Source organism: Lucilia sericata, unplaced genomic scaffold (assembly GCF_015586225.1).
Source record: "Lucilia sericata isolate MDLA Ls3-8-SP2 unplaced genomic scaffold, ASM1558622v1 Contig000968F_arrow, whole genome shotgun sequence".
Taxonomy (NCBI): Eukaryota; Metazoa; Arthropoda; class Insecta; order Diptera; family Calliphoridae; genus Lucilia; species Lucilia sericata.
The window spans coordinates 51,434-180,490 of record NW_023994951.1 but is presented as its reverse complement, the minus strand read 5'-3'; the positions used below and the strand labels follow the sequence as shown (position 1 = coordinate 180,490).

Here is a 129,057-nt window from a genome sequence, read left to right as displayed (position 1 = left end):
GATATATAGATAGATAGATAGATAGATAGATAGATAGATAGATAGATAGATAGATAGATAGATAGATAGATAGATAGATAGATAGATAGATAGATAGATAGATAGATAGATAGATAGATAGATAGATAGATAGATAGATAGATAGATAAGATAGATAGATAGATAGATAGATAGATAGATAGATAGATAGATAGATAGATAGATAAATAGGTAGATAGAGAGACTATCATCTCGACAGTAGTGTAACAGTTCAAACATATTTTATATATATCTTGTTTCTGAGACCTTCTAAGAACAGCTATATTTGGTCACGTGGATCCATTTGGTCCTTTTATAATACCTCACAATACATGAGCCAGTAAGGAGCAAAATATATGTTAAATACTTTAAACTATGTATAAGAATGAAAGGTATGCAGAACCATGAAGCTCTCAGCTGCAACAACGAACTTACTATGTTAGAACCCGTAATAAAATATATATTTTTTATTTCTCTCTGTGTACTAAGAGAGAGCAAAAACAAAATATAATAATTCTTTACCACCTTAATTTCTTTCTCCCCTCAACAACAATAACAACAACAAAAACTAATTTTTGCTCTTATGCATTCTGCATAGCGCTTTCTTTAAAACAAATTTCACATGACGGTTCCTTCCTCCAATGCCAAACAAATATTATAATGCATGCACACGACGAAAACAAAATTAAGAAAATAGCGATAAAAAAGCATATAAGAAAATATAAATGAAAACAAAAACCGACAAAAACGGCAATGTAAACAATACCAACCACACCGCTCTGCGTTCACTATAGTAGAAGAAATATACTTATTTTGTTGGTGCACTTCGCCTTTGTTGGAAGGCTATATATAAGTTTGTCGTTAGGTTTGTAACGAATTAGCGACTATAGATTAGACTATAGTCCAAACTAAAGACTAGACTATTGTCCAGATTATAGTCCATATTATGGACTAAACTATAATCCAGACTATAGACTAAACTAAAGTCCAAACTATAGACTAGACTATAGACCAGACTATAGACTAGACTATAGACCAAACTATAGACTAGACTATAGTCCAGACTATAGACTAGACTATAGCCCAAACTATAGAGACTATATACTACACTATAGCCTATAGTCCAGATTATAGACTAGACTATAGTCCAGATTATAGATAGATCAGACGATAAACAAGACTATTGACTAGGCTATAGTCCAGACTATAGAATGGTTTATAGTAATACAATTTTCCCAGGATTATTTTTTTTATAAAAAACTAATGTGAAAGGGATATAAGATTCGCTATTGCCGAATACAATACTCTTACTCTTTGTATAGTGGGCTTTTGTTTTGCCAGTATGTGGCTCAACTTACTGACTGTTGGTAGTCAGTCCACAAAAACAGTTTAAATGATTTTGGTCGGGTTGTCGGTTGTTTCGTTTTTCTTTTCGTTAGTGCTAAAATCTTTAATAAGTCATTTGTTGTTATAAAATTATTAAACATACAACGATTTGATCTACATATGCACACACAAACAATAGCTGCTGTTATCACTTCTTAATATAATTTAAACTTAAAAAAATAGTTAACTTATTCTTATCAACCAATATTGCGAATATTCGATAGTTGTTAGTTAAAAAGAAATATGTGTGTGAAATTTAGCTCAATGCTAATAACGATAAACTAATAAAAGTTTAGGAAGTAAATTTAAGTGAAATTAAATGGTATGTACTCTACATAAATTTGAGAGTTTTTTAAATTTGTTATATGAAATGTTAAAAAAAATCAAAACCTCACTAAACCTATAAATTACGTCAATAGTATTGTTGTTGCAACCCATTAAATAGAGGGTGGAGAGAGGGGTACGTTCGGAACAATAGTAACAACCACACAATTATTGTTGTGGAAGAGAGGAAAGAAGGTGGCAAAGACAAACTCACACACTTAAAACTTAAATTAAATTGTGTGTTTTAAAGTTTATATTATGACTGGCGGACAGACCAACAACCCGACTTTACCTGTATGTAGTAAATATTCACATTATAAATGAAGAAACCTAACTAACGATCAATCGACTAACAGCCAAACGACCCTCCCTCTTCCTCTATAGCTGTCATTTCTGCTTGAGTTAACAGTTCAAATTTTTCACATTACAAATATCCGCTTCTCATACTCAAATTACCAATGTTCATAAGTATAAATTGTATTTTTATAAAATATTACGATTGTTTTATCTAATTAACATAAACCAAAAAATAAAAATATTTTAAAAAAATCCATAAACTTATTACGTTTTTAAGAAAACTACAAGAGTACAGTGTTATGTGAAATGAAGTGAAGAAGTGTAGAAAAGTATAAACCAATAATTGTATTTATTTTATATTCCCTTGTGTATATAATTATTCATACATAAATATATTTATTATTTATTTTTTTTTAAATAAGTGAGTTTAAATGCGCAAGGTATTTGTTGTTATTGTTGCTGTTTATACCGTGGAGCAGTAGCAACAAAAAAAGCATATAAAATTAAGTGTGATATAAAAACAATTTGAAGAAAATTTTTGCGATAAAATTTATTTGTATAAATAAGCATTCATTAAGGTTGGTAACAGGTTATACAGATTTTTATTTGCTTTTTATTTAGTTTCATTTTAAGTGATCGTATGGTATTTTAGAGAAATGTATTTTGATTGAACTTTATTTGATACAAGAAAGATTTGACTTTTTAATATAGTGTTCCATTTGTGGAATGTTTCGGTTGTATAATTTAAAAATTTGGAGTTCACAATAGACCTTTTGAACGCTTTTCTTGTCTTGAGTAAATTGTACGTTACTTTGTAGGGTCGAGTTGGTATTGTAACAGTTCGACTCTGGCCGATAGTTACTTACTTAGAAAAAAACTTTCGGTTGATTCAGTTGTCGGCTGTCGGTTCGTTCCGGAGCTGAAGATATATTTGCCGTGGGAACAACACGTTGATTGCTTCGATAATGTCGTATTTTTGTGCCAACGAAGCGTCATATTCGTTCGATTGCAGAAGTGCTGATTTTGAGACAAAGATCGTCCAGACAGGTCAAAAAAGTTTGGAAGACCAAGAATTGAACTGAGTAAAAATGATTACCAATCTCAAAAAAAAAAAAAACCATTTTTCCATAATAAAGTTTTGTCTCAGTTCAGACTTTTCCCTTCCGTCTTAAAATTTGTTTTGATCGATGCCGAACGCTCTCCTTTTTACTTACCTTTTACTTTTAAACAAGATATCCCATTGAGCATTTATTTTGGCGCGGAAACCATAAGTTGTCACAATGGCCTAAACTTTAAATAAATTTATATTTTACAAATGTTTCAAAATATAAACTAAAAATAGAAAAGTCCAACTAAATATTTAACCTACTTTTAACTATAATAATTGTAATAGCGCACCGGTTGTGTGGGAACTACATTTTTTTAAGCTCAACACTATTCAAACAATATATCATTAATCATATTTATTTTTGAAAACCATCTAATGTTTTATAAATAATAAAGTTATTTTATAAAGAAATGTAGTTTTGTTTAAAAATAACGGACTTCAAACATTTACATAGTAAAAATACTAATGTTATTGTGAATATATAATCGATCCGACAATACTTTTCTTCGATACAAATTACACCTAACAAATATCTCGAAAACTTTATGTAAAGTAAATTTAGAGATGATAATATAACGATGACAAGTGGTTTCTGTTTTCTTGCTTTCGGTGTATGCGGAAACTTAGCTTTAATAGGAATAAAATGGGCGGAATAGGAGGCGTGGCATCTTCGAAACAAAAGAATTATAAAACATATCTAGAATAAAGGGTAATTTTAAAAAACTATGCAGTAGTTGTGTTTAATATAATAAGGAAATACTCGGTAGATAGACAATCCCTAGATTAGATAGAGAGATAGATAGATAGAATAGATAGGTGATGGATAAGATGATGATAGATAGATAGATAGATAGATGAGATAGAATAGATAGATAGATAGATAGATAGATAGATAGATAGATAGTACGATAGATAGATAGATAGATAGATAGATAGATAGATAGATAGATAGAAGATAGATGATAGAAGAAGATAGATAGATAGAAGATAGATAGATTAGATAGAAGATTAGATAGATAGATGGCTAGATAGATAGATAGATAGATAGATAAGATAGATAGATAGATAGATAGATAGGTAGATAGATAGATAGCTAGATAGATAGATTAGATAGATAGATTAGAGATAGATAGGATAGTAGAAGATAGAAGATAGATAGATAGATCGATAGATAGATAGATCGATATATAGATAGATAAGATAGATAGATAGATATATAGATTGATAGATAGATAGATAGATAGATAGATAGATAGATAGATAGATAGATAGATAGATAGATAGATAGATAGATAGATAGTAGATAGATAGATAGATAGATAGATAGATAGATAGATAGATAGATAGATAGATATATAGATAGATAGATATATAGATAGATAGATAGATAGATAGATAGATAGATAGATAGATAGATAGATAGATAGATAGATAGATAGATAGATAGATAGATAGATAGATAGATAGATAGATAGATAGATAGATAGATAGATAGATAGATAGATAGATAGATAGATAGATAGATAGATAGATAGATAGATAGATAGATAGATAGATAGATAGATAGATAGATAGATAGATAGATAGATAGATAGATAGATAGATAGATAGATAGATAGATAGATAGATAGATAGATAGATAGATAGATAGATAGATAGATAGATAGATAGATAGATAGATAGATAGATAGATAGATAGATAGATAGATAGATAGATAGATAGTAGATAGATAGATAGATATAAGGATAGATAATGATAGATAGATAGCTAGATAGATAAGATCGATAGATAGATAGATAGATAGATAGATTAGATAGCTAGATAGATAGATAGATAGCTAGATAAGTAAGATAGATAGATAGATTCACGATAAGTTAGGTGTTAGGTAGTAGTCTTACTAGATTGCATCCAAGAATTACACCTAGACATCCATTGGGTCTGTTGTGCGCTCCTTATAAATGTAACAGGTAGGAATCAAAACCACGACCATATACCTACTAGAACACAAAACTACTAACCTACGGAAGCCAACCTATCGTCATTAGATCCTAGAAGGTTTTTCTAAAATACCAGGATCCATTGGACTTCTCTTCCAAAATAACTAGGAAACTATTTAAATGAATCAATATACAAAATATCGTTGTCAAATTATAAAGCTTTCAATATTACACCTTAAGTAATATTAATTTCTTAACTTGAACCCGAACAAGTTAAGTAAGCAGAATCTTAGAACAGTTCAAAATAAGCCTATGAATATATCACTAAGAAATTGACTGAAAATTTTTCCAAGTGTTCACAATAGTTTCTCTGATGAATCTATAACATTACACATTTAACTTCACCAGTTCCACTGTAACAAAGACATCTATGACATGAACACAAAAACCTCATGCAAAACGAAAATCTGTTTTTTTATTGTAGCCAAGATTATCAAGCTCATCATTATTCAAAAAAGGAGCAGCAGGCACAAACGAAAAGGGCAAGACAAAATGCAATATCTAATTATAGTATAAAACTTTGTTTTTGGAAAGAATTTTTTCTCTTTATTTTTTTTTGTCTCGTTTTACATTTTATTTTCCCCTAAAGTGCATTAGTTTATTTCGCATAAACAGAAATAAAATAAAACAACAACAACACACGCTGTAACATAACATTTCGTTAAGTAATTTTCGAACTGGAATAGTGGATAAATAAAAAAGCAACAAATTTGTGCCATAAATCTGTTTATTTTGTCTTTTATGTACTTTGTGTTTTTATACAAATATCTGGACAAGTGTTGCCGTCAGTTGCTGCAGTGTGTATTAGATATAGTTTCTTATTTAATCTTTCGGTTAACTTTTTGTGTGGGTCTTTTTTTTGCTTTAATTATATTATTTGTTTGTTTGTAACATTTTATCTAATGAGTTTTTCTTGGGAAATGTTGCTTAGACAGAAAACTCGGGCAAATAAATGTTGTCTACTTAGTGTCTCTAGGGTCTGTGCCTTGAACATATGTTTAACTTCCGACTATGCATAGTGAATTATGTGAATATGAATGTTCTTTGTGGTAGTTGCATGATTATTATCTTTTAGCAAAAAAAAAGAGAAGAAAATTAAAACTTGAACAAATTTTTTTTATCACGAAATTTAATCTTAAGTATTTGTAACGTTTAAATAAATTTTTGTAATTAATGTGTTGTTAGTGTTGTTATATTTGTAGTAAGCATTTTATAAGAGTGTAGGTTTGTTTTTTGTTATTTTAACTGTTATCTTTGGTGTTGATAACTATAAGTGGGTAAATGCTTTTCTCATGCAATCTACTATAGTTTTATATGGTCATGTATATTTAAATATTTAAGTGCAATATTTAAACCTGAAAATTTTCAACAATTTTGCATCTCATAATAGGCTTGATAGTTAAAAAACACAATTAAAAGAAACCTGTTTGAAATTAGTCATTTCTGTGGGAAATTATAACTTTAGTAGATATTTAAAGACACTAGGTCAAAATATTAAACGATTTTTGTCCATCTATAGGTATATATAAAAATGAAAGTGTGTTTGTATGTATGTATGTTTGTTTGTTTGTGCTTTATAGACTGCTAAACGGCTGGACCGATTTTCCTGAAATTTTCACAGTTTCTTCCTGTATGTCTGGAAGGAACTATATTCTACTTTTTATGTTGAAATTTCATGTGGGCGACGTGCCACGCCCATATTAAGAAAATATTAAATTAGTATATCTGAGATAATATAATAGTTAGAGTCTTCAAATTTTGTCGGAGCAACTTTAGTATCAATATAATTATTTAAGACAAAAAGTGGGCGGATTAGCATAAGGGGGCGTGGCACCTCCCATATAAATTAAATACAAAAATTAGTTTATCTTGGAAACTATTATAGTTAGAATATTAAAAATTTGCACGAGTAACTTTAACATCCATGTAAACATTTTGGGAAATAAATTGGCGGACTACCCATGAGGGGAGCAGCACCTCCCATATTAATAAAATACAAAAATTGGTTTATCTGGGAAACTAATAGAACTAAATTCTTCAAATTTTGCACTAAGAACTTAAATATTCATCGGAACATATTGGAGAAAAAAGAGCGGACTTTCGTCATGGAAATAGGAAAATTATTATATCTGATAAACTATTAGAGCTAGAATCTTCAAATTTTAATTGAAGAACTTTGATATTCATGTGAACATTCAGAGAATAACGGGCGGACTTTCAATGGGGGGCTTGGCACCTCACATATGAATTAAATACAAAATTTCGCTTATCTGGGAAACTAATAGAACAAGATTCTTCAAATATTGCAAGAGGAACTTTATTATACATATGAACATTTTGGAGAAAAAAAGGGCGGACTTTCATCTGGGGGCTGTGAGTTCCCATATGAATTAAATAGAAAAATTCGTATATCTGAGAAACTATTAGAGCTAGAATCTTCAAATTCTACATGAAGATCTTTGACATTAATGTGAACATTTAGAGAATAACGGGCGAACTTTCAATGGGGTCTTGGCAACCCCTATATGAATTAAATACAAAATTTCGTATATCTGGGAAAATATTAGATTTTTTTTAATTTGTCATCGATTACATTAAAATCTTAATTAACGTTCGGAAAAAATGCATCTTTGGAAAACATTACAGTTAGAATCTTCAAAATTATTAAGAAGATTTTTTATTTATATTGCTTTTAGGGTAGCAAAGTACACTGGGTATAGCTAGTTTTTCTATAAAAAGACATTTTAATCGAAAATTTTTCATTGAAAATGTTCTTTTAAAAGAAATGTTTGTCAAAAATTTTATTAATTCTCTTTCTCATCTTTACAGATGTGATGAATTGCAAATACAACTGAGTAAACTAACAAATACAAATAAAGAAGCCAACCAGAAAATCGCCAAATATGAAGCCGAATTGGCTGAACTAAAGAAAACCAACGAAAAGTTGGAAATGGAAAATCGTGAAGCGGTTAATTTAGAATTTGAATTTCAACGTCATAAGAATAAATCAAAACTCAGAGAAAACGAACTGCTAGAGGCCCTAAACGATAAAGAGAAGGAAATTAGCAAATTAGAGAAATCTCTTAATACAATCACAGCAGAACGTTTACAAAACTCTAAAGAAGAATTATTGCAAAAATCTCAAATTGAAGTTGATGCGGCCAATGTAGATGGTAAAGTTTGTGTTAAATGTGAAGATTTACAAAGACTGCTGGAAGATAATAAAAAAGTTACTTTGGAATTTGAGAAATTAACTTTGGAATATGAAAAACTGAAATTAAATTATGTGGAAATTGAAAAAGAAAACGATAACAACAAATTAAGAATTATACAATTAGAAGAATTGCAGCAGAAGGAAAAGGCTGAATGTGAAAAGCTATTAAAGGACGTGCAACATTTGCGTGAGAAATTGCAAAACGTGCAACGAGATTATGAACAATTGAGTAGTGAAAATTCTTCAAAACATGAGGAATGTATGGCCCTAAATAGACAGGTGGAAGTGGCTAGAGAAGAAATGGTGGTGCTAGAGGAAAAATTCACCAAACTCGAATTGTCTTGGCAAGAACAACAACAAACTATTAATGATATAGAGAAGCAATATGCCAGCATACAAACAAAATATGAAGAATTACAAAATCAATACGAACAGCTAGAAAACACTAAAGGACAATCGCTAGCCGACTGTCAACGTTTGGAGCAAGATAATGTGGAACTACAAAACGAGATAGAGGAATTGAAAAAGAAAGTACAAGATGCCCAGCAAAGATTACTGGAGAGCAATGAGAAATATGAAGAGACGGCTAAAGAGAATAAGACTGCCAATGAAGAGTACACAGCTGAAACCTCTAAAATACAGCAAGAAAATGAACAGCTTCGAAACCAATTACAGGAAATACAAACACAATTTGAAGATTTACAAAAAGAATACGATGATTTATCCAATCAATTAATGGATAATTTACAAGATAGTGAATCTCTTAAGAATGAAAACACCAAGTTGCTTGAAAAACTCCAAGAATATGAGGAGAAGAACGAAGATGTTTGCAGGGCAGAAGCTGAAATCCAAGAATTAAAATCGCAATTGGAAAAGGTGTTAACCAGCGAAAAGAAAAATCTACTCAAAACTCCCTCACCAGGACGCAGTTCCTCAATGCGCAGTTCCGGTGTGTGTGTAGAAGAGGAAGAAGATTTCGAAGAATATCCCCAATCCCAAGATTTACTCAGGAAATTCTGTGAACTTTCTGAATCACTGACTGAAATCGAACTCGAACACACAAAGGGTAAAACGAAAGTCTTTAGATCCGCCTCTAAAAACTCCACACCCAACAGCTATAAAATGTATTTGAAAAATATTTTGGGTGTGCGTAAATCACAAAAAGAATTCGATATGGAAATCGAAAATATACACTTACAAGGTTCCTTTAAACATCATTCCTTCCATATTGTGGAATTGAGTGGCGAAGCAGCGAATGATGATGATGCTGATAAGTCCTGTGAAATGGAATGTGATACTAGCGTTACAAATGGTTGTGAAAATATGGCCGAATATATAGAAAAACTCAAAGAAGAAATCGTACAGCTGAAGGCCATCAACGAACAGGAACGTTTAAGCAATAAATCTCTATTGGAAAGTACCGAAAGAGCTTCAGTGAAATGCGAGAGCAGATAACACAACTATCCGCCGAATTGTTGGAGAAATCTATATTTGTGGAGAATTGTGCCTGCAAAACGTATCAACAGCAGATAGAGACACTGGAGAAAGAAAAGGCTGATATCACCATTATCTGCGAAGAGCTGCAGGAAAAAGTCAACTGTACTCTAAATGGTTCCTTTAATATGCTTATGAATACCACCGCTCCTGGTGTTGAGGTAAAAGCTTTAACCGATGATAAACTCAAAGAGTTGGAGCAATTAAAGCAAAGAGAGCAAGAACTGTTGGAATCTTTTGATTCACAAACTAAAACTCTGGAAGAGCTAACACAGCGTTATCTAGATATGGAGGCTGATTTGGAAACGGCACGAGAACAGTTAGAAACTCAAGAAAAGGAATTTAAGGAAAAACACAATCAATTGCAGTTGGAAATTTTGCAAAAGATGGAACTAAGTGCCAGCGAGTACAGAGACAATATGAAAAAGTACAACAAAGAATGGGAGGATAGAAGAGAGGAATATGAAGAAACCATTAAAAGTTTACAGCAACAAATAGAAGAGCTGAGACAGCAAACAGTGGCAACTTCAGAGGAATTGAAACAAGAAATTAAACAGGAATGTGTAGTGGACAAGGAAAATAATGAACCAGTTAAAGAAAATCTCGAAATTAAATGTGATAAAGCCGTAGATAGCGAAGAACCTCTGGCAGAGGCAGTACAAGAAGACGAAGAAATGCCCGAAGATATAGAAACTATAAAACAAGATAGAACAAGACTGGAGGAAGAAAAACAAAATCTTCAGCAGCAACTCAATACTGTAGAAATGCAACTGGAGAATCTAAAAGAAGAAAATCGTACTCAATACGAAGAAATTACACTTTTAGATTCAAAAATCGAATCCTTGGAAGAACTTCTAAACGATGCTAAACATTTGCATGAAACTGTGGCCAGAGAAAATGCCTCCTTAGAAACTCAAATAAAAGATCTTGAAGAAGATCTCAATTGTATACCTCAGCTGCATGACAAAAATCAACAGTTAAACGATAAAATGGAAGAACTCAATGGAGAATATACACAACTTCAAGACAAACTCCAAAAGGCCGAATTGCAAATACAAGAATTCTGCAAAGAAGATGCCAAACGTGAAGAACTAATACAAACATTACAAAGTAAGCTCAATCATTTGGCAGCTTTGGAGGAAGAAAAATTGAGTCTGACTAAAGAGTTGGAAAATCTGAAACAGGAGTATTCCCAAATACAAGCAAAACTCTTTAAGGCTGAAGAACAAATACAAGAATTCTGTAGCGAGGATACAAATCGAGAAGAGTTAATACAGTCCCTACAAATTAAACTCGCAAACATGACATCCGTGGAGGAGGAAAAGAAGTCTCTTGAACATGATTGCTCTCAGTTAAAAGAAACCTTGAGGCAATTGCAGGAAAAAGAAGCTGAAACATTTAAAGAAATTGAAACTCTCAAAGAACGAGAAGCTGCAATCAATGAAAACATGTCTGAATTGGTTAAATCCCAATCTGAACTGCAAATCGAAAAGTGTGCCTTGGAGGAGAAATTGCAGCAGGTTACAAGTGACTATAATTTACTTAAAACTGATCAAGTGCTGCTAGAAACCCAGCTAAGTGAACTAACAGAAGAAAGAAAATCTCTAAACGAACAATGTTTGCTGCTACAAGAGGAGAAAACCACCCTAGAGGAACAATTAAAATGTCTCAAAGAAAAAGAAAAGGCTGAAGAGTTATTAGAACAAATGATTAAAGAAAAAGCTGAACTTATACAGAATCTACGATTAACCACCGAAAAGTTGGAAATTGTCCAAAATCAGCTGGAAGAAAAAGTAATAGAAAATACTCAAATACAACAAGATCTTCAGTCCCTCAAAGATACTCTTTCAAAGAGCATCGAAGAAAAACAACAGCAATTGGAAGAAACTGAAAAAGATTTAGAGAAATCCAAACAAGATAATGTAAATCTTCATCAAGATCTGCAAACTCTTAAGCAAAGTCTCTGCAAACTCAACGAAGAGAAACAACAGCAACAGCTGGAAATGGAGAAACATAAACAAGAGAGTGTGCAGCTTAAAGAAGATTTAGTAAGACTTAAAGATCAGCTCACAAAACTACAACAAGAAAAGCAAGAACAACAGCTAAATTTGGAAAAAGCCCAACATCAACACAACAATCTACAACAAGAACTAGGGACATTCAAACTTGCTCTAACAAAGGCCATGGAAGAAAAGCAACAAGAGTTTAATAATTTACAAAATAACTATCAAACCTCACAACAACAAAACCAACAATTGCAACAAAATCTTCAAGATTTACAAGTTGCTTTAAGTAATTCCAAAGAAGAGCAACAACAACAAATGCAAGAAAACAACCAGCTACAAAATGAGCTTCAGAGCACTAAACAATCCTTAGATAAACTTCAGGAAGAGCAACAAAAACTACAAGAAAAACTGCTAAATTATCAAAAGCTAAACGAAGATAAAAACAAATTAGAAGCTACACTTAACATATTAAAATCAGCTCAATCTGGTGCTCTCAATAGTCTACAAGAAGAAAGAGATCAGCTACAGCTTACTCTCCAGCAATACGAACAACAAAATAAACTATACAAAGAAAAAGAAGAAACTCTTCATGAAAAAATCGAAACTCTACAGCAACAATTACACGAAGTACGCAGCAAAGCCCAGTCATACGAAAAACTTCTACAGGAACATGAAGAAGTAGAGACGGCTCTCACCTCTACAACTGCCACAAATCAAAAACTTCAACAGGAAATACAACAACTCACCTCGCAACAAGAAACTTATGTCTCAACGATCGAGAATCTATCGGGCGAAATTGAAAAACTCAATTTACAACTTGATAAACATCTCAACGAAAAAGCAATGTTGCAAACGAAATTATCGCACTTGAATCAAACACTTCAAGGTGAACAATCTTCGCTGCAACGTAACAATCAGGAGCTTAAGAGTTCTTTGGATGAGCTTAAATTTAAGTATGAGTCCCTGCAAAGCACAAATACTCAATTGGAACAACTCAATCAACAACTGGCAGATCAACTTAAGGGTTTGCAGGAAAAACTGATCCGGTTCAATGGTGTGCAAGAAGAACTCAACTTGCTTAAAGTTCAGCATAGTGAATTACAGCTTAAGATGAAGGAAACCGTAGAGGAAGCTGGTCGTTGTAGTTTGACTTTACGTGATGAGGTTGAACATCATAAGCAGATGTTGCAGAAACAAGCAGAAAGCTTTAATCTTCTTAAAGTTGAAATGGTGAGTTTTTTCTAGTTATATTTAAGTTCAGTTCTAGATCTATTATAGTTCTGTTCCAGTTATATTCTAGTTATATTCTAGTTCGGTTCTAGTTCAATTCTAGTTTAGTTCAGTCTTGGTTCAGTTCTAGTTTACTTCTAGTTAGTTCTAGTCAGTTCTAGTTCAGTTCTAGTTCAGTTCTAGTTCAGTTCTAGTTCAGTTCTAGTTCAGTTCTAGTTCAGTTCTAGTTCAGTTCTAGTTCAGTTCTAGTTCAGGTTCTAGTTCAGTTCTAGTTCAGTTCTAGTTTCAGTTCTAGTTCAGTTCTAGTTCAGTTCTAGTTCAGTTCTAGTTAAGTTCTAGTTCAGTTCTAGTTCAGTTCTATTCAGTTCTAGTTCAGTTCTAGTTCGTTCTAGTTCAGTTCTAGTTCAGTTCTAGTTCAGTTTGCTAGTTCAGTTCTAGTTCAGTTTCTAGTTCAGTTCTAGTCAGTTCTAGTTCAGTTCTAGTTCAGTTCTAGTTCAGTTCTAGTTCAGTTCTAGTTCAGTTCTAGTTCAGTTCTAGTTCAGTTCTAGTTCAGTTCTAGTTTCGAGTTCTAGTTCAGTTCTAGTTCAGTTCTAGTTCAGTTCTAGGTCAGTTCTAGTTCAGTTCTAGTTCAGTTCTAGTTCAGTTCTAGTTCAGTTCTAGTTCAGTTCTAGTTCAGTTCTAGTTCAGTTCTAGTTCAGTTCTAGTTCAGTTCTAGTTCAGTTCTAGTTCAGTTCTAGTTCAGTTCTAGTTCTAGTTCGTTATAGTTCAGTTCTAGTCAGTTCTAGTTCAGTTCTAGTTCAGTTCTAGTTCAGTTCTAGTTCAGTCTAGTTCAGTTCTAGTTCAGTTCTAGTTCAGTTCTAGTTCAGTTCTAGTTCAGTTAGTCTAGTTCTAGTCAGTTCTAGTTCAGTTCTAGTTCAGTTCTAGTTCAGTTCTATTCAGTTTCTAGTCAGTTCTAGTTCAGTTCTAGTTAAGTTCTAGTTCAGTTCTAGTTCAGTTCTAGTTCAGTTTAGTTCAGTTCTAGTTCAGTTCTAGTTCAGTTCTAGTTCAGTTCTAGTTCAGTTCTAGTTCAGTTCTAGTTCAGTCTAGTTCAGTTCTAGTTCAGTTCTAGTTCAGTTCTAGTTCAGTTCTAGTCAGTTCTAGTTCAGTTCTAGTTCAGTTCTAGTTCAGTTCTAGTCAGTTCTAGTTCAGTTCTAGTTCAGTTCTAGTTCAGTTCTAGTTCAGTTCTAGTTCAGTTCTAGTTCAGTTCTAGTTCAGTTCTAGTCAGTTCTAGTTCAGCAGTTCTAATTCAGTTCTAGTTCAGTTCTAGTTCAGTTCTAGTTCAGTTCAAGTTCAGTTCTAGTTCAGTTCTAGTTCAGTTCTAGTTCAGTTCTAGTTCAGTTCTAGTTCAGTTCTAGTTCAGTTCTAGTTCAGTTCTAGTTCAGTTCTAGTTCAGTTCTAGTTCAGTTCTAGTTCAGTTCTAGTTCAGTTCTAGTTCAGTTCTAGTTCAGTTCTAGTTCAGTTCAGTTCAGTTCTAGTTCAGTTCTAGTTCATTTCTAGTTCAGTTCTAGTTCAGTTCTAGTTCAGTTCTAGTTCAGTTCTAGTTCAGTTCAGTTCTAGTTCAGTTCTAGTTCAGTTCAAGTTCAGTTCTAGTTCAGTCTTGGTTCAGTTCTAGTTCAGTTTAATCAATTTCAATTTAATTCTTTATCTCCCATTAACTTCTTAACCTTTCTCTTTCATTCCTGCAGGAAACTCAGCAACAAACTTTAACCAATCAAAATCTTAAACTTTCCAACAACATTGAAACGTTGCAAAGTGAAAAACTTGCATTGGAAGAGAAACTTAGAGAAATAACTGTACGAAATTTCGAACAAGATTTGCAACGTCAAGCAATTGATGCAACAGCAAATACATCAATGGATTCGAATACATCATACTCGCCCAAGGGACGTAGAAGTCTAGAACGTATGGGCGGTGTTATGGGCAGTGACTTTAAGGCCAACGTAAGCATAGAGGAAAAGCTAAGTGCCATGCAGCAAAAGAATTCAACAACAGCAGAGAGAAAAAATCGTCGTATAAGTACACATGACGAGCGAAGAAGACAATCATATTGGGGAGCAGCGCATGATAAAGAAACAATGACGGAACCAGTAGGTAGGTTGAACATCGTTATTGGGAAGTGAGAGTATAAATACAAATTAACTTGTTTCACAATTTTCCAGATACCAGCTGTAATTGCATTGAGCTCGATCGCAAACTTAAAGAGTGCGAACGTAATCTTTTCATTAAAAACAGTCAAGTTACAGCTTTAAGTATGGAATTGAAAAATCATCCCTTGAAAGATGAAAATGCCGCTTTAATGAAACGTTTCCAAGAGGAACAAGATAAGCATCGCATCGAAATTAAACGTTATAAAAATAAACTATACGAACAAACCGCCAAAGCTGAAAAAGCTATAGCAGCAGCTGCACATGCCACAGCCAAGTCACAACATGTGGCAGCAAATGCTGCTTTGGCGGCCGAACAACAAACCAGCACCCCGGTCTTACCGAAAGTAGTAGCCGATGTTGAAATACAAACGGATGATGATTTAAGTAATTCTATACAAAAGTTACAGGGCAAATATAATGATTTGAAAAATATCTGCCGTTATCGTTACAATGTCATCAAAGAGCTGGAGGAAAAGGTGGCACAAAAAGAAAATTCCGATGGTAATTCTTTGTCGGCGCTAGATGCTGCCCAATATAAGGTTTTAAATGTAAGTTAATCAGTTAATAAAGAAAATTATAAACAACTTATAAATTCAACTCTTAAATTACAGAATCAATGCGAGTCTTTGAAAAAAGAACTTAAAACTGTTAAGGAAAAATATGAAAATGCTAAAAAAGTATTACATTCACGTCGTGAAGAAATCATGAAATTGCGTGCTCAATTGGAACAATCACAATAAATAGGCAGTTAGTTTGCTCTCTCTCACTCTTTATTTGCCATTATCTAGTACTTAATTTAAAAAAATATTTTCATCTGTGTATGAAAGAAAGTTTTTCACATTTCATTTAAGAAATGTTGAACATTGCTTATGTTTTTTTTTTTAATATTACATATTATATTTAATTTAATTATTTATTTAGTTTAGTGTATGTTTTTTTTAATTATGTAGTTTTTAGTTTCTTTAAAACTAAGTTTTTGTGCTTTTTTTTCTTATATAAACAAAAACAAAAAAATAATTGAAAATAATTCTTAATTTATTGTGGTTCTATGTTGATCCTTATATTATTACATATTTTGCACTTACTTGAAAATAGGCACACTTGTTTGTTTTGTGTTACGTTTTTTTTTTCATTATTAATTGTATTATATTTAGAAATTGCATTTATATTAACCGTTAATCTATCGTCTCCATCCGCGCTTCTATTCTTTCTCTTATTCATCTCTAGAATTGAATTCATTTGTATTGATTTTCTCTCCTTTGTTTCAACTGTTTTTGAATGTAATTTATGCTGTTAGAATAACTGTTATTTTAAAAAATAAAAAATAAAATTTAATATTTAATTTATCTATTTTATAATATTAAAATAAAAGAAAACGTTTATTTATAAAAACAAACATCTGAATTTTCATTACTCTCAAGAGGCCTACGACTGAAGACATCTTAAAAGACATTTTTGCATATCCAAAATACCTATAAAATAAAATAGTTTTTTGCACCAAATTATTACTTACCATTACTTATTCATTATTATAATACGAAGCCAACCAGCCGAATCAACACCTAAGCGAGGGAAATGCTCTCTATTTGGTTGGACCAAAAGGGTAGTATCTATTATGAATTGCTAAAATCTGGGCTGTACATCACTGAATGTACCGAATGTTAGTCTATAGTCTAGTCTATAATCTAGTCTATAGTCTAGTCTATAATCTAGTCTATAATCTAGTCCATAGTCTAGTCTATAGTCTAGTCTATAATCTAGTCTATAGTCAAGTCTATAATCTAGTCTATAGTCGAGTCTATAGCCTAAACTATTCAATAGTCTAGTCTATAGTATTGTCTATAGTCTAGTCTATAGTATTGTCTATAGTCTAGTCTATAGTCCAGTCTATAGTCTAGTCTATAGTCTAGTCCATAGTCTAGTCTATAATCTAGTCTATAGTCTAGTCTATAGTCTAGTTTATAGTTTAGCTTATAGTATAGTTTATAGTCTAGTCTAGCCTAGCCTAGCCTAGTCTTGTCTTGTCTAGTACATAGTCTAGTCTATAGTCTAGTCTATAGTTTAGTCTATAGTCAAGTCTATAGTCAATGTATTGTCACATCACAAGGAAAACTCGACTCCTAAAGTTTAAAACACCCCGTTTTTTGGACCATTTCTGATACATTTTAACAGCGCGGAGACATCCTTATTTCCTCTGAGAGTCTAATCTGTTGACTTTAAAGGTTTAACCTCAGTTATATCTGTTCCCTTTTTCGTGATACAAATCCTAACCTAAAGCACTAGACAACCATAATTTTTCCTATAAAAAGGTTTTTAATAGACTTACTTTCATGCAGAATCTAACATTTTTGTATTTCTTTAGCAATTACAACTTTTTTTGCAAAACAATAACAACAACTAAGTCTTTTCACTAATACATTCACTTATTTACATATCCCACTAAAATCTCTTCATTGCAGTTTCATCGTCTTTTTACTCTTCTCACATTCCAAAACTCATTCTCTTCATTTAGTTTAGTTTCTTATTGGATTTCTTACGGTGCGCGTCGAGATTAGTGGAAAATAAAATAAAATTTCTTTAAGCATAAAAAAAATCAGTGAAATAATTATTGTTTTTAGCTAAAAATTATTTAATTCTATTAAGAAAAGTGTTATAATTATAAATATGTAAAGTTTTAGTTAATTGTTAAAGTTTAATTATTGTTTTGAAAGCAATTAAATGCAATTTTCCAAATTTTTGCATTCATTTTTTATTTACGCGTCGTTCGTTGCAAATTATACGTGTTGTTGTTGTTGTTGTCGGTAAAAAAAGCAATAGCATTGTTTTGTTTTTGTTATTTTAAGTATACCAACGAAAGTGCGGGTTAAAATAAAAGTTGGCAATTTGTGAAAATAGTGTAAAGAGGCAATTTATATAATAGAAGAAAAAGCTTTAAAGCTTTTCAATTTATTAAAAAAAACAAAGAAGGAAGCTTTTTTTGCCGGTTTTCAAGGTAAGTGTATAAAAAGTTCTTACATACATATGAATGGGTTTGTTAACTAACTAAACATGTTTATTATTGTTTCCGTTGTTTTTATAAGAACTCACATACGGCTCGTAAATAAACTAACGCCGTCAAGGGTATGAGTTGTAGCGGCGGCACAAAATAACAAAAATCGTTAATGAATTCATATGTTGTTTTACTAAGAAAATAATATGATCTGTTAGAAATTGTTGAAAATCGTTTATTATAAGAAAATCACAAATTATCTAAAATCATTAACATGTTTTTAAATAAACTTTTAAATGAGAAATTTTTTGTTACGCACATTCTGTTGGATAATTTAAATTATTTTACTTTTATATATTTTTTTTGAGAATACAAATGTATCTAACAATAATTCTTCAAATGATCAAATAGGAGCGATAAGTTATATTTCTATGAAAAACTAGACTCTTTAGTTAGTAATTTAGTAAAGCCTAACTGACATAAGAAGGTGAGACTCCGTAGTTTGAGGTGAACTCCGTAGTTTGACTTCTGTAGGTTAAAAGTTAGTGTTCAAGACTATCAGACCGGATTTCACGGGTTCAATTCCCTGCAGAGGCACAAGTAATTTACTAGTAATAAATGCAATGGACCGATGGAAACTAGGTGTATTTCTTCGGAATTGAACTATCTATCTAACTATTTATCTTCATATCTATCTATATCTATCTATCTATCTATCTATCTATCTATCTATCTATCTATCTATCTATCTATCTATCTATCTATCTATCTATCTATCTATCTATCTATCTATATCTATCTATCTATCTATCTATCTATCTATCTATCTATCTATCTATCTATCTATCTATCTATCTATCTATCTATCTATCTATCTATCTATCTATCTATCTATCTATCTATCTATCTATCTATCTATCTATCTATCTATCTATCTATCTATCTATCTATCTATCTATCTATCTATCTATCTATTTTCGACTGAGCCCAAATTCCGATTAGGCGCTTCTTAACCAGAAAGAACTTATAGTGATAATAACGTGAGGATCAGTAATCACTAAAATTTTTCAACAAAAGTATGCGCTAGAATTTCAACAAACCTCTTGCGTCAGCAATTCTCCATCCACTCTGAGATTCGTGTCCTGACATTTGAATAAAGGCCATTTTGGGCCACTTTTGAGACATTATAACTGCTCCAAGACAACTTTATTTAACTAAAGATATCTCGAATAAGAATGAAGAGATGTCAGTGGACTTACAGATGACATACAACATTATACAAAAAAAGTTATCTTGGCGCTGTTATAAGGTATCAAAATTTCCTTTAGAAAAGTATAACTTGGTCTCAGAGTTTCAACTTTTTTTCAAATTTTGTTGGCCTGTGATTATCAAACCTTCTTTTTAACTTCTGTCCTTAGTCATTAAGAAAAAATTTTTGCAAATTATAAAGTAAAAAAACAATTATTTTTTTTTTATAAAATATTTCAACTAAAATTTATTTAAAAATTATTCCAAGTGTTGCAGTTGTTTTTTTTTAATTAAGATTTTATACAAAAATTATAAAATTAACTTAAAATTATAATATTAATATAGAAAATCAATACATTTTTTGAAATTATATAAAAAAAAAAAACTTACAAAGAAATATCGCAAAGTTTTAAATTGAGGTAGAACTTATATATTAAACAGTAAATTAATATTAATTTAAAATTTAACTCTTAAAGAGTTAATTATAAAGAAAGCTTATAGGAGTTACTAAAATGATAAAAATAATAATAATAGAAATTAAATAAAAAAATTATTTATTTAATAAGTAAAGCTTAAAGAAAATTAAATAATAATTAATTTTTTAAATTGTGTCATTTGTGTTGAAAAAAGTCTTAAATTAAAAAAAAATAAAAAATTAAATGCTGAGTATATTTGAGGTAATAATTAATTGCCAAGTTAAAGAGAAATAATTTAAATGCTTTAATTTTTTTTGTTTAAGTTATTAAATGCATATTTTTATTTATTTTTATTTTTTTTATTATTATTATGACAATTTTTTATAAGTTTTGTTTTGCTTTTTAAACATATTTATTAAGTACTACTGGATTAATTTTTAGATTTAGGGTTTTAAGCAACAGCTGGTGTTTTAATTTTAGTTTTGAGTGTAGTTTGTGGATTTTAAGTGCTTTTAGTGGGGGTGTATGTAAGGGGGTGAGGGGGTTGTATTTAAATACTTATTAATTAATTTAGTTTTATATAAATTGGCAAGATTTATGTTTTAATTTTATTTTTAATAATAATGTATTTTTTTTTATTAATTAAATTTAATTTTTTATATAATAAATTATTGCATTTTGTGGGGTTAGTAGTAAGTAGAGTTTTTTTTTATTATTTTTAAATTTAATTAATATAAATATTTACAGGGTTTTTATGTTATTTTTTTAGGTTTTTTTTTTATATTTTAAGTTTTTTGAGGTAAACAAATTTATGTGTTTTCACTGACTTGAGTTGTTGTTTGTTAAAAAAAAAATTATAAAAAATTGAGGTAGTTTTAAGGTTTTTTTGTAATATAAAATGTATTTTGTTTAATTATTTAAAAAGGAATGTCTTTTTTTTAGTTTTTTATTTGTTCCTGAGTTTATGTTTTTTAATAAAAATATTATTTTTTTTTATTTTATAAGGAAGTCAGTTGTGTTAGGAAGTTGCTGAGGTGTTTGTTGTTTTTAAGGTTTCAATCCCAGTTTCTATTAAATGGCACATTTGAATTACTGTTATATTTTTTTTTTTAAATTCTTGAGTTAGTTTTTAAATAAGTGATGTTGTTGTTGTTATTATTAAAAAAGCCAGTGTTTTTTTTATATAATAAGTTAAATAAAATATAAAATTATTTTTTCTTTTTTCTTGAAAAAACCTATAAAAACTTAGTAAACAAATTTTTTAAAATAAAATTATTAAAGCAGAGTTACAAAATTTCAATTCACTGTGGTTTAATTCAACTCAAAAAGGCACTTGAAATTAAATTTTATTTTTTAATAAAAAAAAATTATACTAAAAGCAACTAATTTCAACTAATTCCTTTAAAAAGTAATAACTTCAAATTTCATTTAGTAAAGAAAAGCATGTTAAAACTTAAAAAACAAGTTTTTTTTCTAAAAAAAAACACTCTGCTACTTTTAGTTTAAAATTTAAACATTTAATATAAATATTTACAAAATTTCTAATATTACTACTAATAATAAAAATAAAAAAAATAAAAAAGAAATTATAAAATAAACTCTACTACTAAAAAAGTTTAAATCTAAAAATTGCTTTAAATTGGTTTTGCGTGGGGTAACTTTAATATAAAACAGCTAACGGCAAAGAGTTCTTTTAACCAGCTTTCAGCTCTCTTCTTCAAAACTTTTTCAAAAATCTCTTGCTAACTTCTAACAGTTCTCAGGAAAAAGCTTGCCAGCTCTTTTGCCTTAAGTTCACTTCTTTCACTTAAACATCTCTCTCTCTCTTTCTTTGCCGTTAACCGTTATAGAGGTATATATTTTTGCCTTAATTTTGTTTGATTTTTTTTTAATAATATTGCATTTTCAAATACTTATTTTATTTTTCCATATATACAATATTTTTTAAATTTATCTTAAAAATATTTTCTTTTTCAAAAAATTTTAATTAAATTTTTTAAAGATTATTTTTTTTTTTAAATTTCAAGGTAAATCGTATACATTAGCGATTTCCCTGTTATAAATTTTCCTTAATAAAATTCTTTTTTCAATAAACTGGTATACATTTTTAAGGCTTCTTTAGTTTCAATTTTCAATTCAAATTTCTTATTTTTTTTGAAAAATTTTTTTTTAAACTAACTTTTAAAATAAACAATTCAATACCCATTTTTTGCATTATATTGATTGCATTACTAATTTCTTTTTTAAACTCTACCATATATTAAACTAATTATTATATGTATATATGTATATATATCTCCATATAAATATATGTTTTTAACTAAAAAAAATTTAATTTTTATTAAAATTTTTTCCACCAAAAAAAATTTATGTATTATGCACTCCTTCATCTTCGGAATAATTATCCTCATTATCCGAACCCTGTTGTTCATGATGTGAACCCGATTGATTATTACCATCTAAACCCAAATCCATAGGTTCTGAGGGATCTCTTCTTAAGTCATTATTATGTGTGGCAGGTGTATTATTATTGGTTGAGGTAGTATTCTCATTATTGGGTGTACTAGCCTGTTCACGTCTCATAATGGGTTCAATAGTAAGTCCTGAATTATTAGCTGCTGCTGTTGAAAACGCTGTACCAGCGGCAGTGCCTGCCAATTTACTCAAATCGAATTGGGGTGGTATTAGACCGGGTGGTATTTTATCTAAACTATGACCCATGGCATTGAGTTGGGCCATTTTGGCGGCATGTAAAGCAGCGGCGGCAGCATGTTCTTGCGACATACCCATGCCTAAAAAGAGGAAAAGGGGTAATTAGTAAATTCGTAGGTAAATAAACTTTAGAAGAATTGATTTTAAGAAAAGGTTTTTGTAAGAGGTCTAGTTTATAGACTAGTCTCTAAACTGGTTAATGGACTTAAGTCTGGACTAGTCTATGATCCAGTCTACTAACTAGTCTACGGACTAGTCTATAGAACAGTCTATTGACTTTTCTATGGACTAGTCAATAGACTAATCCTTGACTAGCCCATGGACTAATACATGGCCTAGGTTATAGTCTAGTCTGTTTCATTGACTAGTCAATGGACTGATACGTGACAAGTCTATTAACTAGACTTTTGACTAGCATATAGACTAGGCCATTGACTAGCGAATGGATTAGTATATTGACTAGACTATTGATTAGTTTATGGATTAGTCTATAGAACAGTTTATTGACTTTTCTAAGGGCTAGTCAATCGACTAATATTTGACTAGACTAGCCTATAGACTAGTATATAAACTAGTCTATTGACCAGTATATAGACTAGTCTATTGACTAGTCTATTGACTAGTATATAGATTAGTCTATTGACTAGTATATGGACTAGTCTAGTATATAGTCTGATCCATTGACTAGTTTATAGTCTGATCCATTGACTAATCAATGGACTGATGCATGAGAAGTCTATTAACTAGTCTATTGACTAACATATAGATTAGCATATATACTTGTCAATTGACTAGCCAATGGATTGACTAATCTATTGACTAGCCTATTGACTAGTATATAGACTGATCAATTAATAATTCTATGGACTAGGACATATACTAGTCTATTGTCCATCACATGAACTAATCTATTGACTAATCTATCAACTGATCCATGACTAGTCTATTGCCTGGTCTATTAAATAGTCTATGGACTAGCATGTGGATTAGTTTATTGACGACTATGTGGACTAGTCCACAGACAATACAATATTGATTTTAAACCTAAACTCTACTTACCAAATGTATTCTCTGTTATAAACTGCAAATATGTATCCAATAGCGATTGACCAGCAGCATTACTAGTGGGTATTTGTCCTCCAGCCAAATCCTTCTGTTGGCCCAAAGCAGCTGCTGCGGCAGCCGCTGCAGCCTCATTACGTATACGCGATATGGTGGTATTAGCATGACCAAAGTTACTCAACAAACTCTCATGATAACGGCTCAAATCATTACTGTTCGTACTGCCACCAAAACCAGCACCAGTAGTCAAATCTTCGGGATCGTCATCGGAATCATCCATTTCATCTTTCATGCCTACACCCATATTAATATCAAGTTTCTGGCCATTAGCACCCGTGCTATTGGTGGGAGAGGCGCGAGCTCTTAATTCAGCAGCTGAAATTTTAACACCAGCCTTGGCCAAAAGACGTGAAGCTAATTCGGGATCAAAAGCGCTGGGCATGGGTAAAACGGGTAAATCTTTGGTGGAAATACCACGATGTTGACGAGACATATGAGAGTGTAAGGAATTGCGGGATTTGGCTACAGTACCGCACAAAACGCAACGATAACCGGGACAGACAGTGTGTTTATCTTCCAAATGAGTACGCAAAGTATGGGCTGAACGATAGATTTTGCCACATTTAGGGCAAGGACGGGGATCGGTGGCACGTACACGCATTTCCAAAGAGCGACGTGTAACTAGAGTAGAGAAAAAAAGTAAAAATATTATTAATTTTTTTATTTTATATTGTTAATTAATTATTTTTTTGTTTTCTTTTAATAAAAATTCATTTTTGTTTTTTTTTATTATTTTTTTTAATTTTTTATTTTTCTCTTCATTTTTTTTTAATTTTTATTTGAAAATATATTGTATATATTTGCCTTTTCTTTGTCTTAGTTGTTGTTTTCTTTTTTTTAATATTTACTATATAGTTTTCCTTTTTTCAGTTAATAATACTTAAGGTTTTCTTTTGGGGTTTTTAAATCAACTAAATTAATAACTTATATAACTTTTAACTAAATAGGAATTTTTATGTGTTTTTTAAAGGAATTTTTCTCTTTTTCTTGTTGCTGTTGTTTTTGTAGGTACTTCCTAAAATTGTTTAAATAATATATATTTTTTAGGAATTTTAAACATTTTCTTTCTTTTTGTAAAAAAATTCTTTCAAAAATTGTTAATTATTTTACTTAATTTTCTTTAAATGTTTTTTTTTTGATTAATTTAATAGGAACCTGTTTTTTTACGTATTAAACATTGTTGTATTTTTAATTTTTTTATGCATTTGGTTGTTTTTAATTTGGGACTAAAGGTTTAATATTAATAAGTTTAAATTATAAAAAAAAAAATTTCCATTGCACAGAAAAGTAGTTTGAAAATTTTTAAATTTTTCTTTAGAGAATTTAAAAGAAATATTTCAAGACCTTTTTAAATAGTTAAATAGCACTTCAGCAGCCGCCAAAGAAAGCTTTTACATGATTATAACAGTAATAGTGGTTTTATAACAGTTAAATGCTAAAAGCTTTCTCTTGTGCTTATACATGTATAAAAAGCAAACAAAATTGATTAGAGAGCTGCGTTGTTGCTCTTTGGAGAGAGATGAATTTAAGAACTAATGAACTCGAGAACAACTGTTAAGCAAACTCTGGGGATTTTAAGTAAAACTTCTTTAACAAAATTTGCTTTAAATTAGAGCTTTATTTAATTAAGAGAACAAGAAAGAAATTTTTAAATTTTAGAAAACGAGAGTGCTCTTTATGAGTTTAATGCAATCGGCAAAAAGCTTTCTCATGAGCCTTTATGTATAAAGTATCTCACAACACTCATTATAAGTTAATAAACAGAATTATAGAGCTTTCTTTTCAACCAATAAACTTTCAAATAACACTTAAGCAAGTGGAAAAGAGAAAGAAATTTTGAGTTAAGGTTTTAAATAAAACTTGAAGTAATGAAAGTTTTGTCATGAAGCTTTATATGTATAACTTTCATTGTAACTTAATAAACCATAAGATTGAGCTTTTTCTCAAATGGTAAACTTTTAAATAACACTTAAGCAAGAGAGAGAGAAAGAAATTTTGAGTTAAAGGTTTAAAATAAAACTTGAAGTGGGGAAAGCTTTGTCATTAAGTTTTATATGTATAATATAACTCATAATTCATTCATTGTAACTTAATAAACCGAAAGATTAAGGCTTTTCTCACTCGATAAACTTTTAAATAACACCTAAGCAATAAATAGAGTGAGAAATTTTGAATTAAAGGTTTTAAATAAAACTTGAAGTAATAAATGTTTTGTCATATGTATAATATATCTCATAGCTCTCATTAAAACTTAAGAAACAAAAAGATGGAGCTTTCTTCACAACTAATAAACTTTTAAACAACACTTAAGCAAGAGAGAGAGAGTAAGAAATTCTGAGTTAAAGGTTTTAAATAATACTTGAAGTGCAGAAAGCTTTGGCATGAAGGTTTATATGTATAATATAACTCATATAACTCTCATTGTAACTTAATAAACCGAAAGATTGAGCTTTCTTCTCAAGCGATTAACTTTTAAATAGCACTTGAGCAAAAGAGAAAGTAGATTTAAGTCAAAGTTTTTAAAAAAAAACTTCAATTAATAGAAACAGAGAGCAATATAATAGAGATTTTTTTGCTGCTAAAAGACTTTTCAATAACTCTTGTTAAGCAAACGAGCTTTCGAGTGAAAGTTTCTTAAATAACACTTAAGTTAGAGAGAATATTGTTCTTTCTTTAATTATCATCCATTAAAAACTATAAGCATTTCAATACGCCCTTAGTTGGCATAAACAAAATGGCGACCACATTTGACAGGATTATCACATGGACATGGCCTATCGGGAAGTTTCGCTCAGAGTACAAAAAAACCAAACTTTTAATAGGCAGTTCTTTACCCGATTTTTTTTTTTAATATTCGAAATTGTTATAATTTTTGTAAAATTTTCAAAAACATTTTTTTTACTTTTCAATGCAATTTAACTTAAAATTAAAAGTTTTTAATTAAAAACTAAATTTTTTTGTAAAATTATAGTTTTATGGAAATTTGAGCTCTGTTTTATTATAGTTTTTATTCTGTTTTTCTTTTATGAATAGTAGCAATATTATTTTTTTAATTATTTACTAAGTTTATTTACTAAACTATACATTTGTTATCTTTTTTTTAATTATTTAGTTATTTTTTTATATTATTTATATTTTTACTTAATATTTTAAAGATTATTTATCAATTTTTTTTTGTATTTTTTTAAGTTTTTTTTTTTTTTTTTTGGCTAAAAATATATTACGCAGGCACATTCTATTTTGTTTCAGTATAATTTATAATACTTTTTCTTTTAATTTTTAGAGTTTAGTATATAAAAGTTTACATTTGAAATAAAAAAAATAATTTACAAGAAAATAGAAATTTAAAATTTTTCCCAAAAAAAAATTTAAGTTTAACACGATCACTGATCAAAGTTATGAAAAATTAAAATTGTTATAGATTTTTTTTTTTTAAATAACTTTTTTCTTGTAAATTATTTTTATTTTTAATGAAATTTTATTTTTTTAGTTGATTTTATCTACAGTTTTTTTTTATTATAATACTGTTTATATTTGTTTTTTATTTACTATTTATATGCGTTTTATTTAATTTCTTTATTTAACTTACTAACTATAGGATTTGTTTTAAATAGTTTTTTTTCTTCTTTCATTTTTATTATAATTATTTTCTTTACTTTACTAAATTACAAATTTTTTTATGTTATTTAATTTTTTTTATATATATTTGCATAATACATTATTGTATAGGAACGTATAATTTTGTGTATATATTTCATTTCATTTTTTTTTTTTGTTAATATATATAAATATTAGTTATGTATAGATTTCAAAAGTTTTTGTCTATTTAATAGACAGTTAATTAATTAATTGTTATTTTTATTATTTGTTTTTTTAGGAATAAATTACAAAATTTATTTAGTTTAGTTTTCTAACGCATTTTTTCACTTTTTAGGAAAGTTTTTTAAAAACTTGTTTTGGAAATGGTTTCTTTTCATTATTATTATGAAGAATTCTTTAAAATTTTGAAATTTTCAAAGAGATTTCCTTAAAAAACTTTAGAGTGTGAAATTACCTAAAACTAACGCATAAGTTCTTTGGAAACCCTTTAAAAAGGCTAGAAAATTATTTAAAAACCTTTAAGCTACTGAGAGAATTATTCACTGGTCGCGTCTTAAGCTGGATATATATTTATGAAGTTATAAATCACCTAAACATCTCGTTCAAATATGCCTAACAGCAAAAAAGCGTTCAATTAACGAAAGAGTTCCTTTAGAGACTACTAAGCATAAGACCGTAATCTTAAATAGCACTCTAGTTAGCAGAAGTTATGCAATCTACTAAATAACTTAAAATATATCAAAAGTTCCTTCAAAGACAACTAAGCATAAGATAAAAGCTCTCTGTTAAGCAAGAGAGAACATAAATCTGTACAGAAAAGAGAGAGAGAGAAAGTTTGTGAGAGAAATAATTAAAAATTATAAAGCAGAAGTTAAAAAATCTACTTAACAACAAGAAATCTTTCTTTCAAAGACAACTAAGCATAAGACTAAAGCGCTCTGTTAAGCGAGAGAGAACATAAATCTATACAGAAGAGAGAGAGAGTTTGTGAGAGATATAATTCACAAATTATAAAGCATATAGACATTAGAATCGATTAACTAACGAAAGTGTTCTTTCAGAGACAACTAAGCATAAGAGAGTGTTGTTGAAAAGTACACTAGCTTTTAAGCTTGTACCCTAATCTAAATACAAATTCTCTACACATTATTTTTAAACTTTCTCATATAGAATTTTCAATATGTAATGGGAGAATTAGAACACTGAAGCATTAAGCCGGCAAGAGAGTTATTAAACAAGATTTTATAAAGATTTCTATCGAAAGAGAACATTCATTTAACTTTCTCGAATAGCATCGAGTTATTTCGTACACATAAACCAGCCAGAGAGAGAGAGAGATATAAACCTTGGAAAAGAGAACACTAGAACTATGGATAGAGTTACTAAAGAGCTTTTAAAAAAAGACCAAATTCTTTTAACACTCGAATAGAATTGAACACTTAGGCCAGATCCAGGGAAAGAAAGAACTTTTAGAAAACATTAAGTTTTCAAAAGCTAACTGTAGTTAACGAGACAGAGTTTATAAAACTTTTAATAGCGAAAGAGAACACTAGAAGTTTTGGAAAAGAACGCTTAAGAGGGAAAGAGCTTTATAGAACACCATATGCTGAAGAGTTCTTAAAGTTATCACACGCTAGCCAGAGATGTTTTGAAATACAATTTTGAAACTCTTTTAAAATATGTTTAAATTTTTTATTAAATTACCCTAAACTTTCGTCTATATAATCACCATATTGGCGATATTTCTACATATCTTTTTTGCTTTACACTTATTTACGGTGTTGTTATATCTTTGTAAATATCTTATTTTTCTTAAATTTTACCTTAAGGAAGCATTTTGATTATTTGTTTATCAAACTGAATTCTTTTGTTTTTAATTAAGCCTTTTTTTTTGGTCTACAATATAAAACTAAACGTTAAACGTATACGTTCTTTGGTTTCTTTTTTATCTTGGAATGTTATTGTTTACGTTACACGCTTTCAAACTAATCACCCTCACAGTTTCATTTAAAATCCGGCCCACCCGCAAAAGGTCCACCCGAAGAACGCATTGCTTTCATTTTCGCCCATTGGAGTGTATGCTTAATGCGCATATGATTACGCACCGAATTGGGATGGGCAAAACGACGACCACATTCGATGACCGGACAGACAGGACTATCACGCGGATAATGACGATCGAGATGTTGGCGAAAGACACGCTGCTCTAGGGGAGTTTCGCAAAGAGGACAAGGTAACATGTAGTTGCTACTGGAAGCAGCAGCTGCCGCAGCATTGGCTGAAGCGGCAGAGGCGGTGGCAGCTGCAGCGGCTGCTGCTGCTACGGCTGCGGGATTTTGAAAAAGTTCGGGAAAGTCGCGAGAACGACTAAAGGCTATTGTACGGGCCATCAAAAGATTGGCGGTTAATTGTTGTTGATGTGTTACAGCAGATTGTTGTAATTCATCTAGATATTGTTGTTGTTGTTGCTGCTGATGTTGTTGATGTTTGTGCTGTTGATGCTCCTGTTGTTGTTGCTGCTGCTGCTGTTGATGTGAATGCTGATGTTGCTGTGCTGCATGTTCTGTTCGATGTCTTTGATGTGGAGGCATTTGTTCTGTAGCATCTGTTATCATATGTTGCTGATGTTGTTGTTGATGTTGCTGCTGTTGTTGTTTCTTGAGTAAAGCCTGATACAAAGTCGATTCACTATTATGCCTAGAGGTTTTCATAGTCAACGATATGGCCGATGATATCGAGGAAGCACCATCATCATCTATAAAATTCTCATCATCACTATCATGCCACGAACGTATAGAACGTGCTGGCGATGAATTGGCAGAACGATGTTTAATTATATTATTGTTTAAATGAGAAACTAACAAATGATTTTGTTCTGGGCTCAAATGAGCTGCAGTGGGTCTATGGGGCGGCGAATTCGTTTCCCTTGTTTCTCTTTTATCAGCCATTGTCGCCGAGTGTTCGCTTAAAGTATCTTTATTGTGTTGTGTTGAGTCTAGCTCTTTAATATCTTCATCTTCTTTAAGTTCCTCTTTAATTTGTGTGGTACTTAAAAATTTGCCCAGATTTTGCTGTACATCTGCAGCTGCCGTTTAGGTAATATAAGATTTAAGGTAAATTTTTTGTTTGTTTTTTTTTTGTTTTTTTTTTGGGGAATAATAATGAGAAATTATTATTTGTGTAATAAATATGCAAAATGCTTGTTCTAAATAACACTAGCAAGTCTAAATATTATGATTTTTAGACCTAGATCTTTGTGGTTTTTAAAATTTTGATATTGTTTTTTTTTTTTACAGCAGCAACAGCAACAACAGCAGAACTGAATACTTACTTAAAAAGTTTTTCTTAGATTTTTTTTGTATGAAAGCCAATTGTTTTATGGGTTGTTTAGATTTTAGCCGATTATATACTTTTTTAAGGGGTTTGGAAGGGAATTTTAACATTCAGTTCTAAGGTTTTAAAATTGCTGGATTCTTAGCCAATTTTGTTTTTTTGTGTGTAAACTTAAAAATTATTTTTGCCAATTTGTTATAATAGTAAATTAAAGATCAGGGTCTTTAGCATAAAGTGCTTATTGGTAAAATAAAATAAAAAACATTCATATTATATACAATATTTATATTTAAAAAATAAAATTAAAATAATTACATCAAAAATGCATACAAAATAAAAATTGTTAAATATTTTTATAATTTAATCTATTTTAATTTGTTTTTTTATGTAAAAGGGTGAAAAATCTTGCTGTATACAAAAAATTTTGTTATTTTAAAATGTAGAGACTAAATTTAGCTACATTTCTTTATTAATTTAAAAAGTTATTACGTAAAAATTCTAATTTTTACTAAATTATGTTTGAAACGCCTAAAAGTATGCAACATTTTCTTTAACTTTAGAGAAATATGTTGCCTAATTTCTTGTACAGACTTTTTTTAGTTTAGTTTTTAATAATTTCAAAAGAAACTCTATATTTTACCAACATTTCTTTGAAACACCTTAAAGTATGCAGTATTTTTTCTTAATTTAAGAAATATGCTTAAACTATTGTATAGTTTTAGGTTTATATATTAACAAACGACTTTCAAGTTATTCAATATTGTAAACATAATTAGTATTTAAGAAATATTTTATTGTAACAAAGTTTCCCACTAAAACTAACTGCCTACTTTTGGGAAAATTAACTTAAAATATAAAGTTTAAAGTTTTGAATATAAAAATTCATGATTGTTGTTTAAACATCTTGAAATTTTTCAATGGCAAAGTAATATAGTTAAGTATTTAACTGTGAAAAAGGATACCCGGCCATGAAGGTCATTCTCAGAACACATATTGTGGAAATTGTCCAACACTAGGGAAACGTCGAGAGAGAATCTAAGGTGCTGCATCACTAGCCCCGAAGGATATATTCAATATTTCACCAAACAAAACCGTTATTTTCATACGTAATTAAAAACTGTTATGGTGAACTCACGGGCTGCTCGAAAGATCCAGTGTTTAGGACCCTCTCTAATCTAACTGCTAAAAAAGTGCCTAAAAGTAGGCAATGTTTACTTTAAGTAAAACTATGTATTAACTATTTAAGTATATTTAAACTTAAAATTTTTCTTAATTTATTATGTTGTTTAACATTTGAGAAATTTTCTTTTTTAAGAGATTTGATAACAAAATTTGTTGCCTATTTATAGGAAAATCCGCTAAAATTATGTTGTTTGGGAATGTTAATATAAAATATCTTGGTTTTTATTTAGCGAGATCTATAAGTTAGAAATTTAAAAGAAAATTGCTTATGTAGCTCCTAAAAATAGGTAAAACCCCCTAAAAGTATGCAGTATTTTCTTTAAATTCTACAAAAACTCATATTCATATTTTTATAAGTATTTAAATTTGAAATTGCTTTTAACTGTTTATCATAACAAAAATTTAAATTTTTATAAAAATTTCAATATATGATGAAATTTTTTTAAAAATTTTATTGCCTACTTTTAGGGTTGTGCATTAAAAGGTCCTTAAAGTAGGTTTTATATTAAAGTTAATATTTTTAGCAAGATAATAAGAACCAAAAGCAGATTTTTTGCTTTTTTACTTTATAACGAGCTTTATTGCCTACTTTTAGGCTGCTAATATTATAAAACTTCAACATTTTCTTTAGTTTTTACATACAAAATTAAGGAATTTATTATAAATTATATAACTTTAGGTGTGTTATAAATATATTAACACTTTCAACTCCCTTTTTTTACATATGCTAAGCAAATATTGATAATTTTTTCCTTTTAAAACTGGGTGTAATATTACTATTAATTCCAAAGGGTGCCAATCGGTTTATGTTTATAAGTAATATACAACTAATAGTAATAATCATTTTCCTATAACAAAATATCTATTTAGTATAATAAAAAAAGTAACGAATATTATGTGTAAATTATTTACTATTATTGAGAATATATGTATGTATGCACAACTTACACACACATACATAAATATCGCGTGCATTAAATGCATTAAACTAATTCTTAATTTTCAGTTCGTATTGAATATAATAGTTTTTTTGTTGAACGATAACTAACTATTTATTATGGCAAATGGAAAACAAAACTGAAATTGTTATTATGATTATTGAAAACTAAACGCAACCCTCCCGTTTGATAAATATATATATTAAATAAGAAACAAATTCATAATAATAAAAATATATAAATTTAAATTATTATCCTATCAAAGGTATATAAATAACAATTTGATGAGGTTTAAAACAACAACTGATATGTGAAATAAATATATAGATAGTTTAGACAGACAGACAGACAGCCAGTTAAAGTTGAATAGTAACATATGCCATTAGTAAGGAATGTAATGAAGGTGTGTAAATTAAATATGTACTTTTTTTTTAAAACACTTAATTAGAAAGTATTTTTGTTATTTTGACATATTATAGGAATCCTTTTAAAAAAATTGACTTTTTTAAGACAGAAAATTGATAGATTTTTTAATGAAAAATCAAGTCATTTTAAAAGCTACAGAAATAAAGCTAATAATTCCCTATAATTATAATATAATATAATTATAATACTAACACATAGCTTTACTGCTAAACAAAACAAAATAATGTATACTTTCAGCTGGCCTACAAAATAAAGCCTATCTTAAGGCAAATTTTTATTTTAAATCCTTCATTACTTATGTAAAACTCTAGCAAATGAACTTTTTAAATTAAACAATTTATATTTTTTCAATTACTAACTAATCAAATTAAATTTTATTATAAAATTTGAAAAAAAAGAATATTTTTCTAATCAAATAAATATTTTATTTATTATTTTGTCTAAGGTTTCTTATGAAATTAATGTATGTTTGAGTGTGTGTTTATATATGTATAAATAAAACTATAAAAACCCTTAGCAACTGTACTAAATATTATTACATATTTAGTTTTTGACAAGCTTAAAAAATATTGAGTTTAGAATTTTATATAAAAAAATTTTTTATATATAACAAAAAATTTATATATATTTTTTTTTAAATATTTTGCATATGAACACAATAGTTTTTTGTGTTTAGGAGTTTTATTGTATGTGTAAAAACTAATTTAATTTTTACACTTCAATTAACATAGTTTTTTTTGTTTGTGTGTTGTACATACATACAATATTATAATAAATAAAATGCATTTTAAATTAAAAAAGAACTCATACTATAAGTATGTATATACCTATATAGGATATGTTTGTTTATATACATCAAATTGTATATATTTATATATGTATGCATGTAGATGTATACATACTCCATAAGGATGTCCTTTCTTTTGATTGATAGACGCATAAAATGCATTTGATAAATATTTTATGAGCTCTTTTTTTATATATGAATGTATGTAGATAAATAGTAATAGTTATATACTAATACCCAGCAGTTTTAAAGGGAATTAAAGTATCCATTTTAAAACAATATTTTCCCTTAAATTTCTAACCATTTAAAGGACTCGTTGTGAAGTAAATATTTGTTATAAAAAGTAAAATTCCAGCGTTACTTCAATATAAAAATATTGTACTGCCTAAAAGTAGGCTTCATTTTTCATTTGAAAACTTTTTTTAATGCCTAAAGCCTATAAAGGCCACTAAAACTAAATTTTGTTCTAGGAAAAGGTAATTAGTTAATATTTTTCCTTTACTGCCTAGAAGCAGACAACATTTAGTTCATATTTGCAGTAAATAGTTATAGTGAATTGTAATCACAATAAATTAAACATAAATTATTGTAATTTAAGAAAGTATTAGGAAAACAAGAAGAAATGTCTTCACAATCACAAAAAATTAAAGAGTTATTAGTATTTTTTCAATACTCCTAAAAGTAGGCTTAATTTTTTAGATTTTTTTAACAAACATCACGAACTGACGGGATATACTCGAGTTTATAAGTGTATAAGTAAAGAATAGCCACAAGATAAAATCAAATATATATTTTACATACATACATATGTATGTATGTATCACAATATTCACATACAAATGTATACAAGTGTGTGTTTATATATTTAAACTCTTAAAATATATAAAAAATTAAAAAAAAAATCTTTTTTTTCTCTCTATATAAAATAGATACCTGTCATGTTATGGTTTGATACATGCAAAGTAGATTTGAAAAAAAAGAAAATTTTAGCAAAAATTTAAATATTAAGATTTATTTCTCAGCATATTTACAGGGGCAGAGGTGGGGGTTTTGAGTATAATGAATTTTATATTTAATTAATTATGCACATTTACACTTTTGTAGTTTTCAATATTTTTCTCTTTCTAAATTCTTGCTTAGTTTTTTTCTTTTTGTAGCAACAACTTTATACATATATACATATATATTTTCTGCATATTTGCACACGCATTCAAACTCCTACTATTCTCTTAAATATAAAACTAAAGCTTTTTATCTTACTCTGTCTATCATTGTTATGATTATCTAGCAATATCCTGTTATAGGATACTACTACTTCTACTGCTAACTACTAGTAGTATTAGTTAGCAGTCTTGTTTGTTACCAAAGTCAAATCATTTGGAAGTTGTTGTTTTTTTGTTTTGTTTTAAAAAGCTTGTGATAAATATTTTCTATTGCTCCTTGTTCTTAGAACAAAAGAACCAATTGAAAATGATGCATTTTACATATATTATAAAGATATATAGCTGTATTTATTTAAGCAGAAGATACAATATTAGAAAACCCAATAATTACGCATATATGCACAATTTTCTTTTAATATTCATCTAAAGCATTTTATAATGAATGAATAAACGAATGAATCAAGTGTGTGTGTGTTCATAGTTGAATATTATAAGCAAATGAGTGGCAACAAAACATAAAAAAACAAAAGTGCAAAATAAATTTGCTAAAAAAATAATAATAAGGAAACAAAGGATTTACAAGTTGTTAAAATGATTTTATATATATAATAAAAATATTTAAAATTTTCAAGCTTTTATAGGAAATTAAAAAAAAAATTAAATTTGTAGTTTAAATTGATTACCATTTAAGTTCAAATTTTCACTAAACTATTTGATTGTTTTAGTAATTTTGTACAAATTGTAGAATTTCCCAAACGTTTTATTATATATTTTCTTAGTTTATTAATGGGAAGAGGTTTTAATATCTCCTTACTACAAACCAAAACTAAACTTTATTTGGCTTCAAAATTATATTAAGTTAAAGAGATATTATTATTGTCTGAAAATCGCCTAAAAGTAGACTTTATTTTTCATTATTTTGCCTAAAAGTAGGCTTCATTTAAGGCAAAATTTTATTAAGGGTAAGAAGTCTTAATATTTCCTTAATACAGACCGAAACTAAACTTCATTTGGCTTCAAAATTGTTTTAAGTTCAAGAGATATTAATATTGTTTTAGAACCACCTAAAAGTAGACTTTATTTAGCATTAGTTTGCCTAAAACTATACTTAATTTAAGGCAACACTTTATTAATTGTAAGAAGTTTTAATATCTCCTTACTGCAGACCAAAACTAAACTTCATTTGGCTTAAAAATTGTATTAAGTTAAAGAGATATTAATTTTTTGTTAGAACCGCCTAAAAGTAGACTTTATTTAAACAACTAAATGTTAAATTGTAAGTAATTAAAGAAATTTTAGTATTTTCTAAAATTAGACTACATTTAGCTTAAAAAACTTAAAGTTATATTAGTATTGTCTTAGAACAGCCTAAAAATAGACTTCATTTAAAGTTAAAAAGTAATAATTTGTATGAAGTTTCAATAAATCCCTATTACAGCCTAAAACCAGACTTCATTTAGTTTAATTTTTACAAAGTTAAAAGGGTAAATTTAGGCTTTGTCTTAGAACCGCCTAAAAATAGACTTAATTTCTTAATCTTAAATTGTCCGAAGTTAAACTAAATTTTCTATACAGTCTAAAAGTAGACTTCAGTTAGTTTAAAATTGTTTTAAGGCAGCCCAAAAGTAGACTTAATTTAGATGAATTTCCATAAAGTTAAATAATATTATATTAGAAACGCCTAAAAGTAGACGTTATAATATATAAAAAGATAAATTTCATTAAATTAAATAAACTAAACTAATACTTTTTGGCCCTTGATTGACCAATTTATTAACAACATGAATCCTTCTCCAACTCCTAACAAGGGTGGTATTATCCTTCACAGATGAATACAATAACTTGTTAAATATTTTTATGTCTAATACTTCAAATTTTTGTTTAATTTTCAGCAGCCTTTTTAATTTTATGACTTCATTATATGTGTTATTTGATTTCTTAGATACGAATTTTTTCTGATTGAAATTATTTTTATTATTTTGCATTTTTTTTCCAAATCTTTGACCAATTCCATTTTTAATTTTATGATCACTTATAAAAGAAAACTGCTTAACTTGAGCATTTTGCTGTGTAATAAAATTTATGGGATTTTAATTGGATTCTTGTTTTTTTGGACAAAAATTAATTCATTAAGATTTTTATGTCTTCAAATAGTGGTCAAAGATAATAAAATTTTCTGTAGTTTGGTTTGTATAAAAGATTAATGCAAATAAACAAAATGAAAAACTAAAATTGACCCTGATTTATACAAATAGATATCAGAGATCGTAAAATTAAATTGAAACAAATGCTTAAATTGAAACATTAAATTAAGGGGGTGATTGTGAGAACGCTGGACAGTAAAAGGTACTATTTATTAGGGGAAATTTAAACTTGTTTACAATTCTTCCTATTTTTAATACTTTTAATGATAGTTGCTCTTTACAGAAAAGTACTTTTTTGAAATAAACATTTTGGTAATACTTTTTCTCTTTACAGTTTTGCTCTTTCTGGACTCGGCATAAACATTTACTAACAAGGTAAGCAAAAAAACTATTTTATAATAACTTCTCTTTACTTATAAGTAAAATCTTAAGCTGACACTTAATTTAACCACAATTTTGCAACATTTTCTTAAATACCCTTTCGTCCCCTTGCTACCATCACTGATGTGCAGATTTCTCTTATACGCATAACTTTGCTAACATAGTATTTGTTAGTTTTGATTTTGTAACATTTATAGCCGTTTGCTGTCGCTCTTAAAATAAAATGTATGACATATTTTTTTATGACTTCTTCCTATATATGTATATATATATTTTATTTGACAAAAGTGTAGTTATTTATTGTTCATACATACTTGATAATAAAAATTAATAAAAACACTTTATAAAACAAATATATAAATAAAGAAAAAAAAGTTATAACTTCATTTTTATGATCTCGAAAAACTAGCGAGCTATAAAATGAATATGTAATTTTTGCAAACACTTTACAGAGACATGAAATTTATACTAAAAAAAAATATATATATATAAAAATCAAACTATCATAATTTTAATGATTTCAAGTAAAAGTATAATTTTTATAGACTTTTAAGGCAAATTGAGAGCTGAACTGAAAACGTAGAAAACTTTTTAAGGGAGCACAATTGTGCTACGAATTGCAATTTGTTAAAGTCAATGAAGTAGTGGGGCTACAAAAAAAAAAGGAATTACAGCTGTAATAAAATAAAGTAAATAAAGTTTTAACTATAAAATTTATACATAAAATTTTAAGTATTTTAAAAGAAAAAGTAATAAATTGTATGAAGTGAACAGCCTAAAAGTAGTGTTCGTTTGAAAAGTTTGCAATAATGTAAGGTTAGAGATAGTTTAGGACGCAGTTTAATAGTACCGCCTAAAAGAAGACTTCACTTTTAATAAAAAGAGATGAATTTCACCTAAAAGTAGACTTCGTTTAATATGAAAACAGATAAATTTTGTAAATTTATAGAGTTATGAGAGTTTGCCATTTGTAAAGCTTAAAAATAGACAAAATTTTAAGTGAAAAGGGAAGAATTTTATACAGATAACCCTAGATATTTGCATTATCTTAGTACAGCCTTTAAGTAGGCTATGCATTACATGAAATTGAGGATTTTCACGTAATTCAGAAAGAAATATTTGTATTTTATAAATACAACCTAAAAGTAGGCCGTATTTATGTAATTCTTTCCTAAAAGTAGACAACATTTTAATGTCAAAGATTAAGTTTAGCAGATAGTTTAACAGTACCGCCTAAAAGTAGACTTCGTTTAATTCAAGAAATAAATTTCACAAAATTTAAAGAGTTATGAGAGTTTGTCTTTTGTATAACCTAAAAATAGACTAAATTTTAAGTGCAAAGTGAAGAATTGTTTAAAGTTAATATTATTTATTTCAATTTTCTCAGTAAAGCCTCTAAGTAGGCTATATATTATAACAAAATTGAGTAATTTTATAACATTCACATCCATTTTATAAATACAAACTAAAAGTAGACTTTAAACAGAAATTTGTATTTTCTTTCCTAAAAGTAGACAATATTTTAAAGTAAAAGTGAAAAATTTTAACAAAATAACCTAAATACAGCCTTTAAATAGGCAAGATATTCAATTAATATTGTTGAATTTTATATTGTTGTTAAGAAATATTTATATTTGCTAACTACAGCTTAAAAGTAGACTTCATTTAATACAAATTCCTAGATAACAGCAATTTGTACATTTTTCCTAAAAGTAGACTATAGAAAAGTTAACAGTATTATGCAGTTAACTAAACAAACTAGTATTTTCTTAAGTTACCCTTTAAGTAGGCAACATATGCAATTATAATTGATGCATTTTATACAGTTATAAAGAAATATATGTATTTTCAGAATACAGCCTAAAAGTAGACTTTAATTTAAATGAAATTTTCAAAGTTATAAAGAGACGATTCCAATTCTAGACTTTATTTAAAATAAATATATATATATAAAATCTATTAAATTAAAGAGTTTTTAAAATTTTCTTAATGCAGCCTAAAAGTACACCTCATTTAATATAGAATTTGTTATATATGTTTTAATGTTATAATATAAATAATATCCTATTAACGTCGTAGAAGTAGAACTGATTTTAAATAGAGTTTTAAAGAAATTATAGATTTTTGTTAGTGCTGCCTAAAAGTAGACTATATTTAGATTAAAATGTCTGTAAAAGGTTATTGTGAAAATATTTTAAATCTTTACATTTATATTTTAATGTCTCGATTATTTTTCTGTTTAGATTAACTTGTTTTTTTATCGATAACAAACACTCCTTCACTTTAATTAAATTTGTAATATTTTCTTAACAAATACAAGTTTATTTTAATCTTTTAAACAAAAAAGAAAACTAAATAAAACTACTTTATTACTAATAACAACAACCCTTTTTATAAGCTAAAGAAAACATTAAAAGAAAAATCCCAACCTCCCCTTCTATTTTAGAAAAAAAAAACTAAAAGGAATGTATAGAAATCTAAGTATTTTCAAACACGTAGTCCTTAACAACCATGAAAGGGGTCAGTTGGCGAAAAAATACATATAAATGATTTATTTAAACCTCAAAAAATAAAAAATCGAACTATAATTATTATTTCAGGCCAATAATTTCCATTTTTTTGTTCTTCTTTCTTTTTAAAAGGAAAGCGTTAAATATGCTAATAATAACAAAACACCTTTTTTTTCTTCTTTGTATTGTAAGCACTATCTTTTATCCTTTTTCGAAGACATCCTTCAATGGATTTGTTGGTAACACTCAGTTAACAGTTTTATGACATGCAATCTCAAAAAAAAACAATACATGCCACCAACAAAAATACTATTTTTTACGCCTTCTTCTTATTGAAATCTCTATATAATATTTCTTAATTTGTATTTATATTATTATTTTGGTTTCTTTCTTTATTCGAAGGCAATAATTGTAAAGGTGTTATATATAAATATTTGTAAAAAAACTGGGTGGAGTTATTACTTTTGTTAATAATATCTGTTGGTAGGTGTTGTTGCATTATACAATTTTATGTTTTAATATATTTTGAATTTCCTTAAAAGGGTTTCTTTTTATTTTGTACATTTTTAATGGAATTTTCAAAATTTTGTTTTTATTTATTTACCGTTTTTTGTATTTTTTGGGTCAAGCCTAAAAAAAGCCATAAAATATTTATTATTTATTATCTTTGATTAGTTAAATTAACTAACTGTTAGTTAATCTAAATGAAATGCATAATATTTATGAGTGTTTTTTGTTAATCAATTTCAAAGATATAGAATGTTTTAAGGCCATTAATATGTGTAGTATTTGAAGAGGTATTACACCTTAAATAAAAGCCATAAAACTAATCATCTGTTTACTATAACTTTCGTTTGAAGAACTTAAAAATTTGTTTGATATTTTCTGAAAATGGGGAGAGAGCGATTTTTTTTTAGATCTTCAAGAGATATTAGCCATTTTCTCGTATATCCTAAAAGTCTACTTTATTTTCTCAACATTTTTATAGCATGGTTATAGTGTGTTGTAAACAATTTGTATGTTTGACAGAATAAGCTTAAGGCTTAAGTCCAAGAGTGGACTCCATTAAAAAAAAACTTATAAATTTTATGAAATTAAATCAATAGTAGAGTGTTTTATTGCCGCCTAAAACTAGACTGAATGTACTGAAAAAATTTAAGAGATATAAGACATTTTTTCGTATATCCTAAAAGTATACTTGATTTTGAAATGTAGTCAAAAGTCAAATCACTGTGTTCAATTTTTAAGAGAGAAAAACTTGTAAAAGATTGAGTTACAGCCCAAAAGTAGTCTCCATTAAATTAAAAGATCTCTTTGGTGCAGCCTAAAACTAGACTTCATTCTATCTATCTATCTATCTATCTATCTATCTATCTATCTATCTATCTATCTATCTATCTATCTATCTATCTATCTATCTATCTATCTATCTATCTATCTATCTATCTATCTATCTATCCATCTATCTATCTATCTATCCATCCATCTATCTATCTATCTATCTATCTATCTATCTATCTATCTATCTATCTATCTATCTATCTATCTATCTATCTATCTATCTATCTATCTATCCATCTATCTATCTATCTATCTATCTATCTATCTATCTATCTATCTATCTATCTATCTATCTATCTATCTATCTATCTATCTATCTATCTATCTATCTATCTATCTATCTATCTATCTATCTATCTATCTATCTATCTATCTATCTATCTATCTATCTATCTATCTATCTATCTATCTATCTATCTATCTATCTATCTATCTATCTATCTATCTATCTATCTATCTATCTATCTATCTATCTATCTATCTATCTATCTATCTATCTATCTATCTATCTATCTATCTATCTATCTATCTATCTATCTATCTATCTATCTATCTATCTATCTATCTATCTATCTATCTATCTATCTATCTATCTATCTATCTATCTATCTATCTATCTATCTATCTATCTATCTATCTATCTATCTATCTATCTATCTATCTATCTATCTATCTATCTATCTATCTATCTATCTATCTATCTATCTATCTATCTATCTATCTATCTATCTATCTATCTATCTATCTATCTATCTATCTATCTATCTATCTATCTATCTATCTATCTATCTATCTATCTATCTATCTATCTATCTATCTATCTATCTATCTATCTATCTATCTATCTATCTATCTATCTATCTATCTATCTATCTATCTATCTATCTATCTATCTATCTATCTATCTATCTATCTATCTATCTATCTATCTATCTATCTATCTATCTATCTATCTATCTATCTATCCTATCTATCTATCTATCTATCTATCTATCTATCTATCTATCTATCTATCTATCTATCTATCTATCTATCTATCTGTATTGAAGAAATCTCTTTTATAATCTTTTGGTATTTATCCTTTATCAATTGGCTCTACATTTTCAAATATAACCTCCACATCCAAGCAGTTGTCAAAATCTTAAACAAAAAGAAACCACTTCAGATTATTTAAAACTCCAACAATGGCGGCCACAATAGTATTTCGAAAACTTTTCCAATTTACCACAAAAATATTATCTAATAACACAACTTTAGACAAACAAATGTCATAGCGTTCGCCAAAAAATCATAATACAAATGAGATTTCACAATAAAAACAAAATATCTAGATTGTGCACTTTAACCTCCCGCAAACAGCAACAGCAGCAATAAAAAAACACATAATTCATACACATGTCCTTTCATCACATTAGGGTATTTACACGTTCATGTTTTTTTCTCTTGCTTACATGCACTTGTAAACTTGCATTTTTTGTATGTTTGCCTCTTATCCGACAAATGCGTTATATAAACTGGCGTCAAAGTTTTAAGAAGAAAAATGTCTAAGTATAAAAGACGCCTACCTTTAACTACAACAACATTGTCTAAATGCTACACTAAAATGGCCTAATGGTCTTTTAGCCAAGATGGTTATTTTTTTCTTTTTTTTTTTTTTTTTGAAAACTTTTATACTTTTAACATACTCAAAAGTTCATATATCACCTAAAAGTATACTACATTTTATAAAAGCCAACACTTTTTTTCTTGGTCGCATATGTTTTAGATGATTATGTGTCCATGTGTGTGTGTGTTGCATATTTTTAGGCATTCGTATTAGTTGTGTAAAATAAAAAAAATAAACTTCTTTTTGAAAAGAGAAAAATTCGCTTTCAATTTTAAATAAACCTTAAGACATGTGAAAAGATGTTACCAAATGAATGTGTAGGTTTGTGTGTATATATCCATGCATGTTTATGCATGCTAGTGTGTGTTTGTTTAAAGAAAAAAAAGCGATTATTGGAAAAAAGTTTGTTTACAAAACTTAAAATAAGAAATATTTTTTCTTTTTATTTTAGCTTTTTTTTTGGGAAAAATTGTAACAAAAGTCTCTAGCGTTTTTGTTGCTGTTGTTGTAACTTTGACATACAAGCAAATATGTAAAAAGTTTTGTTGTTGCTGTAGCTTTGTCTTAAAAGGAAGTTAGGCAAAGCAGTTTGTTAAAAATTTGTTTAAGGACGAATATTGAGAAAAGCTTTTTTAATAATAATTTTCATATCCTGTTTTGGGATCCATTTAGGATCACTTAATACTGTCAGAAATCTAGTTCAAAGGAGTCAATGCTCGGCAATGAACATTTTTGCTTATGTTTGTTTTTTAAGTGTCCACTCTCTAGATTACTTGGGGACTACAAAGTGACAACTGTTTTCGCTCTCGTTTACAAAGAGTTCATTTCTAATGAAAGACGAATTAGAGTCAACCGACCTTAATAGACCTTAATAGAAATGTCTTTTTCGGATACATAGACTCTTTGTCAAATTGCTGGATCGAGTTTTAACTTCACAAGGACTTTTTGTTGGTCCATCGTTGCCTTAAAAATAGTGTCTTTAACTTTAACAGCAACAACATTTGTTTGTAAATGTCTCAGTGTTAAGAAAAGGAAGCATAAAGAAAAGGAAAAATTGCAAAAAAAAAAAATAAACTTTTCTCGTTTGGGGTCAGTTAGACTGCCTGTTTAATGTTTTTAAGATTATTCTTTATACACACCAACACACACACATCCTACATAGAATTTTTTGTATTTCAAAAAACCAGCCTGACGTTTTTTTTCTTCTCGATTTTAAACACATATTGGTGGGAGGCATAGTAATGTTTTTCTTTGCTCAGACTTTTTGCAAACGTGAATTTTTACATTATTCAGTTTGGCAGTTTTGTTGTTTGGTTTGTTTTTTTTTTTTGCTTTTACAAAGAAATATGTACTATCAAAAGATAGATTGCGCCCTCGTATATATCATGACATGTGCCGAATTGTTTTAACTTTAACCTTTCATATATTATATATTTTATAAGGAATAATATATGAAAAAGGAAGTTGAAAGAAACAGATGACAAAAAAAAAATATCTTAAGGAACACCTCCTATTGTTTTGTTCTAAAAAAAAATTTTATATATAAACTGACACCCTCTTAAAATTTAACAACAAAAACAACAAAATGTATAAGCAAATAAAATCTCAAAATTTGTTTATTTTAATGACAATGTGTCTAAAGATTGACCAAGATTTTGGTAGTTTGGAGGAAGAAAAAAAACAAGAAAATTGTGGATACAAGTCAAACACTTATTTGATTTATTTGAATTGCATACTTATAAGCTATTAGATATTATTTTAAAAGCTTTCAGAGCTTTTTGAATGAATTTAAAATTCATAGATGCCATTAAAAGGTAAAGTTAAGCTTTAACACTTTAGTTTGAAATTAGTGTCTTTAAACTTAAAGTAAAGAGACCTTACAAAGCAATAAGTTAGCTGATATCGGAATGGAGCTTTTTAAGCTTAATTTTGAGTAAAAAATTTGACTTAAAAAAAATTTTAAGAAATATTTAGAATGTGCTTCACTTAAATTTGAAAACAAAGTTTTTTTTATAAAAAGCTCATAATTGTTAAAAAGATTAAAAGCTTAAAATTTTAAAAGCTTATTTAAGTTTTAAAATTTGTATATTATGAATAATTTTGAAAAAATACTTAGAAAGTGTAATGTTTGGAACGTTCAAAAGCTTCTCTCAATGTGCTTTATTACATTTCAAAACAAAGTTTTTTTAAAAAAAGCTCAAAGCTCATACTTATTAAAAGGTTTAAAACCAAAAAAACTCAGGTAAGTTTGAAAAGTCTCTCCACTTAATGCCTTGTTGAATATACACAGAGGAAAAAATAAATATACACGCCTGGTACAAAATTGACAACAAACTGTTTATAATTGTTTAATACCATCCGTTGTCAAAGTATATACATACATACGTACACAACACTATGTAATGTTGACAACATTGCAACAATTCGTTGTCGAAATCTAAATTTTATACACATCCGTTGTTTAAATGTTAACAAACGTGGTAAGTTCACTATTGACAAACAATCCGTTGCCAATAGTGAGCTTACCATGTTGACAACGTTGCGTTGTCAACATTACATAGTATTATCGTACGCATGTATATACTTTGACAACGGATGTTATTGAAAAATTATAAACTCTTTGGTGTCAGTTTGGTACCAGGCGTGTAGATTTCTTTTTCCCATTGTGTAGTGGACCGAGTTAAAAATCTCTATTATAATGTTCCAAAAACAAAATTATCTTATTGATGTTAAAACATTAATTTCTTTATTACTTGCTTTATTTCTAGTTTTTTATTTTAAACTTTATAAAAATATACATATTTAACTGTTAAATTTTTCGAATATTTTTTTTAATGACCAAAAATTAAAATCCACCCCTTTTAACGCCCCAAAACACATTACATACAAACATTTACTCTTCCAAAGTGGAGAAAACAACATATATAGTTAAACACAAAAACATGTTTCCTATTATTAATGTTCAAAAGTATCCTGTTGTATAGATATAAATCTAGCTCTACTTCGAAAAATAGATGAACAAAAACTAGCCAAAAACACCATACCGTTTTCAAATTATACAAAAACATGTGCTGCACAAAAAATCTCCTACAATCCGCCGCCGACAACTCTCCCACACAAGCTTCCTTTAGCTTCCAACTTATTTTTCTTAGTAGATAAAATAGTTGAGTGGAAATAAAAATGAAATAAAACAATACAAGATAAAAACAACAACAACAAAATAATATTAACTTGTACTAAAATATAAACTTAAAAAAAGGATAAATCGTTCAATGTAGGGATCTAGTATACATACATATATACAAACATATACACTGATTCAAAATAGACGTAAACTAACCAAGAAAACTTATAAAATACCAATACTAGTTTACTTATTGTTTTAATATACACTTATACAAATGTAAAATATGTAATAAAGTAAAATATTTATATGTATGTAAGTGTGTGAAATTGTAAAAGTATGCGTGTGTTATAAGAAACAATTGTATAATATTTAACATGTTTCAATGATGTATGTCTTATACGTTTTATATTAATATAAGTATGTAACTATAAGGATACATACATATGTATGTGTATGTGTGCCTGTATTTGAGTGTAACGGTTAAGGACATTCTATAGTATATAACTCATAGAAAACTTACAATATCATTAAATGTAAAAGTATTTACGAGGTTAAGTTTAGAAATAATTTTAAGTAACAAAGTAACAGATCCTTTGGATTATTTTCACTTTTAAAATTTCAAGATTCTGGGGCCAAATTCTGGCATTCGAAAGCGAACGAAATTTCGAAATTGATATCGAAAATTGATATCGAAAGCCAGAATTTGCCTCCTGTTCGTTTGGAGAATTAACTACTGCCAAGAACAGTTTAAAAAACTGCTTATCTCGAAGCAGTAAAATAAACATATTACTAGGGTTTCCTTTTAAATGTCCTTTTACGTCTGCCCCTATCATGCATCCCAAAAACAAAAAACGAGTATAAAAAACCTCGTACACGTTTCATCAAAAACAACAAAAAGTAGCAAGAATAAGATACACACGAGGCAAAAACAAAAAAAAAAACAAGAATGAGTAAAGAAAACCCCAAAGATGAAGTATAAATTGTGAGAGTGTGTACATGAACATATAATATAATGTGAAGTGTGTATGAATGTATGTATAAATAAATAAGAAAGTTTTGTCGAAAAGATGTTATGAAAAGGATAACTTTTTGCAATTGATGTATTACACTATACTCAAAACGAATACACACACATACATCCAAACACACAAGGGTACAATATGGACAACAGAAAAAAGGAAGAGTTTTAACCATTATTTCTATCATAAAAACAACAACTATTCAAATACATTTTCTTGCTACATTGCAAGCCAACACAAATGTGGACTTGAGCAATAGCAACAACAACAACATCAAACTACCCAAGAGTTTTTGGAGTTAAAGGATGTAGAGGAAAATTTACAAACTTTCGAAACACATATTAACTTATTTGATTGTATACTATATATGTAAAGCATGATTATGTGTGTGTCTGAAGAAAAAGCTTCAGGGCCAGTGTGTAGCCAACAATAACTACAATAAAAAAGTGCAAAAAGATTTTAATGTTTTAACCGGCAAACAGTTCATACATATATACATACATATGTACATATATAGTAGGTAGGTATAGAAATGACAGCAAAAACAACAAATATGGAATTAACCCATTTGAGGAATACTATATCAAACAGTCTTAACAGCTTTAAACAGGTAAGTATTACAAAATTCTAACTCTTACAAGGCCATTGGCCAGTAAATATAAATAAAGAAAAAAAGGCTGCCTTTAAAAAGACGTGTATTCAGAGGGAAAAGGAAATATACACGCCTGGTACCAAATTGACACCAAAGACTTTATAATTTTTCAATATCATTCGTACGACAACACTATGTAAAGTTGACAACGCAACGTTGTCAACATTGCAACTATTCGTTGTCGAAATATAAATTTTATTGGCAACAGATTGTTTGTCAATAGTGAGCTTACCACGTTTGTTAACATTTAGACAACGGATGTGTATAAAATTTATATTTCGACAACGAATTGTTGTAATGTTGTCAACATTACATAATGTTGTCATACGTATGTATATACTTTGACAACGGATGGTATTGAATAATTATAAACTCTTTGGTGTCAATTTGGTACCAGTCGTGTATAGTTCTTTTTTCCCTCTGTGTAGATTTACGTTCAAACGATCACGATCATACTTTAATCCCAAATCGTTTTATTATGGAAATTTCCCACAAGCCTTGGACTTTTCTCTTGCAGTCAAACTAATCGTGAATCCTTTCATGGATCTATTCTAAGTGTCAAATGGAAACAAAAGTGTATTTTTTGCTCGAGTGTAAACTGATAATCTGACTGATAATGTTAAATCTTTTTTAGGTCTTAATCATTTTATAATTCAAAGTTGTTATTTATAATAAGCCAACCAAATCAACTATGTATGTATATAGTACTTTAGTTTAAAAGTGAAATTCCGTTTCCATACCAGTTTTAAAGCGTTAAAGTATTTCCTTTATCTATCTTACGCCTGCCATCATTAAAATCTTTCCAACACCCCCGGTAAATAGAAATAAAAAAGAACTACAAACTTCATTCAAACAGACAAACATTTAATATAATACAAAAACCAAACGGACAAACACAGTTGGGCCAGACAGACAAACAAACTGATAGACAGATATTTTAACAAACACACATAGAAATACATCATTAAGAAAAAGTACAAATACATACATACATCATCACAAAACCAAAAAAAACACATGAGTTATTTTCTTATAACTTTCTTGCCTTTTTCTTATAATATTTTATATATACATACATACCCACATACAAATGTGTGTACGTTAATATGTGTGTGTTTGTGTGTAAGTACTTGTGCATGTAAGTTTATACTTTGTTCATATGATATGATACCCTTTTTCTTGTATTTTCAACCCACTATGGTTCTCAACCTTTTACTCCCACTTCTACTTACTTACACTCTTATTATAAAAGTATTTGAAGATATCTTCCAGTTTACTCCTACTTATTTTTGTGAAATAAAAACAAAAAAGTAAACGACCATAACTCATCTATCAATTCTCACTTTTCATATAACTTACCCATACACATACACACACTTGTAGCCAGGACTACTACAACATTTATATGTTATGGCGTCTTAGCGCCAAAAAGAAACCCCTTTCCTTTAGTCTTAACTATAAGCAGCAAAAAAAGGACTTGCTTGCTTTACTTCTTCTTCTTCTTACGAGTACAATGAGTACTTGTGTTTTTTTCTTCTTATTTTCATGGACTACATACATATGTGTAAGTAAATGTCTAGTCCTTATACACACATACTGCACAAACTCTTTCTCGTTTTTCATATGTCTATGTTGTTTGTATTGCAAATATATTTATATTCCTTTTACTTTACTCTCCTCTTCTTGGTGCTTCTCTTGTTTTGGCAAAACTCTTACCCAAGTGTTGTCACACACTCAGTGTCAGTTGTAATGGTCATTACGTCTGTCACTTCCGTTTCCTTATATAGTTTGTCTGTTTGTTTATTTGCTTGCTTACTTGCCTGCCTGCCTGCCTGCATGTGTGTATGTGTGTGTTCTTCATTACATCCTTATCCTTACAGTTTACAACAATAACAATATCATTATTATAGTCATTGTTATTATTTTAATCATTATCATTATGATGATCATCTTCATTATTATTATATGGAACATGAGTAACAACAAGCAGTTTCTTAAGTTTTATTTTGTTTTTGGCTTTTAAGAGTAGAAATGATGCCACTTGAATACAGCAGAAGAGTTTAATGTAATATCTTTAAGGAAAGGGTTGACTGACTTGACTTTGGCCAGCTGCGAGAAATGTAAAAGATGTTTTGCTTCTTAGTATGAATTCTACTTTCCCACTTTAATTACAAACCTTATAAACAATCTGGCAACACTCTCAATTCAAATCCCCATACGGTACAAGACATTGAAGTTGATTGTGTGTAGAATTTATAAGTAAAACTACAACATACTTCGTTAACTTCCGTTTTCTAGAGAGTATAATAATTTTTCATCTTATAAACACACACATACACCGAAAAAAAAAATCAAAACAAAATGTAAAAAAAAACAACAAAAAAAACCTTAAGGAATTTCTCACAATTTCTCAAAAATTCAACTCAATTTTGTCTTAACAGACAACAGCAGCAACAAAAACAATAATAATAGTAATAACAATAACAACAACTAGTAAAAACATTTTGCACCCCATAAAAAATAAATAACTATCAAACATACATACATACAAACAAATCGTTTGAAACGAGTAATAAGAAACGAAATCATACGAATGATGATAATAAGGACAACGAGTACTTGTGTAATAAAGTTTTTGTAGTTGTTGTAGTTTTGTTTATGTTTGTTATTGTTTTAATAAGGCCTTTGTCTTTGAAGAGAGATGAATTACCCAACAAATGTGTGGGTTAGTGGTAGTGGGTTGACGTTTCTATGGAGCTTAATGTTAGTTGAGGCTTGACGCTGAAGATAATGTTTATAGACATTTCTAACCCATATCAAACTGTCGCTAAGTTTTAACTATATAATTTATTATAGTTTTTTTTTCGGGTACTTTTTTGTTTCGTTTTTTTTTTTTATTTATTTTGTTGATATTTTGATATGGAGCATATAAAAGGAATGAATAAAACTAAAAGAGACACAATCAAAATGGCATTTATTATTTGTAGTGTAATAAACATTTGTTTGGGTAAATATGTGTGTGAGGAGTGAGTGTGTGTGTTTATGTGCAGTCCTTTTTTTGAGTTAGATTTATCTTAAAAAAGAGGTTAAAAAAGGATTTAAAATTTCCAAAACAAACTTTTATACTTTGCTTTTAAGATTTCAGATTATAAATCAAAATAATTTTAAGAAAATTCTTTAATTTTGTGAAATAAGGACCTTTTCATACTAACCCTTTTAGCTAACTGCTTTTTTATGGTCAATAGTAAACAACAATACAATAAAACATCATTATTAGGTTTGAAATGAACGTACTGATGGAAATAATGATAGTTTTTGGTTAAAGCATCATCAGACTTGAATGTGTGTGTGTGTAAATGTGAATTAATGCCCATTAGTTCGGCAAGGAGTCAATGCTTTCATTAGAGGTAGCGAGTTTCTCTAAGTTCTTTTTAACTGGTTAACTATTAATCGTAAGTTTAAGATCGTTTATCACGATTGTACTCTTTGAAGATAAGCACCACTTAAGCGTCCCCTAGTAATGCAGAGAGTAATGTATTTAATAGTTCCCAAGTAATCTATAGAGATGGAACTTTTGCTTTGTTTGGCAGGAAAGAAGTTAAGGCATTACCATAACAAAATTTTTTGGACTCATTATACCCATTTTATCAATTAAAAACTAGGGCAAGAGAATCGCATGCGACCTTTGATTATGATGAGATTACTTCTCAGAATGATATCCGAGCTTCCAAGAGGAAACACGGCACAACTGTACAAAATCGTACAGTTTCAGATGAATGTAGGACTTGCAGAAATTAGATCCTAAGATCTTGAGAGCTATGCATTCCAGACATAATCCTAAAACATTATTGGACCTTGATCTCTGATCTTGTTCCATTAAGGTTATTCTAAACCAACTGCACTGTAACAATTTTTGGAGTATATGATCCTTTAAATAGTCCTATGTAATACAGTCATAGTCCTTCGAGGACTACTCTTTACACGCGGGTGCGTAGTAGTATCAAAACACTGAATGGAAAGTTCTAGGGAATTACCAGTAAACATTGGACGATAATTGCTTTCATATATGGATCGATTCTCATCAGAGACTGTGATAGAGGAAAGGATGAAGGAGCGCAAAAAAGGTCCATTAATGGTCTGATCTGAGAACACAGACTTTAACAGAACAGATAAAACGAAATCATAAATATAACTACTACACAAATACCCCCCAAAACTGCAGGGTGTTTAGAAAATATATGCGTGTAAATGTTTTACGGTTATTTTGTATAATACATCATCGACAAACATGTTGGTCTAGAAAATAAAATATTTTTTCCCAACTGTTAGTTATAGACATAGCATATTATTTTTATATAAAGCCTTTTTTATTTGCAACACACACTCGGTGATGCTCTAAGCACATGTCCTTCCTACCAACCACCCAATTCCACCTCCCCCACCCCCCAAACTATTAACCACCCACATAACTAAAACTAAACAATTGCAAGGACATGTTAAATGTTCAATGAATCTAACTGTGCTTTATTTATGTGTATTTGTATAACAACATTATTATGTTACTGACAATGCTGATGATGATGATGATATTTTGAGAGGATGTGTAATGAGTATGAGAAAGAGAGTTGGTTAGTTAAAAGAGCATAGAGAGTGTATACAATAATCGTAATGGTGCTAGTAATGTTTATGCTTATGATGTGTCTGATTGTTGTAAGTTTTAACATTAATTTGTTTTTGTTGTTGCTGCTTTGTTATGGTTATATTGTTGTTGTTGTATTCGCATCACATGGTCTAAAGGAAGACAAAACAGGACATCACATCACTAAAGGGGGTAAATAAGGTATGTTAGGCAAATGTGTGTGTGTGTATGTTGGGGGGTAGTGGGGGGAAAGGGTTTCAAATTTTTGTTTAGATTTTTAGTTTTATTTATACTATTTATCAAAAAATAAAGGGGGTAAAAGCAAAACTTTCAACATCATAGCCGTACTATTCACACAAAAACTAAAATAAGTAAAATTTTAAAATAAATAGGGATTATATTTTAAAGGGACTTTAACATACACATCTACAGTAACCAAACGGGCCAGAAGGTTTTTGTTTAGAAGTAGTGGTATGAAATTGTTGTTGGTGAACAACAACAAAAAATACAAAATTATATTTAGTTGGCGTAAATTTTACAGTGATATCTATAAAATAAATATGTATGTATATATGACATATCAAATACAAACAAATACATAAATATTTGTCTGCATACATGTATGTATATGTATGTATGTTCATAAACAATATTAGAATTGCGTAATTCATTAGTTTAGGCGGTATGCGGTAGTGGGCATCTTTTTTTCTTTCTCTTCAGTACACTCTCTACCAAACACAGCCAGGAATGATGAATGATGTGTAATGTGGTTAGTTTTATATTTCTAGTATAAAATTGTATATTTATTTATATACAATACACATATCAGGGACTTTTTCTTGTTGTTGTTGTTGCTTTTTAAATATAGCAACAGCACAACTAAGTACAAATAAATAGAAAAAAGGGATGCTTTTTATAACATTTAAACAGGATATGTTTTAGTTTTTCATTTCGTTGTGAAATGTACCGGTATTAGTCCAATACATACGCATAATTTACGTTTAAGAAGGGGAGAGGGGGTGGGGGGAGACTGCTATGATGTGGTGATTCTGGGTAACTTTAGGGGATATTGTTTGTGTGTTATTTTCATTAGAAATAAAATTGTATAAATTAAACTATAAAATTATCAATAGATTGTATAATTTTAGGTTTAACAACCAAAAAAAAAAAAAAATAAGTTAAATTTTTTCTTCATTATCTAAATGTTATGGGTGTTCTAAACAAAAGGGTTGTGTCAGTGATTAAAGTTGGAAAAAATTGTATAATTTAGTAATACAAAGTAAACAAATTATTAAAACATTAATGGAAATAATCAAAAATTTGCATAAAAAAGTATAGAAAATAATAGAATTTGTTAGTTTTCTGGAAAAACTTAAATTTTCTTGAAAGAGTGTTAAATTTTTTTATTGTTGACTTTAAGTAAACAATTGTAATTTATAACATTTGAAGAATTTTCCTTTAATTTGGTGAAAAATTATACAATTTTACATTGTTGACATGGTGTAAACAATTGAATTTTGTTTGTTTTAGTTAAAATTATTAACATTTAAACAATTTTGCTTAAAATTTGTGAAAAATTATACAATTTTACATTGTTGACATTGTGTAAACAATTGAATTTTGTCCGCTTTAGTTAAAATTTCTAACATTTAAATAATTTTACTTAAATTTTGTGAAAAATTATACAATTTTACATTGTTGACATGGTGTAAATAATAGTATTTTGTCCGTTTTAGTTAAAATTTTTAACTTATAAACAATATTACTTAATTTTTATGGAAAATTATGTAAATTTACATTGTTGACATTAGGTAAACTATGACAAATTTTGTTGTTATGGCAAAAAACAATATATTTGAAGGCAATTTTTAATATTTTAAGCAAATTTTGCTAAATTTACATTATTTACATAAGGTAAACAATACGATTTTTTAGCTTAAAATGCATTAATACAACTTTTTTATAGAAATTTGTTTATTTTGTTTTAAATTTGAAAATTTTACATTGTTGACATTATGTCAAATATGTAAAAATCTAAAATTTTAATATTTTTACATCATGTAAATAATAAGTTCTCTTGGCATTAAGTTTTCAGAACATTTTATTTTAAATTTTGAAATTTTACATTGTTGACATTATGTAAACAATGTAAATTATAGCTCAGCATATAAAAAATTGCTTATTTAAAGTAAATTTTTGATGTTATGATTAAAAATTACTTAATTTACATTGTTTACATAATGTAAACAATATAAATGTGTACCTAACTCTGAACTATATGTAAAACTACTTTTCTTTATAAAATATTTCATTTTTTTTAAACAAAAATATGCAAATTTTTTACTTTACCTGATGTATAGAATGTAATTTATCGGAAAATATGATTTTAAAAGAAATTTAATGAAAGTTGACATAAGTTTTACATGATGTAAATAATGTAAATTATTGTTTAACTTGATTGTAAAACAATTTAAATAAAAATCTATCTTTGAAAAGTGGTAAATTTCATTGTTGACTTAGGTTTTACATGGTGTAAAGAATGTAAATTATTGTTTAAAATGGTTTTTAAACATTTTTAAAGAAAATCTAACTTCAAATTGTGCTAAATTACAAAGTTGACACAAAGTAAAAAATGTAAAATATTCATGAAATTTTGATTTTGTTCATTTTAAACCATATTTTTTATATTTAAAATATAAAGTAAATTTTTACTTTAAGTAAATAATGTAAAATTCTTTAGATTTAATCAATTTTTTAAAAAGAAAAGGATTTCTTTTCTTTTTATGTATAAAACAGTTACCACATCATTTATTTATTTTTCTCCCCCTTACCCTCTAACGCTAACGCTTTTCTTTCTTACAAAGGTCATTTGTTTATTACTCTCTTATCTAATATCTTTTCTGGCTGACACAAAAAACAAAATACTTTATATTAAACACATACAATAACTATGTATGTGAATTAAGATCTTAACATATCATTTATCTATTAATTTTTGACACATGTTACTCATTTATTAAAGCAAAACATTTTCCTTTTCTCTGTCTCTAACATTATAAATCTTCTAATTAATCTTAACAATTAGCATCCTTTAAATCCTTATCCTTAATGTAACAAACATTAGAAAAACTGTTACAATAGAGGAAAAAACCGGAATAACAAGCAAACAAATATGTGTTGAACAAAAAATGAAACTTAATTTTCTAATGTATCTTTATGTACATGTACAATGTTACAGGCCTTCACATATACATACATATGTATGTATATAAGTTATGTCCTTTAGACAAATTCCAAATAAAGTTTAAGACAAAAAACTTGTATGTTTTGTAGAGAAAACGTGCTAAAGTAAAAATTTTTCGATTTTTTTCTTAACAAAAGTAGTTAAATTACTTTCTACTTGTCCTCGCTGTTGACTTTCAACAGAATAAAGGACCCAAAAAAAGGGGTATGAAAGTGAAAAATAAAAAAGGAAAATGCTTAATAAAAAACCATGTAGGTTGTGTGTGCAAGTAAAATCAAAGCTTTGTAGTTGTTGTAAAAGTGAGTAAGTATGCACGCTAATGATGTTGTTGCTTTTGTTTTTGTATAACCTTTTTTTTTGCTATTCTAAGATGTTCATAAGCTAAGGGTATAATTGTCCTTTCAAGCGTATGCTTAATACTCATACAAACACACATCTACTTGTTATATGTGTGTTAGTTAGTTAGACTTTGTGAGTAAGTAAGCAAGTAAGTAAGTATGTGGTATAATTTCAAGCATGTAAAATACAATTGACGGACGTTTTGTAAACGAAACTAAATGTAGATAAAATGTTCATTAAAGCAAGGGGTGGAGTGTTAAAATGTTAAGGGTCTTCTTATATAACTACATGTGTGTGTGTAAAAGTCCTTTGGTCCTTTATTAAAACCTCTAAAGAAAATGTTAGTTGTTTAGGTTTTTCTTATAATAAAACACAAACCTTAGTTAACTGTTAACAGAGTTTTGAGTGTAAATAGATTTATTACTTTTTTTTGGTAAGCATAAAACTACTACAACCCATCTTTTTACACGCCATTCTCAAGATTTCAATACATTTTAAGCATAGTTTACTGGTAAACGTTTATATGTATAACTAAAGTACTTTACACAGTACAAACTTCTACAAAAGCAAAAGTTCTTAAAGAAAATCTCAAGTCTATGAACAAGAAATTGTTCAGTTTTTCTTAAACAACATCTTTCAAATATTGCTTATTATTTAGACCTTACTGTCTGGTGGCTAGAAGAAGCTAAAAGGAGTGAGTAGTTGTAGTAGTGGCAATGTGAAGGTTTGTGTTTTGCAGCTCAAAATTTCTAAACGTATCATATGAATGGTTATTTGTTGTTAAAATAAAGTGAAATGAAGTTTTAGTTGTGGTTTTGCTATTTTTTTTGTAGTTGTTGTTTTTTACACAACTATAACAACAACTACCACCACTACTACTACAACTGATGTTAGTAGTTTTTCGTTGTATATGGGCGGCATATGGTTGAGTGAATTTTGCAGGGATTAAAGTGGTTTCTTTGCTTTCCTTTTGATATGAAGGACGTTTTATTATTTTTGAATAAATGTCTATGTATATGTATTTGTGTGTGTTTGGTTTTTACTATAATATGGGTCGTTGTTGATGTTTTGTAATTGTTAGTTATAAATGTATTGAGAAAAAAAACAGAAATTAGTATTTAAAATATACAGCAGTAAAGTAATAATACAGATAGTTTTCGTGGTAATTTTTGGGTAAGTTGCTACGACAAACTTTTACTCATACATATACAAACAGACAAGACAAATACATTAGAAGGTAAATACAAAAATGTATGGAAAAACAAAGTGAAAACCCTTTTTGTATAAGAGGAATATAATTTGGAATAAAAACACATTAGTAATCTAATGTAAACAATGTAATTTTCAAAAAGAAAGTAAAATAATATAAAATATTAAACTTTTCTTTAATTTAAAAAATTCGTAATATTACATTGTTGACATGATGTAAAGAATGTAAATTTGATTAATTTTACTTAAAAGTATGAGCTTGTTATACATTTGTCAACAAATTAAAGATTTTATTGATATTTTACATTGTTGACATTAAGTAAACAATGAAATATTTAAGAAAAAAAAAAACGTATTATACAGCTCCCTTCCTATAATTTTATATAACAATAAAAAATACTTAATATTACATTATTGACATGATGTAAAGAATGTAAATTTGTATTTAAATTTATGAAAAAACTTGTTACATAAAACTTTTCTTATAATTTTATATAAAAATAAACAATTTTACATTATTGACATAATGTAAAGAATGTAATTTTATATAAAAATACTCTATTTTACATTATTGACATGTGGTACAATACAAATGTTAAAAAAACATAAAAGATTTCTTTAATTTCTAGTTAATTATATGAAATGTTGCATTGTTGACACTATGTAAAGAATGTAAGTTTCTTGGATTTTATTTAAAGAACCAAATTTTTAATTTCTTTTGCAAAAATTTAACATTTTATTAATTTTTTTCATTGTTGACATTATGTAAACAATGATATTTTAGTGTAAAATTAAAAGCAAACTGATTTTTAAATACCTTTTCTTATAATTTTATAGCAAAATACTAAATTTTACATTGTTGACATAATGTAAAATATGTAAATTACTTGAATTTTAGTAAAAATAATAAGATTTTTAGGTAAAATTTATAATATTTTACACAAAATTTTGTTATTTTACATAAATGACATTACGTAAACAATATTTTACTGTTAAGTAAAGTAAAATTAAAAAAATTTTAAAGAATTTTTTAAATTTTACTATAGAAAATACAAAATTTTACATTGTTTACACCATGTAACATAGGTAAATTTCTATAAAATATTACTTTTTTTGTAAAATTTAAGAAATTTTAAGAAAACCTTGGATATTTTACATTTTTGACATCATGTAAACAATGTAAAATTTTAGTTAATATACAAAAAACTTAATATACTCTATCCAATTATTTCATTATTACACCAAAATATAAATTTTACATTTTTGACATGGAGTAAATAACGTATACAATTACTTTTTTACCTAAAAAATCATAATTTTATTAAAAAATATAAAACTGTTTAAAATGAAAATAAGTTTTTACATAATTGACACCATGTAAATAATGTAATTTTTCTTTATAATATTAAATTTTTGTTAAAGGAAACATAAGTTAAAAGAATTTTACTTAAAAGTCCTTGTGTAAAGAATGTAATTAATGGTCGTGTAGGAGAAAATCTAAAGATATGATTTTATAAGTAATTTTAAGTTTTGTTATCTGTGTCCCCCTTCCTTTCATAAACTTTGAACTTTACATGACTTAAGTAATTTATTAAAATTTCCTTTGAGCTTAAACAAAAACCCCATTGATCTCCCAAAGGATTAAAAATCACAAAACCCTCTATTAGTTAAGGGCTAAAACACCAAAAAAACGCAAAAAATAGAAACAAAGATCTTTACAATAGTTAACTGCCATTAAACAGAACACAGTTAAAGTATGGCGACGACTATAATGGCCATGATGAGGAAGGATGAAGATGCTGCTGTTGCTGTTGCTGACTGCCTGCCACAAATAAAATGTACACGGGCATTTGTTGTCTATATATGAATAAGAAGATATATTTCAACATTTACTAACAGTTGCGGCTAAAGCGGGGATTTAACATTTGCCAAAATACTGATAGTTTTCATGTTGGTGTTGTAGTTCTTGTTGTTGTTGCTTTAGTTGCTACTTGTCGTTATTATTGTTGCTGTTTATTTATTTGGTTAAATATGTCTACTAGTATGAATGAACAGACAGAACAAAATTTCATACCCAAAAAAAAAAAAAACGCTGCATACATTTAGGGTGTATGTTTATATGTATGTATGTATGTATGGATTTGTGTGTAAATGCGAGTTGCTTGTGTTTGCCTGTGTATTGAGTATAAACCATGAAGAGTGTTAGCGGGAGCTCGGCAGCAAGTGAGAGTGACAGCATTGCGGTTGTGGTATTTGGGAGTATTTTGTTGTTGTTGTCGTTGTTGTAATTGTTATTATTACTATTATTATTGTTCTTGTAGTTGTTGGCATTAGATATGTTTGTAACGGTATGAACACCAACAACAACAAAAAAGATTTTATAACATCATTGCACACATTTATATTTGCTACACATACATTCATACACTTCCCTACAAAACATTTGATATAGTTTTTTTCTCTTATTTAAGGCCATATAGACAGTAGTTTGTCGTTGATGTTGTTTTTGTTGTTCTATGAATGTGTCTAGGGTATATCTATATGTATGTGTGTTGTTGTAAAGCTTAGTTTTACAACAGAAAAAAGTTAAAAAAATAGTATAAAACCATATCATACCACAATAGCATATTTTGCAATTTGGGCAATGTGTTGTTTGTATTTGTATAATGTGCCAAAAACTTTGAATTGTATTGAAATTGTACGTATGTATGTATGTATGTATGTGTATAAATATATTTAATTCTTTTACTTTGTTTTTGTTGTTATGAAATAGTTTTGTAATTTAACAGAGATGAAAGCGGAAAAAACATAAATACTATAAGAGAGAATGCTGTAGCAAAAATTTTGCATTTTTAAAAAGAAAATTAGTTTGTTAAGGGTTTTGTGAACATTAATGAGATATTGTAAGGGTTATGAGGGATTTGGTATATAAGATTTTTGAAATAAGTTTAAGAATAATAAATTTAAGACCAGTATGTGTTATAATATGGTTGAAAAGTTTTCAAAATTTTTTGTTTTAAAAGTTTTGGTTAAAATATACGAAAATATGCTTTTTAAGCGAAATATGCCAAAATATGCTTTTTTGAAATTCAACATATTTCTATTAAAATCTTAACATTAGTCTTGATATTAACCTAAAATTGAGGAAAAATTAAAACTTTTTTCTAACTAGACTTCAGCTAACACTTTTTCGCTTAATATCCAAAATCTAAAGCCTACTTTTAGGAGCTAATTTTAAATAATAATTTAAACATAGGGGCTTGTTACTACAAATTTATTTATTATTAACAATATTTGATTTAAAATGCTATTTTACAACAATATGCTTTCTAAATAAAATATGCTTTTTGCAAATTAAGTTCATTTCAACTAAAATAGTAACCTTCAACTTGATATTTAGCTAAAAGTATGGAAAAATCAATGATTTTCTTTAAGAAAAATTTAACGGATATGTTTTCGCTTAATATATAAAATGTGCAGTCTACTTTTAGGAGCATAATTTGAATAGCCCTTAAGAGTATTCAGTAGAGTTTGTTTACTGCAAATCTCTTGATTATTAACAATAAGTATTTTGCTTTATATGTAATTCTCCCAAAATATGCTTTCTAAGCAAAAAATATGCTAAAATATGCTATGCTTTTTATAAATTAAAAATATTTGCTTGATATTTTGCCAAAAGTGTTGAAACTTGAAAAAATTTGTAATTTTAGCAAAAATGAATTTCTCTCATTTTTCAAATAGCAAACATTACTTTTTGTCAAATAACATTTCTTTTATTTTTCAAAACCTAAAGTCTACTTTTAGGAATTTAATGCTTATAAGGTCCATAGCGTGAAATAGGGCCTTTAGTATTCACATTTGTTACTATATTTCTCTTCTCCATTCATGAGCTTAAATTCTTCTTTCTTTTTAGCTCTTTAAGTTCAGATTTCACATTTTTCAAAAACTAAAGTATACTTATAGGAATTTGGTCTTTATAAGGTTCAAGATGTGGACTAGGGCCTTGTAATTTACATATAGTTTTTACATTTGAAATTTATTTAATTTTTCCTTCTTTCAAATAACATTTCAAAAACTAAAGTCTACTTTTAGGAATTTGATCGTTATAAGATCCATAGCGTGAAATAGGGCTTTTAAATATTCATTTAGTTTTCACATTTGTTACAAAAGTTCTCTTCTCCATTCATAAGCTTAAACTCTTCTTTCTTTTTAGCTCTTTAAGTTCAGATCTAACAATTTTCAAAAACTAAAGCCTACTTTTTGGAGCTTGATTTTTATAAAATCCACTGCCTGTTATAGGGCTTTTCAATATTCGTTTAGTTTTCACATTTCATACTATATTACTCTTTTTCCTTCTTTAGCTTAAACTCTTCTTACTCTTTAGCTCTTTACATTACGCTCAAACTTTCTAACGCTCTTTTTCTAATAAAAATCCCTTTTAAAATATAGTAATGCTTTATTTGTGGTATTTCTAACATTAATATTTCAAAATTTGTATTATTTTTTATTATATATTGTATAAAGTACTGAGAGAAACTATTCGAATAACAACATGATTTAGTTGTATTTTTTCATCATCAACATAATAATGATGATGATAATGCTGCTGCTGCCTGTCTGTTTTGTTTTGTATGTAAGAATGTTTGGTTAGTGATGACGTTGTAATTTATTTAAAAATTTTCATGTTTTTTTTTTCTTATTTTTGTTGTTATATTATTTTGGCTGGCCAGATATATTTATACTATATAAAACTTCAAACAAATACATATACAACTTGTTGTAGTTTAATAGGTTAGATAGAGTGTTCAATAGATTTAGTTTGATGAACAGGAGAGTGAGAGGGGGGGGGGGGGGGGGGGGGGTTTTTTGTTGATAAAATTTGTTTTAGAAAATTCAAAAATAGTGGAGGCAAAAAACTATAGTTTGGCTGGGTAGTTTAAATGGTTAACAAACATTACCAAAAATAGTATTAAAACATATAGAAAAAGGGTTAGAGAGTAAATGGAGAGCAAAATGAAAAGAAAAAACAAATTCTAAAATTTCACATTAACAACATTTGTTTATATAAATGTGTGTGAGTGTATGTAAGTCTGTGTGCAACTAACTAAAATATCCTTTATACAATTGTATACAATTTGTTGTATGTGGGTGAGTTATTTGTTGGCTAACAAACAAACTAAAAAACTATATGCGGTTATTTACGAAATATTTAAGTGTTAGTATGATGTCCTGTGTAATGGGAGTTTGTGTATAATAATAATAATAACGAGAGGCTGTTGGTGAGTATGTATATGTGTTATATGTGTATAAATAAGTAAAGGCTATTATTTTTGCTTATTTTTATAGCATACAAAATTTTAAATTCTGTAAAGGGGGTGTAAAAATAATACTTATTTCAAAGTTTTTTTTCTATTTTGGTTGTTATTGTTGTTGTTTTGCAGTAAAAAGTATTTTACACATATGTATGTACATACATACATGTAGTTAGTTTATGCTTATACATACATTTATTTTAAATACAAATTGTTATATGTTGTTTTATGTGTTTTTGTTGTTGTTGTTTTAGATTTAGAATGAAACGGAATAGAAAAATAAAATCATAAATATAATAAATCAATACTTGCAGCATGTAAATTACTTTAAAGATTTTAAATACTTTACTAAACTAAGTTCAAAAAATGCAGCAGTCAGGCAGGCGTAGCTTTTGAAAGCGATTTTGTTTGTCATTTAAAGAGTCATATTCTGAGCCATCAAAAGTTCATATATAGAAGTTTTGATTTACATCTTTAATTTAGAGAAAAAGTGCCGCTGAAGCAACCCGTTTGTTCCCTTAAGCTTATGCGGAATGTGTTCTATCGGTTTCAAATGGCAAGAGCTGCTTATTGCGGTTCACAAATGCTGATTTTGATAAGACTGACAGAATAAGCGAATAGATATGAAACGCTCGGTCACATGTTAAAATACCTTTTAAAAAATATTTAAAAAAGTATTTGTTTCACTTGATGCTTATCTCTCCCTTTGGGGTAGGCTTTACTTTAAGACAAGTTAATTGGCTTGATTCGTTTTTGGCCTCAAAATATGAGCAGTTCTTTTGACTCAGAATACCTATGTTGCCAGAAAGTTAGGAAAGGAAGGATGTTTGTTACATCTAAGCCAAAGAAATACAATTAAGACTGCAGAGGACCTATTGCACATTCCTTTACCAGTGCCCGTGGTAGGAATCGAACCCACAACCTCCGGTTTAACAGATTTGAACACAAACCTAACAAAGGAAAACTTAAAGTTTTTCAAAAATCTTGCATTTTAAAGCTTAAACTCTCAATATATAAAATAACAAATTACAAAATATGCTTTTAATGAAAAATATGCAAAAATATGCTTTTTTAACTTTAAGTTATATAAGCATAAACAAATCGAAGAAATACAATTTGGACTACATAGGGCCTATTCCTCTGCTTTTACCTGTGCCTATGATAGTAATCGAACCCACGACCTCCGGTTTGACAGACTTGAGCACAAATCTAGCAAAAGAAAATTTAAAGTTTTATCTCGCATTTTAAAGCCTATACTCTCAATATATATGCTTTTAATGAAAAATATGCAAAAATATGCTTTTTTAACTTTAAGTTATATAAGAATAAACAATTTTCGTATTATTTAAATATTTCGTTTAGATAATTATAAACTTAATCTAACTTCAAATTAAAATATGCCAAAATATGCTTTTTATGATTTTTTCAAAGAAAAATTTTTTCTTTATGTTTCAGGGAAACTTTTTAGGCGCTTTTTTTTTTTTTGAAAAGTACCACATTGTCTAAAAAGTACCAAAGTACTTTTAATTTAGCAATTAATATGCTGCTATATTTCATACAGAGAATCTTAATATTCTTGGTAAACAAAAAGTACCAAATTTGGTACTAAATTTAACTGTTGTAAAGTGTAGGGAGCAACATTGGATCGCTTCAAAAGTGATTGACACCTGAAAATTACGATCATCAAGAGTGATTAATTTTTGATAATTAAAGTGCATTAAGGGTGATCATCTGTGGGAAAGATGATCAAAGACTCCCAAATTTATCAAGGTTTGAGCAATAAACATCGAAACTTTATAGCGTCTGAAATATAAGTAGAATTCAGGATATTATGTTTAACAAACTTAAAAATTTTCCAAAATTTTGCACTTGCCTTAAACAAACTTTATTATCAAACATAATTAGTTAATTAATTATAAACAGTTGTTTAAACATACATATGTATGTATATTAGTATATACAACCAGGTTATGCGATATTTTTGTTAGACTTTCTAAATTTTGTATACACAATACAAAAGACCAAAAGAAAAAACAACTAATTATTATTATTATTTTCCATCAATATACCACTATCTACATAAACAAATCTATAACGAAACGTATAAACGCAATAAATAATCAAACTTTATATTTGAATATATGTATATGAAAATAAATGATGATGATGATGGCAACACACACCTCAAAAAATAAATTTTGCATACAGACAACAAGGACTCTCCCCTTTTTTTATTTAATATTAACCCGCTTAAAACAAAGCAATAATATCCTTTATTATAACAAAATAAAGCTGGTTTTTCCACCACAAACTCACACTATTTTTTCACTCATTGTGCATAGAAAAACAATAATATTATCTATAAAATACATACATACATACATACTACAGTAAATGTTGAGGTTTGAGTGTATTTCTAATGATATATCAAAATAATATTGTAGATTTGTATGTGTGTAAATATATGCGCTAAATATTTTATAATAATTGAAGGATATTTCATCAATAAAAATAAAAAGCCTAAAAGCAGACACTGTGTTAAAACACTTGTATTAGTTGTATAGAGTTTTAGACAACTAGAGAGAGAGAACAGCGAAGAGGAAGTGGGAGAGTGTGAGTGTGTGTGTGTGTTGGAACGACCAAGCGAAAGAGAGTGCAATAGAGAAATAATAAATAATAAAATAAAATATAATTCAGTTCTATAGAGTAATGCTTACATATTGTTATACAATTGATAAAGTAATAAAAAAGGTTGGGTTCAATATTTCGAAAATATTTACAAATGCCTATACAAACATTTTACATACATACATATATATACATATTTTTGGCATATTATATATAGATGGTAAAAAAAAGATGAAGAAGAATTGGCATTAGGCTTGTAGATAGGTAAAATATGTAGTATCGGGTGTATGAACTAAGGAGCAGGTTGTATGAAAAGTAATTTTGAAATTTGTATGAATTTAAACATTCAAAATTACAAAAACTATTACTTGCTCAGGGATCAAAATCCTTTACATGATAAAAGTTTTAGTTGCACATGAACAAAACAATGATTTTGATTTGATTTAGAACACTGTTTTGTAAAAATGTTTAAAGAAATGATAACCAGTTACCTCTGGAACTAGTAAGTAAGATTTTCGAAAAGACTTTTTCTTCAGCCCTCGTTGTTTAAGAGCTATGTTTAGCATTACGTTTATTTATTATATGTTCAATACTTATTCACGCACATTTCGCATATAATTTAGGCAATGACAGCTTTCTAGTGCTTATACTTAAACACACACACACACATACAAACACACAAACATAGATAGTATACATCTATATGTGTATGTTTATTGTATGAATATGTGAATATACAATGACATTAAGGTTAAAAGGGGTGTACGGGAATGATGGGAGGTAAATGGTATTGGTAGTGAAATAAATAGTAGTATGATTATGATGATGGGTCATGTCATGATGGTCCTTTTCAACGTACGCACATACATATATCTATTATATAGTATTGTTTAGATACATCATGTACATACTTACATACATACATACAATAAATTCCACACATCTATTTATTTTTGAACATACACACACACATTAACAATGTACATACATATAATAAGTTTTAGGTTTTAGAATATATTTCTATGTGTATATATGTTCAATATACGCGTCGTCCTGCCAACAACAACCAACTAAAGTTCTATAGCTAAAACAAAAAAAAAAAAACTTAACTAAATTTATTGCAAATATTTCCTCAACAATGAACAACTACAACAACAGCAAGAACAAATTATTTGTTAAAACGCGTAAAGAACCAATTTTTCATTCATTCATGTAAAGGTCTTTATAAACACATCTCTACACACTTGATCAGTATACAATCGCATGATATATGCGTTTGTTAATGTGTGTGTGTGTATGTGTGTTAAAATAAAAACACTTACTAATGCCTAAACATTAACAGACACTCGCACACACACACACAAGTGCGGGTGTTTAAAATGGAACTATTTGTGGCATTTGTTTGCAATTTTTGGTGGACCCTCCTAAAAATAGACAACACCAAACTAAAATAAATCTAACATTAGATAAATTTGATAATTGTAGAATGTTATTAAAAAAAATTTATTAATTATTATAATTAAAGCCATTAAAATAGTTAAGAGAAGAGAACAAGAACACTTGGCATAAAAAAGTACTTTTTTTAAAGGATTTTTTAAACAAGAGAAACTATATTTTGCGACCTTTTTGTACAGAAAGTATCCAAGTACTTTATTCTTTTTTAAAATAAACTATGACAAATGGGTACAAATTTGTCCAATTAGTACCAAAATTGGTAATTTTTGTAAAAAACTAGGTTTAAAATGTAAGAAACTGAACAATTTAGTACCAAAGTCCTTTTAATTTAGCAGTTAATATGCTGCTATATACTTTTTTTAAAAAAAACTATGACAAATGGGTACAAAATAGTTCAATTAGTACCAAAATTGGTACTTTTTGTAAAAAACTAGGTTTAAAATGTACGTTTTTTTTTCAGGGAAACTTAACAATTTAGTACCAAAGAACTTTTAATTTAGCAGTTAATATGCTGTTATATTTCATAAAGAGAATCTTAATATTCTTGGGCAAACAAAAAGTACCAAATTTGGTACTAAATTTAACTGTTGGAAAGTGTAGGGAGTAACGTTGGGGCCTTTCAAAAGTGATCGACACCTAAAAATTATGATCATCAAGTATGAATAATTTCAGATAATTAATGTCCCAAATTGATCAAGGTTTGAGCGGTAAACATCGGAACTTTATAGCCTCTGAAATATGAGTAGAATTCAGGATATTACAGTGCCTTAAGGATGATCCACTTTGGAACATTATAGTGCGTCAGAATGATCAAGGTTGAGGTGTCACAATAGTCAAATAGGTTGACTTACTTTACAGTATTGCAGTGTTTTCAGAGAGTGATCAATTTGGAACATTATAGTGATTTAAGTGTCACAATAGTTTCTTAAATGAGATCGATTAGGAAACAATACAGAGTCTTAAGGGAGATTAACATTGGGAGTCGCAAGAGTGATCTACGTTGTAATGGTGTTAATGTGATATTCTTTGGAACATTTCAACGCCCCAAAAGTATAGGACGGAATTGGATTAGCTCTTGGGTATTGCTGTGTCTTGACAAGATCAATATTTTAGGGGCGTTGAAAAAAGTACCTTGGCTTAAAAATTGTAACTAGATATATAATTTGAAGAAGTACAAGTTTAAGATTGTTTAAGAAGGTACTTTTTTCCTAACTTAAAGAAATTTACTCTTGTAACTGTTTTAAAAAGTATCCTGGTACTTTTTGCTTATAAATAGTACCAAATCTAAACATTCTAACTATTACTAACACTATTATTTTCTTATTATTTTCAATATATCTTAACATTTCTATACTTTTTCAAAATAAAACTGTACTTTAAAAAAATGCCTTAATAAATCAATCAATATATTTTTTTTATTTATTTAAAATACAGTTTTTTATATATTTCGAAAGAAAAAAATTCAAAATAACCAACGCCCAAATCTACTTCTATTTATTTATTCTTCATTACTTTAAATCTTTTTATTTAAATCTTAAAAACTCTAACCCCCGTTAGCAAAGCCCCGGTCCCACTTCATGCGAGCAAACATTAGATGGCCAACATATACATATATAAGTGTAACACTTAAGATTGGGCAGCAAAAGTGGAAAAAATATACATTTATACACATATGTGTATGTATGTGAAAATGAATATAAAATAAGAAAAACTACGCATATTTCAAAATAAGAAAAATACACTTTGAGTATTGAGCAAATGAAATGCAAACAACAATCGATTTGAACGCACAAATAGAACAAAAAAAAATACATACATACATATATAAACTCACACGCACTTATACACATATATTGAAAAGGATATAAGAAAAAGAATAAAGAATAAAAATAAGTAAGAAATAAAATAAATTTTAACACTACGCACCTACTTACATTACTTACGAATGTTGGGCAATAACTCATCCATTAAAAGGGATATTACAAATGCCACACACATACACACACACTCACTCTAACAAAGAGACAAACAAATTCATATAGTAATTTTGCTCTAACACACTTGTGTATGAATTAATGCCTGTGTAAGTTTGTAGAAAATGTAAGGAGTTGGGAGGTGGGGGCAAGTTGTTTGGCAGATGTGTATGTGAGCCTTAAGACAGGGTCAAGTAAAATTCAAAACAAAAAAGAATTATTAAAAGTAGTAGTAGGAGGAAGAAGAAGAAGGTTTTTCTTTATTTTATACAAACAAGTATTTGTACATACAACTCACTTTCACATACATTAAGTCATACATACACATATACTTAAAGGATATCAATGCAAAAATAAAGGATGAAGTATTACTTTTACTCTAGAGTGTAGTTTTACTGTGTTCTAGGTTTGTCTGTACTTTTTAGAAAATTTCAAATGGGTGGTTGGTTAAAAAACTCTAAGACTATGGAAGTCTTAGGAGATGTAGTTTGGGCGGCATTGTATACAAAAAGACGAAGGTTTCAAGTGATAAGGAAAAATGTAGAATAAAATAAAATAATAATGTAGAATAGTTATGCTTATACACATACATATTTAGTTATTTTTGCACTTGTAGAAAATACTTATTTGTATGAAAATGCGAGGGTTGTGCTTCCAGCCACAATTGGTTGAGAAGAAATTAGCAAATTTTTAAGCATTGCAGTATCTTAAGGGAATCAAGTTTGTTTAAAAATTAATCTAGTTTGGAACATTAGATTGTTTTAAGCGTGATTCACTTTGAGTTACTGCAGTATCTCAAATGTTATCACTCTTTGGATGCTTCAAAGCGATCAACTCATAATGATCAAGGTTGTACCGATCTACTTAAGTATATTAGTGTCTCAGAGATAAATAATTATCGGGTTTAAAGATGATTTGGACCACTACGATGCTTCAGAATGAGGTGCTTCAAAAGTAATCAACAGCTGTAAGTTATAATCATCAAGGGTGATTAATGTCGGATAATTCAGGGACACTAAGGGTGTGGGAAAGATGATCTAAGACTCTCAAATTGATCAAGGTTTGAGCAGTAAACATCGGGACAATATAGTGTCTGAAATATAACCAGAATTCAGGATATTACAGTGCTTTAAGGATGATCCACTTTGGAACATTATAGTAGATCCGAGTGATCTAGGTAAGGGTGTCACAATAGTGAGATATAATAGTGAAACTTTGCGGCATTAAAGGGTATTTTGAGAGTGATCAATTTGGGACATTATAGTGATTTAAGTGTCATAAAATGATCAAGATTGGGACAATCAATTTCGTGTCTTAATGGAGACCAACTACGGATCAATACAGTGCCATAAGAGAGATCAATATTGGGAGTCCCAAGCATAATTAACGTTGTAATTCGTCAAGGGTGATTAGCTAAGTAGAATTTCCGTGTCAATGTAATATTCTTTAGAATATGCGTTAAGGCTGATCACCGTTGGGGCGTTGAAAAGCCTCAAAATTATTAGCATGGAATTGGATTAGCTCTTGGGTATTGCTGTGTCTTGACAAGATCAATGTTGGTGCGTCTCAAGGATACAACAGTGGCGATGAACTTTAGATTTACTAATGATTCAATGGTTAATGTTGTGGTTAGGATTCTCACAAGTAATTGCCTTTGAGGAATTACAGTGTCTAAAGGGTGATTAATTTTGCGACATCGCAATGCTGTAAGTGCGTTCTATTCTAGAACAAGGTTGATCCATTTTGTTACATTACAGTGTCCAAAAGAGGCCAACTTTGGAACCTTATAAAGCTTTAAGAATAGTTTATTTTGAGTTATAAAAGTTTCTCAAAAGTATCAACATTGTAGTGCCAAACTAATGATCAACTTCGAAAAGTTGTAGTGGGTCAAATTTGATCAACTGAGCGGTATTGCAGTGCTACAAGAATTATTAACTTTAGGGTAATGCAGTTCCTTACGTATGCTAAGCTTTAGGACAATATTGCAACTTAGATTTGCGACATTACCGAGTCATAATTTGGATTACCTTTTGGGAATTACACTGACTAAAGGGTGATCAATTTTGGGACATCGCAATGCTGTAAGTTTGTACCATTCTAAAACAATACATTGTCTTAAGGTTGATCCATTTTGGTACATTACAATTTTCAAAAGTGGCCAACTTTGGAGCCTTATAAAGCTTTAAGAATAGTCCACTTTAAGGCATTATGGTGTCTCAAAAGTATCAAAACTTAAGTGCCATACTAAGGAAGCTTGTTGTGGGTCAAGGATGTTCAACTGAGCGATATTGCAGTGCTACAAGAACTATTAACTTTAAGGCAATGCAGTTCCTTACGTATGCTAAGCTTTAGGACAATATTGCAACTTAGATTTGCGACATTAGCGAGTCATAATTTGGAAAATCTTTTGCCTAAATTATCGCCATTCCACATATCCCTGCAATTTCGAATAGTTGGGGTTTTATTCTGATAATTTGTATCTATATAATTAAGCCTCGTACTTTGAATTTATATTAAAACACTAAAAAGAAATATCTATTTTATTTTACTTTATCCCCTCATCATACAAATATGGTAATAAGATGTATTTTTCCTTAAAAAACACACACACACACACATATGTATGTATATATAGAAAAACAACTACACTAAACACATACATCAAATATACAATATAAATATAAAATAAAATCTAAAAGCATGAGTTACTTGAAAAATAGGTGGTTGTTGTTTTTATTGTTGGTCAATCCTGATGCCGGACCCAGTTTCTGCATAAATTGAGGGAGTTAAACAAACATTATTTATATGTATGTATGAAATGTGTGTGAGAGTGTAAGTAGTTTGGCGACGAGTCCATTTCAAATACAAACCCAACTGTTTCTTGTCTTATAAAAATATATATTTTTTTTTTGTTGCTGTTAGATATTTCAAAATAATATAAGTAAAACTGATGGGTTTTTCTGTTTTTTTTTTTTTTTTTTGTAAATATATGTATAAGAGAGAAGTATGCTGCCGATATAAATAAATGTACATTGCATATGGATTTATGTAAATCTATGCCAACCATCTTTACAATAACCTATTCCACTCTATAGTACTGTATAGTTTACTTTATACTTTACAGGAAAACCCCAAACTTTTCTTTACCCCCCACTCCTTGTACATATAAAAAAAAAAAAATAAAATATCAAATCATTCTTTAAACAAATATCCTTTTTCTACTTACACACTTATATGCATAAAGACAGACACCCACACTTACATACATACATACATACACATATGCCAACACTTGGAGCAAAGTATCAGCAGCATTTAGGAAAAAGGTCCTTTTTCTTAAACTACAAAAAAACTGGTTAGTCTTAATGTATGTATGTATTTATGTCTGTGTGTAGGAATATATAAATGTAGAAGTGTTTAAATGTTTGCATAGTTTTTCGTTTTTTTGTTGTTGTTTTCTAAGGCTGCTCTCTCTCAATTTTACTTTGACTTTTATAATATTTTAAAGCAAATATATTTTATGTGTGCAAAACGAGGTTTGAAGGCGAAGTTGTTTGATAGAACATTCCAAGAAATGGATGTCTTAACAGAAAACTGTTTTTAAGTGAAAAATAATATTTCTCAAAGAAATCTCATTATAGTTATTCAAATGTCTCAAAATTATCAGGTTTATGAACATCAAATTCCAGACAATATAGTGGCTCAAAGGTAACCAACCTCAAGATATCATAGGTAGATCAGCATTGGGACCATACAGTGTTCCTTTATGGAAAATTAACAAGAAAATCCAAGTATAAGCAAACATTTAGGAAAAAGGTCCTTTATTACCTTTTCATACCAAACCTCGTTTAACTACAACTACTACTGCAACAACATAAACTTCGACAATATAAAATTTATACAATTTGAAATGGATTTCAAAAATGAATTGAAATCCTATACGAATGAACAATTCAAATTATATTTTATTTTCTTTCTGGTAACAACTATACACATACACACACACATATATAAACATAGATGATTTGTTTTTTTTTTGTTCTTTGGGATAAAAAAGGACACATAGTTACTTATACAGTTATACAAGCCAACTCATACAAACAAATACTTAGAACTTACATAAACACATACTTACAACACTTGTGAATAATTTCAAAATTTTATCCCTTTTTTCTAAAAAAAAAACATAAATAAATGTGTAATAGAAGTTTTGTGTTGTGTGTGTATATGTGTGTGTACATAAACTACATTTTAACCAATATAGAAATAATATTAAAAAAAAAACTTTTTTTGTTTAGAAAATTTTCTAAATTTTCTACCTTAAGTACTTTGGGTCTGTGTCCATTTCTTGTTTAAGCAGTAATACATCTACATATGTACATATTTCTCTATACATACACATTTATATAAACTTACATATGGTAATTGCAAATGTATTATGGAAATGTTTGTTAAAGTGTAGGCTATAGAGCATTCCTTTTTCTTAACTTTTTGTTTTTTTTCCATTTTTTGGTATATTATACATTTATTTGTACAAGCACGTCCATTTTTATGTTATATTCATTCATATTTGTTCAAAAAAAAAAAAAAAAAACTAATATCTAACGAAATATACATGTATGAGTAAAGGACATTCAACATAAGTCTGTCTGTCCGTCCATCTGTCTTTTTTTTTACTCAAAAATTTATTTCTACATTTTGCTGTTGCTTTTCTATAAAATGTATATTGTTGTTTTTCAAATACAAACAAATCAAGCATAAGTATGTGTGTGTTAGTTTAAATTTAATGTATTTTCTATATTTTATAATCAAGGCAGTTGTTCATGTGTATGTGTGTGTGTTTAGAAGTTGAACCCCTTACTTTTTACATTAAAATTCAAATTATCCTTTCTTTATTTTCCCTTAACAAATGTGTATTTTCTTTACGTTCTGTATGAAAATATAATTTAAATTTGAAGTTTAAGTAGAAAATTAGAATTTCAATTGTGTGGCCATTGCTAAACAATTCTAGTGAAACTTTAATTTTTTTCCTGACAACTTTTTTATATATTTGGCTTTCGATAAAAGTCCTTATTACTCAACAAAATCACCTATTAAAGTCCTTAAAGGGCACTAATATTTAAAAAATCCCTAAAAGTTTGGTTATTGAAAAATCTGTAAGTAAGCAATATGAAGTTAAAAATGTTTAAAAATAAACAGCTTGTAGACAATGTTATGCGGAAAAAACTAACATTTTAAATTTTTAAAATACTTAAAATAGCCTAAAAGTAGACAAAAAAAAAGAAATGTTTCTTAATCTGAGTAACAACTTAGAGAACTCTACTCTGAGTTTTGATTTAATCTTGGCAATTTATTTAAACCTTAAATCTCAATATTAAGAAAAGTTTTAGAAAATTTCAAAAAGTTGAATTCAATTGGAGAAATGTGTTAAATTTCGCCTTAAATTAGGCAATTAATAAGCGAGATATGATTTTGTGCAACTAACAAGTGCTAATTGCGCTATGAAAGACAAACATCGCCGCTACCAGCAGAAACAAAGAGGTTTGAACATCAACTATTGAAATAACCTATTAAAGTCCTTCAACGGTACTAATATTTAAAAATCCCTAAAAGTAGGTATTAGTTATTGAAAAATCTGTAAATAAGCAATATGAAGTCAAAAATTAGTTAAAATTAAGTCATTGTAGTGGAACAAACTAAAATTTTAAAGAAATAACTAGAAAACCCCTAAAGTAGGCAAATATGTTTGTAAAATACTTAAAATAGCCTAAAAGTAGGCAAAAAAGAAATTTTTCTTAACCTGAGTAACAACTTACAGAACTCTACTTTGAATTTTGATTAAATTTTTGCAATTTATTTAAACCTTAAATCTCAATATTAAGAATAGTTTGAGAAAATTTCAAAAAGTTGAATTCAATTTTGAAAATTTGTTAAATTTTGCCTAAAATTATATAAATTAATAAGCGAGATATGATTTTGTGCGACTAACAAGTGCGCTATGGAAAACAAAGATCTGCCAGCATAAAACAAGTTTGAAGATCAAGTATTGATCTTCTAATAGAAACTATTGAGTTGCTAAGTTTGGTCTCCTCGCCCGCTTATAGTTCAGACCTTGCTCCATGCGACTTCTATTTGTTTCGATCCATCGAGAAAGCTATCTTTGTGATACGTTTTATTTCAGAACATACTATATTAAATTGACTTTAATCGTTCTTGGCTTTTGCCTAGGTATCGCCATCCCCTCTTTTAGTGCACCCTTGTTCCATACGACATCTATTTGTTTTGATCCAATGAGAAAGCTATCTTTGGAATAGATTTTATTTCAGAACAGGCTATCTTAAATAGACTTCAATCGTTCTAGGCTTTTGCCTAGATTATTCAAAACAAATATGTATCTAGTATACTTTTAGGCTTAAGTTAACTCTCTTCAAACAAAACGCCTTAAAAACGCAAACTATTTCTTCACATTAACCTAAAAATTTGTCATGTTTTGTTGAAATATTCTTAAAAAACAAATTTATCTTTGTCTTTCATACTTTTTATACATTACACTCTAAAACATTTGATTTAAATAAACGAAAACAACAACAACATGAAAAAAACAAATGGGTATTAGCATTTAAGTGTTTTCTTTATAAAAATAAATAAATTTTATTATTTATACGCTTGATTGTACATATAAAGTAGTTTCGCCTGCTGTCAATGTCCATTTATATGTGTAAAACCCATCATTTGATCGTTTATAAAAAAAAGAAAACACACACCCATATGATTTCACATGAACAAACGCACACACACTTGTCTTAATAACTATAGGTATCTTTTCAAAGAAATTTTTCTTAATATAGGCAGTTGTATAAGTTACACACACACACACATACACCTACAAAATCCTTCAAAGATTACACTATATGCCGCCTGCCCCATGCGTGTTAAAGGATAATGTATATTCATCAAAATGTTTGCAATAGTAGTAGTAGTAGACGTATGGTATAGAAAATAAATAAACCTAAATGATCGAAAGATATTAATATATAAAAGTGAAATACCTAGAAAAATGTTACCAAACGCAAAACGAGGAAAAAATTGAGAAAGCATATGTATTGAGGGAGTAGAAAAAGCTAAAAGGAGTAGCAGGATTTCAAATTAAGTGAGGTTATTTTGTTAAGTATTTAGAGTTAAGAAAATTAATTCAAAATTTCTAACTACCATTACTATGGCCTACTTTAAGGAGTTATGCAAGCTTAATTGTAGTTTTTCTAAAGTGATACTAGTTTTATTTCATTTTCTACTAAATTTTTAATTCACTCTCGTTATTATATTTTCAATTTTATATCTAAATTGTTGGCAAAGAAGTATCGATGAAATTGTTAAGAGAAAAAAAGTAAAAGTGCGTGCATTAGCAATTATTTAACGTACTATACATGTAGTTATTTGTTGGTGTTGTTGTTTAATACAACTTTAAGTATGTGTGTATACATACATATATCAATGTATTGTATAATATATTATTTTGCCTTAAAAAAAGTTTAGCTTTCGTTACATACATACATACACTAACAAAAACCTGGCGTTATTGAGATGATATACGTGAGTTGAAGTTTCAAATGTCAATGTGTATGATAGCAAAAAAACTGAAAAAGTTTTATTTTGTAAGTAATGTGTTTGTAAGTAGATGTAATTTATACTGTATGTAATGTTAGATTTCAGTTTTATATGAAAAAGGTTTTTTTGTTATGAAAATCAATATTTTATAATTTATTATGATGTCTAAGAGAAGATGCTTTCAAAATGTGAATTAAGAAATGATTAAAATATTCCTAAGCATTGAATTAACAATTTTAGTCCTAAAAGTAGGCAAAAGTAATTGGTGTTATACATGTTTAAGCCTGAAATTAGGCAATAGTAAATAATAAGTCTGGGAATATGAGCTTAATAGATCTGCTTAGATCAGATGGTCATCACTGACCTGCTGCTCGACATCAAGGATGAGCAAAGACCTGATTGCCAGCTAAAAGCTAGAAGACTGAATCTGAATCACACGGAGGACGAAGAAGATAGTGCTCAGACTTCTATGACTGTACGTTTGATGGGAATATCTGAACTGAACTAGAACTGAATTAGAACTGAACTAGAACTGAAATAGAACTGAACTAAAACTGAACTAACACCGAACTAGAACTGAACTAGAACTGAACTAGAACTGAACTAGAACTGAACTAGAACTGAACTAGAACTGAACTAGAACTGAACTAGAACTGAACTAGAACTGAACTAGAACTGAACTAGAACTGAACTAGAACTGAACTAGAACTGAACTAGAACTGAACTAGAACTGAACTAGAACTGAACTAGAACTAGAACTGAACTAGAACTGAACTAGAACTGAACTAGAACTGAACTAGAACTGAACTAGAACTGAACTAGAACTGAACTAGAACTGAACTAGAACTGAACTAGAACTGAACTAGAACTGAACTTGAACTAGAACTGAACTAGAACTGAACTAGAACTGAACTAGAACTGAACTAGAACTGAACTAGAACTGAGCTAGAACTGAGCTAGAACTGAACTAGAACTGAACTTTAGAAATAAAGCTGATATTGCCTGAAAGTAGTTTACACAAGTTTAGCAAATTTTACACAAAATTCTTAAAAGTAGCTTAGGTTATCAAAATTAAACATTGCCTACTTTTAGGCTCAAACACAGTTCATCAACAATCCCTAAAGTAAACACTGTTTGTTTAAAACGCCTTAAAGAAGACACTATAAATTTAAAATGATTAATAGTTTTTAAGACCATTTTTAACAATTAAACAAAATCCTTTCAATTTAAAACATATATTCCTTTGCTTCATATGTTACTTTTTCTATTCTGTTACTTAAGTGGCAGTTCATGTCATGTTGTTGCCGCTGTTGTCTAGCAAAATAATAAAAAGTTTTACCTAACCAAAACTATGGCATATGTTAGGGGGCTAAAGGAAAAAAATAAAACAAAGTTTATTTACTACAATTTAATGGGTGCGTTTACTTTAACTATTACCAGATATATTTGTACATATTTATTTATGTATTAAAAAAAACTACAGTGCTATGCTACAATCAAAGTATGTGTAGTAAACAACTAGAAATGTTGATATTAACATTACATTAAGTATAAACGTTTAACAAAAGTTTTTCATTATTTTTATATATATATATATATATATATATATTTTCACGTACAATTTTTTTTTGCTACAGTGTGTGTAGAGTAGAAAAACTGCTATATGTATTTGTATTTAATATATTAAATACAAACACGACACGCACTTACAATTTCATGTTGTTATTGCGATTATTTTTATTGTTTTTTTCTTAGTGTACAATTTTGTTTAGTCTACTTTTAGGTGTAGTATAGTTTGTTTTTGCTCAAGCTATTTTTAACATTAAAAACAGTTAAATTAAACGTATGTGTATTTATTTATGGTTGTTATTGCTGTTAAAATGTTTAAGTAATGCGCGCGAATATAATGTTTCCGCCTGTTTCCTGCTTTTCCGGTAGTTTACCTTAATTTTTCTTTTACTGTGTGTCTCTTACACGTATTTAATTTCTTTGATTACACCAGAGCTTAATAAACTATGTAAAGTTTTGTTATACAAATTAAATATTTTATGAAGATACACACAAATCAAAATTTTATGGCAATTTAATTGCTCTGAATAACGATAAAATTTTAAAGCCTAAAAGTAGGCTATCAAATAAAATAAATTGATTACTTTGTATAGAAACTATTAGCTATAAAATTGGAAAATAATTCTTGTAAAAGTCTTATTAAGTTTTCTTTAAAGCTAAAAGTATTTTCTTTAATATATATTTTTTTTACTTAAAAATTAACATTTTATTACTTTTCGAAAGCCAAGAAAAAGTAAATATTGTATAATATTTCTATATTATGGCAAAAGAAATGTAATAATGCACATATGTGTTAAAGGACATTTTCCAGTTTTTTTTTCTCTTTTACTATTTTTTTAAGAGCAAATGTTAAAAAAAGCTAATATTTTCTTTTGCATTTTAATATGTTTTCTTATAAAGCATCTTAAGTACTGGGATGGTAAAACGACTAAGATAAAAATTTTCATTTATTGTATAAGAAAAGGACCAAACACATAAGTCATGAACATTTTTAAAATTAAAATAAATTGTTAAACGAGTATAGAAAAACAAAAACTAAACAAACACATGATAAAACTTTAAACTAAAGGTTAAGATTTGTCGTATTTTTGCTGGCCACAAAATTACAAAAAAAAAAATGAAAACAAGATTGACAGTATATAAATAAGAAAAATAAAATGAAATAAATATAAAAAAATGTGCGAAAAGCTAATACGAATATTATAGTTTCCCTACAACAAACAAGGATAAGAAGTTCTTTACATTTAAGTTTAAAAGGGAGAGAGCGACGGACGGACAAGTTTGTCGAAAACTGTTGATTTGGAAGGATGGATTTTGTCTAGTTGTAGTTATTCTTGATATTCTGAGATTATTTAGACAATATTTGGTAGCATGAGGTCTTTAAATTAAATTTGGAAAGACGGATGCACAAGTTTAACGATTTAACGATCACAAAAAGAATCCTTAAAATGACACTTGATTAGAAGGAAAGATGGACGGACATTGTAACGCCCACTTTAAGAAGGCGTGGTTATTTAAAGTATTCTAATTTTACAAATTTTCTTTGTGATTTCTTCCATTTAATCCTACCTAAAGAATTCTTAAAAGAACAGTGGATTGTAAGGAAAGATGGACGGACCTTGTCACGCCCACTTTAAATAGGGGTGGTTATTTCAAGTATTATAATTTTACAGAATTTCTTTTGATTTCTTCCATTTCATCCTCCATAAAGAATTCTTAATAGGACAGTTTTTTTGAAGAGAAAAATGTTCGGACTTTGTCACGCCCACTTTAAGAGGGTGTGGGTTATTTCAAGTATTATCATTTTACAGATTTTTGTTCTCCTTTTGATTTCTTCCAGATTTATGTTTTCCTTTTAATTACCTCCATATTTAATTCTACATAAAGCATCCTTAATATGACAGGTAATTGGAGGGAATGATGGACAGACTTTGCCATGCCCACTTTAACGAGGCGTGGTCATTTAAAATAATATAATTTAACAGATTTTCTATTATGTTTTACACGAAAGATTGACATATGATAAGAATTCGGTCATTTTTTACAAATTCCATTAGCGTCAAAATTTTCAATAAAATTTTTAAAAATTTTCAAAAAAATTACAAATTTTGACAAAATTTTCTTGCTTTTATGTTTTTTTTTTTTTTAAATTTTCTTTATATTGCAAACCAGTTGATAAACCTAGTTTACTCAGTTTTAAAATTTACTTTAAAATTTTTTATAAAAACAAAACCATTTAAAAGGCCACAACAGACAAAAATAAACAAAACTTATTTTCCTTTTCTTTTTGTACAATAAGACAAATATCATTTCTATTTATTTATTTTCTTCTTTTTTTTTACTACTTTTGGCAAACATCACATATAGGTATTACTCTACAATTTTACCCTATAAAAAGAAATCTAGAGGTATGCAGTCTAAATGTATGCTACATAGTATTATATTATTTCTTTAGCAAAAAAACAAAAATACCACAATATCAAAAAAAAGCCCGTATATTTAATAAGTTTTTCTTATTTTTTGAGCCTTTTTCTATATTTTTTACTATATAATTTGTTAAAAGAAAATAACATGTGAGACACAAACCACAACAAAGACTACGACTAGTTCGAGGAAAACAAAAAAATGATGAAATAGTAAGAAAAAAGGGAAAACTGTACAGCCTGGCTGGACCTTTCTTATGAAAAGAAAAACATTTAAAATTTGTAAAGTTTATTTATATAGTCTTTCCCCCACTCTCCCTCTCTGTCTTAGTCTCTCTGTAGCTTTTTGTTTAAAATACTTTATTTTCTAAACGCCCTTATATCCTGTTTCCTTTCATTTTATAAACTACCTACTATAAACACTGACCACTGTTTTCATTATAATGGTTTATTTTTCAAATAACAAAGTTTTCAATTTCATATGTTAAAAGTTCTCTGTTGTTGTTTTTTTACCAATACTTTGGTTTTTGATTTTAACAAATAAAGACATAACCACCCTAAATGTATACTTTAGTTTTTTATTTCTTTCTTTCATTTTGGCTAAATAAGTTTATTTATTGAAATTTTCTTTAAACTAAAAGTAACAAAGCACATGATGCTTATGAAAGTGTTGGTGCTGGAAGTTTATTATAAAACTCTTTAGCAAGTTTATTTGTTAAAAAAAGCTTTTTAATAAAATATAGATTTTCTTTATGTTGATTTTTAGCATTACATGCATATTTCTAATTAAAAACTCCCCTATCGTTGTTATTTATTCTTTACATTGTGGTCTAATAATATTAATGGTTTTTTTCTTAGAAATTATTTAACTATAGGTAAACATTTGTATAAATGTCTGCTGCTAACCCTCCCCCCGATTCCCTTTTTCTTCTTAGGAACATCTTTTTCTAATAACTCTCCTACTTTTATACATATGTATATACATATGTATGTATATGTGTACCTAAGTAAGTATTTTTTAAGCTAAATATTACATGTTGTATTTCTTTTTAATAAATTTGCTACTTTTTTTTCTCAGAAGAAGTGGTAAAAACAAGAACTCAACCTAATGTATTTTCAATACAATTAAACACGCAATGTTTCAAGTACAATATTACTTACACGAAAGTCGGTATAAATAAATAAATTGTGTTTAATAACTAGAAAAAGAAGGAAAAGCAAAGGTTTATCTCTCTTTATATAGTTTTAAGAATCGAATTAGAAACACATACATATTTTTATGCTTATTTTTTTTATCGCTAAATATTGATTAGTTGCTTAATATAATTGCTATAAAAATAGCAATTATTAAGTATTTGGAAAACTATAGCATATCCTGTAGGCTTAAAACTACTTTTTACAAAATCTGCATGTGCTTTTGAACTTAATTTCAGAAAATGTAAAAGTTATCTTTAAGTCTGCTACGTTTTAAATATGAATCAAGTATTGTAGTGCACTTTTAGGCGGCTTAGCAAATGCTAACATTGGTTTTTAATTCTAAAAATGTATAGCATATCTACGAGGATTAAAAGTGCCCTTAAACGATGTGAGTTTTTAGGTGCTAAACGAAATTTTAAGCCATTTTTCTTACTAAAATCTTAGGACGCTTAACCTTCTACGTTCGGATTTTAGAGCTTGACATACCAGATCGTATGTAAAGCTCGTCCATGAAGTTAAATCGACCTAAAAGTTAAATATACATTAGGAATAATTGCTAATGGCGGAACCGATGGAGTCCGTTTTATTATGAAGTGTAGCCTAACTATCACAAGGCATCTGTAACGAATACATGGTCCTACATTAGGTCAATGTAGGGCCATATTTCAAAAGCTGTAAAAATTATTCAGAAAGAATTGGTGGGAAGGTTTTACCTCGCCCGCCTGATAGTCTAGACCTTTGTTAAGATTGATGTAGTGAAAATTTCACTCAACTAAGGCGAATGGTTTAGATTTAATCAAAATCAAAACGAAATAACTCACAAAAGTATTGCCTAAAACACTGACACAGAAAATATGTAGCATACATTTGAGAGTTCATGCTATTAAACTTCTTTTTTGTTAAAGATATAGAATGAGCAGTAATTGTTGTTCGTTTGAGAGGAAATATTAACAAGACTTTCTTCATTTTGAAGATATTTTTGAAATTTTTAAAAAAGATTAAACATTTCTTTAAATTAAGTATAATATTATTTAAAAATGTAGTATATTTTTAGGCTTACATTCTAAAAAAAACTTTGTTTAAGAGTACAATTTTCACTTTAGTTTTGGAGAGCTAAACGAAAGTTTAATTAATTTAGCATACTTTTAGGCTTTAAAATCTCAACTATTTAAATTTTGAAGTATCCTAAAAGTATACTTCAAAATTTAAATAGTATACTTAAATTTTAAGAAAACTTATTTTTAAAAGATTTTAAGCAGATTATACTTGTAACCAAATCCTAAAGAAAATTACCCCATTAGCTTCTTTAATTTTACTACATCTCTCAATAATAAAAGGACAATAGTTTTTCACCTATAATGAACCGTAAAAATCAAATATTTATATTTAGTAATATACTTTTAGGCTAAAATTTTGAAAAATTTTGATTTTAAGCAAATTTTCTAATCAAATCCTGAAGAAAACAAACCTATTAGCTGCTTAAATTTTACTACATCTCTCAATAATAAAAGGGCAATAGTTTTTCATCTATAATGAACAGTAAAAATCAAGTATTTATATTTAGTAGTATACTTTTAGGCTAAAATTTTGATTTTAAGCAAATTCTCCAACCAAATCCTAAAGAAAATAAACCTGTCAGCTGTTTAAATTTTACTACATCTCTCAATAACAAAAGGACAATAGTTTTTCACCTATATTTAAACCAAAAAATCATGTTTTAAAATGTAGTAGTATACTTTTAGGCTAAAATTTTTTTAAAAAACTTGATTTTAAGCAAATTCTCTAACCAAATCCTAAAGAAAATAAACCTATTAGCTGTTTAAATTTTACTACACCTCTCAATAAAAACAGCACAATAGTTTTTCACCTATAATGAACCCAAAAAATCATGTATTAACGATTTGAATTACAAATAATAGTATCCCATTGTTTTCATGAGCTTGTTTTTTTTTTGCCCAATGATGAGTAGTTGTTCTTTATTAGATGTCATAAGAATAACATAACACCAGGACTATTTATATTAAGCATGTGTATATGTTAAATGTATTAAATAATCTACATAAGTATACATACATTATAAATATCCTCATAATACAACATATACATACACAGATACATGTTAATGGTCGTTAACAGGACATAAGCATAGATATTGAATGTTTATAGATTATTATAATCATAATAAAAGAAATATACATACAAAAAAGCACATGCATGGCTTAAAGGAATAAAACAACATCCTTAAATAAAAACAAATATAACAAAAAAAAAAAACGAACCAAGTCATTGCTTGGTAACCCTTAACTATAGACGTACACACATACAAACATTTCTACAATTTCCTATTAAACACCACCACACCCTGTATTTAACTTATTACACACACATAAAACGTATGGTCAGTTTAAATAGATGTGTATTGAATATTAAAAAAAATCTACAAAAAATATATATTGAAGCAGCGCCTTTTTATATGCAATATTATTTCATATACATACATATTGTTAATATTGAACAAATGTTCAAAAATAATAATATTTTATTTGTATATGTGCATAGAAATAGATAATTTAATGGTAAATATCAAATACATTTCACACAATCCTCTAAAGATGGGTCATCAAATGATTTTGTTTTTTTTTCTGTTTTTTTGAGAGGGTATAAAACACATTGACTAAATGTCTTTGATTATTATTATTTTTATGGTAAAGCACAATAATCATAAAAATAATTTTTAGTTATTGTTTTCAAGTATTTTTCGATGACACTAAATGTGCAAATAAAATCTGTAGCACAAAAGAACAAAAAAAAATAGTAGAAATAAATATATATTAAAACATATTAAGTGTTAAATTGAAACACGTTTTGGCTATAATATCCTGGTAATTGTTGTTAAAATAAAGCATATTAGCTTAAGAATTTTTAGTTGGAGGGGGAAACTTAGCAAGATTTTTCACCTTTCATTTTGTTTTAAGTTTTAAATACTATTAAATAATACAAAAATTATAATAAATATTTATAATTTTTAAATAATTGTTTATAATAAAGTTAAGGGCAAGCAATATAGTTTTGTTTTTAATGACATTTAAATAAAATGCAAACGGTTTGCAACCGTTTTTTATAAAACAACCCAGCAGCCGTTTTAATTAAAGAAAAGCTTTAATTATATTTTAATTGCTTTATATCCCAAAGACAAAAGCTTTTGAGTAAACTTTTGTTTTATTACATTTACGGTTTAATTAATTGCTGTTAAGTTCCTTAGCAATTTAATAGCTTAAAAGCTCTCAAAAAAGCTTTTCCAATTAACTATAAAGAAAAATCTCTACAATTATAAAAGTGTCCACAATTTAAAAAGCTTTATATAGGGATTTTTGTGTAGTTCTTACTTTTTAAACCAGAGTAAATTTAAAACAGTTGCATCCAATTTTTCATCTTACTTTTTATATAAAAAAGCTTTATAATAAAAGCTTTTTAACAGCCTTAATAAAAAACTTTTGAAACGAAAAAAACATTATATAAATGTTATATTAAACAGCTATTATATAAAAGCTTTAATAAAAAACTTTTTTAAAAAAGTATTCATATAAAAGCTCTAATATAATTTGAATAAACTAGTTTCCCAAAAAGCTTTTTTCATTTTCCTTTTTATAATATAATTTAAAATAAAAGCTTTTTATATAAAAAAGCTTTAAAATAAAAGCTTTTTAACAGCCTTAATAAAAAACTTAGAAAAAAACTTTATATAAATGCTATAAAAGCTTTTGTATAAAAGCTTTAATACAAAACTTAAAAAAAGCATTCATATAAAAGCTTTAATATAATTTGAATAAATTAGTTTCCCAAAAAGCATTTGGCTGATAATAAAGCTTTAATTAAATACTTTTTAAAAAAACATTAATATTAAAGTTTTATATTATCAGCCAAAAAGCTTTTGGCGGATAACTAAACCTTGTTTAATAAAACTTTTTAAAGTTTAACAAGAGATAAACTTTCCCAAAAGCTTTTGTCTAATTTAGCTTTAATTTATAAAGGTTTTTCAAAAATTTCAAAAAATCTTTTAAAAGCTTTTATAAAAACTTTTAGCAAACTAAACTTAATTTAAATGAATAAGTTTTTGAACAGTTTTCTCTTTAAGAAAACTAGTTTGAAATATTGTAGATTCAAGAGTATATCTTTAAAAGCTTTAAATAAAGCTTTCGGAAAAGCTTAATAGCTTTCAATAAGTCATTAATTACATTAAAAGTTTTCGTTGTTAAAATATTTTCTCTCAACTCTTTCAATTTTAAAAAAGAGTTTTACAATTTTCCCAAGGGACAAAGCTTTAGAAGAGCTTAAACAAAAATAAACTTTCAAAAGCCAAAAACATTTGTTTAAAAACTTCAAATATGTATAGCTTGTAGAAAAAACTTTTGACATTAAGCTTATTTTGCAGAGCTACTTTAAAAACAAGTTTAAATAATCCGAGAAAAGCTTTTATTTAAAAACTCCTGAAAAGTTAACTTCAGTTTAGTTAAACTGAAAGTTAGCACAAACATGTTTTAACTCAAAAAGATTTAAATTATTGAAAAGACTTTGTTGTAAAACTGACAATAGGTAAAAACGGACCAGTATTACATTTTTTAATATTTTTCAGTTCAAATCCTTTAGGACTTAAACAGATGCTGGGTGTTTTAAAACTATATTGTTTTTTTAAATTATAATGGCAAATTTCTTATAAACTTTATAAATTTTATATAAAATTTTGACAATTTTTTTTTTTGTAACACTTACATAACTAATTTAGCTTAAGCCAATTTGTTCCAATTCGTTTTCTTATCTGATTAGTTTTATTCTATATACTCCGATTTGCCATTATTCAAAATAAATAAAGAATACTACATGCTTTTTCTTTGATATGGTTTACTTTAATTGAAAAATTAAAAAAAAAAATATGCAAAATAAAAATTAAGTAGATCCAATTGGTTTTAATTTTTGATTTTGGTATTTTTTAATACATGATTTTTTTTTTTGATATATCTTTTTCTGATTACAAATCGAGATGAGCAAATTTTGTCAACATAACAACAAGAGGCAAATATATAGTATGTATATAGTTTCAAATATTTAATTAAGTTGATATTAGAAAAGAAAATAGAAAACTTGTGGACTTACCGAAATCATTAGCAGCCATACCGGAAGGACCTGGCAATAGGCCGGGTATACCTTGTAAACCTAAAAAGGCATTGGGGAAGGAATGAGAACGTTGATTGTCCATAGAGTCCATAGTGCCATCATGTTGGGCATCACCGCGATCAGAGGGTTCAGTATCGGAACTATTTGAGTCTTCGCCAGCGCTTTGGGCATGTAGGGAGGCCATATCGGGATGTTGTTTCTGAGAAAGATAAAATAACAACAACAAAAAAAAAACAAATTAGTAAAGAGTTTTGAAAGTTTTTTTACATCTGTCTGATCTGTTAAATCTTGTAAGTTTTATATAAATATCTCAAGGTTATTGTAGTTTTTATATAATACTTACCTGCAAACCATTTGTATTTTCCAAAGCCTGGCCCAACAAAGATTCACGCATTTCACGATCCCGATCACGTGAGGTTTCACGGCTACGATCACGATTACGTGTTAAAGGATGTTGACCAGCTACTGGGAATTCACGATCGATTAGCAAACGTTCAGGACTGATACCATGTTGGGCACGAAACAAATCAGCACTTTTTATTCTTTTCTGAGGAGGAGGCGTCAAATGATTATTACGATTGCTATCCGAATCCGATAAGTCCCAATGATTAGCCTATATAATATGCAAATGAAAAGAAAAAGAAACAAAAATTACATAAAAAACTCTTTCATTTCGCGACAAATCTTTTTTTCCGTTTGATTTTTTTGGGGAAGTGTCTACATTACTTTATTGTTAATGTTTGATTTTCTTACGGGAGACGCTGACGAGGCCTTCAATTCCTGTATGGCAGGGGTATTTCCACTATTCGAATTGTTATTTTTGTTATTATTATTGTTGTTGCTACTGCTGTTATTATTGTTATTGTTGCTGTTGTTATTATTATTGCTGCTATTATTATTTAGATTGCTGCTGCTATTATTTAATAAATTATTCAAAGGTGTAGTCGATCCTAGAGATGGTGTTGTGAATGGTGAGTTGGAGGAATTGCTTAAAGCTTGGGTAGCAGCTGTCAAGAAATTCAATTTGTTCGTACTGCCCGATAGTTGACTGTTTAGCGCTGTATTATTCAATTTATTGGAGGGCGTTGAGGAAGCGAGTGTAGGTGTGAAAGAGGCCGAAGAGCCATTGTTGACATCGGCTAGACCTCGTATTTGTAGTAAATGGGCGGTTTTTAGGAATTCCGGCAAATGTTCATGACCCACATTGACTTCGCCGTTGTACATAAAGCTGGAAAGGGGTGAAGGAATTGGGGGTCAATTATAAACGTTAATATAAGTTCTTTTTTAGTCATTGTTTTATAGAAATGTTTTTCCATACAAAAGCTTTTTTACATAAAAGTTTTTTTTTCCAGAAAAAGCCTTTTTCGCAATTTTTTTTATAAACTAATGTTCACCTAAAATTGTTTTTACAATATAAGCTTTTTTTCAAAAAATCTTTTTCATAAAAAGCTTTTTTATGTAAAAGTTTTTGTATAAAACAGCTTTTTATATTAAAGATTTTGTATAAAAAAGCATAAAGTTTTTACGATATAAGATTTTTTCTAAAAATCTTTTTCATAAAAAGCTTTTTTATATAAAAGTTTTTATATAAAAAAGCTTTTATATGAAAGTTTTTGTATAAAAAAGTATAAAGTTTTTACAATATAAGCTTTTTTCCAAAAATTCTTTTCATAAAAAGCTTTTTTATATTAAAGTTTTTGTACAAAAAAGCTTTTATATAAAAGTTTTTTGGTATAAAAAAAGCTTTCTCATATAAAAGCTTTTTTTAAAAAGCTTCTTTATAAAAGATTTCTCATATACAATTTTTTTTTATATAAAAGCTTTTCAAAATTTTTTTCTTTAAAAATGTTTTTTTTATATTAAAGCTTTTTCACTATTTTTAATAAAAAAGTTTTTTTTTAACAAAATTTTTTAGTTTTTCTTTCAACAAAAACAAAAAAGCATTAACACTCACCTCAATAAATTCTCCACATCATCGGCCGGCACATCTCTTAATATAACAATGGGATGTTCGCATGGATTTGCCTTTAACAATTTACGAAAGTAAGGACTACAAGCGCTCAGTACGACCTTGTGAGCGGTAAAGGAACGTTCATCACAGGCCAAAGTAACATCGACAAAATCTTCTTCATCTCTCAAATGACGAAATGAACTCAACATAGAGGTTTGATAATCATTCCATTTTAAAGCATATTGTTGTTGCTGTTGTTGCAACTGCTGCTGTTGCTGTTGTAATGTTGCACTTATTATAGCAGCCGTTTGCTGTTGTTGTGTCTGTTGTTCCATAACGGATGATGGTGCTGGCGAAGTGGCCAAATTTGTATTGGCTGTTGAGGCTGTGGTGGCGGCAGGCGGTAATGGTTCCATTTTAACAACCCCTGCGTTATTATTCTCTGCTGTTTGTAATTGTGTTGATTCAGTCATTTGCGTCGTAGTGTTTGTTTTTTGTTTGAATTTTTAAGGGAAATCAGTTAAGTTTTGTTTCGATCTCGTTTTGTAATATGAAGACAATTTGTGTGTTTTCTTTGATAGATTTCTATTTGTTTATTATTTTTAATAGGGAATTAATGCAATCCTTTTAGTTTGTTATTTTTATATTGTTTAAATTATTAATAGTTTTCCTTTTTGAGTATGCAAACTAGGCCATTAAGGGTTTTTTTGTCTGTCTTTTATAAATTTTTTTTAGATTTTTTGAGTTTAGCTAAAGTTCCATTTTTTCTATTGTTGAGTTTAATGTTTCTAAAAAAAGGATTTCTTTTGTCTTTTTAACGCAGTGACCCCAACATTAGTTTTGTTCGTTTGTCTTGTTTAGTGTAGCTATTAAATTTCAATAAGTGGACGGAATTCTGTAAGTAAATAGAGAAAACAATTGTTTGTATTAATAAAAATTTGTTTATAAGTAAATATGAATTTTAAGTTTTTAATAAATATTTAATTGTTGAAAAATGAAATCACTTAAGAAACTATTGCTAAAGCAAGGGTTTGTAAACATTTATTGTTTTGGTCTGTTAGCAAAATGTATTTGCAATTTTTATTTCAAAAGTTAAGTTTGATTTAAATGCTAATATTGTGTTCTAAAGCTTTGCTATTTAAGAGCTTTTTTTGTAATATTTCAAGAGCTTTTTAAGCTTTGTGAGTAAGTAATTCATTTTAAGATTTAATTATAGTCCAATTTAAACAGTAATCCTGTATCATTATGAAAGCTTTCTTTATAGTTAATTGTAAGCTTTTTTTAACTTCAAATGTAGGTGCTTATTCAGACCATTTAAAGTTTTGATTGTAGTATAATTTGAACTACAATCGTGGGAACTTATGCTGTCCCACTTTTGATTTGATTTCACAGCATTATATAGTTTAGTTTAAGACTAATTTGTAGATCCGTATACAGCCAAACTTTTGATTTGAATATAGCCCAATTTAAAGCTTTATGGTTTATATTTTAAGCTTTAGTAGCAAGTCTTTTTGTAGTCCATCTTTAGCCTTTTCCGAAGACCTTACTAAAGTTTACTATAAGTTTTAATTGAAAAGCTTTGTGTAGTCAATGTTATGCTTCAATCGTTGAGCTTTATGTACATAATTTTAAACTTCAATTGTAGATCTTTATGTGCTTTATTATAAGCTTCCATCTTAGAGCTTTATAAAGCTCATTTTTTGTATCAGTTAGAGATAGTTATGTGCTTCATTAATTGTAAAGCTTTATATGGTATATTTAAACCAGTTTCAGCTCTGAGTACATATCATCTTCAAATTCATTATAAGTTTTAATAGAAAGCTTTGAGTAATCCATTTGATCAATATAGAGCTTTGTTTAATCCAATTTAAGCTGAACATGTAGAACTTTGCATGCTTCAATCATAGAGGTACATGTGGATCATTTTAAGCTTTTGACGTTGAGATTTATGTAGTATTCTTTAAGCTTTCAATTGAACTTTTTAAACTTTAATTCCAAAGCTTTTGTTTCTAATTCAATAAGCTTTTTGTAGTCCATTTTAAGCTTTAGTTGTAGAGATTTATCTGCTACTTTTTAAGGTTCTGACGTAGAGCTTTATTTCGTCTATTTTAAACTTTTAGTGCTTAATTTAAAGCTTCAAACATAGAGCTGTATGTGGTATGTTAAAAGTTTAATCTTTTTCTACATCACGCTCTAAAACTCATTTAATATAGAGCGCTCCATATCTCTTCATCTGTCTACTTTATAGACTTCTTTGTACCATTCCATCTCTAGTCTATTCTCGATAATCAGTTATAGTTTATGGACTAGCAATTGCTCTATAGTCTAAATTTGTCTTACCTTGTAGAGTTATAACTTCAAAATAGTTAAAATTGTTTACGAACAAACTGTACTTTTTCTAGGCTACAGCTTAAGTTAACGCCTTTATGTCAATTAAAATTGTTTATAACTATTTTTAGAATATTATTTTTTTATGATTATTTGTTAATAACCCCATAAAACAACATAAACAATACAAGAAAAATTATTAAACAAAGACTTTTTTTGGAAATTATCATATGACCGGAATTGACCTTTTTTTTCTTGCTTCAACTCCAAAAGAAACAAAAGAACTTTAAAATTGATTTGAAATTCCTAAATAATGTTAATAAAATGTAAATTAAGATTTAAACAAGATTTCTTCTTACAAACAGGCACAAAAACTTATTAAATGAGAAATGAGAAAAAAAAAGAAACTAAAACCATCAACACTAGTGAGTGACAGAACAAAAAAAAAAGTAGAAAAAAAACTTAAATTGTCATTACTAAGGGGCGTAAACTTGCGTAGATTTAATCATTGTATTAATAAAAAAAATATTACCGCTTTAGTATAACTTACACTCGCAACTACTCACTCACCTCTACAACAAAAAACAACAACCAAAGTAATCAAATGTTTTATTTATTGTACGTACACAACTAAATTGTAAAGAAAACAACACAAAAAAAAACAATCAAACTCAATTCAACTACAACAACAACGACAACTACACAAACTTAAAATAATAAACCTACAATAAAAAGAAGAAAAAAAAATAAACTATACATTAAAAACAAATACATACAATGAACAAGAAAAAAATGTACAAAACAAAAAAAAAAAAATTATATACAATAATAAAAACAACAACAACACAATAATTTTAACCAATGAAAACTACACGCACATTAAATACCAACAACAAAAATAAATACATAAATGTACATGTTGGCCAATAAGAGAGATTAAAATAATAAAAAAAAAAAAAATACAAAAATACACACAAACAACAACCTAAAAATTATATTTTATTTTTTTCCATATATTGTAGTTGTAGTACTAATAATAATAACAACAACAGCAACAACAACATGTTAGTGTGTGGTAAGAGATCTCTATTTATTGTCATTGTATTAAATACTACTCTCTCACCCATACTTTAAAAATCTGTTTCTTTATTTTTTTTTTATTACATAAAGCAGGTTACAATAATTTAGTTTTCTATACAATTTCAATAATTTTAAAGATGAGGCTCAAAGTTAGAAAAAAAAACTAATTTTATTGTTTCTTTTTTTTGTATTATTGGAAAGAAGCTAATGGAAAAAAACCTTAAAATAAGTTAATGTTATAAAATAAATACATATGACGTCAATACACTTACAAAGTTGTAGATTATTTTAAATTTTCGTACAAAAAAAAACCAACGCATTTTAAAATTTAAATACACACATTAATTTTGTTTTTTTTTTCGGTTAGTTAAATTTCAAATACTTTTAAATTGTTGTAACGGTTTCTATTTTTGTGACTAGTTTTTTTTTCAAGCTAAATTAATTGAAAATTGTAATGAAGACAAAAATGCTAATTTTTTAAAAGGTTTTTGAACATTTAAAGAAAAAATAATTAAAAAATAAAATGTCATGTTGTTTTTTTATAAATAGCAACTAATTACAACAAAAAATAATTAAAATTAGAATTAATATAAAAATTAAAGAAATAGACTAGATTTCAGATAATAGATTAGACTATAGACTAGATTATAGACTAGGCTAGAAACTAGACTATATACTATAAATTAGACTTAAGACTAGACTATAGAGAAGACAATAGTCCAGACTATCATCTAAACTAGGAGTCCAGACTATAGTCGAGTCTAGACAGACTATAGACTAGACTGTAAACTTGACTATAGAATAGACTATAGTCCAGACTATAGATTAGACAATAAACTAGACTAGACTATAGTCCAGACTATGGACTAGACTATAGTACATATTATAGACTAGGCAATAGTCCAAACTATAGTTCATACTTTAAACTAGACTATAAACTAGATTTATGTCCAGACTATAGACTAGACTATAGTTAAGTCTATAAACTAGATTATAGTTCAGACTATAGTTCAGAATATAGTCCAGATCATAGTCCAAACAATAGTTCAGACTATAGTCCAGACAATAGTCCAGACTAAAGTCCAAACTTTATTCCAGACTATAGTCGAAATTATAGTCTAGACTATAGTCCAAACTATAATCCATTCTATAGTTCAAACTATAGTCCAGACTATAGACCAAACTATAGTCCATACTATAGTCCAAACTATAGTCCAAACTATAGTCCAGACTATAGTCGAAACTATAGTCCAGACTATAGTCCAAACTATAATCCATACTATAGTCCAAACTATAATCCATACTATAGTCCAAACTATAGTCCAAACTATAGTCCAAACTATAGTCCAAACTATAGTCCAAACTATAGTCCAGACTATAGTCCAAACTATAGTCCAGAGTAAAGTCCAAACTTTTGTCCAGACTATACTCCAAACTATTGTCCAGATTATAGTCCACACTATAGACTATACTATAGTCCAGACTACAGACTAAACTATAGTCCAGACTATAGACTAGACTATAGTCCAGACTATAGACTAGATTATAGTCCAGACTATAAACTAAACTATAGTCCAGACTATAGACTAGACTATAGTCCAGACTATAGACTATAGTCCAGACTATAGAGTATAGTCCAGACTATAGACTATAGTCCAGACTATAGAGTATAGTCCAGACTATAGACTAGACTATAGTCCAGACTATAAATTAGACTGTAGTCTAGACTATAGACTAGACTATAGTTCAGACTATAGACTAGACCATAGTCCAGACTATAGTCCAAACTATAGTACAAACTATAGTCCAGACTATAGTCCAAACTATAGTCCAGACTATAGTCCAAACTATATATAGTCCAGACTATATTCTGGACTATAGTCCAGACTATAGACTACTCCATAGTCCAGACTATAGTTTAGTCTATAGTCAAGGCAATAGACTAGAGTATAGTCCAGACTGTAGACTAGACTATAGACTAGATTAGACTATAGTCCAGACTATTGACTAAACTATAGTCCAGACTATAGATAAAACTATAGTCCAGACTATAGACTAAACTATAGTCCAGACTATAGACTAAACTATAGTCCAGACTATAAACTAAACTATAGTCCAGACTGTAGACTTGACTATAGACTAAACTATAGTGCATGCTATAGACTAAACTATACTCCAGACTATAGACTAAACTATAGTCCAGATTATAGACTAAACTATAGTCCAGATTATAGACTAAACTATAGTCCAGACTATAGACTAAACTATAGTCCAGACTATAGACTAAACTATAGTCCAGACTATAGACTAAACTATAGTCCATGCTATAGACCAAACTATAGTCCAGACTATAGACTAAACTATAGTCCAGACTATAGACTAAACTATAGTCCAGACTATAGACTAAACTATAGTCCAGACTATAGACTAAACTATAGTCCAGACTATACACTAAACTATAGTCCAAACTATAGACCAGATTATAGATTTGACTAGAAGTCCAGACTATTGACTATAGTCTAGGAGTCCACTATAGTCCAGACTATAGGCTAGACTTTAGTACCCACTAAACAAAAATTTCATTTTAAAATTTACCCAAACGGTACTTTTTCTTAAAGAAACCACCACAATCAACACTATTATTCTTCACTAACATGCAATGACATTATTATTTTCGCTCTTTTTTCAAATAGAAACAAATTTCTTAAAATATTTCTGGCTTTCTCCTTTTTTTTGGAATAGTTGTTTCTAATTTTTTTTTATTTTATTATAGGTTTGAATACTTATTAATTGTCTCTCTTAACAGCAAAAAGATATCAAAACTTTTTTTAAACTTAAAAAAAAGTCTTCAATAAATATTTCTTATTTTTTTTTTCATCGTGTCCATCACTTCTATTGTAAATGATGCTGGTTTTTAATTTCTTTATATAAAACTCAAATATCTATGTGTGGGTATTTTAAGAAACAAAATAGCTGTTTTATTATTTTGGTAAATGTTGTTGTTGTAGTGGAATTAAATTAAATACAACAACATGTTAGATACTACTCTATAACTAAACCAAAACATATAAAGAAAAAAAAAACCTCAACATTTTTTGTTAAAGTATTTTTACCTAATTTAATTTATGGCTGATTTATGTAAATTTTGATTTTTTTCTTACTTCTACTTTAGTTTCTTCTTAAGTTTTAGTTGTTTTCTTCGTTTTTTTTTTTTCATTAAATACTTTTTATATTATTTTATGTACCACCAATCGATGATGCTGCCGATGACGATGTTGTTGATGACAATAAATTCATGTATTTTTGTAGCTATTTAGGATTTTTTTAACGTGTGTGTTTTATTTTAGAATATTTGTTTCTTTTCTTTCTGGATAACAATTTTTAATGTCTTTTGTCTCAAAGTTCATTGACATTTATTTTTTTTATTTTACTTTTTCAATATTGGTTTGTGGCAATAAAATCAACTAATATGAAGTTTAATACTTAAATTAGTAGTGGAATTTAGTAAAAGGTTGATGTTTTTTTTAACAATTTTTTTTGTTGTGCTTAAAGAAAGTTTAAAATTCAATTGGAGTTAGAAACAAGTTTTTTGTATTTTTGTTAAATTTGAAAAATTTAAAAATAATAATTGATTAATTTTACTTAAAAATTATAATATTATTAAAATTATAAATTCATACATATTTGGGAAAAATAAAAGAATAAATTTTATAAAACTTAAAATGTTTCGTCATATCATCAGATCTACAGTTTAGACTAAGACTAGTTTATAGTTTAAAGTCTAAGACTTAGACTAAGGTAATATTTAGTTGTAAAACGATTGCTAATGTGTTAAAAAGTACTTTTTTTTTGAAAAAAAGTACAAAATTTTGGAGGAAGTATTAAAATTACATTTTTATTTAAAAAAAGTTTCAAAAAGAACTTTTTTTGAAAAAAGAACTTTTTTCAAAATAGTATCAAAATTTTAAAAAGTAATAAAATTTTATTTTCAATTTAAACATTTTTGTTTAAGTAAATATTTCTATATAAAATTACTAAAAAGTAGCAAAACATGTTTTTTTTTTACAAAAAGTACCTTTTTCGAAAAAGTACTAAATTAGGGAAAATGTAACAATAACTTAAAAATTATGGTTTAAATATGAATTTATGAGAAAATTATTTAAAAAACACGTTTTTTTCGAAAAAGTACAAAAAATACTTTTTTTTATAAAAAGTACTTTTTCTAAAAAGTATCAAATTGGGTAAAAAGTAATAAAAACTTCTAAATTATGGTTTAAATAGGAAATTGTGAGAAAATTATTTAAAAAAGGTTTTTTAAAAAAGTACTTTTTAGCCATATAGGACTTTTTTTAAAACGTAGCAAAAGCAGCGAATTTTTATTTTAAGCCTTTATATTAATTTTAAAGTTTAAATGTCTATATACAATTATAAAAAAGTACAAAGAATACTTTTTTTATAAAAAGTACTTTTTCGAAAAATGTATCAAATTGGGTAAAAAGTAATAAAAACTTCAAAATTATGGTTTACATAGGAAATTATAAGAAAATTATTTAAAAAAGTTCTAAAAAGTACGCTTTTTAGGGAAAGTACTTTTTTTAAAATAGTACTTTTTTAAAAAAAGTGTCAAAAGTAACAAATTTATATGTTAAACCTTTATATTATTGTTTAAGCCTAAATTTCTATATAAAATTATAAAAAAAAGTACCAAGAGTTTTTTACAAAAAGTACCTTTTTTGAAAAAGTACAAAAATGGGGAAAAATTATAAAAACTTAAAAACCATAGTTTGAATATGAATTTATGTGACAATTATTATAAAATGAGTTCTACAAAGTAAGTTTTTTTGCGAAAGTACTTTTTTTTCAAAATAGTACTTTTTCCAAAAACGTATCAAAAGTATTAAATTTTGATTTTAAATCTTTATATAATTGTTTAAGCATAAATTTCTATATAGTTTTTTTTTGTAAAAAGTACTTTTACGAAAAAGTACCAAATTGGGGAAAAAGTACAAAAACTTATAAATTATAGTTTAAATATGAATTTATACGAAAATTATTAAAAAAAAGTTGTAAAAAGTACGTTTTTTAAAAAAGTACTTTTTCAAAAAGGTACCAAATTAGGGAAAATGTAACAAATACTTTAAAAATATAATTTAAATAGGATATTATGATAAAATTTTTTAGAAAAAAGTTCGAAAAAGTAAGTTGTTTGAAAAAGTACTTTTTTCTAAATAGTACTTTTTTTCTAAAACGTATTAAAAGTAAGAAAATTAAATTTTTAACCTTTATATTATTGTTGAAGTATAAATTTTTATATAAAATTATTGAATAAGCACAAAAAAAATTATAAAAAGTACTATTTTTTAAAAAAGTACTTTTTTCAAAAAATTTTTAAATTTATGTTTTAAGCTAAAAACTGTAGTTGTTTAAAGATAATTATAAAATTCCTTAATAAAATAGTTTTTTTTTTTTAATTATGAAATGTTTCAAAAAGTTATGGCAAATTTTGTGGTACTTTTAACAATTTGTTTATTTAAAATTTTCTGAAATTAAGCTGTACTTCACTTTTAATTCATATTGTTTATTTTCCTAAAAACTTTCATACTTTTTTGTTACTTTTTTAGACAATTTCCTTTGAATTTTTGTATGGTAATGACTCATTTCGTTTTAACAAACAATTCAATCACTTCCTCCCCCTTTTTAAACAAAAATCTGCACATTTTTCTTGAATTTTTTTTTTTGTTGTTTTTAACCAAAAACTGAGTGTGTAAACTGATGTATAAAAACAATTGAGCAATTTGTTATTTTTGTTTTTTTTTTTTTGTTGCTCCTTTAGTTTAACATAATAAACATTTACCACACATTTATTTTACGATTATTTCAACGCGTATTTATTTTTATTATGTCGCTAAGATATTAAGACATAAACAACTACATAAAATATATATGTATGGAAAAAAAAATTTATTTATAAATATATTACAAATAAACAAGACTACATGAAGACGTAGTCAAAAAAACAGTACCCAATATAAACACATCACAAAATATGAATTTTTTATAAAGACAACAGGCGAAATAAAAGTACTTTATATATATGGATGGGGGAAAAAACAAATATACTTCTGCTAAAAAAGGAAAGAAATGAAAAGTGGAAAAAAATCAAATCCCTAAGTTTCTTTTTAATACCAATGAGTCTAAAACAGGGGTGACCCACATTAATCTGGTTAAAAGAAATTACTTTTTGTAAAAAGTTAGAAAGAATAATTAACAATTTTTTTTAATTATTTTACAACTTACAAACGTTTTAAATCAGTTTCTTTTACTGTCCCTAGAAATTTGGCTACCACCTGTCTTCTTATAAAGTATTTATTTAGCTTAAGAAAAACCCCAACAATTTGGCCTCATAAACCTAAGAATAAGCTGTGTAATACGTAAGCAAAAAGGGGTTGCGACTGCTGAAACGTTTGCCGGTGTATTAAGTTAAATATCAATTTACAAAATACATAATAGACTCTATTGAAATAAAAACTAAACATATCATCATCAACAACATCAACGAAATCTATACTTATATGGTAATAAATATAACATAGAACATATGTAAATAAAAAAATTTCTATAAAAATATAGAAAATAAATTTTTTATATAAATAAAATAATACCAAAAGAAGAGACCAGATTTTTTTTTGCTTAATTTCTAAAAAAAACAATTAAAATGTCAATATAGAAAACAAATTTTAATGAAATAATTAATTAGATTTCATAGGCAGGCTAAAACCACATTAAAATAAAACAGCAGGTCATGGGTCAGCTAAATGTTAAACCTTTCCCTTTAGAAAATTTAATTAAATTTTAAAATTAAAAAAAACAGCCTAAAATTATACTACACTTTAACAATTTACTCTATCCCCTAAAATAGGCTTTAAAAAAATTAAATAACTACTACCTCTTCCTCTCTCTCCCTCTTTTAAGTACATTTGCTAATTTATTTATTGCTCTAACAAAATTTTCATTTACACATACATATAAAACAAAACACCAACGTCTATGCTTTTCAAATGTCTTCTTCTATGGTCTTTAGTACATGGTGTACTTGCAAATTATTGTTATAGATTTCCTACAAATATAAATTGAATAATTTTAAGTAATTAGTACACAGCTAATTGTATTAATGATTTATGTAAATGTTCTCTGGTCCAATTGAACTTTTCAAATACTACCAGTGATACAATACTTGTCACACGAATAAAAAAAATAAAAATGTCACAAAAAGTAATATTTCTGATTCCGTAGTAAACATCAAAGACAATTGTATAGAAACAATTAAACACTGACTTTTTAACTTTAAAGTTCTATTTGCCGCCAAAATTAGTTTAAATCTTCAATTACACTGAATATAAGTCAAAAAACGCAGAAAGGTACTTTTTAGCTTAATGTGTTTAGTACCAAATTTAATATTTTATTCTATAACGTAATTAGTTTAACTATTTCAATGAAATTGCAGCAAAAGTACTAAATAGGAAAAAAGTGGACTTCAACTAAGGAAAGAAATGTCTGTTATACAAAGTTCAGAGATCAGCATTCAGGTAGAGACAGCAGCTCTAAGAGCTCTAAACACTATATTGTACATCCTATCTATGATTGATTGATTAAGGAGGCACCAAGCTCTACGACCCAAGTTAAGTTCTAGACGGTGCAGTTCTAGGCGGTGAAAGTTTGAATATTTCATTAGGCGAAAGAAAAACGTCTCCCAGAATACTCACTCTGAGGGTCCATAATGGCTGACAGTTACAAAATATATGTTCAGAGGTTTCATCAAGCATTTCGCAGAATCTGCATAGCCTCGTCATATTGTTACAAATAATGTGCTGGTAGCATCTAAGTCCACAGTGTCCGGTATATTCAACATATGAATCGCATTTTTACCCTAATGTATCCTTTGGGGATACCAAAGAATGCTTATGGTCCAATAAATGGGCACCAAGCGCCCCTGTTTGCCCTACAATCTGCTCTTTCATTGCCAGAGTGTCCTTCATGGCCTGGTACTTAACATAGTTTCAGTTTATTATGTTTACCCATTTCATTTAGAGATGTCAAACAGTCAAGTACGACACCCGACCTTATTTCATATGTGATAGTAAAGACTTAAGGGCCGCCTGACTATTCGACATCACAAATATATTTAATTCTCTCAGTTTTCTTCTCAGACATTCTCTGATGCAAATGATAATTGCATACACCTCTGCCTGAAAGATTGAGGGGTAATTACCCATAATTGCGGCCATATATTCCCGCTCCAGTATTGCCATTTATCTGTTTGGAACCATCTGTAAACCATACTTGGTCAGCATGTTACTGCCACCCAGTTAGGTTTGTCCAAGTTAGGTTTCTCCTACCAATAGATCTGCATATTATGGCCATATCTGCTTGCAGCGCAGCGAGGCTTAACTCATCCGGAAGTTGGAAACCAAGAACATATGGACACGCTAAGATTTTACCCCCAACCTTGAAGAAACACGGATTTTGATAAAGTTTTCATAGTCAGAGTTCCTCGCAGGAGTGCGAGTGGTGTAGAGGGGTAACCTACCGAGCGAATATACCACCAGAATATTTACAGTTGGTTCTAAAATGAACTGTAATGTTGGTTCTGGTGTCTTCTGTGAAGATGATGGGATCTCACCGTCTTCCCAACAACTGTAGTGTCTTTCAGGCTGAAATATTCACGGTAATGACAGTCTGTAGGGTACTATATAACCTCAATATCTTCTTCTCTCACTAAACTCTTATACTACTATACTAAACTCTTATACTACCATTTCCCTATTAGTTAGACAATGCAAGAAAGATCTGTTAAGACTGGGTCACCTGTCCGACATAACCCTTGTTTGGGTCCCTGCGCATAGGAACCATTATGGAAATGAACAGGCAGTTGAGCTGCTCTTGATATCTCCAACGCCGTTCCAGTAGCAACCCCGTTAGGTTTTATCAAGAGTATAAACCTCAGATTATATCTTCAAAAGGCTGAAAATATGTGAAAGGGACCAAAATATTGTCGCCATCCTTCAATGAGAAACGCACAAGACTCCTTATCAACCGAAGTAGACGGGATATATCGAAATTAATAGCAGTAATAACAGGACACTGGGTGCTAGGCAGACATGCAAGTCATCTTGGGCTACCCTTCAATGAACACTGTCGCAGTTGCAAAGACAGGGAAAAAGAAGAAACGGTCTGCCATAAAAGAAACCGTTTTCTTGACAGTTACTTCATATCTAACCTTGGTGAGATATCTGGATCTAAGCTAAATGATATCCTGAGATTTCTCAATACTACCGGCTGGATCTAATACTATACAATACTACATCTGACGAGTGGTGTGGTCCGTTCAAAACATAGTCTCTTCGACTGTACTTTTTGATATCGAAAATATCTTATTTATAAAAATGTGGGAAAGGAAACAAAAATATATGTATATATTTTTTTCTTAACAAAAAGTACTTTTATGTTAAATAAAACTATTTTTTTATAAAATTTTGGTACTTTTTAAAAAAGTACCTAAAAATTTTCACTGATTTTAAAACAAATTTCAAAATAAAAGAGCAATTTTCAAAAGGTAGTTTTTTAAAATAAGAATTACATACATATTTGACAATTTGTAAAAAAGTACTTTTTAATTTTTTTGGTACTTTTTAAAATGTCCCCTAAAATTAAACAAAAAAAAACTTAAAATATATTTCAAAAAAAAAAGATGTTTAAATTAAAATGTTGAATTTTAAAAGAGAGTAGTTTTTAAAAAGTACTTTAAACTTAAACTTGTATAAAATTCTATAATTATTTTGTTTAAAGGAAGTCTAACTAACTTACAGGTATGTAATTCATTAAATTAATGATTTTTTCCCCAAACAGATGTTCAATACAAATTTGTTTTTTATTTAAAATTAACCCATGACCTTGCCTTTAAACAGTAGTTTTCTTCTTTGGTAATGACCCAAAAACATTGAAATCTTTCTCAAAAAATAATTTGTATTTATTAAAAATTATTTATGCCTTAAGAAGTAAACAACAAGTAAACTTACATACAACGCTGGTGGCTAACATTCACAGCAAGATATGCCAAAAACAACATAAATAAATTGAACATTACATACTTCCCTAATAAAATCATTAATTATAAAACTCCCAAAAAAAGGTTAATAAAAAAATGAGGGGCTTTGTGTAATGTTCAAATCTAACCAAACAAAATCAGAGTTACACTTGATGTAAGTAGCTAAAACTACCAACAAACTGCAAATCAATTATACAAATCATACAAGATCCTATAAACTTACAACTTAAATTAACAAATTAAACTATTATTCATTTCATAAGAAGATAATAAAACTCCCAAAAAACTTAAAAAATATGAGTAGTTACTATAGTCATCTTCATCATTATCATGTTTATATGATTGCGATCATGATCTTAAAATCATGTAATAAACAACAACAAAAATATTTTTTGTTGAAAATCATGATTTTTTACAGATTTCTTTATGTTACTACCTATTTTACTGTCATTATTGATGTGTGTTAATTTATCAAAACTCCACAAACAGCAGCCCTTTTTCTGGGTTATATGTTATGTTAATACTTAATAATGATGATGATGTTGATAATGTTCAAAATGATCTTCTATCTTTATAAACAAATACACATACGAAATGATAGATTTGCTTTAAACCATCACAAAGCAGAAGTATCAAAATATTTATAAACTCATTCATCTTTCAAACACTTTTTGTCATAAATGTCTTACCCGTCTGTCTGTCTGTCTGTCTGTCTGTCCTCATACAAGAAAAAAAGTACTTTTTTCCTAAAAAAAGTAGGCAGTTTAAAACTAACACGCATTCTTGATGTTTTTCTAAACGTTGTAATTACATTTTTTTATTACATGATTTCTCTCTTTAACATCATTGCCTGCTAGAGTGTCATGTTTTTCTTTTGGGGGGAACATTAAGAAAATGTACCTGCAATTGGCGCCTAACACAAAAAAACAAAATATTTCCCATTTAAACAAAGATTTCAACTATTAATTGTATATATGTTATACTTGTTCTAGAGCTTCTTTGATCTTTTAGAAAACATTCAGACGACCTCACGCAATTGAGTTTTTCTCTCGTAGATAATGATTAATTGTCTGTTTGTAGCTGTTTAATTAAAAAATTATAAAAAAAAAAAACTTTTAAAATATAGAAAAAAAAAATAAAGCTTTTAAGTCATAAAATCCCTTTAAATGGAGATATCTATAGGAAATTAACAACAATTGTAGGTTTAAGAGAAGTTTTACAACAATTTTTTTTTGTTTAAAATGCTGACCAAAGTAATTTACAGTAAAAAAGTACTTTTTGTTAAAATTACCTTAACTTATTTTGAAACTTAATTTAAATACAAAAACCATATAAAATAATTAAAAATATAGCAAAATTTAAACTAAATAAATTTTTAAAAAAAGTACCAAAATTTTACCTAAAAAAGTACCAAATAAAATCCCTTTATTTTTATTAATTTTCTTATATAAAACAATTTTAATGGATTTTTTATACATATTTAGTGAAATTTGAAAAAAGGTAGTAAAACTAAAAAAAGTACTTTTTATTTAAAAAAAAGTACCAAAAATTTACTTTAAAAAAAATATTTTGATAAACAACATTTTCTTAAACAAAAAAATTTTACTTAATTTTTAATACAACTTTGGTGAAATTTGAAAAAAGGTACTAAAAGTAAAAAGGACTTTTTTCAAAAAAAGTACTAAAACTTTTTTGCTTTAAAATTCTTTAAATTGATAACAGTTCCTTTAATTTTCAGTAATTCAACAAATTTTGTTAAAAAATGTCCAAAAGTAAGAAAAGTACTTTTTTTATATAACATTAAGAAGTAAAAGAAGTATCAATTGGCAAAAAGTACCAAATTTTACTCCTTTTTTTAAGAAAAGTTAATTTTAAAACATAAAATTTGCTTAAATAAATTTCTTTAATGAAATTCTACAAATTTTCGAAAAAATTAGAAAAATAATACTTAATTGAAAAAAGTACTTTTTGTTACAAGTACTAGAATTTTTTCTTTAAATTAATTTAATAAATTTAAAAAACAACCAAAGTAACAACATTTTAATTTAAAATTTAATTTTATAAATTTTTCATATGATTTTTTTAAATAGTACTTAATCGAAAAAAGTACTTTTTTATTAAAAGTTCTAGAAAATAAATTTTTTTAATTTAAATTTAATAAACTTAAATATAAAAAACTGTTAAAAGTAATAAAAAAAAAAGTCAAAATGTGCTAAAAATGCAAAAAGTACCTTTTTAGAAAAAAAGTACCAAAAATTATTTTTTTTGAAGTGGAACTTGAATTTACTCTATTTAACTTATTATATGTGAAAATAAAAATGCTGACATTTAAATATGCGCTAAATTTCCAAAAAGTACCAAATAATAAAAAAGTACTTTTTTAGAAAAAAGTACCAAAAATTAAGTTTTACAATTGGAACTTAAATTTACTCTATAAAACTTATTAAATGAGAATAAAAAATCGGAAAATGTGCCAAATTTCCAAAGAAGTATCAAATATTAAAAAAGTACCTTTTAAGAAAAAAGTACTAAAAATAAATTTTTTTTAATTGAAACTTAAATTTACTCTATTAACTTATTAAATGAGAAAAAAATCTGAAAATTTTAAAATGTACCAAATTTCCAAAAAGTACCAAATAATAAAAATGTATTTTTTAGAAAAAAAAAAGTACCAAAAATTAAGTTTTTTTTAATTGGAACTTGAATTTAATTTATAAAACTTATAAAAAGTGAAAACAAAAATACAGAAATTCAAAAATGCGCAAAATTTACAAAAAGTACCAAATAATAAAAAAGTACTTTTTTAGAACAAACTTACCAAATATTAAGTTTTATAATTGGAACTCGAATTTATTCTATTAACTTATTAAATGTGGATATAGTAATACTGACATTTCAAAATGTACTAAATTTCCAAAAAGTATCAAATATTAAAAAAGTACTTTTTTAGAAAAAATTTACCAAAAATTAAGTTTATTAATTGAAATTGGAATTTACTCTATAAAACTAATTAAATTAAAAAAAATACTGAAATTTCAAATTGTACTAAATTTCCAAAAAGTACCAAATATTAAAAAAGTACTAAAAATTGTGTTTTTTTATTTGAAGTGGAATTTACTCTATAAAATTTAATAATTGTAAACCAAAAATCTTAAAATTTCAAAATGTGCTAAATTTCCAAAAAAGTACCAAATATTAAAAAAAGTACCTTTTTAGAAAAAAGTACTAAAAAGTAAGTTTTTTTATTTACCCTATGAAATAAGTACTTTTGGTAAAGTACTTAATATTAGTTTAGAACTTAACCTTTAACAAAGATTTAAAAAAGTACTTTTTGTGGAAAAAGTACTAAATGGGGTATTTTCTAAACTGACCATTTAACTTTTTCACATAAACTTAAAAATAAAGCAAAAATTGAGAAATGTTAAAAGTACTTTTTGTTAAAAGTACTAAAAACAAAAAAGTACTTTTTGTCAAAAAAGTACCAAAATATATTTTATTCACTTAAAACTTGATTTTTAAAACAAAATAAATAACCTAAAAATATATACTTTCAAAAAGTACTTTTTCAGAAAAGTACCAAACATATCTTCTCAATTTATTTCGTCTATTTTATAGCGTTTCTTTTGTTTTATTAAATTCAATTAGTTCAATTATCATCTTTTACAATTAAAACCAAACAATTGTTTTAAATATTTGTTTATTACTTAAAACAAATCAACGAAAAAACCCACAAAAAAGAAACTAGTTTCAAAGAAACCAAAGTAAATAACTTTAATAAAAAAAGTGTTAAATAAGAAAATTAAAAAAATAAATAAATAAACCGAAAATAAACACAAGCAAATCAATTAATTGTATTGAAAAAAAACTTTAGTTGAAATTAGACAATTTTGTTAGTTTTATTTTTATGACTTGGTGGGTGTTAAGTTTAATTTAGTTTTGATTTAAATTTATTTTAAAACTTAATTTTATAGATTTGTAACCTTCGTGCTCTATATAAGTTTAAAGAAAAAATTAAGTTTAACAAAATGTTTGTATAAAGAGCAATAGAATAGCAGCTTTAAAGCTTTCCTAAAAAAATTTTGAGTCGACTATTGATTTGGTAGCTTTCTCTGTCTATAGTTTGCTTTAACTTATTTATTACAAGTTTTTGCAAAAGGGTATTTTCAATTCGCCTAAAACTTTTCCATTATTTTGCCCTCTTCATTTGTGTACTTTTAATCGGCATTTAAAATCTTTAGTTTAACTGTTTTGTGTTAAAACAAAATAAATTTAAAACTTATTTTTATTACCAGTATTATTTAGCGTAGAAGACAACAAATACCTCATTAAAAACAAGTTAAAAAATATAAACAAAGATAAATTGTATGTGTACTTGTTAGTAGATTTATGTAAAAAGATATTGAACATAAAATAATCCCCCATACTCGAAGACATAACAACAAAAAACTACATATTTACAAAAAAAATACTGGAATTATCAAAAAATAGCAATCAAACATTAATAATAAAACAAATACTTAAGTGTATGTAAAAATAAATAATTGTTTTAAAGTACAAAAAAGCAAAAAATATAATGACATATTTTGAAAGAGGTTTAAGAAAATTTTATTTTTTCCTAAAATTTGTGATAAAAAGTACTTTTTTTACACGAATACAAAATTTTACATTGGGGACACAGTTCTAAACTTGATTTATAAAATTTCTATTCAACTTACTCTTATTTTGAAGCTTTTTTTAAAAAAAGTACTTTTTTGCAAAAGTACTTTTTGTGGGGAAATATGAAATTCTAGTTTAGCATGCAGTATGCTTGCTTTAAATTATCTAAAAGTTTTTTAATTTACACTAATTTTTGAGGTTTTTTTAAAAAGTATTTTTTTGGGTATTTTTCCTGAAATTACATTTCCACAAAATTTTAGCTTAAGGGACACAATTCTTGCCTTAAATTAAAGCATAGTTGTTTCATTTACACTTATTTTAGAAGTTATTTAAAAAAAGTACTTTTTTGGTACTTTTTTTAAAAATGAGTTTTTAACATACTTTTTGATCTAAGTTATATTTTTTAATATTGATACTTTATTTTAAATAATTTTCTAAAAATTTGAACGTTAATTTTATAACGATTTATAAAAAAAAGTACTTTAAAAAAAAGTTCAAAAAATCTGCAGGATTGTTAGGAAAAAAGTACTTTTTCCGAGAAATACAAAATTTAAGCTTGGGGACACAATTGTTAACTTAAATTATAACGTTTTTGTTTGTTTTACATTTATATTTAAGCATTTTTTAAAAAAAGTACTTTTTTGGTACTTTTTCAAAAGGTCGGATTTTTGATATTTTTTCCCTGAAATTAAATTCTTTAGCTTGGGGACACTATTCTAGTCTTAAATTATAGCGTTGTTGTTTGTTTAACATTTATTTTTAAGCATTTTTTAAATAAGTACTTTTTTGGTACTTTTTCTAAAACTAAGATTTTTGATACTTTTTCCCAGAAATTAAATTCCTTAGCTTGGGGACACAATTCTAGCCTTAAATTATAGCGATGTTGTTTGTTTGATATTTATTTTTAAGAAATTTTTAAAAAAAGTACTTTTTCAAAAAGTAAGATTTTTGGTTTTGTTTTCACCGAAATTAAATTCCATAGTTTGGGGACACAATTCTAGCCTTAAATTATAGCGTATTTGTTTGTTTTACACTCATTTTTAAGCATTTTTTTAAAAAAGTACTTTTTTGGTACTTTTTCAAAAAGTTGGATTTTTGATTTTGTTTTCACCGAAATTAAATTCCTTAGTTTGGGGACACAATTCTAGCTTATGGGGCAGTTGTTTGTTTAACATTTATTTTAAGCATTTTTTAAAAAACTACTTTTTTCGTACTTTTTTTTCAAAAAGTTCGATTTTTGCTACTTTTTCCCTGAAATTAAATTCTTTAATGTTGTTACAACATTTTTTAAGCAATTTCAGAAAATTATATGTAAGTTTTGTATAGAATTAGAAGAGAAATTGTTTAAAAATTTTTATAAATAATCTAAATCTTTTTGTTTATACCTAAATTTCTTAAAAATTTTTTCTCACAGAGATTTTGTTAATAACTTTTAAGCAGTTAATTATTATTAATTATTTTAATCTCTTTTTCAAGTTAAACTTTTTTCGGAGAACTTTTTTAAAATTTTGTTCCCAAAATTGTTTATTTTTTCTACAAAAACGTTCCCTTGGTTACTTAAAAATATTTACCCAAAAAAGGTGTACTTTACACAATTTAATTGTAGCCAATGAAGCATATAAAACAGAAAAATTTTATGCATAAAGACATCATCATCATCATCACCAGACAAACCATTCAAACATTTCAATACTCTTTTCTAAACATCCCCCTCACTTTACTTCTAAATTATTGAAAAAAAGAAGACACTCATAGGAAAAAACATAATAATAATAAAAATATATTAAACGAATATTGTTTTCTCAGGTCACTTAAATGGAATTAAATTCACATGAAATTATTCAATGAATAAATAATTATGTCATAATATTTATTTCCACGAATAGTAGAAAAAAATTGTATATATATATATTGAAAAAAAGTATCTTTTCATACACAAGACTTAAATAACAATAACAAATTTACCAAAAATATACATAGTCATACATTTAGAAAATATGCTATAACTTTAGCTATTGCTACTATACTTCTCATGCTGCTGCTGCTGTTGTTGAGTAGACCTTCATGCTTGAGTTGATTTGGAGCGTCAGTTAGAAGAGTTCAAAAGGGATGCTAATCCAAATGACCAGTGTACTTATTTTTAAAAATTGAAACCTAAACAAAAATCTATTTAGAAAATGTATGTAATGTATTGGTAGTATTAGGGTGGTATTTTTAAAAAAAAAAATCGGATCTCAAGGGGTTTTTGCCACTGAAATTGTGAATATATTCCTTTAAAAGTTTTTTAATAATTAATAATTTTTTGTTTAAAATTTCAAAATATTTGCAATTTGACCTTTGACCCCTAAGCTAAACAAATGTCTATAATTTTAGCTCTAGTCTTTATAAAACTTTTGCCTAAAGTTTTGTTTAATCTTTTAAAAAAATATCTCTATTTTTTTAATTTTTTCTAAGAATTTAAAATTATTTATAATATTTGACCTTATTTTATTAATTTATTAATTACAACATTTTTCTTTTAAAATTTAGGTTTTTGCAATCATTATTAGGCTGTTAGCTATTGTTAAAACTTTTGACCTTTCTTTGACCTTTATAAGAATATACTTTTGTTAATTTAAGTTGTCAAATTTAACCTTTGACCTCCAAGCTAAATAAATATCTTAGACTATAAGTATAGTTTTAGTCTTAATAGAACTTTTACCCAAAGTTTTTTTTAATTCCTATGAAAAATACCTAAAAATTCTTTAGATTTTATTAAGAATAAAAATGATTTAAATTATTTGACCTTTGACCTTATAACTTATAAAATTTGTTAAGTTTGCTTTATTGCGTTGATTTCATAAATTAGAAAATTTTGCTTTTAAAACTTAAGCTTTTACCATCATTATTAGACTGTTAGCTATTGTTAAAACTTTTTAACAAATTTGACCTTTGACCTGGAAGCTAAATATATATTTTATACTATAATTGTAGCTCTAATCTTTATATAATTTTTACCCAAAGTTTTTTTAAATCCTTTGAAAAATATCTTAAAATTATTTAATTTTTTTTATAAGAATCCAAAGTTATTTAAAATATTTGACCTTTGACCCTGTAACTTAAAAAATTCGTTAAACTTGCATAACTTTGTTGATTTCATAAATTGGAAAATTTTGTATTTTGATTTCAAAATCAAAATTTTTACAATCATTATTAGACAGTTAGCTGCTGTTGAAACTATTTAACATATTTGACCTTTGACATGGAAACCAAGGTCCTATTTAGTTGAAATTGTAAGAATATATTTTTTAAATTTAAATTGTCAAATTTGACCTTTGACCTCGAAGCTAAATAAATGATTTAGACTATATTTGTAGCTCTAATATTAATAGAACTTTTACCTTAAGAGTTTTTTAAATCATAATTCAAATTTTTTTAATATTTTTATAAGAATTCAAAATTTTTTAAAATATTTCACCGTCGACCTTGTAACTTTAAAAATTAGTTAAATTTGCTTTATTTTATTGATTTCATAATTTAGAAAATTTTGCTTTCAAAAACTAAATTTTTACAATCATGATTAGACAGTTAGCTGCTGTTGAAACTCTTTAACAGACTTGACCTTTGACCTACAAGCTAAGTATATGGTTGAAACTTGTATGATTTAGTTGATATTTTCAGGATAAATTTTTATTTATTTAAGCTTTCAAATTATAACATTGTTTTAGTAAAATTCCTTTCCTTAAGCAATTACTAAAGCTGTTGTAAAAAGTGTTTACGTTTCCCGAAATTCACAAAATTTTGAACGTAAGTAGTACCAGAATAAGAAAGTTATTGAAGAAAATCTTTTAGGTTCTGTAACTCTGTTTTATTGCTAATTATATACCAAGAAGTACTACTTGAAGTTTCACAATTTCTTTAAGAATTTTTTTTGAAAAACATTATTTCTATAGGAAATGTTTGGGGCCTCTTTATGAGGCTGAGGGAATTTCTAATAACTCAAGGAATTTCCCAAAGATTTATGACTTTTGTAACTTGTTGGAAAGGTTATTGTATGTACATTTTAAAAACTTTTGAAATATTAAAAAAAAAAACTTGACAAAATTCTTCTTAACGAAATTTTGAGAAGACATAAAAGTAACCACCCTAATAAATAGCTAACCAAGATATGTATGTATGTCTGTATGTCATGGCATATGAGTAAATGTTGAAAATTTTATTAAAAAAAAATAAAGTTTATTTTTATAAATGACCAGATGAAAGTATGAATACTTAGTGCTAATCAGGGATTTAGAAAAAAAGTAAATTTGCTAGAGATTTTATTACAATGTTAACTAGAAAACTCTTAACCCTAAAACGCTACAAACAATTTAAACAAAAATCTATAACTTAAAAAAAAACTCACAATAAAATTTGTTTTAAATTTACAAAAAAATCTTTTAAACTAAACAAAAAAAATTTAAATTTTCTGCTCAAAAAACTTAATAATATTGCTCCTTGGAGCAGCTAAGGGTTAAACGTTTAGTAAGAAAAATCTAAAACTCCTGTTAAAATGAAAACCTTTAATATTGTCATCAACATTTTCCGCTTTATTTATGTTTGAATTATATTTTTCTTTGCAGGCGGTAAACAATAGAAACCGGTAAATGTGGAGGTGGCGAATGACTACGTGAGTATGTGTAAATATGGAGCACATTGTCTACATGTATGAGTTCATGTAACAATGTGTAATAATTTTCATTTACAAAAAAAAAAAAAAAAAAAAATTCAACCAAAAACATGTGGTTTATTCTTAATATAATTTTCAATATGTAGAATATTTCTGGTTGCTTCTGTATTGTTCTTTCGAGTGTTTATGGTCGATTAGCTTAAATTGTTGTTGCTGTTGTTGTTATTTTTTTCCCTTAGTACCATTTTCATTAACACAATTTTATATTTTGTACTAAAAATATTATTTTTATTATCAATTGATGTGATTTTTTTAAAACAAATTTTCCTTAAATACACATATGAATCTATTGAAGGTGGTCGTGCTGCTGTATAGAGTGTTTAGGGGGGTTGTATATTAGGTTTTTTTTGTTCAAATAATTTTTGTTTTAATGTGCTTTAATGTTGTTTTTTTATAAAGTGCGCAATATTCAATTAAAGACTTCATTATATCGAGAGTTTTATTACTTAAGGAATATAAATATGATATAAGTTCATCATTTTCATTTAATTTTAATATTGATTCTTTGTATGTATTGTGGCAGTAGACGGCAGACAAGTACCGAGCAATTTGAAGAAAGTTGCAGAGGCGGGGTTTTATTACACAAAAGGGGCACCTTGCCCTTGTTTAAACTTAAAAAGTCAATCTTCGCCTAACATCTTTTTTTTTGCATTGTGTTTACTTTTTCCTTTAGCAAAAAGCTCATGAAAATTCAAAAGCTTTTTATTTTCAAAGAAAATTGCTGAATTTTCTTGTTTTCAATAAAATTGTTTTAAAAGCTTTTAAAATCTTTGCAAGCAATTAGCTTACTATAAACTTTTTGAAACAAAAAGCTTTTTAATGTTTTAATTTTTTTTTTGTAAAAAAGCTTTGTAAAATATTCTTTGGAGAACTTTAAAGAATCTTTATCCAAAAAGCTGTTTATTAGCTTTATTTTCAGATTTGTCCAAAAAGCTTTATTTAAATACCTTTTTGAATGCTTTCTTTATTTAAAAGCTTTATAGCATCTTTATTCTTTCCAAAAGCTTTTCAGAAACATTTTTTAAACATAAAGCTTTGTATCAATTTTTTCATTAAAAATGCATTATGAAAGCTTTCATTATTTAAAAAAGCTTTCTAAAAGTTTTAATTATATAAAAGGATTTTTAAAGCTTTTTTTTATTCAAAAATCAGTTTAGAAGCTTAATTTATTCAAAAAGCTTAGTTAAATCATCTTTTTATCATTGTAAATTTTGTTTTATGTGGAAATCTACTAAAAGCTGTATCATTCAAAAAGTTTTATTTTTTATTTAAAAAAGCTTGCTTATAAAAACTCTCTAAAAACGAACAAAAAGCTTTACAAACGTTTGTTTTATACAAAGAGCTTAATAAAAGCTTGCTTAACTCTCTATAAAAATCTTTTTTAACGAAACAATTCATAAAGCTTTCTTTATACAACACCTTTTGCAAAAGCTTACTTAAAAACAAAGTAATTAATAAAAAGAAGCTTTAAAAAAGATTATTTTATAGAAAAAGCTTGCAGTCTGTGCAATGTTTATAAAAGCTTGCTTGGTACAAAAAGCTTTATAAAGCTTTATACGAAAAATAAAAGAAAGAAAAGCTTTCTTTATACAACACGTTTCAAAAAAGCGTGCTCAATATAAAAAGCTTTAAAAAAGCTTTAAAAATCTTGCTAAAAAGCTAATTTTATACAAAAAGCTTTAGAAAAGTTTGATTCATTAAAAATTCTTTAGAAAAGTATAATTTATTTAAAAACTTTACTTTGTTCAAAAGTCTTTGAAAAGCTTTACTTATATATAAAGCTTTAATTATTCTTGCTTATAAATTCATTAGAAAAGTATTGTTGTTAGTTGTTATTCAATCAAAAAGCTTTGCCAAATCTGTACTTATACAAAAAGCTTTATAAACAATTTACTGAAAAAGCTTTATTTATACAAAAGGCATCTTAAAAGCTTCCTTTATTCAAAAATCTTTTTGTTAAAGCATTCTTTATAAATATCTTCTTAAAGGCTTCATTTACTAATAAAAAGCTTTGTAAAAGCTCATTTTAAAATTCCGTTTATTCATAAAGGTTTCCCTTATTCAAAAAGCGTTGTAAAAGTTTTCTTTATTTGAAAAGTTTAGTAAAAGCTTTCTTTAAGGAAAAAGCTTTATAAAAGCTTCTCTTATTAAAAAGTTGTCTTTAAGCAAAAAGATTTGTAAAAACCGTTTCTTATCTTGTAAAAACTATTTCAAAATATACAGTTTTGGGGGGAAAGCAAATGTAAAAGCTATACTACGCCTTTATATTATATGACATTAGCTTTTAAACATATGCTTTTGCTTGTTGTTGGTTATTTTATTTTTTTCTCATTTATTCGTAAGTCAAGCCATACGAAAAAAAAAATAATAATAAAATAACAAATAAAACAAACTATATACAATTTTTGTTATTATTGATTATTATTAGTATATTATTGAATATTGATCAAGTAGTTGGAATTGCTAATTGATATTTGAATTGAAATTCGTTTATGGCTATAGAACACACACACACACAGCCTAAGAAAAACAAAAAATTATAATAAATTTTTCCACAATAATCATTTAAGATTTGTATGTATGAACAAACAAAAAGATAATAAGGAGAAAAATAAAATTAAAACCGGAAAAATTAATAAATGTTCAATTGTCTATTAAAGGCAACTGCAAACAGCAACAGCAACATAATAATTTATTATGCAAAAAAACTAAAAAAAACACACAAACAGTATTTAAAAGCTTCTAATGAAGTATGGATGTAACGTTTTGGCTAAATTACTTACTAGAGCAAAATTTAAAAGAGACTTAAAACACTTGGGTTGGGTTACTTACTAGCAGCTTAATTGAAGGACGTATTTAATTTTTAATTTTAGTTTGTTTTTTTTGTTTTGTCTTTTAAGTTTTAAGTAAGTGGGTGGGCAATTTTTATGTCTGATGAAGAAGCTAGCGACTTAGTGTTTTATAATTAAAACAAAAAAAAAACTAAGTAAAAACAACAACAATAATACATAATTAGCTTTGAACTCAACTACATACTTATAATAATGTCATAATAATTTATATATGTGTGTACATATGTATTTGTTACTGTAGCTGTTGTTGGCTGTGTACTGCATTTGACCCCATATTGAGAATTTCCCATTAAAATGTAAATATTTCATAAAGAAATTAAATTTATAGTTATGACTTTCTAAGTTCATAAACTCTTTAGAAAAGAACAACAACCAATTCTACCCAAAAAAGAACTCATTCAAAATCATACCAAATTGAAACCCATGACTTCCTACTAAATGAAAACATACACCATATACAAAGTATCATCCTCAACACCAACAACAACAATAACAACATCATCATCATTATTATTATTACTTATTTTGTAGGCTGGTGGTACACTCGACAATATTCCTCCAAAAATTAAAAAAAATAAGCGCCACAGCCTCAGCATCATACAACTATTATTTGAGATTTCTTTACCAAAAAAAAAAATATCACAAAAAAACAATTTTTATATGAATTAAAAACTCAAGTACACGCATGATGCAAACAATTGAATTAAAGTTCTTTTATAGAAAAAAATCACAACAACAAGAAATCAGTTTTATTTTTATATAGAACAATTCAAACAAGTACCCCTTTGATATTTTTTCGGCAGCCTGGCGCATGCTTCTTTTTTTTTCTGTGTGTTTTTGTTGTACAATTTTGTTGATTTAAGTGGGGTCCGTCCGGCAATATCTTTTTTTATTATTGAGCAGCAGTGTTTTTTTTTTGCAAAGTTAATCAAATGTCTGTTATTTTTTTATATACATATGTACTTGTGTTATTTTTTTTATTATATTTTGTTGGTTAATTGATTTTTTTTCGTTTCGTTGTTATTGAATTGTAGACTTTATTAAAGGAAATTTTCAATTATTAGATGTTAAGATAGACAAAAAGCAAAATATTAAATGAAATGACGCGATTTGATGGGAACACAAAAAAAAAAACTATTTAATTGCGTTCCAGCATAAATTAAGGAACAATATTTTAAAGTACAGACTAAGTAGGTAGAAAACTAAAAGCACTAAGCAAAAACTTAAAAAAGCTTTTAAGTTTTATTCAAAATGATGAAGTACTCCAGCAAATTGTATTTCATTTCAACAATATGTTCAAATTGACTATCTGAAAAACTTAATACACACCAAGCAAAAAGCTTTTTTTTATAAAAACTTTCCTCAATGATAAAGCTTTTTTGTAAAAGGTATGTTTAAGGTTTTTCAAAAGCTTTTTTTTTTTAAATGTATTAAAAAAAGCAAAAAGCTTTTTTTATAAAAACTTTCCTCAAATATAAAGCCTTTTTGTAAAAGTTGTGTTTAAGTAGAAGGGTTTTAAAAGCTTTTTTTTTAAATTTATTTAAAAAAGCAAAAAGCTTTTTTTTATAAAAACTTTCCTTAAAGATAAAGCTTTTTTTTAAAGGGTATGTTTAAGTTTAAAAAGGTTTTTCAAAAGCTCTTTTAAACATTTTTTAAAACAAAACTTTGTTGCAAAAGCTTTATTAAAACCAAAAGACTTTGTAAATGCTATAAGAAAAAGCTTTTATAAAAACTGTTGTAAAACGAAACGCTGTTTTAAAAGCTTTATAAAAGACGTTCCTAACATATAAAGTTTTTTTTAAATTATCGTTATGTAAAAGCTTTTACTAAACTTCATTAAAAAGAAAAGCTTTATGAGAAAAGATTTTTTAAAGGAAAAAACTTATGTAAAATTATAATTAAAATAAAAGCCTTAAACTTCATTTGAAAGAACAGCTTTATGAGAAAAGCTTTTTAAGCTTCATTTACTAAACTTCATTAAAAAGTAAAGCTTTATGAGAAAAGCTTTTTTGAAAGAAAAAACTTTTGTAAACTATAATAAAACTAAAAGTTTTAAACTTCATTGAAAAGAAAAGTTTAATGAGAAAAGCTTTTTTAAAAGAAACAACTTTTGCAAAACTATATTAAAACCAAACGTTTTATAAATAATATTTTCTAAAACTTTCTTTAAACATACAACTTTTTCCGAAATTTTCTAAAGTTTTTTTTTGTAAGTTTTCTCAAATTTTTCTTGCAATACAAAAAAGTTCCCTTAGGTTTCTACAGAAACATATTCAGTAAAGCTTTTGGAAAAGCTTCTACTTTAAAAGATTATTTTATAAATGCATTTTTTAAAACTTTAGTAAAACAAAATGCTGTTGTAAAAGCTTTATTACAAAGAAAAGATTTTGCAAAAGCTTTTCAAACATAAAGATTATTTTATAAAAGCATTTTTTAAAACTTTAGTAAAACAAAATGCTGTTATAAAAGCTTTATTACAAAGAAAAGATTTTGTAAAAGCTTTTATAAAATAAAAAGATTTTGCAAAAGCTTTTCAAACATAAAATGATTTTGCAAAAGCTTTTCAAAGATAAAAAGCTTTTGTAAAAACTTTTATAAAATAAAAAGATATTGTAAAAGATTTTATAAAATAAAAGGTTGTTGTAAGATTTTTCTTTGAAAAACTTTTACTGTTGTCAAATATTTATGGAAAAGCTTTTATATAACGAAAAACTTTTACAAAAACTATTATAAAACAAAAACAGTTTGTAAAAGCAAAAAGCTTTCGAAAAAAAACTTTATTAAAATATAAAGCTTTTTTGCAAATGTTTATTTATATAAAAACTTTTGCAAAACTAAAAAAACAGAGAAAAGCTTTTGCAAAACTATAATTAAACGAAAAGCTTTTGTAAAGACTTTTGTAAAACCTTTCTTTAAACATATAACTTTTGCGGAGATTTCCTAAAGCATTTTTGTATCGAAAAAAGTTTTCTTAGACTATTTTCGAAAAATATTAAGTAAAGCTTTTGCAAAAGGTTCTACTTTAACAGAGCTTTTGCACAAGCTTTTGTAAAATCAAAGGCTTTTATAAAACGATAAACTTTTTAAAAACTGTTACAATAAGGCGTTTTTAAAATTTTTTATAAAGCAAATAGCTTTTCTAGAAACTTTCTTAAAATATAAAGCTTTTTTGGCGCAAAGTTACTTTATATAAAATTTTACTAAAAATAAAAACTTGCTTTAAACGAAAAACTTTTGCATAAGTTAAAAAGCTTCTTATGTCTCACAAAAAGTTTTTTAAGACTTGATTCTTAATAAAAATAGTTTTTTCTTTAAGTTTCAGTAAAGCTTTCTTTGAACATGAAATCTTGTTAAAACCTCTAAAGTTTAGCAAGTTCTTAATTTTTAATTTAGTTTAAAACATTTTTTTAGTTTTTAACTAATTTAGTATATATATTTAACTGTACTTACTTGCCAGAAAAAAATATTTGTAATTTTCTTTGTAGTTTTTGCTGTCAATATGTTCTGCGTTTTGTAGATGTTGTTGTTGTTTCTTTTAGTATTTATATCTCTTCCAAAAAACTTTTTTAAATACGAAAGCCAAAAATATTATATTAACATAAATCTGTAAAAAGACATATGAAAAGACAAAAAAAATTTAGTTAGAAAGAAAGTTTAAAGATTAATTATTTGCGATAACTAGAAGTATAATTAATGTTAAATTAAAATACAAAAGAAAACTAATTGTAAAAAAAGGGGATAAACAGTGTAGATAAATCTAGGGGTTTTCAAAATTGTTTGTAATTATAAAGAAAGCTTGCTAAATTTAAACAATAAGTTTAAATACTACAAAAATGAACAAGTTTTAAGAAAAAAGCTTTATATAAAGCTTTTAATACATATAAAAAGTTGTGTTTAAAATATATGTATATAAAAAGCTTTAAAGCTTAAACAACAGCTTAATAAAGCTTTTTTGTTTTAGCTTTAGGAGTTATAAGTTCAATTTCTTTTTAAAATTATTAATTAAGACATTTCAAAACATTCGTATTTCCCACAAACTTTTAACTTAAAGTTAATGTCCTCATTCTAAGCCTCAAAGCCATTAGTTTTAAATAAAAAATAATTAAATCTTTAACCATATTTTTTTTCTTCAAACTTGTCTTTAACTGTCAAATGTAATTAATTTATTCTTGAAGCAAAAGCTAGAAGAAAAAAACACAATAAATAAGTATTTCTCCTAATTTCATATTCATTTTAAAAAATTTTTATAGATTTTAACTGACCAAAAAAAAAAGCATTAGTTAACATAATTGCTGGTATGTATCAATAAATGCTATCACAAGTTAAAACTTTTAACTATATATAAATTTTTTCTTAATTTCTAAAAGCAGCCTCCAACAACAATTTAAGCTTTGACTTAAAGCTGATATTGTTCTTTTTTTTTGTTTGGAGTTTAGTTTAACTGTATGTTGGGCTTGTATTTGTTGTTAACAAATAATATATTAAAATTTTTTTTGTATTTTTTGCTTATTTTAAACAATTTTCTTGTTGTTTTTAGTTTTTAGTAGAAAAGATAGAAACAAAATTCATTGACCTCTTTGAGAAAGTTCATTTGCTTCTGGTTTATTATTAAGAAATTATTTATGTATTTATTGGTTAGATGGAGTGTGTCTTTTATTTTATAATTATTATTAATATTTAATTTTATATTTGGGGAATTTTTGTTATCTTTGGCAGAAAATTGTTATTAGGGGGGGATTTAGTGGTTGTTTTAACGATAGATTTTAATGAAGAATTGTAAATGATTCTGAGAAATTGTAAACGGAATATGATTGTAGCAAGCAGTTGTTAAGTAAATATTATTTTAAATCTTTAAATTATACGAGGCCACCTATCTAGAAGAATAAGCTTTTGGTAAAGCTTTTTTAAAATTTTATTAAAGGTTTTTAAACACATTTTTGAAATAAAGAATACTTTTGTATAAGCTTTCTACAAAGAAAAAAGCTTTCATAAAAGCATAAAACTTTCGTATAATTTTTCTAAAACAAAAAGCGTGTCTTAAGTATCTTGTTTTCTTAAAACAAAAAGCTTTTGCGAAAGCTCTCGTTAAACAAAAAGATTTATAAAAAAATTGATTAAAGCAAAACATTTTAATAAAAGCTTCCTGTTAAAGCTATCTTTAAACAATTAGAAAATTATACACATAACTAAAAAAAAATTTTTAAAACATAAAGCTCTTGTATTAAACTTTTAAGTAGCTTATATAAAAGCTTTCTAAAAATAAAATAATTTTTCTAAGGTTTTCTTTAAAATAAAACGCTTTTCTTAAAGTTTTTTTAACAAAACACTTTTTTATAAGCTTGTTGCGTAAGCTTTATTAAACATGCAGCCATTACTACTAGTTTCTTAATAAATTTTACTAAAACAGCATTATAAAAGTTTTCTTAAAACAAAATACTTTTGCAAAAGTTTTCTTTAAAACAAAACGCTGTTCTAAAAGTTTTTCTTTACAATTTTTTCTAAAAGATTTTTAAAATCAAAAAGCTTGTACAAAACAAAATGTTTTTGTAAAAGCTCTAATAAACAAAAAGTTTTTGAAAAGGTTTTCTTAAAAATAAAAAATTTTTTAAAGAAGATTTTTGAATAAAAAGCTTTTCTTATGGTAAAAACATTGAATAACATCGTTGTAGAATATTGCAAACAGCTTTTTCAGAACATTATAAATATGTATTTGAAAACGCTTTTATAAAACAAAAGCTTTTGTGAAAGCTTTTATAAATTAAAAAGCTTTTGTGAAACCTTTTATAAAATAAAAAGCTTTTGTGAAAGCTTTTGTAAAATAAAAAGCTTTTGAGAAATGTTTGAAAAAGCTTTTAAGCAAATGTTTGAAAAAGCTTTTAAGCAAAAACATAGTTTCATAAAAAAGCTTGATTTCGTTACAAAAGCCGCGTTATTGTTTGTTCTTACAAATTCATGTGGCAGCAACTAACTATTTCAGCAAGTTCAACAATATTACGTTACTTGCATCCTAAATTAGCTTTATTTGCAAAAGCCTTTTAACAAATATTACGCTTTTTCACTAATTAAAAACAAAATTATTATCAGAAATGTAAGAAAAACTTTCGTTGAAAAAGCTGTTTTTATTTGCTGTTGCAACTAAAAATTTCAGCAAGTCATGCTTATTGTAATGAAAATTTTTCTAACAAAATGTTTTATAATTTTGTTCAATAATTTTTTATTTCATGATTTTCAAATTAATTTTTCTAAATTATTTTAATCGCTGGTTATTATTTCATGTAAATTTATTTTTAAAATAATTTTTCTATTTAAAATTTTAATTAAAACCACAAGCTGTCACTTTTTTTACATATCTAAAGTAAGTACCTGTTACTATTGCTTGTAAAATGTGTTGATTTGTTAATTATCGGGGCTATTTAAAATAGTATTCAGTTGCAAAGCTGAATGAAAACATGATTGACAGTTTACCTACTCTTTAAATAATAAAAGAAGAAAAAAAAAATAAACATTCCGTTATAATTATGACATGACATGCGTATGTCAAAATTAAGTGTAAAATATACTAGACCCTTTTTCCCTTAAGTACTTTCAAAATCAGTCATTCACAAAAAATTTTTTCTAGAGAAATGTATGATTTCAAACATTTATAAGAGGAAAAAGACACCCTCTCTAGCAACGGCGTGTGTGTGTGTGTGTGTTATGATCTATTTTAAGAAAACCGCGATCATAAAATTTTGTATAGTATTTTCTTTTCTTTTTGACAGTTTGTAAGTGTTTGGAGGTTGTCAAACTTGTAGTTGTTTACAACAAATTATGTTTAAGATTGTACTTGTTTATTAGTTTGTTCAATTATTTCCAGTAATTAAAACTAAGTTTTATTATCTCTTTCCAAGATGGCAATAAATTTTCCTTAACGGACAAACGTGAGAAATTGAAATTAATACAGAATAACTAAAATTTAAAGAAAACATTCCAAAAAAAAAACATGTTGAAGACAATAGAGTAAAAATTAGTATAAAGTTATTTTTTTCCTACATTGATATAAAAACTAAACTACGCCTACAAAGACCTAAAAACCTTAACTAAAAACCACTGTTAAAATGAGAAGTAATAAAAAAGATTTATGGCTTTATGACTATTTTCAAATGTCTACGCAATTTTTACCGCCTTTCAAACAAACACACAACAGCCAGACAAAAGTCGCTTACCCAGATCTGTCTTTTATATAGACTAGTAATCTCTTATAGGCAAATATAACAGATTCTTCTAAATATTACGTAAAAAACCAAGGTTTTTTTCTTTAACCCAACTACTGTAGAAAAACTAACTACCTGCCTTTGTAGGGAATTTATTTCATATGTGCTACTTGTACTGCTGTTGCTGCTGGCTGCACTGCACCGCCTGTTAATGTTACTAATTTTGAAAACTGTGTGAGAAATTGTCTTAACATTGTTCTTCATTGCTTTTCCTATAAATACAATTCAACTCCAGCTGTGTGTGTTAAAAAAATCCATCTGTGCTGTATGTTATACTAAGACTAATATTGTTTAATCTTTTTAACTACTACGAAATTTATTTAATTTTTTTTTTTGTTATTTTTTTTCTAATAGATAGAAATTATAGATATATTTTGTATTTATTATTAAACTTTAATTTTTCTAAATTAAAAACGCTTTCTCCTTTTGTATGAAATTATCATTATTATTATTATTTAAGAAACTTTTTTGAAAAGAGAATCGAGAAAGAAACACTTGTAGTTGAAATTTTATACCATTATTAATAATATTTATTACTTTTTGTTCGTTTTTGTTTCTTAGGTACCTTGATTATTAATTATTTTTATGCTTTAATAGTAATAATTAATAATTTTTATTTTATAACAAAAAAAAAAGAGAAATAATAAGGTAATACCAAAAATAATTAAAGTTTTAAAAAGCTTTGAATACTTTGACCACAGTGATTCTTAAAAATTTTGTCCTCTCTAGACGTAGAACTGGAACTGATCTAGAACTCAACTAGAACATACCTAGAACAGAACTAGAACAGAACAAGAACTGAACTAGAACTGAACAAGAATTGAACTAGAACTGAACTAGAACAGAACTAGAACAGAACTAGAACATAACTAGAACAGAACTAGAACAGAACTAGAACAGAACTAGAACAGAACTAGAACAGAACTAGAACAGAACTAGAATAGAACTAGAACAGAACTAGAACAGAACTAGAACAGAACTAGAATAGAACTAGAACAGAACTAGAACAGAACTAGAACAGAACTAGAATAGAACTAGAACAGAACTAGAACAGAACTAGAACAGAACTAGAACAGAACTAGAACAGAACTAGAACAGAACTAGAACAGAACTAGAACAGAACTAGAACAGAACTAGAACAGAACTAGAACAGAACTAGAACAGAACTAGAACAGAACTAGAACAGAACTAGAACAGAACTAGAACAGAACTAGAACAGAACTAGAACAGAACTAGAACAGAACTAGAACAGAACTAGAGCAGAACTAGAACAGATCTAGAACAGAACTAGAACAGAATTAGAACAGAACTAGAACAGAACTAGAACAGAACTAGAACAGAACTAGAACAGAACTAGAACAGAACTAGAACAGAACTAGAACAGACTAGAACAGAACTAGAACAGAACTAGAACAGAACTAGAACAGAACTAGAACAGAACTAGAACAGAACTAGAACAGAACTAGAACAGAACTAGAACAGAACTAGAACAGAACTAGAACAGAACTAGAACAGAACTAGAACAGAACTAGAACAGAACTAGACAACTAGAACAGAACTAGAACAGAACTAGAACAGAACTAGAACAGAACTAGAACAGAACTAGAACAGAACTAGAACAGAACTAGAACAGAACTAGAACAGAACTAGAACAGAACTAGAACAGAACTAGAACAGAACTAGAACAGAACTAGAACAGAACTAGAACAGAACTAGAACAGAACTAGAACAGAACTAGAACAGAACTAGAACAGAACTAGACAGAACTAGAACAGAACTAGAACAGAACTAGAACAGAACTAGAACAGAACTAGAACAGAACTAGAACAGAACTAGAACAGAACTAGAACAGAACTAGAACAGAACTAGAACAGAACTAGAACAGAACTAGAACAGAACTAGAACAGAACTAGAACAGAACTAGAACAGAACTAGAACAGAACTAGAACAGAACTAGACCGAACTAGAACAGACTAGACAGAACTAGAACAGAACTAGAACAGAACTAGAACAGAACTAGAACAGAACTAGAAAGAACTAGAACAGAACTAGAACAGAAACTAGAACAGAAACTAGAACAGAACTAGAACAGAACTAGAAACAGACAACCTAGAACTAGAACTGAACTAGGACTTAATTAGAACACAACTAGAACTGAAGTAAACAAGAGCAAACTAAGTAAAGTTAAAAATTTTACCCTTGACTCGAGGCTTACGATTTTTAGTCTGTTATCTAGTATTTTAGAAAATATTTTGACCCTGATAATATGGATTTTAATGGGTTAAATTCACGATTGAAAAAAAATATGAATAAAATACTTGCCCGTTTGAGTTTTTTTAATAAACAACTGTTGGTTTTAAATTGTTTAAACTTTTTAGATTAAACACTGACCTTCCGTTTTAAACCAAATGTATCTATTTTAACAGAAATTATACAATTGTAATAAATTAGAGAAAAATAAAACTATGTATCACCTTTAAGACTTCACAATAAAATAAAATTTTAAAATTGAAATGCAACAGCATAAAGGTGCTAATTTTCATTTTTAAAATTACAACGAAAATGGAAACTAAAACCAAAAAAGTTACACAATAAAGAGCGAGCGGCAATTGCTTTTAATAAATTTTGTAAAAAACAAAATCTAAGAGTTTTAGTTAAAATTTTATAGTAGAACCTTTTTACTATTAAAAGGTTTAGAGGTAATCAATAGCTAGCTAATACCCAAAAGCGATAAAACTGTCGATTTTATTAAATTTATTGCCAATTGAAATTAAAACTAACATGTGATCTTATAGTTTTTTTCTGTAAAAATGTTCCAGTTGTTAAAATCTTTTAGTTTTAAAAACAAAAGTGACAAAAGTCAAAAATTGTTTAGGGGTTAAAAGAAATTACCTGCTGTTATTAAGATCTGTTGTAAAACAGGTAACAAAATGTAGGAATTTTAGACTAAATAGTGTTTAGTAAATGTTGCCGCCCAGATTTCTTTGTTCAACTCTAGGACTATTGTTTATTCATATTGTCTGCTGTATGTGTGTATGTGTGTGCGTTCGGGCGATCACCTTTTAGTGATCAATAAATTATTCCGTATCTAAATTAAGTTCATGATCAGAAATCTTTTGTTTAATCTTAATATAATCTATTTACTTTACTTGTTGTTACACACTTTTAGTTGTTCTTTTAGGGTTTTTGAAATAAATACAGAAAATGTTTAATTGTTAAAACTATCTATTAGTATAGACTAGACCTATTGTCTTAAGCATGACTTTTAACAAATTTTATTTATGGTTAGAAAAGAGATTTCACTTTTTTCTCTCTCAGTCCGGTTTAAAAACAAGTTAATGTGTTTTGAAAGGATGATTTTTTTTTGTAAAAATAAGGTTTAAGATAAATAAGTATTAAAAGATTCTGGGAATATGACAAAAAAATTATTTAGAAACTAAATACTTTTATATGTTTACTTTTCAAAATTGTGAATGAAGCTGAAATAACCAACTCTACCATATTTTTAATATATTTTCTTTCGCGTTAATCCCTACTTTTAAGGATTAATTACACCAACTTTTGTGTAACTAAATTTTTATTACCCAAAATTACTACTTTTATTATTATTTACCTACATGTTAATTACACATTCCCAAACAAATCTTTAATACTATGTATGTATGTATGTACATATTCATGTAGCTACACCAAAAGCAAAAAATAATTAAAACAAGTAATAATATTATTACCATTTTAACCTCCTCTTAAAACCACAAAAAATAATAATAATAAAAGGTCATTTTCCTATAACACAAATAAAAAGTGAGTATTTGCATGCAGACTAACTATGATTACGATTAATTTCATTATGAATTCTGAACTGTAAACGCCCACTGTTTTCTAAGCAAAATAATTTAACCTGTAAAATACACTCATTCATTCATTCGTCCGTCCATCGTTGTAGGGACTCTAACAAAAAAACAAGAAGGATAATTAAAGGGTTCATGTTTATAGAGTTCAAAACTTTTTAGAAAATATGAATATTATTCATAATTTCTTTTTTTTTTGTTCGCTCGCATAGTTCAAAATATGTTGTTTAAAAACATGTGTTAATGTCAGTTATAAAAATAGGAATATTTTATTAGTGAAATGATATGGAATTCTTAGCCTTTAATGTAATTTATATGTTTGTATTATTATTAACGCCCTCGACCTAAACGAGGCTAATTCAAAAAGACTTTAGCCTAAAAAAAACTTCAATGCCTCAAGTAAACCAAACTAGAAATTCAGTCGAATAATAATAGAACTAGAAAAGAACTAGGAAGGAACTAGAATTAAAAAAACTGAACTAGGAAAGAACTAGAACTAAAATAGAACTGAACTAGAACTGAACTAGAACTGAACTAGAACTGAACTAGAACTGAACTAGAACTGAACTAGAACTGAACTAGAACTGAACTAGAACTGAACTAGAACTGAACTAGAACTGAACTAGAACTGAACTAGAACTGAACTAGAACTGAACTAGCTAGAACTGAACTAGAACTGAACTAGAACTGAACTAGAACTGAACTAGAACTGAACTAGAACTGAACTAGAACTGAACTAGAACTGAACTAGAACTGAACTAGAACTGAACTAGAACTGAACTGAACTAGAACTGAACTAGAACTGAACTAGAACTGAACTAGAACTGAACTAGAACTGAACTAGAACTGAACTAGAACTGAACTAGAACTGAACTAGAACTGAACTAGAACTGAACTAGAACTGAACTAGAACTGATCTAGAACTGAACTAGAACTGAACTAGAACTGAACTAGAACTGAACTAGAACTGAACTAGAACTGAACTAGAACTGAACTAGAACTGAACTAGAACTGAACTAGAACTGAACTAGAACTGAATTAGAACTGAACTAAAACTGACTAACTGATAGAACTGAACTAGAACTAACTGAACTGAACTAGAACTGACTAGAACTGAACTAAGAACTGAAACTAGAACTGAACTAGAACTGAACTAGAACTGAACTAGAACTGAACTAGAACTGAACTAGAACTGAACTAGAACTGACTAGAACTGAACTAGAACTGAACTAGAACGAACTAGACTAGAACTGAACTAGAACTGAACTAGAACTGAACTAGAACTGAACTAGAACTGAACTAGAACTGAACTAGAACTGAACTAGAACTGAACTAGAACTGAACTAGAACTGAACTAGAACTGAACTAGAACTGAACTAGAACTGAAACTAGAACTGAACTAGAAACTGAACTAGAACTGAACTAGAACTGAACTAGAACTGAACTAGAACTGAACTAGAACTGAAACTAGAACTGAACTAGAACGGAACTAGAACTGAACTAGAACTGAACTAGAACTGAACTAGAACTGAAACTAGAACTGAACTAGAACTGAACTAGAACTGAACTAGAACTGAACTAGAACTGAACTAGAACTGAACTAGAACTGAACTAGAACTGAACTAGAACTGAACTAGAACTGAACTAGAACTGAACTAGAACTGAACTAGAACTGACTAGAACTGAACTAGAACTGAACTAGAACTGAACTAGAACTGAACTAGAACTGAACTAGAAACTGAACTAGAACTGAACTAGAACTGAACTAGAACTGAACTAGAACTGAACTAGAACTGAACTAGAACTGAACTAGAACTGAACTAGAACTGAACTAGAACTGAACTAGAACTGAACTAACTGAACTAAACTAAACTAGAACTGAACTAGAACTGAACAAGAACTGATCTCGAACTAGCTTTAGGCTTTAAAAAGACAATGAATATTTAAAGGTATCAAGAACATTTCAGTATCTTTGAAGGACTTTACGAACTAACCTCTTTTAATCCTTAACATTAAAACTATCCTTTTGTAATAACAATAAAAATAATAAAAAACGAAAGAAAGAAATAATTGTTATCATGTACTAATATGTTAATTTCTGTATTTAAAAATTAAATAAAAAATACACAAACACCAATAGTTTTGACAAACAAAAACATTAAATGCCCTGTAGTTCGGAATAAAGTCAAAGATAGCGGTTTTGGTCAACTACTAAATACTTCAGGTGGACTTACTTATTAAATTCAAGAGAGTGGTGCAGAAAAAAAAGATAAGTAGCGATCCACTACCCCTTTGATTACTACGAGTAAAATAATGCTAGTCAAAGGAATTGTTACCATCTAAAAATAGACAAAACTGCTGGGTCTTACAAAACCCACGGTTATATGCAGACAAGTGACAATAAGTGATAAAAGGTGCCAGGGTTACAAGTCAACGCTTTTCGTTTTTTGTTGTTCCTTCTTGTCATGACTGTTGTTGTTATTATTGCTACTATTATTGTTGTTGAAAGATTATTAAAATTTTGTTGTTGCTTTAGTGTTAGTTATTAAACAGAGGGGGCTGGAGGGTGAGTCTGACTGGTTGTTTGGCTGAATGGCTGGTAGTTCGGTTAATTTTCATTAGATGTTTATTACCGTAAAAATTATGTTTATGTTAATTGTTGTATTGTACAAATAAGTATTACTACTACTAGTTGTAGAGGTCGTACTATGTTTTTTTTTTTTGCCCCGTTAATATGAGTCAAATTGTTTTCGTGTAAAATTGTTATGAGTATGAATGTTTGTGTGTGTGTTTCTATTTTATTGTATGTAAATTGTATATGGGGATACAATAATACATTCACATACTGGGTTTTTAATATAGCTTTTGTTATTATAATTGATATAACTAGTTGTCATGCAAACATCAAGTAACAAGTTTAACTAACCCTAATATTAAACAATATACTTATTCATGGAAATACACATGCATAGTTTGGACTACTGTAGCTTTTGCCCGAAAGTATGTGTGAACAGTGGTCGAGAGAATGGAATTAATTGCATTTTTTTGCGAAAATACTTGAAACTTTGGATTTGAAATAAACTAGAATTGATCTTCAACAGAACTAGAATAGAACTAGACCAGAACTAGAACAGAAACTAGAACAGAACTAGAACCTAGAACCGAACTAGAATTGAACTAGAAAACAGAACTAGAAAAAAACTAATAGAACTAGAACTAGAACTACAGAACTAGAAAAAACTAGAATAGAACTAGAACAGAACTAGAACAGAACTAGAACAGAACTAGAAACAGAACTAGAATAGAACTAGAACAGTACTAGAACAGAACTAGAACAGAACTAGAACAGAACTAGAATAGAACTAGAACAGAACTAGAACAGAACTAGAACAGAACTAGAACAGAACTAGAACAGAACTAGAACAGAACTAGAACAGAACTAGAACAGTACTAGAACAGAACTAGAACAGAACTAGAACAGAACTAGAACAGAACTAGAACAGAACTAGAACAGAACTAGAACAGAACTAGAACAGAACTAGAACAGAACT

The 129,057-nt window shown here is 27.4% G+C and overlaps 2 protein-coding genes across 4 annotated transcripts; one reads left to right on the top strand and one right to left on the bottom strand.

Moving 5' to 3' along the window:
- Positions 1–7,960: 7,960 nt before the first annotated feature.
- On the top strand, positions 7,961–16,641 carry LOC119609365 (golgin subfamily B member 1-like; the record flags this gene model as incomplete). The annotated part of the gene is given in 5 exon segments (XM_037964114.1): positions 7,961–9,771; positions 9,774–13,075; positions 14,800–15,205; positions 15,274–15,809; positions 15,873–16,641. Coding segments are annotated over 5 exon segments (6,184 nt in total), but the record flags the coding sequence as incomplete, so codon positions are not given.
- A 4,888-nt stretch (positions 16,642–21,529) lies between these two features.
- Positions 21,530–117,988, bottom strand: LOC119609366 (protein abrupt-like). Of its 3 annotated transcripts, none has more exons than XM_037964115.1 (7): positions 117,853–117,988; positions 88,677–89,568; positions 87,449–87,950; positions 87,066–87,335; positions 86,702–86,921; positions 23,686–24,369; positions 21,530–22,706 (listed from the first exon to the last, which is right to left on the bottom strand). In XM_037964115.1, the coding sequence occupies exons 2-7, from the start codon at positions 89,144–89,146 to the stop codon at positions 22,282–22,284; spliced, it is 2,571 nt and encodes an 856-aa protein (XP_037820043.1). In that variant the 5' UTR covers positions 89,147–89,568; positions 117,853–117,988; the 3' UTR covers positions 21,530–22,281. The 3 variants fall into 3 exon arrangements, with proteins under 3 accessions (XP_037820043.1, XP_037820044.1, XP_037820045.1); XM_037964116.1 differs by having other exon boundaries at positions 87,476–87,950; XM_037964117.1 differs by lacking the exons at positions 21,530–22,706; positions 23,686–24,369 and adding an exon at positions 27,705–30,433.
- Between the last annotated feature and the right edge of the window lie 11,069 nt (positions 117,989–129,057).

Coding starts and splice junctions, on each gene's coding strand:
- LOC119609366 (XM_037964115.1), bottom strand. CDS start 89,146: ATGACTGAATCAACACAATTACAAACAGCAGAGAATAATAACGCAGGG. Junction 87,951..88,676: donor GATGTGGAGAATTTATTGAG/GTGAGTGTTAAT, acceptor ACCCCTTTCCAG/CTTTATGTACAACGGCGAAG. Junction 24,370..86,701: donor TATGGCTGCTAATGATTTCG/GTAAGTCCACAA, acceptor TCTCTACTCTAG/TTACACGTCGCTCTTTGGAA.